General features: G+C 44.7%; 2 protein-coding genes across 3 annotated transcripts; one reads left to right on the forward strand and one right to left on the reverse strand.

Annotated features, from left to right (window-relative positions):
• Nucleotides 1-22,566: 22,566 nt before the first annotated feature.
• Nucleotides 22,567-95,818, reverse strand: SLC9A1 (solute carrier family 9 member A1). 2 transcript variants are annotated; one of them, XM_088672373.1, is made up of 12 exons: nucleotides 94,660-95,818; nucleotides 48,361-48,821; nucleotides 41,292-41,542; nucleotides 39,032-39,249; nucleotides 37,760-37,962; nucleotides 36,540-36,629; nucleotides 32,742-32,812; nucleotides 32,181-32,354; nucleotides 31,318-31,432; nucleotides 29,620-29,721; nucleotides 29,218-29,290; nucleotides 22,567-26,534 (listed from the first exon to the last, which is right to left on the reverse strand). In XM_088672373.1, exons 1-12 carry the CDS (start codon nucleotides 95,009-95,011, stop codon nucleotides 26,209-26,211), a joined length of 2,436 nt encoding a protein of 811 aa, XP_088528499.1. In that variant the 5' UTR covers nucleotides 95,012-95,818; the 3' UTR covers nucleotides 22,567-26,208. The 2 variants fall into 2 exon arrangements, with proteins under 2 accessions (XP_088528499.1, XP_088528498.1); XM_088672372.1 differs by having other exon boundaries at nucleotides 31,273-31,432.
• Nucleotides 95,819-108,954: 13,136 nt separating this feature from the next.
• WDTC1 (WD and tetratricopeptide repeats 1) lies at nucleotides 108,955-137,971 on the forward strand. The gene is made up of 16 exons (XM_035118104.3): nucleotides 108,955-109,181; nucleotides 115,736-115,884; nucleotides 117,635-117,718; nucleotides 119,370-119,416; nucleotides 120,537-120,648; nucleotides 124,110-124,297; nucleotides 124,823-125,005; nucleotides 126,321-126,415; nucleotides 126,751-126,866; nucleotides 127,715-127,790; nucleotides 129,432-129,528; nucleotides 130,061-130,234; nucleotides 130,986-131,221; nucleotides 132,867-133,035; nucleotides 133,229-133,421; nucleotides 134,026-137,971. Exons 2-16 carry the CDS (start codon nucleotides 115,756-115,758, stop codon nucleotides 134,221-134,223), a joined length of 2,097 nt encoding a protein of 698 aa, XP_034973995.1. The 5' UTR covers nucleotides 108,955-109,181; nucleotides 115,736-115,755; the 3' UTR covers nucleotides 134,224-137,971.
• Nucleotides 137,972-144,179: the final 6,208 nt, after the last annotated feature.

Genomic DNA, 144,179 nt, shown 5'->3' on the forward strand with positions numbered 1-144,179 from the left:
CGGCATCATACCCCTCTAAATAGTCAGAGCTTCACCCCAGAGAATCCTGGGAGCTCTTTGTTTGTTAAGGGTGCTGCGAGTTGTCAGGAGATCCTGATTCTACTCAGAGAAATACAGTTCTCAGAAGTCCGTGGGAAGCAGGACTGTTTGTTAAACCACTCTGAGAGTTGTAGCTCTATGGGAAGAATAGGGGTCTCCTAACAGCTCGCGGCTCCTTTAACAAACTAAAGCTGCCAGGATTCTTTGGGAGAAGCCATAATGTTTTAAATGTATAATGCAGACGAGGCCTTGGTGATGCATTTTCTCTGTTTTGACAATGTGCAAGTGGCAACCCTAAAGACAACAATCATTGTTTTTTATTGGACGGCTTTAATCATGTAGGCTTTAATTGGATGGTTTTATATAGTAATATGTTTTTGTTATAGTATGTTGTGTGCTGCCTTGTCTGTAAGAACAGTATATGCTGGAAGGCAGCTTAGACTTCTAAATAAAGAAACATTTGCCAGCCTTAAAAAAATAGGTCCTGAAAGAACTATCAAAATGTTTCACTGGGAGAGGGAGGCATAATAGAGAAGAGTTGGCTCTTTGGTGCCAGCTCTACCACGAGGCAGACCGAGGCAGCTGCTGTGGGCAACAGAAGCTGGGGTGGGGAACAGCAACAACAACAAGGTGTTAGTAGACAGAATTATGTGTGCTGTGCCGTCTGCCCTGTCCTCCCCTTATCCAGCCTCCTGCCATTAGTTATGGTGAAAGATGTTGTCCCATTGCCAGTGCTGGAGTAAAGTTCAGCTGGCGAGTCCAGTCGCTTTCTGTAGTTGGAATGAGAGGGGGAGCCATGCTTTGCCTCAGGCTGCAAAATGTATTGAACCAGCCCTGCCTGCTCCTCGTCACTCATTGTCTCACACAGGGCCGGCCCTACGGTAAGGCTGGGTGGCGCAGGGCGCCAGGGCACCGGGCTGCCAGGGGGGCGACACACGCAGCGCGCCGCCCGCCAGACAGCCGCGCTGGGAAATGGGGCGGGGGGGGGGGCAACGGAGGGATCTTCACACCACGGCGCCAGATATGCTTAAGACGGACCTGGTCTCACACTTAACAAAGGAACCTGGAGTAAAACTCCAAAGTCTGTCCAGGCTGAAGCAGGAGCGGACACACACACACACACACACACACACACACACACACACACACACACTGTACAGGCACAAAGAGAAAAGATGAGGCTCTCCTTTGGGTATTCTGATCTGAGGGAGCTCTCTTCTCGACATCAGTTTCAAAAGAGCCTCTGTCATGACTCCCGAGTGGGCAAGCCACGAATGAGTGACTATTGAAACAGGACAGTATCCAGTGTAGAGAGTCAGGATGGACAAAAAACAAAAAACAGTCAACAATGGCCGCCTTGGTTGGGTTTCAGGTTTGAGGCTCTGCCAGAACAAATGGACTTGTGAAGCCTTCCTTCGACACCTGTATTTATAACTAGCTACGGAGACAGCTTCCATTTCATGACTGTCTATTATTTATTTGTAAGCATGGGTGAGTTCTGGCGTTCCTCCAGTGCAAAGGATGAGTTTGTCAACAAAATAGCCAACAACTGGCTTTTTAGGTTGAGAGTGGACAGGAGGTCAAGAGATATGAGTTGTCTGGCACTTGGACGGCTTTTTTTTTTTTGGAACACCCACCCATCCTTAGCAAAGCCACGCAAAACTGGAAGTCAGAGCTCCTCCACCACCCAGCTGGCAAAAGCTTTGGTAAAATTAGAGGCATTTAGGCAAGAGGTCAGGTGGACCAGCTTGTTTAGAAAGGTTCTTGGCTGAGCTATTTAACCTTAGGAACAGAATGGAGTTGTGAAGCTTGCTCAACACCTGCTGTTTGTCCATCTCCGTACTTTCCACCAAAAAGGAAGGGAACACAGCCTTTTGTGAAGGCTGGAGATTACAGGCAAACACATTCCATTTCCACCCAAAAGGAAGAACTCTTTCTCTTTCTAACACCCATCTTTTCATGGCATGCCTGAATATGGTTGACACTATGGACTGAGGGGAATTTTGTTCAGGCAACATTTTAAGTAAACCAACCAAATTTGCACCTCCGCATACGAATACATAGGTCAGAATGTAATTATTATTTGCATTCCACATTTCTCTAAATTTTGCAATACAGTGTACTCTCTCTCTTACACACACACACACAAAAACTTTATATAAATTAGGATAAAATATATGTGTTTTTAAAAAGAAATAATGAAATAAGTTTGTATCCAATATTAGTCCTGCTCAGAGCAGACCCACTGAAATGAGTGGTCATAGCTAACATTAATTTCAATGGGTCCATACTGGTAAGTAGAACTTAGTTCACTTTTGCTCGATACATTCAAAAATGTTTCTAAAATAGGTATTTAGATATCGTATATTCTGGCGTATAAGACGACTGGGCGTATAAGACGACCCCCAACTTTTCCAGTTAAAATATAATGTTTGGGATATACTCGCCGTATAAGAAATACGACCCAACATATAAAACGGCGCCTGACTTTTGAGAAGATTTTCCTGGGTTAAAAAGTAGTCTTATACGCAGGAATATACAGTACATAAAAAGGGACCCCTGACCATTAGGTGCAGTCGTGACTGACTCTGGGGTTGCGGCACTCATCTCGCTCTATTGCCCGAGGGAGCCGGCGTACAGCTTCCAGGTCATGTGGTCAGCATGACTAAGCCACTTTTGGTGAACCAGAGCAGCACACGGAAACTTTGCAGCAAAATAAGTATCTGAATATTTAAATACAAATTTTATATGATTTTTTTAAATAAAAAAGTGAAAATAACAGATAAATGGGGAAATGGGCAACAATAGCATGCCAATCCATCCCTATCTGGACTGTCTCAGAAAGGTAGTGCAGGCAGTGGCCAAAACTCCACGCTTCAGCTATGCTAATGGCTTGGAAGGCACGCTTGCACTTGGAGCAGCTTAGCAGGTTGTCAGCATTCCAGGGGGCATGATCAAGAGCCTCCTTAATCTACACCAGCTGCCTGGAGCAGAGGCAATGCTATGGAAGAGGAAGTGACTGACATTAAGAATGAAAATGAGAAAATGGTATGTTGCTCAGACCTTAGTCGCTTGACAGTGCAATCCTATAGATGTCTGCTCTCAGAAATGAGCCCCGTTGAATTAAATGTGACTTACTCCCAGGTAGGGATGGGTTTATCTACCAGTTTCGGTTTCTCCTTTTTCTACTCTTAAATTCGGTTCTTCTCCACATCAGTCTGTGATACTTCATCTTATTTGTAAAGATCTCATGAAAATCAATCGGCTTTTTAGTGCTAATTTCCCCCAACTCTATACAGTGGTACCTTGGGTTAAGAACTTAATTCGTTCTGGAGGTCCGTTCTTAACCTGAAACTGTTCTTAACCTGAGGTTCCACTTTAGCTAATGGGGCCTCCCGCTGCCGCTGCTGCACGATTTCTGTTCTCATCCTGAAGCAATGTTCTTAATCTGAGGTACTATTTCTGAGTTAGCGGAGTCTGTAACCTGAAGCGTCTGTAACCCAAGGTACCACTGTAATGCATTTTGAGGTGCCTTTTGCACTAATACCCTATTGGCCTGAATATAAGCCTCACTTTCCCCCAAAATTCCGACCGTGAAAAGTTAAAGTACAGCTTATATTCGCAGGGCAAACGGTGCCAGGAGCACGCACCCCACAAAGTGGCACCCACCCCATGCATAGTCCCCCGTCCTCTCCCCCAAGGCCAGGAAGGGAGAGAGTGAGGAAGGTGAAAGGCCACCAGCAACGCATTGTGGCTCACCACCACCCAGTATGCAACTAGGAGCAGCGAGGGAGTGGCTTATATTCGGGTATTTTTTCTTTCCCCCCCTTTAATTTTTTAGGTGTGGCTTATATTCGGGTGTGGCTTATATTTGGGCCAATACGGTATAATGCTATGAGTTGGGTGGTGGTGGTGGGGTGGTGTTAAACTGTATGCCAGACCCCATTAATCCTTGGATCCAGTAAGTGTTGAACTCTAATCAAGCCTTCTAATCCTTGGATCCAGCAAATGTTAAAAGACAATTAAGCCCTCTAATTCATGGAATAGCCAAACCAGCTTCCTGATGATGGGAGTTTAAGGGGCTTGGTGTGAGACAGAAAAAGCCAGAGTTGAGAGCAGAGTTGTCAGTGATATGGACCAGAGGAAAAGCACCAAGCAGGGAGAAGACAGAGAGACAGAGCAATGATTAATTTCTTCTTGAATCCAAGGCTGCGGCCATAGAATAAGCAAGACCCTTTTGGCTCAGGTTGTGTATGTATCTCACAATATGCCTTTCAATACATACTTTACCCTAGCATATGTGTGCTGAAGAACTTTTGTTACAGAATTGAAAACTAAGAAGGCTAGCTGTGTTTTGGTTCCTGTATTGTTTCAGGAAGAGCAGATTAGGTAGGTTCACCTTTATGTACAAAACGGAACCATTTTCTCCACCTTCCCTAATCTCAAGTAAATGAATGTAGGATTACCCTCTAAAAGCTTCTTTTTATGCTTCCCAGCATAGAGCAGAAAAAAGAGTGCCCTGTCCATTAATAACTTTTTATTGGTTTTTATAAACAGGGATCAAAGGAATAATGAATGCAGGGCATAGGGGGGGCTGTGGGGGCCGTGGGGCCAGGCACTGAGGGGGTGTGAACCAGGTGCCTCCACGCAGGAATCCCCATCTTACCCTGTCTGCCGCTGGGGGTCTTTGGGCCTGTCCTCACCACCACATCCTCAGCCCCCTCGCTGAATGGACACCCAGCTAGTGCTCACTTGCTCCTCGCTCGGATGGTGAGTGGGCATGGAGGGAGGGAGGTGTGCAGGGGGTGATTCAGTCTGAACATCAGGAACAACTTTCTGATGGTAAGCGCCATTTGACAGTGGGACGGACTCCCTTGGGGGGTGATGGCCTCTCCTTCCTTGCAGGTTTTAAGCAGAGGTTGGATGGCCAACTGTCATGGATTCTTTAGTTGATATTCCTGCCTTGCAGTGGGTTGGACTAGATGACCCTTGGTACCCCTTCCAACTCTATGATTCTATAAGCCAGTCACATGCTGCAATAACACCACTTGTGGAGGCACACTGAGTGAAAGATGCTGGCAGTGCTGTACTCTTCCCCCAGTAAAGCTGCTAATTCCAGTCTTGCAACTGACTGACTTTGGACACGTCAGCTTACCGCTCTATGCCTCAGTTATCCTATTTGTAATATGAGGCTAATGTTGCAGGCAGCTCTGCCTAAGCATCTTCTCATTACAATGGAGATGGAAAATCATTACAAGCAATGACCCATAGCTGAAGTGAGATATAAATATGTAGCACAGGGCTCGTTTCGTTTAACAAGTGGTGCAGAGAAAAGCACGGTGGACTTGTGGGATAAATCCAGCCTCACATAACCAACATGCTTAGCTCTAGTTAATGCATGAAAGGGTTAAGACCATAGAGTTAGCTGTACTGCCATACTCAATTATGTCACGTCCCTTCACCTTGGGATGAAGGGTTATCAAAGCCTTTGTTCACTCTCTTCCACCATGTGAATCCAAACAGAAAGGACACCCAGACCACGTGGCTTTAGCGAATCATCTTTGTTTTTCTGTAAAACTAATTTAAAAACATTTCTCGATTTTGATAATAAGTTTTGTTGCCTGCGTTTTCTTGCTGCTGTATGGGAAAGCATGTGAATCTGACCTTTGAAGGGTTTGTAAGGAAACCATTTTAATTTACCAAATGTACGGTGTGTTTCTATGCTAAAGGGGAAGAAAGGGGAACTTTGAAAAGAAACTTAGAAGGGGATATTGTAAGGGCCCGACAGCCTACATTTCCTCACTTTGCTGCATGTTTTTTGTTTTATTTTTTAAATTTCTGCTGGAGCTCTCCCACCAGTAGAGTATCTGCCTCAAGTCTGAATCTAGACATCCAGGGAATTCTTGTTTTATTCTTTTAAACTAATTACAAGCAAACATTTTTAGAAAACCAACTCAACTAAGACCGTTTCCCCAAGGAAAACTATTGCACTATCACATAGTAAAAGTGGGACAAAAAAAAATCTGGAACATTTGTAATATGAAAAGTTATGGGATTTCAGCAGGAAACTATGGGACATGCACCTATTGCAAAGAGGCATTACGACCACAGAACCTTTGCAGGAACAATTGGTATTGGAAGTGCCATCACATATAGCTGCCAAGATACCATCATGAGTACAAATCAGGATGAATGCTCAGTTAAGAAAGGATGTCTGAAGGGACATTTATTCATTATTAAAAATCAATCCCCCCCCCAAGCCACAGGAAAGGCAGTCTTAAATACAGGCCAAAATATAAGCAGAAAATCAAGAACTTGCTCATGACAATTAATGTTATCTAAATGCCTTTACTACAATCCAAACATTGTATTAATATACACAATTCGCCGTACATCAAGGAAAATAATAAACGGTCAGAACAATCATGTTCATGTTAACTCAGGAATAAACCTATTTGTGTTCAATGGAGCTCACTGCCTAGTAAGCAGGCCTTCAGCTGTTACATACATCAAACAACTCCAAAGTAATGTTCTAAAAACCTCCCAACGCAGTAAATCAGCCTAACATTACTAAAAGTGCCAAACTTGATTTAAAATTCCAGCACTTAGCTTCATTAATATGCAGGATATGACAACTATAGACTGCCAATTTCATTCACTGCATTGTGAGTGATCTACAGTAATTGTGTGACTGTAATAAGAGTGTTTAGATAATATCAAGTGTTAACAGGCCAAAATCTTGTCTTTCTGCTAATTATTCCTGACATCACTAGTACTAGCCAATTGTTGCTGGCAACAATCATGCCCAGAATTTCAATGCCACGCTCACTCACACAGAGGGTGAGCTTGCTGTGGAAATGTGATTTGAAAGACACCCAGATTTACCCATACACATCACTCTCACTCAAATCATATCATCTGGAAAGCCACTAAAAAGAGGCAAATTTTTTGGGGGAGCGCAACCTGTTTGCCCTCACTGGGCGCCAAGCCGAGAGGGTGCCACAGGGGGCACTGCAATAATGACAAACAATGGAAGGCGAGAGGCAGCAGGGGCAAATTTTGGCATTGCACAGGCTGCCTCTGAAATTTTAAAGCTCAAGGTCTGTGATTGAACTCAAATAAACAAAAGACTTGTTCTGAAATATTTTAGCTGCATGGAAGCACAACAATCATAGATCAGTGCTCCAGGAGCTTCATGTATTTCTTAATTCCAAGCAATTCTTACAGCCCCCCTCTAAGGTAGGTCAGTATTATTGTCCCCTTTTTGTAGATGGGGTACTGAGGCTGAGAGAATGTGGTTTACCTAAAACTTCTCTTATGTCAGAGGTGATATTGGAAGCAGGGACTTCCCGGTTTCTAGTTCCATCCCACACCTACCGCCTTGCACCAACTTGGGAATTGCTTAAGCGCATGGAGTGCTCACATGAGCACAGTGCTTCTTGCTTGCTCATCAAGATGGCAATCGCTTCCAGATGAACAAAGCCAGCTCCAATAAGCCACAAGGCACAACACTGTCTGGAAGGAGCCTTCATGAATGGGAAATTACTTTTTCTGTGTACACAAATCTGTTGACTGGTAAAGCAGAAGGAAAGACAAACCTGCACAGAATGTGTGGGCTGGGAATACTTTGGTAAGTCTGCGCCTGTTTGATGCAAGAGTTTCCAATATACCCCACCCACATTTCAATATCCTCATGATGGATTCCACAGCCCAATAAAGCCCATACTTCTATGAATCTCCTGTCCCCCAGTATTTTATGTAGCTTGATCCTTTTTGTGTTCAGTAGGGCCAGGGGCCAAATGCACTTCTCCCGGGCTGTTTTGGGACTCTGTACAGGCCACAATCCCTCCCCGGGCGACAGCCCCTCTCCAGGATCTGTGACTTACTGGCCTTGCTCCGCATCCTGGAGTTGGGAGTTGGGGAGTTGCTTTGCTGAAATATACCCTTGAATATAATGCCCCTTTGCTTCCCTGGGTGGAGGGTGTGTAGCCTAGAATGTAGTCTAGTACACAAAGATAAGAGTCACATTCATTGATGTGGAGAACTAACCTTAAGAGTAGGAAAATGAAAACTGGAGGTCCCATCTGCACTATACATTTAAAGCAGTATCATACCTCTTTAAACAGTCATGGTTTTTCCTCAAAAACTCTTGGGTACTGTAGTCTGTTAAAGGTGAGAGTTGCTAGAAGGCCCCCTATTTCCCTCACTAACCTACAATTCCCAGTGTGGTTTAACAGTCAATCCCTCTTCCCAGGAAATGTTGGGAATTGCAGCTCTGTGAGGGGAATCAGGGTCTCCTGACCATAGCTGCCAAGTTATCCCTTTTTTTAAGGGATTTTCCATTATGCTGAATAGGCTTCCTCGCGAGAAAAGGGAAAACTTGGCAGCTATGCTCCTGACAAGTTGCAGCACCCTTAGCAAACCACAATTCCCATGATTCTTTGGGCAAGCCATGACTGTTCAAAGTGGTATGATACTGTTTTAAATATATAGTGCAGATGGGGCCTATGAGAACCTAAAACGAAAACATTCGCCCATCACTAGCTGTGTGTGAGAGACTTGACTTGCATCCTAAACTGGCCTCCTGTCCTTAGGTACGATGGAAGCTGTAATCCTCTAACCCTGTCACAAATGCCGAAGATTCATTTTTGATATTTGTATGAGGGACGAGGTGGAAATGGCACCTTCCTGTCCTTCACTTCAGGCAGCAAAATGTCTTGGACTGGTCCTGAAATGGTGGCTCCCAGGCCCACACTATGGGAGCCATTATTAAATTACTGAGAGTGCCCTGAAATAAAAATTAGATCGGCACTTTCTGGGAAATTAAAATGGTGGTTCCAAGACCCAGCTCCCCAACAAAACAAATGTTTAAGTAGGGGAAGGACCTGGGTGGGCAGGCATCAATGGTGGGTATTGGTAGCTGCCCAAGGCTGAGACGCCTGCTTCCCCCATCGCCTCAGCATATTGTTAATGCCTATAATTTAGGAGAGAGAGGTCATTCAGTCCTGCATGGGATTCCACACTCTGAAGGCCGTGCAGAATGATGGATGTACCTGAGATACTGGCTTTTACAAGGCATCTGTTTAAACCTCTGGAAGCACATCATTTGAGAATCTATTCTTGGCTCTAGGCTCATACTTCTTTGTCTTTGCTGCCTGCCTTGTGAATTATTTTCTCCAAATAATATAAAACAACCACACCTGTTTCATCTGACAAGCGTTAACAGCAGATGGCGGAGGATATGTGTTTTGGATCTGAGGAAGTCAAACTGAATTCACTGTTTGACTGCTGTGTCTGTAACCAGAGCCAGAGCCAGGATGCCGCTGGCTCTTTAATAATGTGGGATGAATGGAATGGATATTTTTCGGCCAGGGTGATTCGAAAGGCAAGCAAACGCACTACCCCTTGGCAGGCTGAGAGCAAACAACGAGGGCAAAGGCTAGCAGGGGCATTTATTTCCACAGCGTGTGCCTGCAAGAGGGCATTGCTTTCCAGTGGCCTCAGCAGGTTTTTGCAGGTGGGAACCTTGAGGGGTGCTTGTTCCAGAGCAAACTCACCTTGAGCTCGGACACCAGGGCTTGATGGAAATAAAAGAGCTGAATTGCAAAGGACAGGGGGAAATGGTACCTGCCTCTTTTGTGTGGTGAAACAACAAGGTACGTAGCACATTAGATCCCCACAGATAAGCCATTCAGCTGCTGTTGCTTCTCCTTAGGCTTGCCATACGCCTGGAAAATTCTGGACATGCCAGGAAATCAGACGCCTAAAATGGCGTCCTGGGATTTTTTTTATTTTATTTTTTGGAATTTTAAGAGATGTATGGAATTTCCCGTACGTATGGCAATCCATTTTTTTTCTTCAGTTTTCTTCCCCCCCCCTCCCTTACGTGGGAAACCCAAGGTGCGCTCATGCCCCCCACCTCCCCACATGCAGCAGTCCCAAATGAGGAGGGGAGTGTGGAGGACAGTGGAAAGTGTGTGAGAGCATCCCTGAGCACCCGCCAGCCACCTGGGGAGGAAAATAAAGACGACTCAGTTATCCTGCCCCTGCCTTCCTCCCCCCTTGATAGCTGCTGTGTTAGCAGCTGCTTCGAGGAGGACAATCTTTCTTCTTTCCAGGATGCAGAGCAGGAGGTGAGGAGCCCAGCTAAAAGGGAACAGGGCACCTGTGGCTACTTGGGAGCAGGTCCAAAGGAACTTACCTCCTCAGTCCCAGGGGGGCAAACCTCAACAAGGAATCTCCCTTTCCGCCCCTGCTAGAAGAAGAAGAAGAAGAAGAAGAAGAAGAAGAAGAAGAAGAAGAAGAAGAAGAAGAAGAAGAAGAAGAAGAAGAAGAAGAAGAAGAAGAAGAATCGGCTCTTGGAGATGCTGGGGTTTTGTTGTTGTTTGTTGGGGGGGGGGCTATGCCACTGCCCCCTTTGCCCTGGAGGGGAAAGAAGGAAAAATAACTAAATAAAGTTGAAGTTGAAAATGTGTCCTCTTTCTTTGTTTTTGTGGGTTTCAAAAAAAAAGCTCAAAAACTTTGGGGGTGCCAGAAATTTTACTTTTTGAAATATGACAAGCCTACTTTTCCTACCTCAGTGCCAAAGAGCAAAAAGGGTTTAAGGCCCCTTACATTTCTTACAAATCAAAGAGAGAAATGAAATGCACATTTTCATTCTCATATTTTCACCCACTGGTTCTAGCCTTGCCTTCTGGAGCCACAGAGAACAAGTCTGCTCCATCTTCTTTCTGCATGTCAGTCCTCTATCGCGTCTCATCTTAATCTCTTCTTCTCCAGGCTAGACATACCCAACTCTTTCAAATGCTCCATTTGGCAGCCTTCCCTAGGAAGAACTGAATGCCTTTGTAAATCAAACGCCGGTGTGTTTTACATCCTAGGTGCACTTTTGATGGGTGCTGTCCAAGTTTCCTTCTAGGATAAAGACTGAGGAGTCCTTAGGATAAGAACTGAGAAGGGGGAAAGGCTGGCTTATAGATGGCAAGTTGTCCTTGTCCCATTTTCCTCTGCAAGTTTTTTCCAGGCTACTCAAGTTCATTCACCCCCGCAGCACTCAGTAAGTTACTCCGCCTACTGCAGTTGGCACAGGAACAGCCCTGCCTCTGCCGGTGCTTGCTAATGAGGTTGCTGATCATCACGGCACAGAAGAGGTGCCTGCAATTCAAAGGCAGCTTGAATAGGAATGGAGATGGGGTTGCATCCATTGCAGGTGGCACAGGGCCAAAGGTGACATGGCACTAGCAGAGGAAAGAGTGGCTCCAATTTTCACAGCAAAGGGTGAGGGGACTCTCTCTGCCCTGCCCTACCTCCCTACAGCTTCTCTATCCAAACACTTTCCTTCTCAGCTAAGGTCCAAAACTGGGCATGGTGGTCTCTCAGCTCGCTAAAAGGCAATTGAAGAGCAGCTACAGGAAAGTATGATGATGGTGGTGATGATTTATTGAATTTATATACCACCCTATACCTGGAGGTCTCAGGGCAGTTCACAGAAAAGATCAACATAAAAACCACAATATATATATATAATCAAAATAAAAACAACCCAATAACACCCCCCCAAAGAGCCTCATTTTAAAAGGGTGTAGGATGTCAATCAGATCAACCAAAGGCCTGGTTAAAATGGAATGTCTTTGCCTGGCACCTAGATGCAGACACAGAGTGAATTCAGAACCCCTGATCAACACATGTGCCCCAAAAGAGAAAGGGTTGATGGTAACATGATAGCCATGGTCAGATTGCCCTCTGATTATATGCAGATTGCCCCTGAAAGGCCTGTGTGTCTTAAAACACATGCACTCAGAGCATGTGTTCTGCATGCAGGAGACCCCTGGAGAGCTGTTGCCAGGCAGTGTGGTTCAGGGGTGGAGAATCTTTTTGGTTTTCTGGCCGCAGGCTTATCCGGCCCCACCCCACAGGGTGAACCTACCTAATTTTCACTTTCTGAAACAATACGCATTCCAAAACAACACAGTCTTCTTCTTCTTCTTCTTCTTCTTCTTCTTCTTCTTCTTCTTCTTCTTCTTCTTCTTCTTCTTCTTCTTCTTCTTCTTCTTCTTCTTCTTCTTCTTCCTCAAAATTTGCACTTCTCTGAATTTTGCAATGCAGCTGTCCAGCCAAGGAACGTGTGCAAAAAATGCATATGCTAGGGTAAATAATGCATTAAAAATGTATTTTATTGAAAACAACATTAAAAATGAGTATACTGGGGAAATTGTTTTGCAAAATCATGTATATTAGTCAAAGTTGCAAAAAAAGGTGTGAATTAGTAGAAATTCTCACCAAAATGCTGGTGAAGATTTAGAAAGAATCTGTGAATTGATGTGGAATTGTGGAGAACTGAATTTAGGATTGGGGAAAATGAGAAACAGAGAAACTTAAAAAAAAACCAGTTTCACCCATCCTTAATGAATGTGTTTGTGTTGCTTGTTTTTGGAGAAGGTGGAGTCATATTTGAGGAGGCCAACTGAGTGAAGAAGCACATCCAGGGAGCCAGGTTGCCCCCACCCCACCCCAGGCCAGTTTTCCCCAGTTCAACACCACCACAGATTGCTGATCTCTATCGCCATGGGAACTGGGCCAAGGGACAGGATCCCATTAAAGCCATGCAGCTAGAGAACCAACTCTGCCACTCCACCTCCCTGGGGGCAAAAAATGCCCTACAAAGGGAGACTCTGCAGCAAGGCTCCTTGCTTTGGCTATTAAAGACAATTATTTTAATTAAGGAACACGGACATAATGTTAGTAACGTCCTCTCCTCGTTCAGTGTCTTAATACCACTCCCTGTGCACCTCCTGCCTGGCTGTTTCAGTAACCAGAGCTGTTTTGAGCCCTAATATTATTAGAGTCCTAGTAGGGACTCACATCAGTGCTGTGAATTTAGCAAAGATGCTGAGAGCTGCCTGGGGCAGCTTGTTAAGGGGCTGGAATTTGAGGTTGCAGTGTTCTTTCAGGACCATTTTCCCAGTCTGGGCGGAGGCCTTTATCTTTCTCCTCTTCATTTTGGCTCTCTCCCACCCAACCCCACCAACCACTTATCAAACTCCCTGGTTGCAGGGAGTCAATTTTTCAGCACAACCTACTCCACAGCTTGAAAAGTTCATTTTATAGCGAAATAGTTCTCTTTCAAGTCAACCCATACGGAACTGATTCCCATTCCTATTTGTTCCTTTACAAAATACAAAGAAGAAGCAGCTAGTTTGGTTTATGTCCAATTCACACTCCATCCAAATGATTGGGGGGGAGGAATCAACGTTCGAAAACTGAAGCATTTACTTATGGAAAACTCAATACAGAAACTGTGTGGCATGTTCGACTTCCAAAAAGCGTTACTTCCGGGTTTTCGGCGTTCAAAAACTGAAATGTTCAACTTCCAGGACATTCATTCATTATATATATATATATATATATATATATATATATATATATATATATATATATAATTATTTTTATTAAGGATTTTCTTGGGTTACAAAGGTAGTGCAGTGTCTCATGCATCATTTTTACACATCAATTTTACTTGTTGAGACATTATGAGGAAGGGGAAAAAGAGGTGGGTGGGATGGGGAGTTGGGTGTGGTGGATTGTCAATGTTTCTGTTTTTCTTTATATGTGTAGGGGTTCGGCGTCAGCGTCGTTTGTGCAGGTTCTCTGTTGTTTGTTCGTGCCGAGGTGGCACTGTATTTATTTACATTTATTACCTGCCTTAGGAGCTGTGTGAGGAAACATAGAATAGAATTACATTGGAACAATAAACAAAGAAACTTGTTAGATCCATTGCCTCTTGTGAAGTTCACTATACAGACCTTACACAAATTACCTGAGGGGCAAGAATCGTATATCCCAGTCACATACCTCTCAACTGTCCCACTTTAAGCAGGTCATCCTAGAATTATAGATGCCATCTTGGCTTCTGAGTGGATGCCGGGATGTACTGCTTTGGCTCCCGCAAGAGCGTAGCCCCAAAAGACACCCGTTTTGGAGGGCCGTGCTCTCTCACAAGTCATGTGACTCCTGCGGGAGCTCGTCCCTGAAAGATGCGCATCCCAATTTTCCTCTGCGGCATGTTTAGAAGGTATGCACTTATTTTCTCCCACTTCTGCAAAGCAGGCCCAAGGAATCATATATCAGTCAGTTAACCCAGATAATTGAGCTGATGATCTTCCAATGCAGCTTTCTGTGTCAATTCCTTAAGCTGCAGTCACTATAGACAATAAGGGCAGCCCATAACCACACCCTAAAGAAGCATCCAGAAAGGCAGGCAGCTGTGTTGATCCTTTATATATAAGGATCATCCAAAGGTAATAAAACAGTGAGCTGTCAAAGGGCAGTGTAAGAGTAAGTATTAGCACTGTGCTGAAAACTTCTTGTTCGTGTCCTCACCCACCCATTCTCCATCAAATGGTTGCACTCATAATTATTGTTGAGAGAGAAAGATGGTGAAATTTTCAAGGGCACAGTACAAGGTTTTCAAAATTGTGCCTGCAGGTCCTGCTATCCACCTGCTCGCTATCAGAAAATTCACTTATCCACACCCAAAGATTTATGCCCAAACCTTGCAAAATGCACCATGGATTCACTCATCCGAACAACCCATTTCCTTACTCCCTTGTTTGTTTGTGCTTTGTTTTGGCGGCAGCCATTTTTGGGGGAAACCATGGTGAGAGGGAATGAAATTGGACACATCCGGGAGCAGTAGAGTCCATACAAATGAACTTTCCACCTTGTCTAGCAGAGGGATTATATGTGCCAAGCCAAACCTGTTTTCCAACCCCACTGTTTTCTAACTCTAGTTAGCATCGCTCCAATAGCAGGCATCCTTGCTGGTGTGGGGAAAAAAGCACCAGAACTACTCGCCCCTATGTTAAGGCTCGCTACACAACTGGCTGGGTGCTCATCGGTTTTGTGTGGCCTCATTCAGGGCAACATGTGCCAAGCAAATGGGTCAGAGCTCTTCAGAAAAACCAAGGTGAAAGGGAGGCAGAGCACTCCCCGTGTGTCGTCCTATCCTCCACGGAAATATAGAGCTTCCAAACAGGAAGTGCAGGACTGTGTGCATTTCGGCAATAGCACTTCCCTGTTTCTTTGGAAGTCCCTCGGCCTTGATCTGAGCCAAGGTGAGCAAATGGCTCTTATCACGCTTCCTCATTGTGATGCAAAGGGAAGCCATCGCAAAGAGGTGGTGGCGAGCTTAATTACTAAATGCTTCTAAAGCAAGAAAATTGCAGCATCAATCAGAAAGCCTTGCGCAGGGCAGGGCACAGCGGCAGGACTGGCTGGCTGTGAAGCTAATTGCTGGACCCAGCTTACACTATATACAGTATATATACCGTACACACACACACACACACACACCACCACCACCACCACCACCACCAACAGACTTCTTGCTTTGCTAGCAAGATGTGGCCCAGCCAGTTGCCATTCATCAACCCATCTAGGAGGCCACCCATTGAATGTGACCCAGCTCTGCGCAGATTCCAGGGCTTCCCTCTCCCTTGGCCCCACCCAAAAAACAAGTGAGTCAGGGCATCTTCAAAAGGAAGGCGCGGCAACAAAGATAAGGGAAGCAGCAGACATTGGGACTACAAAAACAAAACAGGGGGAGAACCCCCCCCCCAAAGTTGCAAAGGGGGTATAAGTGAACTGGAGAACTCAGAGGCATAGCAAGCCCAGGTGGTACCCGGTGCGGAATTTTTTTGTCACCCCCCCCATGCCGCTTTGCTGGGGCTCTGGCAAAGCTGTGCCCTCTTGGGAGCCACGGCTCCCATCCGTCCCCCTCCCTAGCTTTCCGTAAAGTGGTAAAGCGGGAGCCGCATAGTGAGCCAGGGTGGGAGGGAGGCTGGGAGGGGAGCCCCCGGCTCACCGTAAGCAGCTCCTGCTTTGCTGCTTTACAGCAAATAGGGGAGGGAGCGAGGGAGCGAGGGGGAGCTGTGGCTCCCGCCCACCCCTCCCTGGCTAGCTGCAAAACAGCAAAGCAGGAGCTGCTTATGGCAAGCCGGGGAGCGAGGGAGGCTGGGGGTGGGCAGGATCTTCTGCTCCTGGCTGCAGCCGCAAACAGAGGATCCCCTACATGCAGCTGCGGCGACACAATGGCTGCTCGTGCCACCATGGCGGGGCGCCGCCTTGTCACCTATGGAGATGGGCCACCGGGAGCACACTGCCCCCACCGCCCCTCCCGTTGCAACACCACTGGAGGAACTGGACACATTGCAAGGAGAGGAATTAAGAACTGGAAGGGCACTTGGAATCTGACAATGAGCATGAACTGGAAAATTTAAATGCAGCTCCCTTCCATGATTGGTTGGAAGATATGTACAAACTCACTACACATGAACAAGTTGCATACAAATGTAGACTTGCCATGGACAAATTTAGCAATAGTTGGAATTCATTTTTATAAATACAGTACAGTCATACCTCAGTTTAAGTACGCTTTGGTTTGAGTACTTTCAGTTTAAGTACTCCGCGGACCCGTCTGGAACGGATTAATTCACTTTCCATTATTTCAATGGGAAAGTTCGCTTCAGGTTAAGTACAGACTTTCGGAACCAATTGTGTACTTAAACCGAGGTACCATTGTAATAAGCTAAGGTCTGGTTAACTATAATGACAATTTTTTGAAATGTATACAGGTTTTGGGTCCCCACCCCCATTCTGTTTTGTTTTTACATGCGGGGGGAGCGCACCGCCCCCAGCAACGCAATCCTGGGAGGGTGCCATCGCGGCTGCCCCCCCCCGCCTGTGCTGGGCGCCATGCCCCCAGGACCTGCACCAGCCCCGCCCCCACCTGCTCTCTGCCCCCCCCCCTGGTGTCGGAGCATGAAGCTCTGCCACTGCATGTGTGTTGCTTCTTTCTTCTTCTTCTTTGCATATTATCTTACTGTGCACTGGTAATTACTGTATGTACTTTTTATCCTTCAATAAAAATATAATAATAATAATAACAACAACAACAACAACAACAATAATAATAGAAGAACTGGAAGGGTACTTGCTGTCAAACGCCCAACTAAATTCCACAGTGATTTACTTTATTTTATTGTACTGCAATTATATCCACTGCTGAAGTCTGTGAAAATTATTTACTACCCAGTGTAGAAGTAATAAGGGTTGTGCGAAATGCCCTCTAATTTTGATATTAATCTGAAAATCAGCACATTCCACACAGCTGAACAAATGTCTAGAAATGATGCCTCGGCAATTGTCCACATTGTTTCAGTGATGCACAGCACTGCTTTGTCCCCCTGGCAACGGTTTCTTCCAAGCACCATTTTGATTTCTCTTCTTTGCCCTCAATGCCCTTGGACTCGCTTGCCTGCCCTGCTCTTCAGCCTGGTTGGCTAGCGATGATTGACAACGAAGGCCAACGAGGTTGGGGACACTGAGGGTAAAAAAAGACAAATGGCGCTGGGAACAGCATGGAAACGATTTAAGCGGGCTTATGAATGCCATAAATTGCTGAAAAAGAGAGGCAGTGTCCATTACAAAACAAGGCCAGTCGTTTAGGCTTTACCCTTAGGGTAACAAGCAGTGGTGACATGGGAATTTTGAAGTGGGCTGTGGAGTGTTGTAGAGAGTCAACATTGCTTCTGTGAGATGTGGCCTCTGTCACATCTGGGATGCAGCGAACTTGAAGCAAAGCTTGCCCTCTCTATGGGGGGATTGTGGGTCCGTGGCTCAGTGGTACAGCATCTGCTTTGAGTGTTAAAGGTCCCAGGTTCTATCCCTAATCCAGAAATTGTGGCAAGAAACTCCACCACCAGCAGTAACCAGGTGGCCCATCAGAAATTGCCCAGTGGCACACCAATGGATTGCACCCCATCTCCTCTATATCATAGAGGCAGGAGTGGCCTGGCCTCTGTCTGCTCCCAAGGTGAAATCGCAACTGCCCCCAACTTGGCAGCCCCAAAGCTCTTTATGGCTCACCTTTTTAGGTTGAATAGTGAACTGAATGTCATTTCCTTCTTGCCAGTGCCCCTCTCTCTGGTTGCTTAAGAATGAAAAAAGCTTGCTAGCACTGCATGCCAATGGAGCTCTATCCCTACACACAGCTCTCTCTGTATCACATTCTTCAGCACCCACCACCTGAGGCAGCTGCCTCATTCTGTTTAACGGTAGCGCCAGCCCTGCACCAGTCCCACAACTCCCCGATGAATGATGGCAGCTCCCAGACACAGACACTGTTTCCTGCTCCCACTAGGAAGGTTTATTGAGGGGTATGACCAGAGGGCACTGTGCTGAGAAATAATCAATGCCTCATCATTGTAGCCTAGGATACTGAATGCTAATGCTGGGCCTGGCAGGAAGGGATGTCAAATTTTAATAGCCCCTTACACCAAAAACTTCATGCATGTGGAAACTTAGCACATCTCAATTCCCCACAACCTTTCTCCTTGACATGCTAGCTTTCCACATGCAAGGCACTTCCAAGATAAGGTAAAGGGTAAAGGGACCCCTGACCATTAGGTCCAGTCGTGACCGACTCTGGGGTTGCGCGCTCATCTCGCATTATTGGCCGAGGGAGCCGGCGTATAGCTTCCAGGTCATGTGGCCAGCATGACAAAGCCGCTTCTGGCAAACCAGAGCAGCACATGGAAACACTGTTTACCTTCCCGCTGTAGCGGTTCCTATTTATCTACTTGCACTTTGATGTGCTTTCGAACTGCTAGGTTGGCAGGAGCTGGGACCAAGCAACGGGAGCTCACCCCGTCACAGGGATTCGAACCGCCGACCTTCTGATCAGCAAGCCCTAGGCTCAGTGGTTTAACCACAGCACCACCTGGGTCCCTTCCAAGATAAGAGAAGCATTCAAAACAATTGCCAGCAGGCGTTGCTAAGAGGTGCTGTCCCAGGGCAACTGTGGTGTGTGTTTTTCCTTAATATTTGAATAGGCTTTCACGTGCTGCTGTCTGTAGCTGTTCTTTAGCCCTTGTACAGCAATCTGGAAAGGCCTGAACAGCACTCTGCACTGGTGAGTCATCTGCTGACAGCAGCAAAGTCAGCCCTAAACACAGGTTTGAGGACAAGGCAGATTCAGAGTTTGTCACAACAGATCTCAGAATGGGGAACACATGGGAATAATGAACAGGACCTGTGAGCTCTCTGACACAGGATCCGAAAGAGCCCATAGACCACTTCTTTTCATTTCACTTTCCCTCCTTCCCCATTTCATTAAATGTCAATTTTCTTTTTGTTTCTAGCTACATTTTTTTCATCACGGCTTCTTTTCATGGAACTGAATTGTTATAGGGTTTTGATTTTTGTTGTATAATATTTTGTCGTTTCTATGGGATGCAAACTTCCTTCTGTCTGAGAGATGGAGGTTGCCACTTTCTCAGCTACAACTATGGATTGTCAGGACCTAATATTTTTGTTTTACTCTTAGAACACATAGAGGGGATCTTCCATTATTGTTTTTTTAAAAATTAATTAATTAATTAATTAATGTGATATTTTAGTGGGGTATATAAAATTCCGCATCAGACCTTCCCTGTGATCTTAGGTTGAAGTAATAATAAAAATAGCAGTAATAGTGACAACAGAAAAAGCAGCAGAGCTCTTTTTTTCTTCCACAATGCCTTTCCCAACATGGTGTCCTCCCTACAACTCCCATGATCCCTAGCTAACAGGACCAGTGGTCAGAGATGATGGGAATTGTAGTCCAAAACATCTGGAGGGCCGAAGTTTTGGACTTTAGAAAGAACTTCCTGACAGTAAGAGCTGTTCAGCAGTGGAATTTGCTGCCAAGGAGTGTGGTGGAGTCTCCTTCTTTGGAGGTCTTTAAGCGGAGGCTTGACAGCCATCTGTCAGGAATGCTTTGATGGTGTTTCCTGCTTGGCAGGGGGTTGGACTGGATGGCCCTTGTGGTCTCTTCCAACTCTACGATTCTATGATTCTATGACTATTGATCCCATCAGCCCCAGTCAGCACCGCCAATGGTTAAGGATGATGGAAGTTGTAGTCCAACCATATCTGGGCTGCACAACCATGTTAGTGAAGGCTGGGTGGGGGCATTGTGTTGAGTGTGTTTGTGGAAATGGTGGTCAGCACCCACACATGCTACATCTAGAGCTCCTGGGGGGGGATGTTGTTCAGGAGCCATCGTTTTTCTGTAGTAATTTGCTGTTGTCTCCGAAGGAAGAGCAAAGGCAGAAGCCAACACGATTCAGCATTTCACCACTTTAGATTAGGGTTACCAGACGTTCCTGGTTTCTGGGGACAGTCCCCGGATTTGCAAATCTGTCCCTGGACAAATTCCGTCCCCAGAATGTCCCCAGATTTGCAAATCTGTCCCCAGGAAACGTGGCAGCGGCAGCCTCAAGAGCCCAGAGCCAGCCTGGTAGCGCAGTTGGCTCTGGCTGGCTTCAGGAGCTGCTCGCTGCCGTGATGCCTGCCATTTTTCCTCATTGGAAGTCCCCAAATGATGTGTCTTGTGCGCAACACATATATGGGGACTTCCGGAGAGGAAAAACTGCCAAAGGCGAACCAGGGATGTCTGGCAGTACAGATCTCCTGCCTCCTTCCCCCTTTGTTTTGACTGATCGGGGGAGGCTCAGGGCTCAGGAGTTGCGGGCGGGCAGCTGATGCCCAGTTTTAAAGAAACTCTGCACATTTATGTTTCATAGGGTGCGAAAGAAGGGCTTTGCACCTTTCTACAATATGCATGTGTGCTTGGGCCCAGTGTCTTTTGCCTCACCACCCCCACTACTGACTCCCTGTTACTGCTCAGCTAAAAAAAAAGGGGGGTCACCGGATTCATTGAAAAAAATCTGGTAACCATACCGTACTTTAGATCGAACATCAATGCATTGTTCAGATATCCATACACTGCATAAATTCCTGTTTTAAAAAGAACCCAGAATTTCCCAACAATTTTGAGAATTGCCTTATGCTTTTCCAGTCTCAGCCACTGCTACCCTTCCTCCTTCTGCTTCCTGAGCTACCCCGTCAAAACACACACTTCCAAACAGAAGATTAATATTGCAGAACCATTTTATGGAATAACCCGGCAAAGTTAGCAGCAGTCCGGGGCACTACAGCATGGTTCCTTTAATCCCCGGAGTCATGCTCCACAAGGATACCAGAGTTGATGCACTGGGAGTTGGGTGTGCCAACACAGCTTGTCCCCTCCCCTGGCATAGCTCCTTTGCCAGGGCCAACCAAAGCATTCCTGGTCCCGAAACTTGGCCTGGAACCAGTCTGAAATGGATCCAGATAATTAATTTCATCCAGAAGTGCCTCAACCTGTTCAGTTTATTTTCCCGGAGAAAGCTTGAATGTTGAGCAAGAAATGGATCAATTCTTATATTCTGAGTGTATGGAAATTGCAGTCATCTCATATACCAGAAACAAAGAGCTATAGATGGATTGTCTAGACAAAATCATGGAGCACAAGGCTACCAATGACTACTAGGCAAGGCGAGTACATGCAACTTGCAGGGTCAAATGCCTCAGAATTACCAGTTACCAGGGAATAGCAGTGAGAAAGGTGCTGTTGCTTGTGAGCTTCCCTTAGGCATCTGGTTGGCCACTGTGGAAAACAGGATGCTGGGCCTTTTGTCTGATTAAGCAACACTCTTCTTAAATATCACTTGCTGGGGTAACATTTGGAGGAAGGTTGCCACCTAGTGGTCCAGTGAATTGTGGCACCCCCCCTAAGCGTGTTGGAGCTACATGGTTAACAAATCTACAGCTCCCAGGATTTTTCAGGGGAAGCCATCGCTGATTGAGGTGGCATGATAGTGCAGGTGGGACTTCTCTTTCACTTGCATCACCATCATCTCTTCCTCCCCCTTCTCCCATTCCTTCCTTCCTTTCCTTTGACAGCGATGTGCCTGTTTGAAGCAACCAAGCCCTACCACTCTTGCTAATTCGCCTCTCCCTTCACTATCCCTCAACCTGTATCCAGGCTCTCATCAGCCCAAGTGGGTCTCCCTGTTCCTGCCAAGCCCTGCTCCCAGGGGGCCATTCTCACTTTGGCGCAAGATGCGAAGGTCGGTGCCCGGTGGCCAATCAACACAAGTTACCCTCTCCTCCATGGATCGACCTTTTCAGAGTAAAGAGAGAGTTTCTGCCTCCATATCATACATTTAAATCACTATTATGCTACTTTAACCAGCCATGGCTTTCCCCCAAAGAATCATGGGAGATGTCGGTTGTTAAGCATGCTGAGAGTTGCGAGGAGACCTCTGTTCCTCTCACAGAGTGACAATTCCCAGAGAGGTTTAACAATCAATCCTTCTTTCTAGGGGGCTATGAGAATTATAGTTTTGTGTGGGGAACAAGGGTCAACAACTCCTAGCACGCCAACAAACTGCAGTTCTCAGGATTATTTGGGGGTTAAAAATTAATGACTGTTAAAAGTGGCCTGAGTGCTTTAAATGTATGGTGATGATGTGCTCCAAGTCTCCGAAAATCATCAAAAATAGCTAACCTTTCCCAGCATCCTGTGTGTGTGTGTGTGTGATGTTTAAAAAACAAAACAGAGAACACGTAAGATAGTGGTAGGGAGGAATCAGCACAGGCCACTAAAAATTAAAACATTCATTTATTAGAATATTTATGTAAAAAGACTCTCTTTACACTTCTTTTTTTTTTATACAATAGTTTTTTCATTGCTTTATCAGCTCCCGCTGGAGAGAGAACATTTGTACATGAAAGCACATACAGGCTACTGCGGTCTACTGATCTCTGCTCAGCCTGAAGCAGAGCGCTATGGCAAGGCCCAGGTTAGGTCGAGAGTACACAGAGCCGTGTGGTGGGAGTGGGGGCAAGACAGATCAGCCCCCTTCTGCCGCTCTTCCCCCCCCCCTTATCTGTGCCGCTTGCAGCTCTTCCCCTCTTGTGTGTTTGTTGTGGGGGGAGCATGCTGGAGGAAGAAGAGGGTGTTGCTATTTGGGTGGGGAAAAAGATGGACAGGTTTGCACAGAGAGCTATTAACAGGCCTAGTCTAGCCGTCCCGGCTGGAGCCCAGAGTGACCAGACAGAGCGAGTGGCAAATCACAACACCATTTTTATTTTATTTTTGCGCAGGCAGACACTGTATGGCTAAAAAGGCACAGCACAGGGGGCAGAAAACTAAGGTGCCCCCTTCAGGATGGGGTGGGATGGGGGTGAGGAACTAAGAACTACTGGAGGGGGGGGACAGCAGGCACCAGCATGGCTCTGTAGAGGGCACACTTCTTGAAAGAAGCTTTGATAACAGATTTGCAATATCCAGAACTGGTGTCTAAAGTGCAGAAACTCAATTCTACTCTCTACCTTAGTCTTATCACCACCACCAACACACCCATCCTCAGAAAAGGGGGTGGGGAACAAAACACAATCAGCTCAGACTGGGCAGATATAGATCACTTCAGTGCAGGGCAGAAACCTAACACACAGGATTGCCCCCCCCCCAAAAAAGCTGGTGCCCTCCAGACATCCCACAAGCCCTGTGGGAGACGAAGACACAAATATCTGGAGGGTGCCAGGTTGGGAAAGCCTGCCCTCTCATCCTCCAGATATTAAGACTACAATTCCCATCATCCCAGGCTGTTGGGCATGTTGGCAGATGTTGATGGGAGTTGTAGTCAAGCAACATAGGGTCCCAAACCCCGGGTATAGAGGGGAAAGCAACCTCATTGAGCAAGACAGTTCTATATCCACTTTCTGAATTCCTTTCTTTTTCTTTGGGGGTAAGCAATGGGGAAATCCCTGCAATGCCTTCACAGGAAAGCCATCTTTGGCTTAAGGGCCAACTCTACAAAGGGAGCAGACCACTCTTTGATGGAGCTCCTCATTTGAGAATGCAGGGCAGGAGTGCAGCTGAAAGACTCCCATATACCCACCTATCTATAAATAAATACCCAGCATATTGGAAACCACCATGTCAGAGCAAAAGTTATAACCCGCATTCAGAGTCCACCCCCCTTCACATGTGAGAACATTCAACCATGCCCCTTCCGACACCTGCTGCTTTGAAGAGGCACCGTCTCAACCATGTGATTTGCTTGCTCTGTAGGCAACACTTTGTCTTCGCGAACCCCCACCTGGGGGATGGAGGGGATTTCCTGGTACTTCAAGACATGAAAGCCTTGCTATTATTTGCAAGGTTGGATTTATTCCCAGTTGTAGAATAGTTGTGGTGCTCCACTGTAATACATAATTTGGCGATCAAGGATGGAGATATGAGTTTTATAGGCTAGGATAATGAGGGGCTAGATTTTTGGAAACCAGAAGTAAGGTAACTGAAAGAGGCGCTGGGAGCAGCTCTGGGGTAGTCAATGTGGGTGCCCTCCAAAATGGCAGACTCCAACTCCCATCAGCCCCAGCCAGCATGGTCCATGGTCAGGAGTGATAAAAGTTGTAGTCCAAAACATATGGAGGGCACCAAGTTGGGAACAACTGGCCTAGCACCATCTATCGGAGGAGGATGCCCACTGCAGAGTGAAGGCCGGAGGGAGAGCACATTCTAGCAGGCAGGTGAGGGAAAACAGAGCTGAGAGGAGCTTGTCAGAGGGCGATGGGTCACAAACCAGTTAAAGGATGTCCCTGTTGATAGTTCTCACAGGAAGGAGAAGCAGCTGGCTCCTCTGCAGCTGATATTGCTGAAAGGTAACACCCAAATCCAGCTACCTATTAGAGTTCATGCTCTCAAGTTTATAGGCAGAAAAAAGGCTATTAAAGCTTTTCACAGAAGCAGTCTTTGCCAGCCTGGTATCGTCCAGACATTTTGGACTACAACTCCCATCAGCTCCAGCCTGCATTGGTTGTGGCTGATGGGAAACTGCATACCCGAAGCATCTGCAAGGCACCAGGTTGGCAAAGGACAAGTGGAACAGCCCTCTGCGCAGGCACCCTAAGTGCGCTTTGTAGAATAATTTGTCGCCTTTTAAAGAAACAGATACCCTGTGCCACTGTTGTTGTTTTTCAAAGTTAAAATAAACCAGCAATTATATATGTACAGCCATGTAGTCGTCTTTGGTCAACAAAATGCTCTTTGTGTGTGTGTTTTTAAAAGGTAATTTGGATTCTAAGATGAGAAAGTGGGTAACTCCAGGAAAAGAGGGGAAGGTATGCTGGAGAATTTTAGACAGGTGACAACATGTGATCAGTCCTTGGTGTCGGAAGACACTTACCGCTCAGGTTCTAGGAGCAAGCAGCTTAGTTACACTTAACAGATTTGTGAAACAAAAAGAAACCAGGTGACTCTGAAATTTGGAACTTCCAAAAGGCTAGAATAATTTTCGTATGGCTTCATGGGATTTTAAAAGAAACCCACAAACTCTATATGATTGGAATGCTTTGTTAACCCAACCAACCACCTGGTGCAGAAAACTGGTGTCAGAAAAATGCCACACTCCTTCCAAGCCAGAAGTGCTCTAAAATAAAATAAAATAAATCACGCCTGGTTTAAAGCACGCCTGGCTCGGCGTTTTCTTTCAAGAGCCCTCTTTAGCGGAGAAGCTACTGCCAACGCCATCTCTAGAAGACGACAAGCAAAATATACAGAAAAAATGAAGAGAAGTGCAGCTGGTGATTTAAAGCCATACTTGAATCCCCCAGAGTTCCAGCTTCACCTCTGGCCCACAGGAATGCCGGGTACGGCTTGGTGTGACACAACAGGCCATCCTGCCCCAGACTGTGCTATACCTGATACAAGATGCACTTCCTCGCCTTCTCCAGTGTGTTTGGAAAGGAAAATCAGAGCAGCAACAAAGGAAAAAGGAGAAAAGAGGGGTCTCTAAAGTGAAAATGAACAAGAGGCTTCAGGTGCCCAAACGAAAGCAGTCTCTTGGCGCTAAGGGAAAAAGTAGCAGTGGGGCAAAGCATGCCACCCTACCCATCCCAGAGGAAGGGATGCTCTTCTTAATGCGGAATAGGGGATGAGCAGGGCTCTGGCATTTTTCAGGACAAGGGATTTTGGTCACCCACTATGCCTTCCGCTTTCCTTAGCAAAACAGCCAAGCTGGCATAAGATGTGCGTTCCATTCAGATTATTATTTCTCACCTCCTAGTAAAGCTTCCAAAATGAAGAGCAGAGAGAGAGAGAGAGAGAGAGAGAGAGAGAGAGAGAGAGAGAGAGAGAGAGAGAGAAGAGGAGAAAGCAACCGAGAAAAGCCCAAGGTATGTGTGTGTTTGCAGGAAGCTCCCCCTACTGGTCAGGTCTAGAAGTGCATGGGGAGGAGCTCACTGGCCTTTGGGGATGAAGGGTTCCCCCTCGTCAGGATCGGGCCTAGGCCCAGGGTCACTCAAGCATCGCATTATCCGCTGGTTACTGGGGCTGTCGCCAGTTCCAGGGGTGAACACGTCATCTGTGCCTGGAGAGGAAGGTTCTTTGGCCCGCATTACCAGCCCCTCATCCTCGTCTTCCTCTGGGGATGGTGGGAGGCGGCTCATTCCCTTCAGTGCCTCGTTCACCAAGTCAACAGATTCAGGAGACTGCGGGGACGCAGGGTCGATGGTGATGATAGGAAGGTTCTCGGAGTCCGGCTTGGGGTCATAAGCTAGAGGGTCTGGAGAGGGAAAGGAAATATCATGTTGGAGGTCAACAGCAGGGATCATTCTTTTGTAACTTAAGGGTTAATTCTGTTGCCAGTAAGCCAGCTAACCAAGAGGGGCTGGAGCTGTTGCTTAGCATCCAATCAGAGTGGCATGGTCTTTGCTGAGGTAGCACATACTGTGATTGGCTATGTATGTACCAGGAAAATTTGGAGGAGCACCGAAAAAAAATCCCTATTCAATACTTTTTAATACAAGGTTTTACTCACTTGAAATGTGTAGTATGAATATGTTCATGTCCCTTCAATCAACAGCATTAGAGAACAATAATTCATAAGTATATTATAAACATGTACATACAACACTCAAATCCAAGATGAATTTCTGCATCTAGGAGTGCCTTCGTTGGTTGTGAATTGCTGCTTGGTTTCTTCCGGCGACCTGTTTTAGCTTAGATATACTAGAAGCAAATATCCCAAATCTGCTGTCCTTTTGGCTGGCACCTCCCTTGACCAGCACATTTTCATATCTCCCTTCAAATGACTGTGACATGTATATTCAAAGTATGCACACTTTGGGGGCTGCAACCCTGTGTGTGGTTTCTTGGGATGAAAGCACCTCTAAAGAGTGCATCTTACTGTTGGATTAAGACATAAAGGATTGCTCTGTATATTTCACAAATATGCCAAATATTACATGCTAAGTTATAAATGCCACATCTCAGCCTGTTAAAGTCGGAAAATAATTTAGTTTTGATAAGAAAGTATTGTATGTATTTAAATCCCCCCTCCCAAAAAAGTTTTCAGGTATTTCTCCACCATCAAAAATACCTGGGGGGAAAATGCCCCCGCAAGACTACAAAATATCCCTATATTTTACATCTCTATTCCTAAACGAAGCCAGTTAAGAGCCAAGGCTGGAGCAGCAAGCAAGTCAATCAAGAGCTCCAACCGCCACTTTGTGGATGGGTAAAGCTGGAACATAAGAAGAGTCTTGCTGGATGTGCCCCAAGGCCCATCTAGTCCAGCATTTGGTACTTACGGTAGCAAACCAGATGTCTGTGGGAAGCCAACAAGTAGGGCATGAGCACAGTAGCCCCCTGGAGCATTTACATTCATTTTTTGTGCAAACCTGGCAGTTCTCTGAAATGCAGACTCTTGAGTCTCTCAGGACACTGCCAGGGAGTTGCAGAACATGACTAATACAGGAGGACAAACAACTTCACAGTGTCCACGAAGTGATGGGTGACGGGGCGGAGAGGTAAGAATGGGGGTCTAACCAAGTAGAGGAAACTGCTGGGTTTCATTCTTGGTTTCAGGGGGGGAAGGAGAGACAGGCTTGCATAGATCACAGCAGGGATGGATGGGTTTGGTTCTGTTACCTGCTGAGGAGGAGAAGCACCAGTCCTATTTATAGGCAGGGGTCTGATAAAGAAAGAAGAAAGGCACAAGAGAGGAGATCAATCCTTCGCAGAGACCCATTAGGTACCTCTTGCGGAGACCTGGTGGGCAGGTTCTCCTTTGATCTCAGGGTCTAGCAGAGGGAGGCTGGGGATCAGGAGAAAACATTCACCCAGATCCATCTGGGGTTAGGGACCCTGAAGATTTTTTTGCTTCACCCTCAAAGAGTCTGCTGGCTCTCTCTGTTCTCCATCGCTCAGCACATCCCTTTCCCTGCTCCTCCTGCCTACTTGCAGCATGTGCCACATTGCATCTTTTGGAAGATCTTCAGCCACCTTGGAGCCCTATGGCACAGTCAGAATATTGCTCTATTTCACTCAATATTGCCTGCTCTGAAAGGCAGCAGCTCTTCGGGAGGAGTCATAGAATCATAGAATCATAGAGTTGGAAGAGACCACAAGGGCCATTCAGTCCAACCCCCTGCCATGCAGGAAACACCATCAAAGCATTCTTGACATATGGCTGTCAAGCCTCTACTTAAAGACCTCCAAAGAAGGAGACTCCACCACACTCCTTGGTAGTCTTTCCTAGCTCCACCTGGACATGCCAGGGATTGAACTTAGGAATTTCTGGATCTCAAAGCAGTAGTGACACCACTTGTGAGAGGCTATTGCTGCAGCTCCACCCTAAATGGGCAAGCAGCTTCTGGGACAGTGTCTACTCTGCAAGCCCCTCACAAGGAAAGTCTCCAGCGCTCAGTGCAGAATTCCGCATTCCACGATCCTCAGCTTTCTCTCCCTCTCTCTGCAAAATACAAATTGCTTTGTTCCCAAAGGTAGCAGCCCCCCTTTGCTTCAAAATGCATTTAGTCTGTGACCTCCCATTGGTGTCAGGCTCCAACTTCCGCCAGCCTAAGCCAGCATGGCCAATGGTCTGGGATAATGGGATGTGGACTCTGACAACCTGTGAAGTTCCACAGGTTCTCCAACCCTGCATTAAACACACACACACACACACACACCAGAGTTCCTTTGGTACATTCTACAGATGGGCCAGGACTATTGGAGTTGCACCATAAGAACAGTCATACTGGATCAGGCCACAGGCCCATCTAACCCAGCATCTTGTTCTCACTACAAGCAGGGCCATTAAAGTGAAACTTGTGGGGCATGAAGTTAGTGGGGTAATTAAATGCTAACACAGCAGCAGTGCCTTGAAACTTCCTTCCCAAATGGTCCACCATGCCCCGGTTGCATATTTCTAATTTCCAGAAGTTGCCACAGCCTCCTCCCCTCACCTGAGCCAATGCGCGCCCTTGACATGGTTGGCGAATCGATTTTGTGTGTCGGCACTGTCAGGTAGTTGTTTATCTGGAATCAGAAACACAGCAGCCGTTAATTAAAGGGCTCTTTACCTCGGAGACTCCAATGACGTCTCCCCTCTTATCTTCCTCTCTTCAAGATGAACGTAAGAAGAACCTGCTGGATCAGACCAGTGGCCAATCTAGTCCAGCATTCTGTTCTCGCAGTGGCCAAACAGATGCCCTTGAGAAACCCTTGAGAACAGGATTCAAGCAATCTCCCCCTCCTTTGGTTTCCAGCAACTGGTACAGTATTTGGAAGCCACTTAAGAGAAACTCGCACTTTGAACCTCGACCCCAAACTCTCCACCATTACAGCCTTCCTTCCATCCATGGTACCTTCTGTTCCAGCTGCCGAGCCTTCTGCCTCCTCAGCAACATCTGGTTCCAGGCTTCTTCGTAAGGGTCGGCCACCAAGGTGTGTCGATTATATGACCGCAACTAGAACAGAACTCAAAAGAGGTTATATACACACAGAGAGAGAGAGCCCCCCCCTTGCCGGCTGCCATTTGTGTGAAGACAGTGTGGTTTCTACAGCAGATGTGTGGGGTGGGAAATACAACTAGTACCTGTAAAATGACAACAGTGATTCAAACAGAGGCTATCAACTTTAACCAGAGGTGCCCAAATTCCAGCAAGTTTTGAGCTAAGCCACTCTTCCTCTGCGGTTATGGGAAACGAGCTCTTTGACCATGACTTGCTCAGTAAAAATGTGTCTGTCTCCCAATTGATTGCAATGGAAAGTCCACCTAGATTTCTGTTGCTGTAACATTAGTGTTTTCCATCCAAACCATATAAAATTTGCAGATATTCAGCCAACAAGCCTGAAGAATTTCAGGCAGGGGGTCAGACAAAGGGGTTGCAGCATTATAGGCAACTGGGAAAAAGTGGACAAATATAACCTAACGATTATCTTAACTAAAGAGAGTTTCCCCGCTGTGCCAGTTTCACAGCTTCCTCTCTTCCCCCAATTTGTGACTTTTTCACAAACTGTAGAGAGAGCTCCAGCCCATCTCTTCAATGCAAGACAATGCCACAACACAAAGCAATTAAAAACGAATAAAACGGCTGAACAATTTTTCGTTTTGCTTTCATTCATTCAAATTACTAATGGTTTTTACTATACAGAGAAAATAATCTTTTGTTGCTAACGCATAGGGGTTCACCAACTTTGATTTTGACAATTCCCCACTGTTTGAATCACTATTGTTTTGTTTGAATAGGATCACCCCCTTTGGCTTCAGGTGTCGATGATCTGGGATCCTCTTTGCCCACAAAATCTGAGGGTGCTGACACCTCGCTTGCAAGAGTGAACATTTATCTTCACTTGCAGTCCCAACATGCTGAAGGCTTTGCAATGCCCCTCTTAGCAGACAGGTGGCGGCAGCTGTTCCTTCAGACTTCTCCCTTTCTCAAATGCCTTGTCGACCATCATAAGGTTGGGCATAGATGGGCACAGGAAGATGCAACAGGTATCTCCCCAACAGGGCCCCACCTCACTGCTCATTTCTGCTAGGCCCTTGGAGCTGCACAGATCAGGAGCCCCATATGGCACCTGTTTCTGCTGTGCAAGCCTTACCGCTCCCCCCAATTGAGTGTATCATTGCTCCAGGCACACATGCTGATCTGCCTGATGACTACAGATTCCATCCTCAGCTTGCAGTCCCATCACTGCCCATCATTTAGCAGGCTGGTCAATTTGCTGCCCCTTCCTTTGAGCCAGACAAAGGCCTTTCTACCCTCAGAGTGATGTTCATTTATTGCCTGAGGCCTCGTTTATTATGTCAAATTGTTGAACCAAGCTGCACATTTATCACATTCATCAATGTACCTGGCCAGGCAACAAAGCAATTCTTTGTTTGCTTCACCGGTTTGCTTGGATTGCCAGCTGGCTGTAAATGCAGGTCCGGCCCGTATATATTTCTGATGGACTGCAAGAATTGGAGGGATGATGAGTGGGAAGACAGTGCACTGGAAATAGCTCTGACCTACCACAGTTTTCCAGACCAAAGATGCTAACGGGGTCCTCTTTCTTACCCTCTGTCTGGTTTTTTGCAAGTTGGTGCGCAAGATCTTACGGATTTCCTCCTCTTTGTCCTTTGACAGAGCTGGCAGGATGCGTTCCACAGGCAAAGTTTTCGGATTGATATTTCTGAAAGATTAAGAGAAGGTTAAGATGCTTCAAAGGTTTGACCTACAAGAGAAAATCAAAATGCTCTATTACTAACTGCATTTATTCATCCCTATAAAGGTTATAGAATTAGAGCACATGCTCTGCATGCAGGGGGTCCATGCAGAAGATAGGACTGGGAGAGAACCCGGCCTGAAACCATGAAGGGCTGCTGCCAGTCAGTGTAGACGACATTGAGCAGGATGGACCAATGGTATGACTCAGTATAAGGCAGCTTCCTATGAGAAGGTGGGGGGAAGTTTCGTTGTGCAAGCAGAAATCCTTATGCTAACCGAATGAGTGTATAGGCCAGTAATACCAGGTTTTTTTACAGCGGGTTTTTAAAAGGATTATAGCAAAGTAATGCAGTCATACCTCGGAAGTTGAACGCCTTGCAAGTTGAATGCTTTGGCTTCCGAACGCCACAAACCCGGAAGTGAGTGTTCCGGTTTGTGAACATTCTTTGGAACCTGAACATCCAACGTGGGTTCTGCTGCTTCCGATTGGCTGCAGGAGCTTCTGTAGCCAATCGGAAGCCATGCCTTGGTTTCCGAACCTGTTGGAAGTGGAACAGACTTCCGGAATGGATTCCGTTCGACTTCCGAGGTATGACTGTATATGTTAAATGGTTTGAACACTTAAAAGCACTCTGTTTCCTCCAGTCTGAGTAAGCCTTTCCCCCTTTACTGAATAAAACAGCCCCACCTCCCTTGCTCTCCATGATACTTACTGCATGGAGACAGTGGAGACGGCAGAGGGGATCTTGCCCATTCCCCCGCTCTCCACCAGCTCAATGGCTTGCTTCATCTCCATCTTGTGATAGAAGGCAATCAGCTGGGGCTCCTTCGACCTTTCCCCAGCAATTAGGCACTTCTTCACATATTTCTTGTTGAAGCGATTCAGCCTTTGCAAGGGGATGAGAAAGACAACAGCAATGTAAAGCTACAATAAGCACTGCTCACCCTAGTGATTTTGGATGGTAGCTCCTATCATTTCCTGGCAACTGGCCGTGTTGATTAGGGGCGATGGGTGTTCGAGTCAAACAACATGGGGTGTGTGGTGTGGCAGCACAGGTTAGCCAGCCTGGAGTTTAGTTCGTTAAAAAAAAGCACCATGTAACTTGCCCAGAGTTTTAAAAAAAGCACCATGTAACTTGCCCGTGAGATTAACCCTCTCCCCCCCAATGTTAATGAGGCATCTTAGAAAACTGAAACAAAAATCCAGTTACAATAGTAGACAATAATAATTGTAAGCAACTTGTTATTTTCTCCCTTGGCTCATTAGCACTTACTTGTCCTTCCAGTGGTGATGGCCATAGTGGCCACAAATGTCCTCAATCCCCGTCAAAAGATGATCCAAGAACTATTTGAAGGAGAGAGGAAAACAAAAAGTATGGATTTTGCCTCATCTACAGGGCACATCTGATCTCTGCAACAGAAGCACAACCTGGTGAAGAAGTGATCTCTCCTTGCTAACCCCCTCTACACTCCATCCCTTTAATTTGCAGTATTTTGCACGAAGAAGAAGAAGAAGAAGAAGAAGAAGAAGAAGAAGAAGAAGAAGAAGAAGAAGAAGAAGAAGAGAGGAGGAGGAGGAGGAGGAGGAGTTTGGATTTGATATCCCGCTTTATTCTACCCAAAGGGCTAATAAAGCGGCTAACATTCTCCTTTCCCTTCCTCTCCCACAACAAACACTCTGTGAGGTGAGTGGGGCTGAGTGACCTCAAAGAAGTGTGACTAGCCCAAGGTCACCCAGCAGCTGCATGTGGAGGAGCGGAGACGTGAACCTGGTTTACCAGATTAGGAGTCTACCGCTCTTAACCACTACACCACACTGGCTCTCTAGGCTCACACTAGTACAAATGTGATTGTGGGGGCAGCACACACACAGCTCAGGCGCCTCATGGGTCTTGTTCTAGCATGACACGGGCAGCGATGAGGGATGCAGCTCATTAAACATTTTGGAGGAGAGGATATCATCGTCTGCTTTCACCGCATTCCAGTGCAGTTCTAGCACAGGATTTCTCTTTCACCGGCTGGTGAAGTTAAAGAAAACACTGGAAAGATGCATGTGGTTTCCTTTCCTGTGCTGCAGCACACATTATGACTGGTTAAAAAAGGTGGGGTGGGTGCAACCTTCCTATCTGTATAATAAAGGCCGGATACTGCACTATAACCATTGGAAAGGTAATTTCAGAAAGGCTAAAATACAGCTTACTGACTGTGCAGGAATGTTCTTTGGCAATTGAACTGTGTGTGTGTGTGTGTGTGTGTGTGTGTGTGTGTGTGAGAGAGAGAGAGAGAGAGAGAGAGAGAGAGAGAGAGAGAGAGAGAACCAATTCTACACAGTGTGCCATTAGAGCAGGCATAGGCAAACTCGGCCCTCCAGATGTTTTGGGACTACAACTCCCACCATCCCTGACCACTGGTCTCGTTAGCTAGGGATAATGGGAGTTGTAGTCCCAAAACACCTGGAGGGCCAAGTTTGCCTATGCTTGCATTAGAGTCTCATTCCTCAGTCCTTTTAGGCTAGGACTCATTAATCCCAACCTAAAACAAATCAAAACTAGGTTCCATATTTATCATACATGATCCTTTCTTTCTTTTCTCAGGGCGTTTCTAGTATTTACGCTTCGGACACATGGGTTTAACTGTCGGCCCTTCCCCCAAAGGATCTGGGAGTTGTATTTATTTATCTCATATTGTTTCATATAATGTATGTGCTGCTTGATTGGAAACTGCTTTGAGCTTTTTAAATTTTTTACCAAGTGTACAAAACAGTAACACTGTCAGTAAAAACAGTAAAAAAACAACAATTTAAAGAATTAACCAAATAAAACCAGCAATAAACTAAAACACATTAAAGCACACATTGACATTCCACGTATCTGAGTAGACTCGTCTAAACAAAAATGCTCTTAGCAAGGTCCCAAAAGAGAACAGCGAAGGTGCTTGCCTGATGTCAATAGGGGTTACATGCGCAGGGTGGTAGTTTTAGGCCTGTCAACAATCTTGAACGCAAGTTACAGTTAGTTTCCAGAATTACGGGTATAGGAGAGAAGGAAGTTATGACTGTAAACGTAATAAAGATCTAGTATTTTTAAAATTGTTATGCAGACATATTCTCATCTCCACCCCCACCCCCACCCCCGGCTGCCACCACATTCTTTTTCTACAACTTTTTAAAAAGCTACTAGTCTGGAAAAGTGACAGTTTATCTGCAAACGCCCTCCCACTTTCTGTTGGTATATCTAACGGGTTTTGAGTATGACAACTTTATCAGACGGGCTGATCCAACCATTAGACACCAAGTGAGGCAGTCTCCTTGGGAAGCTGATTTTCAAAGGGCAGCAAAGGTTTGTTATTATTGTACTTTTATGACCAGGGAGAGGAGAGGTGCTTGTTGGATTTTCATATTCAGGTGCTGAATAATTTGACAGGCCTTGGTGCTTGGCGTGAGGCACCATTTGCTATTTCATCTCAGGTAGCAAAAAATCTGACCCTGAATTGCTTAACTCTGGTATGTGCAGATCCTTCTCCCCAGAGTCAATAATAAGTTCTGGAACTTATTATTCCAGAAACAAGAGGCAAACCATCTTTGACAAAAGAAAAAACTGCCATACTCAAAACCCACCAGGCACAACTAGACCACTGGAATGCTTTTGCAAATAAACTATAGCATTTCCTTGGGATCTTGCATATTTTGCTCTTTTGGGGTGTGAGTGGTTTAGAATTGGTACTGCCACCTTCCCCCCCCCCTGCCACTGGTGTGATCCATCTTGACCTACGTGGTCCTGACCCACTAGCAGGAAATAATTGAATTTGAGGACACTTGGGTTACATGCAGTGCCATGATCAGCTGCTAGGTGGCACCAGCAAGCTATACCAACCAGTACTTTGTTGAATTAAGCAATGAGAAATCTTTGAGACAACAAGGAATACTGGATGATTTCAGGTGACATATTTCAGGCTCCAATAAATCTTTATGTGTGTTTTTTAAAAAAAGGTAATGTTATTTTGTACTTTGTAAAGTGTAACTTGGATATGAACTAGAAGATATGAACTAGAAGAGTAGTAAGTATGGCTAGACCAGGGGTTCCCAACAAAATTTTCTCGAGGACCCCTCATCGAGCCGCTATTGTGACAAGGACCCCCATTAATTCCTAATCCTAAAATTAAAAAGTGAGAGCCAAATTAAGAGTCTTTTTATATTTTATATTTATACGTTTTTTACAGTTACAACAGAGTACTCCATCAGTATACAGTTAGTTTTAATTTTCAGTTCTTAATGAGATGAACCACTTTTTAACCAACGGTCCATTTTTAACTACGCGAACTGTAGCTTCCGCGAAAAACAACACTTTGTTTACAAACACTACTGTTTTGCAAAGAGGCAGCGCGCGCCAGGGAGGAGGGAGGGGAATGGAGAAGACAGGGTACCTGCGCAGTAGCGCACAAATGAAGCCGACGTGTGCAAAGCATCTTGGGGAGGTGAGCGTTAGTAGAATGCGCGCGCTGCCTCTTTGCAAAACAGTAGTGTTTGTAAATCGCCACCTAACAACATACAGCAGAACTACTGCCTCTATCTAATTCTAGTTTTGCGCTAGACTCTGCTCATGCAGGAAGCAGCCAAAACAAAAAATCTGTTATCATACGAAATATATTTAATATATTTTTTATTCTAATAGCATCTTGCGGACCCCTCTGGCATAGCTCGCGGACCCCTGGGGGTCCCCGGACCACCTGTTGGGAACCACTGGGCTAGACAATCAGCCTATTCATGTTATTTCATCCCAGTTTTTGCAAACAAAAAACCCACACATATCATCACATTTAAACTGTATACATTTTGTACACATTCTTCCTCTAAAAGAAGCACTTTTGGGGGGGGGTTCATTTCCTCCCATAAAATGTGTGTTGTGTGTGTTAACAGCATGACAAAATGTAGATAAGTGTATAATGTGGAGTGTATAATGTAGAGAAGTGTATAATAAGAGAGAGAGAGAGAGAGAGAGAGAGAGAGAGAGAGAGAGAGAGAGAGAGAGAGAGAGAGAGAGATCACTCAGCACAAAGTAAAACAGAACTATTACCTGAGTGTGAATTTCCTCATTGATGGACCTCTTAGTCTCTTGCTTTTTTTTCACAGCCAAGAGATCTACCAGAGGGCGGATGGTCATTCCCTGTGGAGACATAAGCGTGGTTGAATTCAGCACGCCTTAAATATGGACTCTAGACTGTGCTTGGTTGGATTAATTTAGCCTTTACCCCACTTTACTCCTCATACCCCACTAGTTCCTGCCCCCTGTTCTTACTGCTCTCAGGAGTGTTGGGGGGTCTACCACTCAAGAAATTTCCCTTTTCCAAAGGTGAATTAGGGAATCAACAGGAAAGGGAAAGTTCCAAAGGAAACCCAGCCAGATGGGCAGGGTATAAATAATACATTATTATTATTATTATTATTATTATTATTATTATTATTATCAGGAACCCGGCCGGATCCAAAAGCCTTTGTGGACACACCATCTTGTGCAACAGCAGAAATAATCATGTGTGCAACTGAATGGTTAATTCTGTTAGTGTTGATATAAACTAATGGGGGGGAGGGGAGCTGTTGCTTAGCAACCAGGCTGAGTGACACAATTTATTATCTTTATTTATTTATTTATTGAATTTATATACTGCCCTATACCTGCAGGTCTCAGGGCGGTTCACAGAATAAAATCAGAATATAAAACTACAAATTAATAATCAGAATATAAAAACACTGAAATAGCACTCCAATGGGCTGAGGAGCTCTGAGGGAGTCTTTCTCTCTGTGTATTTGGTCAAATGTCCCCCTGCTATATACAAGGCGTTGAAGTAGGAAAGACAAAAACTCTCTGTTCCTTTCTCCTCAAATTAAATCCTCTTTTTGTTCAGTTTCATCCATAAAGTGTTACCAGGATTTCTTTTCTGTCTGAACTCACGTATGTATTACTTAAGTGATTTTGCTACCAAATAGGTCCCCCACCCTGTAGAAGATAGGTAGCAATATTAGCCCAAATCTGATCACCACCACCCCATCCCGGTAAAAAAAACCCGGGGGGGGGGGGAACATGATAGGGTTGTGTTTTTTATTGCAGGGAGAAGTTGTTGTTGTTGTTGTTGTTGTTGTTGTTGTTTTTAAAGGGGTGTGTGCTTAAAAATGGTATATCACTCTCCTTAAGTACAGCCTGGTCTACCACCTCCTTTTGTTGCATGACTTCATCCTGTATCATTGCTGCCATGATGCCCCCAGGCTTGGGAAACAGTGGGGCTTCTACAGGCCTACCTGCACGAAGACTGTGAAGAAGATGACCGTAATGATGGCAGTGAGGAACATGTCTCTCATTGGGAAATGATCGTATTTGAGGAGGTAACCCAGGGAGAAGGCAATGGCACCTCGTAGGCCACCGTAGGCAATGATGAACTGATCCTTTGGGGTCAACTTCACAATGCGGAATTTGTTAATGAACCATGTCAGCCCCAGGACACCTGAGGAAATGATTAAAAGGAATGGTAACACTAAGTGAAAAGTAACGTTCAGGGTCCGTATATTGTCGCCAAAGATGGGAAGGCAAAGAATTCTGCCACTTACGGTAGCTAAAAATTATGCCAAATTTGTAAAATTTGGGTAGTATTTGACACTAGTCCTACTCGGTGCCATAGCTGCCAAGTTATCCCTTATTTTAAGGGATTTTCCCTTATGCTGAATAGGCTTCCTCGCGAGAAAAGGGAAAACTTGGCAGCTATGCTCGGTGCATGCTACCAAACACACACAGATGGCTCCAAGGAGGTCTGAAATGCAGTCTTTAAAAGCAGAGAGAAAGAGAGAGGCTCAGCCAATGCATTTGGACATCACTATGAACCCCTTTTTTTGCAAAATAAAAAAATTCCTTCAATAGCACCTTAAAGACCAACTAAGTTTTTATTTTGGTATGAGCTTTCGTGTGCATGCACACTTCTTCAGATACTCTTGAAACAGAAGAGTCAGACCCTTTTTTTGCGACAGGGATGAACCTAGCCTCCTCCTGGGCTCATGCAACTCCCCCCCCCCTTTCACCTTCTGCAAGGAAGAGTTTGAAAAAATTTGCTTGGTTTATTATTATTATTAGCCACCATCTGTGATGTCTTCCGAACCTGGCAAACTGTTGTTAATCTTAACTAAGGTTTTCTTTAAGCATGCCAACTTTTAAAAAGCACAAGTTCAGGGTTCAAGTGCTAATGCTAAGCTGCAGCCGACTGGCATCAAAAGGTGGAGAATGTGAGGATTTGGGGAAGACGGCTCATTCCCATCCCGATAAATGATGGTTTCTCATGATGTCCAAAACACAGCCCTAATGTGTGCAAACGTGGAATAAATGAAGCTCTCGGCACAAGGAAAGCATTCATATGCCTTGGACTTGTTTGGGGGGGTCCTTTTCCTCTTAAGTCTGCAGCACTGGCCCTTTTTAGGCCTTAACACACCTGAGATTTGAGGCCCGCCTTCGGCAGCACAAGCTGTGGGCATAGGCCACCCCTACATCTCCTACCACACTTGCAACTTTTCCTCCCACAGCCTCACCTAAAACCCTAGCGATCAAGCAGAAAAGCAGGGTGCAGATGACGAAGGTCCAGTTCCAGTGATGCCTCCCGGCCACAGTGGACACACCGAGGAAAATGAAGATGAGGGTTTCGCTGACGCTGCTCCACATCTTCAGGAAGTACTTGATGGTGGTGTGGGACTTATGGGAGATGTTGGCCTCCACGTAAGGGCGCATAACCACTCCGGCAGCAATGAGCCTGCAAGGGAGGAAGAAGTATGCTATGGAAAGCCACAGAGCAGGCAGGATTCGTTCATTTCTTCTCAAGAATCAGGGAGACCTTGTTGCCTTTGCAGACTTTATACAGTCCACAACAGCCAATTTCGACTGGGCCTAAGAGATTAAGGAATGGGCGAGAACTCTGTAGTAGATCACATGATTTGTCTGGATGGAAGTCCCAGGTTCCATCTGTGACATGCCCAGCTTAGGGGGAGGAGAGACCTTTACATAAGTGTCAGAAAAGACACTTGGGGGACTAGATCCCAGCATAAAAGCAGCTCCTTCCAGCTTATAGTGGAAGTAGTGCAGCTCAGTGGGTACAGCATCTGCTTTGCATGCAAAGGTTCAATCCCTGGCATCTCCCATTCGAAAACCCTGAAAGCTGCTGCCAGTCAGTGTGAGCTGGGTGGAGCAACAGTCAGACTTCATTCCCTGCTCAAAGAAACAGGAATGCCTGTGGGCAGGCTCATGCACACCAGTACATTACTTGAGCTCCAGCAGCATTTCAAGCAGCATCACGCCAGTTGTGAAAAGTTATCGCTTCCTCCAAAGAATGAAGGGAAGTGTAGTTTGTTATAAGGGTGTTAAGAGGGAGGGCCGAAGGTTGGGGAAGGCTGCAATAAAGCAACAATACAAGACTTGTATTCAAGTCTTGACAACTGAAAATGGGGATTGGGGGGGGGCTCTACCTTCCTCTGCAGTGCTCCCATGGCCTTCTGCCCAGATTGGATTCACATAATCATAGAGTTGGAAGAGACACAAGGGTCCTCCTCTACTCCAACTTCCGGCAATGCAGGAATCTTTTGCCCAACATGGGGCTCGAACCCATGATCCTGAAATTAAGAGCCTCGTGCTCTACCAACTGAGCTATCTCTATTGCTTCTCCTTTGCCTGCTGGTTTCAAACTATGCAAGTGGGGGCCACTGTTCCTTTTCTGGCTGATGCAATCCAGCCCGACGATGACTCACTTGTTGAGCTTGGTGGGGAGCTGTTGCTATGTCAGCCTCTAAGAAAACAGGGTTACAAAACAGGAAGAGACCATGTATTTTGCTGGACCAATTGGGAGAGGTTTCATACAGTGCAGGCTTCATACATGGAGACAATGTCTGTGTAGAAAAAAACTTGTACACTGGTGTGTGCGTATGCAAAAGGTAGATCAGGTGGAGAGCTGGGTAATTTGAAGCAGATCTGCAAGGGTTTCTCACCCCCAACAATAAAACAATAGCAAGTAAACTTGCTCCAAGTTGAATAAAATATTTGGGGGGGGGCACCCACTGCTGAAATGTTGCCAGAAGAACTTGTACACTGGGGGGCTCGCTGGGGCATAATGGTAGACCCAGCCTGAACACTTCCCCCTCCTATCCCCACCCAGATGCCAACAGGTGGCGGGGGGTTTGCGGGGCACTGGGTCCAGGACAAGGGTGCCGGAGGTGAGGTGAGGGTCCCTTGGGAGATATGAGAGATTGGGCACCTTATCTGTGCTCTCACACAGCAGAAAGGGGGCTGAGGTTGCTCAGCATGGCCCATTTGGGGAGCCCAAAGGGGTCTATCCCCCTTAGAGCTGGTGCCTATGGTTGCAGGTCTTTGTCCAGCTCTGCTAACTAACTTGAGAATTTTGTTTTAGAATTCCCAATCCACAGTGACTTATATGTAGGTCTTCACATACATATGCATGCTATCCTAGTGGCTGCATTCACATGTAACATTAAGCACGTGGTTTGTTTTTGAGCTAGTGGCTGCTGTTTCATTCTGGATTTTATAACTTGGTTGAATTTTTCTTTCTGTCCACCACATTGTTATAAGGCACCAAAGGCCTGCATATAAGGATTGTATCCATTGTTAGCCTGAAATTAACAAACATGATCAAGTTAGGTCACAAGGGATACACCCCCTTTGAAAGTCCTGAGCCTCCGTACACCAAAGGTCCCGGGTTCAAACCCAACCACCCCCACCCCAAAGGTCTGCCTTCCTACATTCCAACCCAAATGTGGCATCCAAGCCCCCACCCACCACCATACTTACGCCATGATGCCCGAGAGGTGGAAAAGTTCTGCGGACAGGTATGCCATGTAGCTGTAAAGGAAGACGAAGAGGGGCTCGATGACACGGATATGAGAAGTGAAGCGGGAGGTAAAGGCTCCGATGATGCCATAGACAACCCCGACAAAGACGCCCCCCAGAGACACCACAAAGAAGCTGAGGAACCCCAGGATGATATTGCTAAAGGTGACTTTGTCGAACGTAGCAAACTCTTCAAAAAGGTGGTAGAGAACCTGGAACGACAAAAGTGGGAGGGAGGGAGGGATAAGCAATGTAAGCTCACGGGAGGACTGATCAGAGGTTGGCCACGGGTGTGCCAACATGAGAGAGACGAGATATTAGTATCCCACAAGGCAAGTGGGGAGGTTTCGAGAAATGGATCAAAAGGGAGCATTAAAAATAGACAAGAGCTCATCCTGCTGGATACAAACCTCGTTCCTAATTGCTGCCGTAAGGTATCAAGGCTAATGCAGACAACTAAGCAGCCCTCCTCTGCGTGAACAAAAGAACCCTGAGATCAGTAGTTGGAAAAGAGCTGCCATCTTGCTCTTTCACCAGTGAGTTGCTTAATATGCAGTTAGTAGGAATCTGTGTCCTTTTTCTCTCTCTCTGACTTATATACCAGGAATGGGGAACCTTTGGCTCCCCAGGTGATGCAGAACTCCCACAGGACCCAGCAAGCACACTCAACAGCCAGGTGTAATTAGAGTTACAAGTTGATAACATCTGGAGGGCCAAAAATTCCTCACCACTGCCCTACACCTTCAGTGTCACCCCTAGGGCTTTTTTGTTATTTAATTTTGCATACAAGGAGCCTGGTTTCCCAAACCATTGTTCAGGAACTGAGTGATGAATATTGGGCTCACATGTCTCCCATGTGTTGGTTTCAGGGCTCTGATCCTTATCCTTTGTTATGTCCACATCTGTTTACTATTCAGGATCTTCAGCTAGACTCAGATCATGGGTAAACTGACAATAAACCACAGTTCCTTGTTTCAGACGTAACAGGGAACTGTGGCTTAATGGGAATAGGATTCAAGTGTCAAAGCCCGTCTACAACAGAAATTGAAAAGATAGGAAGTGTGCAGGCTCGTTCTTGGCTTAATGACCAACCCTTTGAAGGGAATGATTATACTTAATTTCTAAGAGGGGCTGTTTTGACTTATAAATGATTCATTCAAAAAACTTGAATATTTCTTTCTAACTTAAGGGTCAGAAATAGCAATAATACTGATGGATGCTGATGATAACAGTAAATATATCTAAACACACACTAGTCTGCGCCAATTTAGTGTTATCTCTCTCTAAAAACAATTGGCCAGGAGCAAGAGTGCTATCCTAACTTTTTGACATTTTAATTTTTAGCTCCTGTTTTAATATTTAGCTATTTATTCCTTGCTGAAGCACATTCAGTGCAGTCTCCATTGTCAAATGCTTTTTCGAAGTGGGAAGTGAAATCCAAAGCCTGTTCCATCAGTGTCAAAATACCAAAACTCCATTGTACAATTATCTTGGAATTTCAACCCTGACCAGCACAGAGCCCTTTTCAAAAACTGCCTATTAACTCTGTCCTTCTTCAGCCTCCCTTACTGTTACAGAGCTCTAGAAGAGTTACAAAAGACTATGATTAGAAAAACAACACCACTTTCCTTTGTTGAGACGTCCAAGATGAGCATGAGCTACAACATAGGTCTCAAAGACCTCACTTGCACATTGTGGCAAACTAGAAACTATGGTTTACTGTGCACAAGCAAACTGCTCCCATCTTGTTCTGCTCCGTTCCCCCCAACATACACTAGGAGGAAACAAAACCATGAGTCCTACTTTAGCATCACATCTGAACTAGGGGTCGTGGTTGGATTTGTTCCCCAAAAGACACAATCTGTAGAACAAGCTTTGTTTTTGGCTCACTGATCAGGGGTTGTTGAGAGCAAAACAATCCAGGTTCCCTGGCTTGGATGCAGGGCTAAGCTAGGAACTGTGGTTTGTTTCTCCCCAGTGTCAGCAGGGAGGAGCAAAAAAGCCAAGTTCATTGAGTTCACAATAGTAAACACACAGTAAACTATGGTTTACTGTGATGTGTGAATTGGGTTGTGTAAAATGGATGGGATATCTGTGGCACTTCAGACATTTGTGGACTCCAACCCCCAGCATCCCTAACCACTGGCAATGGCAGCTGGGGCTGATGGGAATTGGAGTCAGTCCTACAACATCTGGAAGGCCACAGGTTCCGCATTCCTGTTGTATAAACTTGGCTAGAACTCTCCTGCTGCTTTAATGTTGCTCCTCTTGCTCTCAATTTCCATTACATATGGTGTTTTTTATAGCTTCTCCCTTCCCAAGATTCTACTGCTTATTCAGGGATGACATTAAAAAAAAACAGTCTGGAGGGGAGGCTTATTAAAGCCAATTTAGAGTCAGCTCCCCTGGGCAAATGAGCTTTGCCCTACCAGGATGGAAGGAAAAATCCCACCCTTCTTAGGTCAGATTCAGAACCAAGTTCACCAGTGAACTCAACCAAAGGAGATGGGGTGGAGGGGCGTGTGGGTCCCTGGAGAGCTGATGCCAGTCAATGTATAAGGCAGCTTCTTATGTTCCTAGGAGCAGCGAACAAATAGGGCAAGGCCTCGTAGCATGGCAGTCCCTGCCTTGGCCCATTAAGGCAATGGCCTGAAGGTCGCCCAGCGTCCAATGTCTTGGAGAGATCTCTCCACTTTGGAACATTGCATCCTCTTTCTCGCCATGCCCTGTGTTCTGGAAAGGCATATGCAAAGGGGAAAACAAGATCACAAACTGTAGTGTTATGGACAATGGAGAAAAACTTTCCTCTATCCACTTTCTCCATGCTATGCACAAATTTATAAACTTCTATCATTTCACTTCTTACTTGCCTTTTCTCTAAACTAAAAAGTCCCAAACCTTTCCCCTTTATCATTTCGGTTGCCCTTTCCTGAACCTTTCCCAACTCTACAACATCCTTTTTTAAGGTGAGATGACCAGAACGGTGCACTGTATCCCATGAAGTGAGGCATTCAAAGTGCTAGTGTTGACCTTTAAAGCCCTTTATGGCTTAGGATCGAGATTCCTGAAGGACCATCTGTCTCTATGGGTAGTAAGACCTTCAGCAGAGGACCGTCTTAGGGATGCCTCACCATCTGAGGCAAGGCGAGAGGCTATCAGGGCAGCGCTCCGGAGAAGGGACACAGCTCACATGCACAAGGTTGGCTCTGTTTCCAAACCACAGTCTGCCAGCATTCAGTCTGCCTCAGGCCAAGTGAGGATTCAATGATCTAAGCCTTATGAATTACTGTGTGTACTACTAGTAGCAAACCCCAGAGGACAATAATAGTGAACAGGATTGAGAACGCTGCAAGCAGAGATCTGTTTACACTATTGGGCATATATTGACATCAGGCAGGCAGGCACCTTCACTATGCCCTTTTTGGCGTCGGCTAAAACATTTTTGTTTAGGCAAGCCTATTTCAGAGATGTAGAATGCTGGTGTGTGTTTTAAACGGGGTTTTAGCTTATTCTTGATTTTTTGAACACTTTGGAAAAGTTGCTTTTAACTTTTTTAAAAAACAACAACTGATAATCTTATGATTTGATTCTTTTCAGGGTGGATTTGATTTAAATCAAATCAATTTAAATCAAGATTTAAATCATGATTTAAATCACTAGTCAGTAAGACTTGATTGAAATTTTTAAAAATTACAGAAAGACTCATTCTTGCTGGTATAATCTTAATATTTACAACCAGATGAAGGTTTCATTTTTGGATTAATAATTTTTCAGAGTAGTTTTTGCAGTTATATCAAAAATTACTGATTTGGTTATACTATTAGAAATACAAAGACAGGTAATTATGCAATTATTGTTTATATTTGGACAACTTTTATGCTGTACTTTATTAGAAGGAGAAAAATAATCATTTCCTTAATAACAATTTAAACAATTTATTCAACTAAAACAATAACATTGTTGCATATGTATCCATGTATGTTTAACCATTGATGTAGTTAAACGGTTTTTTTAAAAAAACCAAACAAACCTTAGACTGAGTTTTAGCACACATGAAAAACTTTAAACAAATCCTTATTTCCTGAAGAATAGCCTTTGGACTATAATGTAACTTAAATAGAAAACTATATTTAGAAAGATTTTTCCTCCAAAAGCATTTCATTTTAAAAAGATGATTTAAATTAAAAAATCCATTTTTTATTTGTTTTTTTAAATCATTGATTTTTATCCACCCTGATTCTTTTTGCAAACTGTTTTGAGGTTTAATTGCAATCAAGCGGTCCACAAATCTTGTGAAACAGATAAATATAGTAAGTAGCAGGGAACACACGAGCAATGAAGCAGTGGATTGAACTCTCGTATTCCCTGGGGTGCAATGAGAGCAGGGGAGGAGAAGCAGCATCTCCTTCCCCCAATCCCCCCCCACCTTGAACATTAGCCCCACCCTAGAATTGATCTGAGGTTGAATTTGGATTGAGTGTTTCTGGTTTGCATGTGTGTGACGTGCACAGCCTTAGAAACTAACAAATTGCATTATCCATTTAGAAATCTCATAATTCTGTTGTTTCTTAGAATTCCTGAGCAACACCGGGTACTTTCTGCTAGTCTACTACCGGTATATATTTTGGAAAGTGGTTTGTCTGATCACTGTTCACCTCTAAAGCAATGCTATTTTTCTAGGAAAAAGAGGTCCTGGAGCCCACCATGAATTTCTCCCTTGTTCTCTTAGAATGGCAATGGTGCCCCACCTGAGAGATGCCAAAGTTGAGCTCCGGCTGAAAAAAAAGCCTTGCTCTTAAGGTATCATAACCAAACTTTTCATGACAGTTCCAGAGATCAAGGAGGCCATTTTGAATCAAGATGGTGAGCTGAACAAAACTGCACTGGTTTCAATCACTCATTTAAAAACTGTACCGATTTTCTGATTTCTTTGAATTCCTATGTAAAACTGTGAGTTACACTATGCTTAAACACTGCACATTCAACTTGATTTATAACAAAGCATAGCAACACAAGAATGTTCCTGCCTCCACCGTCCCACTGCCTTCTACAGCACTCTTCTGGAAGGCTGCTCTCAAGGTCTCTACTAAATAGCACAGGGTGGGGTGGGGGAGCTGGGGGTGACCCCGGGTGAGTGTGGAGCCCCCTGCCCCTTCTATGTGCAGAAATGCCTTCCTCTCGGGCGAGGAGGACTTGGCGTCCCACCCATTAGAAAGGGGAGCGGAAGCACCCCCTGGGCAGCTTCGCAGCATTTTGGAACTGGAAAGGCTGCTGCCAAAACAGAACAGCCACAGGTTCAAACTGTCTAAGGGCAAAGGAGTTCACTAGCTGCAATAAATCACAGCCACGCCAGAGAAACCCCTTCTGGAAAAGGCAATGAGCACCACCCTCTTGCATCACTACGAAGTAACAATACACATTTTGGGCAGCAGAGGCCTCAACGCAGATGAGTCACCTATCCATGCCCTTTTGCCACATTGCTAGTCATAAATCAGCTTTCCGGCGCCCTCCTTCCCCCTGCACTTTCAAGTGCTTTCTGATGGGTGAGGTGAAAATCCTCATCTGCCTTAGCAACGGAAGGCATGGCAAGGCGATGCCCATTGAGAATTTAAGCACGCACAAATCCCACCAGGTGTGCGAGCCTGAATGTTTGTAGCTGGAGAGAGACAAATAGACTTCAGTCCCGGCTTGGCTCTCCTCCGTCTCTGCCGGATCACACGTTTGGTAGCCGACAAGGCGAGATGTGGGGAGCTGCATGTCTCCCAAAGGCTCTCCCCCACCCCCACCAAGACCAGGGAGCATCAAATGTGCCACAGGAACCTAGGACATTGCCTTACAGCAAGTCAGGCCATTGGGCCTTCAAGCTTAGTACCATCTACACTGACTGGCAATGGCACCCAAGGGCTTCCGCCAGAGAGCCTCTTCTGCCCTCCCTGGAGATGCCAGGGATTGAGTCTGGGAACTTTTGCATGCAAGATAACTGCCCTAGCACTGGAACACAGGCAAATGCCTTATACAGAGTCAGACTGTTGCTCCAGCTAGTTTATTAATGTCTACACTGACTGGCAGCAGCCCTCCAGGGTTTCAGAGTTTGTGGGGGAATCTTGCCTGGAGAATATAGGGATTGAACCTGGGACCTTCTGCCTGCAAGGCATATGCTCCCCCACTGAGCTACAGCCCTTCCCCTCCTCTACAGGCAGAAGGGTATCTTGCATCCAGACCAACACAAGAGCTACAGCAAATGCACAACTGCTTCTCCATTCTCAGCCATTTGCTGACAGCAATTCCTCACTGGCAAAGTGGAAATCATGCACTGGCTGATCATCCAGTTTACATCCAGGTCATTTTTAAGAGACTTTGCCTTACAGTATATGGGCAGAGGTAGAGCCCAGGAGTCAGAGGTAGCCCTCCAAGCCACACTATCAGGCCCTCAGGACTGTCCCCCAGGCTACAACCCCTCCCCAGATACCCTGCTTCTCCAGACCAGGTCCCTCACCACCTCTGCTTGTGTATTTTTCAGCAAAGTGGACTGTGTGCTTCCTCTGATAATGCCTTTTATGTACATTTGTTCCTCCAGCTACAACACACCCTTCCTGCAAAATTCCACGGCATATACATGATCAGTTTGGGGAGACGAAGGCTGCAAAGGGTGGTATGCAAAGTACTGTACTCGTTCCTTTTGCACAAGTATTTATGCTTGTGAATGGAACATCCTACACACACATCCCCAAATTTGTCCCGGAGGGTTGGGAGAACCCCTAGAACAGATTTAGGGGGTGCACAAGGGGAGAAAAGAAGGGAAAGTTCCACTGCAGAAGTAGAAGTCCTTGAGCCGATGGAACAAGTCATGTAGCACTACTCTGGATGCAACCCTACGTTCCCATTCTTGTGCCAACCCATTTGTGTGGCGCTTGACGGCTAGTGACCTGGGGATCAGATCTGCTTCCTATCCTTCTACCTCAAACAGAGCCCCAAATCCAAAACCTGAAGCAGCTGGCACATGTTTCAACTTACGGTCCATTTCACTTACCACAGTGACCGCATCATTCAACAAAGACTCGCCGAACACCAAAATGTGCAGCAGCTCATTGATGTGGATCTCCTCAAACACAGCCAGCACGGCAACAGGGTCCACTGCTGAGATGATGCTGCCGAAAAGCAGACAGGCCAGGAGTCCGGTGTCCTGCAAACCAGTGCCGTTGATCTGGCACACGGCGTACATCAGCGAGCCCACAAAGAAGGCGTTCCACAACGTCCCCAGCACGGCGAAGATCAAGATTGTGCCCAGGTTCTCTGTGAACTGGCGTAAGGGGAGGAAGTAGCCGGCATCCAAGATGATGGGCGGGAGCAGGAAGAGGAAAAAGACATCCGACTCTAGGATTGGAGGGATCTCTCCCACAGCTTTGATGAGCCCCCCGACCAGCAGTCCTACAACGATCAGTAAGCAGCTCTCTGGAACTATACTGGAAATGGTTGGAATCACATGGAACCCTGGAAGGGGTGAGAGAAGCAAGACGGTAAAGGCCAGTTTCTCTTCAGCGGCATCGTGTTGCCCCCACAGTCTTCCACCCACAGTTACACAAAAAGCCTTTGTCCATCTGGTCCCCTCTATATATTTTGGACTACGGCTCCCTTCAACCACAGCGAGTACAGCCATCCTGATGGGAGTTGTAGTCCAAAGCACCTGGAGGGCATTAGGTTGGCAAAGGCCGAACGAAGAGAATGGCACAGAGCCGTGGGAGGGCAAAAGGACCCCAAATGAAAGACAAAATTTCAAGTCAACCTGAATTTGCTGTGGGAGAAGTTGAATTCTATTACCCATACATATTTCACAAACCGGATATATTTGCATAAATCCTTCTTTCAGCCTTAGGCTGTAATCCTATATGTGCCCAGGAGTAAGCCGCATTAAAATGAGTGGGAATTACTACTGAGTAGACAGGTATAGGATTTCACTGCGGGAATAAATTAATATGCAATTTCTCTTTCTCTCTCTCTCTCTCTCTCACACACACACACACACACACACACACTCACTCACTCACACACACACACACCCTTACACATAAAACAGCTGCCCGGAGTCCAAAAACCAAGACAGGAGTTTATTTGAGCAAAAGAGTCACTTAACTCAGTCACAGAATGATCCCCTGCCCTTTAATACTAACACTCCATGCCACAATTAATTTGCTGGCCTTTATTTTAGCGTTTCAGTTGAGTTTTTAGCTGTTTCTTTTAAACGGTGGTGTTGTTTTCATTATTCTATATTTTAACAATGCAATGCAACCCATTTTTATGTTTTGTAAACCACGTCAGAAGTATGCAAACTTAAATTTAGCACACTCAAAAATAATTACAATACAGATAACAAATTGAAACATTAATATTCATGTATTTATTTCCTCACAGATGGATAGGAACCAAGCAGGTGAACACCAGAAAACATACACAGCATTTCTTCAAGTAATTAAGTTATAGAACAAGCGACACTGTATTCTGTACCTTGACAGCAACTGGCTATAATACCTAATGCTCTCCAAAAGCCTGAGCAAAGAGGGATGTCTTTAATCAGTGCTGAAAAACCAGTAATGGTGGTGCTCAATGCACCTTAAAGCGGAAATAATGACCAACCATAGCTGCCAAGTTTTCCCTTTTCTCGCGAGGAAGCCTATTCAGCATAAGGGAAAATCCCTTTAAAAAAGGGATAACTTGGCAGCTATGTGACCAACTGCCACTATGGAGAGGGCCCTATCCTGCACCAGTACCCCATCTACTATTGCCTCCACTGTGGAGGGGGTGAAAGCAAGAATGAAATGCCTTGAATCCTGAACAGGAAGTGTTCCGCGCTGCAACAATATGTTGCAAATCCCGACTGTAGCTAGAGACCTTCAAATCGTGCTGCCTTCTTCCCAGAGCTGTTATGGGTTTTGTTAATTCCTCTAAATGCAGCCCTGCTGTTTAGGGGTGGGGGGTGGGAAGACAACTGGTAAGCACGGCGTGTTCTGTCCTCCGACTCCCTGGCAAAGGGACCTATTTTCATGAGAGGCAGCCATTCTTGATCAACACCTCCGTTGCTTTGTTCTTCCATGCTGAATTGCTGGGCAAGCCTGACCATCTGCCTCAGGGAGCAACCTGTTGAGCTGCAAAATACATCAAATACCCCCCCCCCATGAGCATAAAGGCCCAACAGCAGGTTTGTGGCCTGGAGGCATGAGATGTGTGCACAGGGAAGAGGGAAGTTCCTGTTCCGGATCCTGGAAGCCCTAAGCCTCCCCAGGCTCCATTGCAGAAGATCACGAGAGAAGGCTGGGCCTTTTCAAGTAGAAGGACATCTTGCAGCGAATGTGCTGGTAACTACCGTATTAGGCTACATCTGGTGCTGCTGCTATAAAAGGGTTCAGTCTGAGCAACTTCAGAGCTTTGTATTCCCCCAAGCACAGACTTGGAACCAGTCTGTGCCCTGCCTGAACCTCCTTGCCTTGTGTCCAGCCTGAACATGGTTGAGCCTTGCAGCACCACAAAGCAGGACAGCAGAACTGGCACTTGTTGGGGGGGGGTGCTCTGGCCCTGGATTTCCTGCATTAAGGAGAGGGTTGATCTGGATCAGGAGTGGGGGGCCTATGGCCCTCTGGATGCTGCTGAACTCCAACTCCCATCAGGCCAAGCAAGCATGCTCAATGGCCAAGAAGGATGGAGGTGTAGTACTGCCACATCTGGAGGGCCAAAGGTTCCCCATTCCTGGTCTACGTGACCTTCAAAATCCTTCCAACTCTGCAATTATCTGAGTTTGCTCTCTGGCTGTCTGGCTTTAGCACTTAAGATAATGCAGACATGTTGGCACCGAGAACACAGACCCACCTTCTCCATTCCACTATCTGCCTTTCTTTTTAAATGAAAGTTGGGCTGATAAGGGATAGGTATTGTGTGGAGCGCTGCCTTAAAACCTGGGGTGGATTAGAAGAAGAAGAAGAAGAGTTTGGATTTGATATCCCGCTTTATCACTACCTGAAGGAGTCTCAAAGCGGCTAACATTCTCCTTTCTCTTCCTCTCCCACAACAGACACTCTGTGAGGTGAGTGGGGCTGAGAGACTTCAAATAAGTGTGACTAGCCCAAAGTCACCCAGCAGCTGCATGTGGAGGAGTGGGGAAGCGAACCTGGTTCACCAGATTACGAGTCTACCACTCTTAACCAATACACCACACTGGCTTATTTGTGGGGTGGACATTATCTTCCTCCTCAGGCTCCATATTAAATTTCCGGTGTGTGGGTGTGTGTGGAATTCCCTTAACTCATGTATGACTAGAAAACCCAGAATGCAGATTGCTCGATTGGCATAACTTAAAACAGTTTCCAAAATTTGGATTGTCTGGGTGCGGAACAGCAATTGTTTTTAGCAAGGGAGAACAGCTTGCTGAGCCCAGCTGGTGAAAGGCAATCCTTTTGCACACTGCAGAGAAACACCAGGCAGCCTTCCTGGAATGGCAAGTGCCTAGCCCCAGCTCAGAACACACTGCTCAGAACCAACAGCTCTGCACCTGCCTCCTTCGTGATCACACCCTGGTTTTCCCCACGCCCCACCCCTGTCTCATATGCAACAGGCCAGAATTTAGCAGTCATCCAAGGACAGAATGATGAGTCAGCAGTTTGCCGTCAGTGCCAGAGGCAAAATGCACCAACAGTGGCATGAAGAGAGAATGGACCACCACTATTTCCCTCTTCCGCTCCTTGGCGCAAGTAGAGAGGCTTTCAAGGTACTGCCTGCAGAGTATCAGTTAAAATCCACAAACCGAATGCCAAGCACACACCGTGCCCCCTGGTGCTGCCTGGCATTCAAAGCAGTCTGAACGCAGGCATCATTAGTGATGGCAGAGACAACAAAGCTGTACAGAGATTTTTGATGGCTGCTCTGTTCTAAAGAAAGGTATCCCTCTAGTTGCCATTATCCCCTAGCTCCCATCAGTCCTCCCTTTTAGAAAGCAGCCTGTTTAATGGTGTGCATACAAACACTGGAGGGGTGCGCGTGCAAATCTTTTGATAAAATGATTTTTTAAATAAGAAAAATCACCTATCACTAGTAAAATGTTAAAGTTGATTGAGAGATTTCTAAAACAGAGAAGCAAAACATAATAGCATCTCCTAGACTTGCGCTACTGAGTTTATTTGAAGAGCCAGGTAAAAAGCCGAAGAACTGAGAATCGATCTCCTGTCTTCTTCTAGTGGCTCAAACTACGACTGGGAAATCTTGGAAGGACTTCAAATTCTCGCATCTTGATTATTGGTACTACAGTAGCGGGTCTGGAGAGTAGCTCTGTTTGAGAAGCTTATGTGCAAGATGATCAGGAGGTCAAAGAAAATGCAAGCTATTTGTTGGGCTTAGGTACTCATTTATCGAATTCACTTGGTTACAGACAGGATCAATAATAGAACTATCCCAACCCAATATAAGTCAGGTTGGTTATTTTAGATATTAATTGCTCTCTCTTAAGTGTTCAGCAGGGTACCTCTTTCTTGCCTCTTTGGATTTTGCAATCTCTAATAACGGACTTTCTAGCTTTCCTTGGTGGGTTTTCTCATTGTAATGACATGATACATGCTTTGGATAAGTTTGTGTTTTATGGCTCTCTGCTGCAGATGGGACATGTGGGGAATGACCACTTGGGAGTTTTGACTGTTGCGATGTAGTTTGTGTTGCTGAGCATATGAAAACTTAATAAATATTATAATAAAAAACCCACAAGCAAAATGTTAAGTACTGAGGCTCCAAGATATTAATAGGTAGGTAAGCCACCCCATCTCCGCCCCAGCACACCCCAGCCCTTTCCTCAGTTCCACCCCTGTCCAAAGTATCAATGCTTTGACCATGATGCCCATTAGCTTTCTCTGTCCTTGCCGAATTAATCCAACAAAGCCAAATTAAAGTTGGAAGCCAATATCCATTGAACTCGTCGCCCACCTGCAGACTCGTGAGCTGCTTGAGTCACTGAAGGCTGCAGCAGAGTCCCCCCCTTTACAAAAACAGCAGAGTTAAGTACAAATTAAAGACTCATATATAGAAATTATAACTGTCTCTCACTTTGTCCCCTTGGGCTGTCAGGATTCCATTAGGTTGGAGCACTCCTGAGTTAATGAGAATGAAGGATTCAGAATCTTTTTTTTTTTTGCAATGCTCTAAAAATAACACCCTCATCGAGTGTGCTTTCATTAAATCTTTGATCTTTGTTGAAATTCAGAACACCCAGTCACTCTGCACCTCCCATCTTTTCATAACTAAAGAGCCTGGATTTCTTTTGTTTTTGGTTCTACCGGTAGCAGATTGCTGCTGTGAGTGTTCCCGAACAATACGAAAGCCAGATAACAACGACACATGTGACTAAAACCAAGCATGTTAAATCTGTTGCTCGCTTGGTCGCCTGCGGAGAGCAGAAATCAACCCCAGGTGAGCAGGCAGGAAAATTACCCCAGTTTTAAACAGACATCAAGACACGTAACTAGAATCAAGCACATGAATTGCTGGTTGCCTGCAGAGAGCAAAAATCAACTCCAGGTGAGCAAGCAGGAAAGTTATTCCAATCTAAGAAACAAAGCAACAAACCCCACGCCGCCCCTCCTGAAGCGCCATGAGAAAAGGCGTAAATCTTTTGGCATTGCCATTTCAGCAGTGGTAGTAGAGGAGCAAATGGAAAATCCTTCCCAGGAGAATCTTGCTCCCAGACCAATCCAAGGAGAGATCTGATAAGAATCAAAGGAGGAGTGAGTACTTGAACTTGGGGCACGGGGCGGGTTCAAAATGTGAACCCCTGCTTGAGAAGCAACTGCAAGCTTCATAGAATGCCCCTGTCAAAATGAGGCTGTTCAAAAGTACCTTCCAGCATTTAGTATTATAATAATGAGTTCCTGGTGCTGTCAAGGGACTTCATTTGCATCTCTTCCCCAACTGGGAAAGCAGAGATTAAATACTGAAGCCAGCACTCCCCAGGACTCCTTCACATCATTTGCTCATCTCTGTAACCAAGGAAACCCTCTCCTACAGGCTGAATCTCCCATGCTCTTTCAACACTTTCTCTTAGTGCTGCACACTGGCTAAGGAGGTGATAACACCAAGCATCTTCCAGATCCATCAGAGAGGGTCTCATCCAGCTGGAAACACCCTTCTTTGTTTCCTGGGCAATGTGTGACATCTTAGCTCCAAAAAGGCACCCTGAAGACAGAAAAATCTCTTCTACCTCCAAATCCAAAATAGTTTACGCCATGGGTAGGCAAACTAGGGCCCGGGGGCCAGATCCAGCCCCATCGCCTTCTAAATCTGGCCCGCGGACGGTCCGGGAATCAGTGTTTTTAAATGAGTAGAATGTGTGCTTTTATTTAAAATGCATCTCTGGGTTATTTGTGGGGCATAGGAATTCATTCATTTTTCTCTCTCCAAAATATAGTCCAACCCCCCCCCCCACAAGGTCTGAGGGACAGTGGACCAGCCCCCTGCTGAAAAGGTTTGCTGACCCCTGGCTTACACCAACCTTCCCCAACCTAATACCTGCCTCCAGACATTGTTGGGACTACATATCCCATCGCCCATATCCGACCACGGGCCATGCTTGCTGGGGCCGGTGGGAACTGTAGTCTAAGAACCCTCAAGGTCACATTGCTCTGCAGCAGCTCCATAAACCACCTCTGGAACTGATATTGGGAATATATAAGGTTGCTAATAGAGATTAAAAACAGAACTACCGGATATGAGCAACACACCTGTAACATTCCTTTACTTGCAGGCGTGGGGAACCTTTTTCACCCAAGGGCTGCATTCCCTTCTGGGCAACTTTCCAAGCTGCCTGTGGTGGGCAGGGCCAGAAGCAAAAACAGACAGAGAACTGAGAGTAAATCTTTACCTTTGTAAAGGCGAGTTACTGCAGACACTGAGCCCCCAGGACAAAGGCTGCTCATCTCTACCCTACTGTATAAGGAACAGCTACAAAAATAGGTCATTTGCTTGATTCAGGTTTTACGGGAAACAAAAATGACCTAGCACAAGAATGTCTGAAAACTTATCACAATGAAACTTGATAAGATTTATGAAAAAAATTGTTGCACCCTGACTCAGGTCTGTTGTTTAAGCCTCAACCCACTTTTCTCAACTTCTTTTCCCTTGCACCATATTCCGTTCTTCGGGTTTCTCTTCCTGCTGAGGGTTTGATTGCTGCTGCTCCTGAAAAGTCTTACAACTCAATTCCCTCTCCCTGCTCCAATGTTCCCAGATTAATTTGCCGTTCCTGAGCTTCATTACCGGTACTTTGCTCCCTTCTGTCCCCTCTTTCTTTCCTGGCTATTAAAATGCTGCAACAACATTGGGCATCAACTTCACTTTAGCCTCCCTAGGAATACATCTCGTGGCAGACTCTATAAAAGGATAGGCCAATAAAGTACATCAAGGGAGATCAAAGAGGCAGGGAGCAGCTTCATGTGGAACAAAAGATTTGTACCAGTAAGGTGGGCTGATTTTGTGCAATGATGTTTGGCTTCTACCGGTAAAGCCTTTCATAACCTAGGAGCAACATACCACAGAGAAAGCCTCTCCATGTAAGCCTCTCCATGTAAGCTCCTCTTTTGTTCTCTAGTAGGACCTTGCGGTTCGAGAACCCGCCCCCCGCGAGAAATAAAGACACAGTGACACATGGTATTATAGTTAAAGGGTAGAATAAGGCCACAACTTTATTGGTTAGAGCAAGTAAGAGGTATTGGCTTAGGCATTGGACTCGCTAGCAAGCGTGACTCCACCCCGCTCAGCGGGGGGGGGGGATATCAGGTTAACACCCCAAGGAGGGAGCCTGTTGATGCAAATACAACTGAAAGCTCCCCCTGGTGTCACCGGGGGTCGTGCCATGGCCCTAGCCACCAACAGGGCGTAGGACGGGATCCACAACCGCCGGATCTCTTAAGGGGATACCCCTATAAGAGGAGGGTTGGATGATGGCCACAACCAGTCCTCGAACACACCAGACAACTCCATATTCCAATGCCTACCGCCAAATACCGAAGAAGTTGTGACGAATTGCTATGAGGTAGGCGAAAAAACCAAGAGGCCGGTGCCAATTAGCCAATTGGATAAAGAACTCCTACCAGGCCCCTTGGGCAACCAAAGGCGACCAACCGAAGTCCATAGCAAGGTCAAAGCGAACACCCTAAGGGAAGACCTAAACTTTAGGGAGGGTGGGCGGGAGATCCGATGAGGAGTAGCAGTGAAAAGGGGCGATCTGGAGGCTGCCACGCTCATTTGAAGCAGGTAACCCCGCCCACAAGCTGGCCCTATTGGCCAGCCAGGGCTCTGAGCGCGGCAGCAGGATAGGTAGAGCAGGGGGCCGACCACGCAACCCTGCTCGATGCGTAGAGCAGGTCCCGCCCACAAATTCCCCCCTCCCTGAAGAGGAGGGATCTTAATGGACAAGAGTCGAATTCATGCCACAATAAATCAGCTAGTCTTTAAGGTGCAATTTAACACAGGAAATGATCACCACAACCTCTTAAGGAAGTGAGAGGGTCATGGTGCTCTCCCCCCCCCAAAAAAAACCTGCCACATTCTCTCCCCTATTTCTCTCTTTGCTAGAATTTGTAGCTTTCTGAAACTGAGAGTGCAGCCTCGGATGGTTGCCCCAAGTCCCTCTCTGGGAGATCCTGAGCCTTGTAGGACTGGCTGCTCACCTCCACTTATGCCCCACTTGTACATCTGCAATTAAAGCAAATGCATGCAGATCTCGCTTTTCAAACACAATGTGTTCCCTAGAAATCATTCATTAGGCAAGCATTTGCTTAACAAGTCAATGATTTCCACTGATTGCTGTGGGGGAAATTTCTAATGCATTCCCGACCACAGAATTTTGACACCCTCCACTGAAAGTCAAAAGCCCCTAGGAAAACCCTCTGAAATCTTACTAAAATACACTACAGCTCCTCAGCCAACCAGCAAAAGGCAAACAAGGAAGTAAAAAAATGCTCTCCATTCAGATATGTGAATCTGTCGTGTGCATAGTGAGTGTTCGGAAAGTGGGCCTGATTCAGATGTAACAAACCTTGGCCTTTTTTGATTCAGTACAAGCCTTGTGCTTTCACACTCACTTCTCTCCCCTTCATTTCCATGACTTCAAGGGAGATACTGTGGTTAAGCCACAGTTTCCTGGAACTTCTGAACCAGGAAACTGTGGATTTAAAGAGCACAAAGGGACTTACATCTGAGAAAACATGCATAGCACTGTACTCACATATAACAGAACTGTAGCAAGTCAGGAATGTGTAATAATATATAATATATTTAAACATATGCCCAATTAAATGGCTTTCATTTTTTTAGGGTTTAGGATTTGGCTCAATGGCTGCATTTTTCAAGACTGTAAAGTGAAGGATCCCCTAACTTTCGAGAGGAAAAATCCCAGCTGTAATTCCATCTGGAAAAGCAGAGTTACAGGATGACTCATTCTCGATGCATGAGACCCATAAATAACCTTCAGCGCTAACAGACACGAATTCAGACACCAACCCAACCCGTACTTTATAACAACTGTCAGAACATAGCCAAATGCTATGCCAGGCACGGAGCCTGCGGCTGGGTGCTCTTGCTCTTAACGACCTACCATGCAGAGCTCCATTGGAATTATTAATCGCCACAACATTCGAGGGAACGATGTGACTTTGCAATGCAAATAAAAAGGAAATTAAGTAGTAGAATTCTGCCAGATTCAGCCACAATTTAAAAGTTGCTAGGTGTAAGGGCATATGACTGTGTGTGTGTGTGTGTGTGTGTGTGTGTGTGTGTGTGTGTGTTGTGTGGTAGAACCCAGGCAGTTTCCAGCAAATGGTAATCAAAATCCTACTGTTCTGACAGAATGAGCTCTGTTCTTCGAGGACACCACTGTTATAAGAAGTTTCAGGTCTTATATATATATCTAATAAATGTTCATAAATGTACCAAGCAAACACATACATAAATATGTAAACCACATGTCTGAAGCAGCACAGGAAGACAGTCCTGAAACCATTTTAACTCCCAAACTGACCAAATGTTTCTCTGCAAGGGGAGAGGGGAGAAGGAACCTTCTCATTGTCTCAGGAATTAAGTACTGTAATTACAATCTCAAAGAAATGGACATACTACTAGGAAAGGCAATCAGATAAGGAATTATCAGATAACCTGGCACACAGGAAAAAAACAACATTCAAATTTGTTGTAGACCACCTTTTCCATTATGTATCTGGGGGGTGGTCTTGGGCTACACCCCTTCTGTGATGTATGTATGATGTATGGAGGGGTGGTCTTGAGCTCCAGGGCAGGGAACTTCAAAATGTCTATATAAGGGCAGGCACACCTTTGTTCTGGGTCCTCCTCCTTTCTCCTGCCTGTAAGGGGGCACCCTGTTGCAACAGTTCAATAAAGATCAGGCTTACTACATGCTTTGCTTCTCAATATTCTCTGGTTGGCCTCTGTTATTTTCTCCTACCGATGGAGAACCTACAAAGGACTCCTTCAAAGTCCCACTGAGCTCCAAATGAAGATGTCCAAGTTCCAGAGCTCTTTGCATGCTAAAAAGCTCTTTAGAACTGAGTAATAATAAAACACAGAAGTGGCAATTAACACACACCCCTTCCCAGTTTGTGCATAATGTAATAGCCATGGATTTCAATTATGCTGAAATGGGAAGGAACTCCTCTCTGCAAGTGTATTGGAACCCACACATTTCTTGTGGGAAATCTTAAGTCAAGTTGCCAATTAGCCTCAGCAAGAAGCCCTTCAAACTCTGTTCAGGTCCCCTCCCCCAGCCCTAGACATACATAGCAGTCTCAACACCCACCTTCCTGTGCATTGCTTGGCTCTCCCTGGAGAGGCAGTTTAAAACCAGGAAGGACCCAATAAGTAATTCTGGGTAGCAATGGACTAATTGGTCAATTGCTGTTTCTTATCTTAACTAGTCTTAAGCCCCATTTCCCATCTGTTTGCATTTTTTTTTAAAAAAAAACTCCACATGAGAATTAATAAGCACTTATTTTATTTATGAATTGCTGCCTACGAAACATCTTGAAGCGATTTAATAATAAAAACACCAACATTCAAAACATATGCAAACCATTGTCATATATACTGTAAAAGCAATTTCAAATCCAACACAGATACAGGGGGGTGGGGTGGGGTGAGAAGTTTCCACTTAAAAAGCTTGTTGAAAAAAGGAATGTCTTCAGTAAGTGCCGGAAAAATAATAAGAGGGAGTGCTTATTGAAAGGAGTTCCAATGGATCTGTGCCATCCAATTGAAGACCTGATTCCTGCAACGCATGGACCAAACCTCCTTTAAGAGCGCATTTCTCTTAATATACACATATTTGCAAGCCATTTTCCCTAATAAGATGGATTTTTGTAGGTTATTTTCACTAAAGGAATCTCTGCATCTGCACCTGTTATTACTAAAAAGGGAACACACAAACAAATTTGATCCTGTTCATTTCAATACTGTTCTAGCTTCAAACTGATTCTTAAATTACAAAAAAATATGTAATTTTAAAGGTTTGAGATTGGCATTAAGTCAGTTCCTACATCTCTTTTTTTCCTTTTCCACAATTAATTTAGTCATCATGCCAATCAAATCACTTTCAAATTTCCCACCATAAGTACTGTTTCTAACCCCCAATTATAACATTATACATATATTGTTGTTGTTTAGTCGTGTCCGACTCTTCGTGACCCCATGGACCATAGCACGCCAAGCACTCCTGTCTTGCACTGCCTCCCGCAGTTTGGTCAAACTCATGTTCGTAGCTTCGAGAACACTGTCCAACCATCTCGTCCTCTGTCGTCCCCTTCTCCTAGTGCCCTCAATCTTTCCCAACATCAGGGTCTTTTCCAAGGATTCTGCTCTTCTCAGGAGGTGGCCAAAGTATTGGAGCCTCAGCTTCACGATCTGTCCTTCCAGGGAGCACTCAGGGCTGATTTCCTTCAGAATGGATAGGTTTGATCTTCTTGCAGTCCATGGGACTCTCAAGCGTCTCAAGAGTCTTAAGAGTCTATACATATATACATATACATATACACACTATCTCTCTCTCTCTCTCTCTCTCTCTCTCTCACACACACACACACACACACACACACACACAGAGAGAGAGAGAGAGAGAGAGAGAGAGAGAGAGAGAGAGAGAGAGAACATTTATTGTCCTCCCTCTCATCTGACGTCCTATACTTCAGCCTTTATCTTACCTAATACTGCACATATTTACTGTATCCTGCATTTTATCCTTCCAATATAAAATAAACCAACTCCTCAATAAATTTATATTACATGGTTGTCTGCTGTCTGACACTGATTCTATTTGTCAATTTCACCACATGTCCTAGATCCCAAGGTATTAGGCATCTGTCCATATAGGAGCACGATGCATTTTGTTTCATTCTGTATTGTCTCTATTGTGATTTATATGAGTTCTTTGTTCCCTTTTTCAAAGAAAAAAGAGTTTTGAAAGAAAAGTAATAGCATTGTTAGGAAGAATTCTCAAGCCGCTTGGAGTTTTTCTTCCTCTGGGCTGTATGTCCAGGACTACACACCACTAGTCAAGGAGCTGGGAGCCAAAGAACGAATGCTACTCTTTCACTTTATGGTGACAGCAAAAAGCTTCCTGCGTGTGCCACAGCTGTTTTAACAATGGCCACTGCCGCCAACTACTACGCCACATGGCCACAGAACACATCCCCCAACATGTTAGTTTCCACACCAACATTACCCCTATGGGATGGGGTGGAACGCGGGTGCATGTGCAAGGTCAAAACAGGGCTGAGAGCAGTATTCTCATGGCCTGGTACTGAACATAGCTGCCAAGTTTTCCCTTTTCTCGCGAGGAAGCCTATTCAGCATAAGGGAAAATCCCTTTTAAAAAGGGATAACTTGGCAGCTATGGGTACTGAACCGGACCCAGTGTGCCCTGAGGGAGCACTCGGTATACAACCCAGGAGCCTTTGCAATGCCCCAGAGCATTCTGGAGGAACCTTCTTGAATTTTTTAACGAGTGCCACATTGCCCACGTACAGCCTGGCTAACATGAGGTAGAAGCTGCAGGTGAGGTTTGGTGGGCTGGAGTGCTAAACTAAGACTTGGGAGACCATGACACTGAATTGGTGGCCTTGGCCCAGTCGCCGTCTCTCAGTCTAACCTAACTCACAAGGTGGTCAAGTGGATAACATGCACAGTGGCTGTGGGCGTGTGACATGTACACCACTTTGAGCTCCTCTGATGAAAGGTGGGTTATAGCTGTAGTTAATAAATAAATGTATATGGCTCCTACTGTGGGGTCAAGGATCAGCATGTTTAGACCTGGAACCTGGTGGTCACCTTGGAGAAGGAGAAGCACCCCCTGGAAGACCACCACACTGTCAGTAATGCTGTCAGTAATGCTGTCAGTAATGCTGACATTGGATCGAGATATCCCTACTCCATGACCAGAGGTCGGAATCTCAGTTGCCTAGGTCCCTGGCCAACTCTCTGACATCCTACTCTCGTCACACAAAGGACCGCAGGGAAAGAGGAGATGGCAAACCAAGCAGAAGTCTCAGGGTCACTGGTGAAGAGGTCAAAGAGATGCACATGAGGTAACTCAGAAGTGCAGGGAAAAAACATATGAGCATGCCTGGATCAAGGCCTGAGTGAGATCCAGGAAGTAGCAGGACTTCCAGCTTCCATCCTTAGAACTTCATATTCTAAACCTTCCTGGTGTAAAAGGCATGCTGGCATCTCCCTGTCTGGTGGGAAAGCTTGCTCTGAGAAGCACTTTGCAACCCATCTTCTTCTCCAGTTACCTCATTTTGGCCAGCTCCTTTCCTGAGCTATGAGCCCAGAAGCTGTACCCGTGTGTTAATGAGCCAGGACCAGAGACCTGCTCAGGTCAGTGGCTCCTAAACTTGTTCAATGGAGGGACATCCAGTGGCTTTAATATCTAAACTAAGTACTGTTCCCAGAAAAGACATTGCCTTGGTGTTCCATTTTTAGTGCTATTCCCTGCAAAGTATCCAGCGCTGGCTGCCAAATGAAACACGATGCTCCACTTGGTTTGGGCGGCTGATGAGATGCCTGTTTACATTTCGGAGGCCAAGAATGATGGATCCCATCAACGCCATTCTGGAATTTGCAGGGACAGGAAGAAGGGATTTATGAGAACCAGGGCCAGGATTAACTTTCCTTTTCTCTTGTAGATGAGGCAGATGTAAGAAAAAATATTTCAAGTATGCTTTTCCTATTTTATTGTTATTTTGAATCCAATAAAACCAAGGCAGGAAGCATTGGAATAGCCTGGAGCATCAGAAAGCCTAGCATATTCACTGCTCCAGTAGTTCTAAATTGTCCATTCAAATCTAAACTTGGGGATGAAGAGGAGGAGGCGGAATTCCATTCCTTCGTGTCAGGACATATGTAAGCCAAAACTTGCTTACGGAAGGGTGATGCTACTGCAACCCATCTGACTTGACAAAACCAAAGAGGCAGCTCCTGTGAGTGAGTAGATTATGGCCCAGTGGAATATGTGAGCTGCGCTTTAAGAGCAGGCCAGAGTGGTTTGTTGCACCTCATTGGCCCACCAGAAGATTGGCACCTTATACAGTAGTCTGGCTCACAGCTCTGAGAGCCAGTGTGGTGTAGTGGTTAAGAGTGGTAGACTCGTAATCTGCTGCTGGGTGACCTTGGGCTAGTCACACTTCTCTGAAGTCTCTCAGCCCCACTCACCTCACAGAGTGTTTGTTGTGGGAGAGGAAGGGAAAGGAGAATGTTAGCTGCTTTGAGACTCCTTCGGGTAGTGATAAAGCAGGATATCAAATCCAAACTCCTTCTCCTCCTCTTGCCATGGTGAGTGATCAAGAGGATTTCAGCACCAAGACAGCAAAAGAAATAGGATTCAAACAGTGTTAGAGTAGCCCCTGAAAGCATCCTGGAAGAACAATGTTTTAACTACATCAGTCTTGGCCAACCTAGTTCTCATTAGAGTGCTTAGGACTACAACTCCCATCAACCCCAATCAGCATGTCCCAAACATCTGGAAGGCACCAGGTTGGCAAAGGCTGGAGTAGATGAAGGAAATCCAGATGCAACAGCCCGCCATAGTACAAATGGCTCAGGATTCCACAAAGGGTGCATGGCTCTGTGCCTGCCCAGCCCTCCCATCTTCAAGAAAGGGGCACAGGGCGGTGCCTCCCTTATTACAGCAGGGCTGGGGGACCTATTACCCCCTCCAGATGGTGCTGCACTATGTTCCCCATCATCCCTGACTATCAGCCATGTTGGATGGGGTAAGGGAAGATGGGAGTCCCATCAACGTGGCCTAAACTTGCTTTAGGCGTAACTCTCCTTTTGAAAGAGGCTGGCATCTATCAAAAATTAAAACCACCCTCTTTTGATTTATTACTTTTGCAGGATACAGATCGAATGATGTTCTCAAGCTACTTTTTCCGCTGCACGCATGAACTTCCTATGAACTGCCTATTCTTCTAGTATACGAGGCTCCAGAGAGGAGCAGCCTGCCATAACGTCGCTCCTATATTCCCCTCATGGACACTTTAATTATACACTTCTCCAGGCCTTGGGCAACCATCCTTCTGATGGGATGTTACTGAGTTCTTTGTTTTTAAAATACCTATAAAAGGGGACTAGACAAAGGAGAAACAGTTGGGGGGGCCCTTCTGTGTCATTTGGTGAGAAGAAACTGATGCAGAGAACCAAAAGAAGAAGTGGAAAACTTTTAGAAATCAGCAGCATATTTGCAGGCTCCAGAGTGACTTTCCGAAAATGCAAGCACAGCTAAGTCAGCCCCGCATGCCTGTGGCTCCTTCTTCGCTACGCTGCATGACGAAGAAATAGGTTCATGTCCTCGCCCCAAATACTGAGCGCAGAGTGAGGATGAGTTGCTAATATGTAGGAAATTGGATTTTATATATAAAGGGAAGAAAAGAGAACACACTCCAGTGGGGCCTGCCCTTCTGAAGGACACTGCAGCTAGATTGCTCCAACCAGAGCGTGTGTCTCTCTGTGTCCATACGCACACCTCTTCAGACAGCAGGAAAAAGTCCCCTTCTTAAGGCAGGCTTAACTTCTCAAGAACCAAAATGGTAAGGTCATGTACTTAAGGCCAAGATGATATTCCAAGTCTAGTCTTTGCCGCCCCAGCAAAAGCATCCCGTCACATAGGGCACGGCATTTAACTCCCACTAAACATGCACCTTCCACACTTTTTATGCATCAATTGCCATCCTTTTGAGGGCAGATCCTCATCATATTTTTTTAAAGTGCATTCAATGCACAATGTAAAGGACATGACTTTCCCCAAAGAATCCAAGAGTTGTAATTTCCCCCTCAAAGACCTACAATTCCCAGCACCAGTGCTTCCCCCCTGGGGGTATTCAAGGGTACGCAGTACCGGCACCTCTTTTATTTATTTTTGTTTAAAAGTGTGACACTTACCGTAACAACTTTATGGTGAGTACTTTGGGGGGGGGCTCTGCCCAGAACCCTTAACAAACTACAGTCCCCAGTATTCTTTGGGGGAAGTGTGCATTGAATACACTTTAAATGTATGGTATAGCTCTAAGTAGAGTTTTTGTATCCTGCTTTTCAGCCAAAATGGCTCCAAGAGCTATTTACATACCACCCAGTGAGATTCATGGCAAAGTAAGGATTTGAAATTGTGTCTCCCTAGTCCTACTTTGAAACTCTTAACAACTATCCCACACAGGCATATGGAACTAGGAAATAACTTATGCCTCCCTGGTCCATGGAGACTGTACTTGTAACCATCTTCCTCTCTCATTCATTTTGGAGCCAAGGGTGACAACAGAAGGAACTAGTAGGGTTGCCAGACTCAATAGAGGACAGGACTTCTGTGCCTTTCTGTGCCTGCTCTCTTTTGAGTCTGGAAACCTTAAAGAGAAACCAGCAGAACCCTTTGTTTAATTTTCAAGCAAAGGGTCTGCTGGTTTCTCTTTAGGGTTTCCAGACTCAAAAGAGAGCAGGGCAATTAAAGGCACAGAAGTCCTGTCCTCTATTGAGTCTGGCAACCCTAGGAACTAGCATTCTCCCCAGGTGTCATACTGATTACGGCCTGCTTCCAACAAGTGGAAGTAAATCACAATAAATCCTCTTTGTTCTCAGTAATCCACCCTACAACCCTGTAAGGTGGCTCAGTTTTATTATCCCCATACCGGAGATGCAGGGGATGAAGCAGAGAGAGATAGAGTGGCTTGCTTAGCACTATGTAATGAGTTCAATAGCTGAGGTCAGATTTGAATTGGGAGGCACTCTGGCTCATTCTTAGCTACTTGTAAGTATTGTGCTACCCTGGCTCTTTCAGGGAAGCTCCCCTTTGGGGGCACAGGGGCTTCTAAGGCACCCAGTTCTGTGCTGGATTAACAAATGTGAGGTGCAGTATTAAAAAGACCCATGCAGTTGTCCTACAGTGGCATTGCTTCTCCATGATCCCTTTACAGGTAAATAGCAGGCATACACAGGAAATACACAGTCTGCTTTGAAGGGATTGAAAACACAGAAGGCGAGACTCCTACAGACTCATCTGTGTATAGACACCCTGCTAGTTTCAAATCTAAAAATAATAGTGGGTTGTGTATCCAATTAGGTTTCACTCAGAGTTCATCTATTGAAATTAATGGATGAAACTTATTCATGTTTAGCAATTTAAATGTGTCTGGTTTGAATAGAACTAGCATTGGATACAACCCAGTGGTAACAGTGATGTCAAACCTGCATCTCTAGAAGGGACGGCACAGGGCACTTTCTCCTGTACCTAATATTTAAGAGGGAAGGTTTTATGGGAAGGTCAGAGAAATAGGACAGACATCATTTTTGCACATTCCAGAAGGGCAGTAACAACTGGGCATCATATGATTTAATTTGATAATATCTCTATATACCACTTACAATTACATTGACATGAAGGAAGTTTGTTACTGTTGCAAGTTACTGAGTACTATATAAGCCAGTCGGCTAAGCTGCTGTTGAGTCTTGACTGAGAGCTAGAATAAAGAGCTGGTTGTTTTAAGAGCTGTGTCTTCATCCTTCTTACCCACTATTCTACAAAAGTAAAATACATATCAAAACAATTTAAAATGGAGACGCCAAAAGCACAGATAATAGGGCAGAAGGGTTTAAGTTAATGAAGTTGAAAGAGAACGAAAAATGAGATTTTCCGCCTCTGAGTGCTCAAAGCTTCTGAAATCCCATTGGAGCCCAAACACAGAGACACACCCTTAATAATTCATATCTAAAATGGAAGACGAATTGTCCTTCTTAGAGACTTAGAATTAAATTAATGGCAAACAAATGGCAAACAACCAATTTCATCATCACCTGCCAGTCACAAATTCTTCATTTCAGGGTAAGCCTGCTCCAAATCCACCCTGCTTTGCAAATACCAACAACATGACTCTTCTCTAAGACTTACCATAGGTCACATCCACAGCACTCATTTAAAACACATGTCTTCCCTCAAAGAATCCTGGATGGTCATCTGTCATGGATGTTTTAACTGTGATTCCTGCATTGCAGGGGGTTTGACTAGATGACCCTTGGGATCTCTTCCAACTCTAAGATTCTAAGAGCTAAAAGCAGTGGAGGGGGAGGGAGTCATTCTGATGCTTCAGTAGGCAGATGAAGAAGTGGGGAGATCAAACTCTCTCACACACCAAGCACCCTGGTCCAAGCCTCTAAAAAACAAATCCATTTTTTAAAAAATGAATATACAATAAGCACTGTCCTGTTTGTATGAAGGACACTCCTGACAGTGATTTGCAAATTTCTGTTAACATATCCAGATTGTCATTTTTTGCATGTGTTTCTCCATTCCCAACCATGCATGCAAGAGGGGGTGTTTCTAAGAAACCCAAAAAGAAAGACACTGTGTTCCTTAACAAGCAGAACAGAAGAGAGCTGCTTTTCAGCGGCATTTGTAGGTGCTTTCCTTCCCTTTAGGAAGATAAAAAGACAGAGGTGCACTTCGTTTGATGGTGGAGAGAGAACACAGTCATCAATGCTTGCAACCTGTGGGAGCCTTATCCTCCATGAATTTGTCTTAACCTCTTTCAGAGCCATTCAAGTTAATGGGCAGCAGCCCCACTTAAAAAACTGCAGAAAGCAAAACTGAGCATTCGGTTTGCGCAGTGTGAAGTTGGGGCAAAGCCAGGAGTGAGAAAACAGGTCAGCTCCTGCTTTTACACCTCTGTTTACACAGTCTAAACCTGCGCTCTTTGGCTATTTCCCTAAACACCTACAGTTTTAAGAAAAGCAAATATACACTCCCCACAGAGGTCCATGCCCTATGTCAACAGCAGGTTCCCTTTTGAATTTCAAGCCACACCTGTAGATAAGAGAGCAAGAAAGCAAAGGTCTGCCCATTACTGTTTTTCGGGTACCTAGTGCAACTTGCAAGTATAACCAACTTTGTGACCACCACTTCCCTGCCTACGGAGCAAAGCAAATATTTTACAAAAAGAAAAAAGAAAAAGCAGCCTGGCAACCAGTGCCATTATTTGATTATCACTAGTTAAAGTAATGCTTAGCATTTACACAGTGCCTTCTTTGCAGCATTCATTGCTCTTTACATGCTGGCCACATTCACAGTTAATTGTAAACCAGACCTTCTGGCTTTTTGTGATTTATTCGGAATGTGGGTTCAAGAATTACTAGCTTTACCTCTGCAGCAGGTTTGGCAACTGCAGTCAACAGGAGGTCATAGTTCAGTGGCAGAGCATCTGCTTTGCATGCAGAATGCCCCAGGTTCATTTACCAGCATCTCCAGGTGGGGCTAGGAATGTCCCTTGACTGACAGGTGAGTACACAATGCTGAGATTGATGGACCAATTATAAGGCTCGTGGACTCATTATAAGGCAGTTCCCTATGCTCCTAATCTAACTGTATTGCTTTGGTGTTGTTGTTGTTTAGTCGTTTAGTCGTGTCCGACTCTTCGTGACCCCATGGACCATAGCACGCCAGGCACTCCTATCTTGCACTGCCTCCCGCAATTTGGTCAAACTCATGTTCGTAGCTTCGAGAACACTGTCCAACCATCTTGTCCTCTGTCGTCCCCTTCTCCTAGTGCCCTCAATCTTTCCCAACATCAGGGTCTTTTCCAAGGATTCTTCTCTTCTCATGAGGTGGCCAAAGTATTGGAGCCTGAGCTTCACGATCTGTCCTTCCAGGGAGCACTCAGGGCTGATTTCCTTAAGAATGGATAGGTTTGATCTTCTTGCAGTCCATGGGACTCTCAAGAGTCTCCTCCAGCACCATAATTCAAAAGCATCAATTCTTCGGCGATCAGCCTTCTTTATGGTCCAGCTCTCACTTCCATACATCACTACTGGGAAAACCATAGCTTTAACTATACGGACCTTTGTGATGTCTCTGCTTTTTAAGATGCTGTCTAGGTTTGTCATTGCTTTTCTCCCAAGAAGCAGGCGTCTTTTAATTTCGTGACTGCTGTCACCATCTGCAGTGATCAAGGAGCCCAAGAAAGTAAAATCTCTCACTGCCTCCATTTCTTCCCCTTCTATTTGCCAGGAGGTGATGGGACCAGTGGCCATGATCTTGGTTTTTTTGATGTTGAGCTTCAGACCATATTTTGCGCTCTCCTCTTTCACCCTCATTAAAAGGTTCTTTAATTCCTCCTCGCTTTCTGCCATCAAGGTTGTGTCATCTGCATATCTGAGGTTGTTGATATTTCTTCCGGCAATCTTAATTCCGGCTTGGGATTCATCTAGTCCAGCCTTTCGCATGATGAATTCTGCATATAAGTTAAATAAGCAGGGAGACAATATACAACCTTGTCGTACTCCTTTCCCAATTTTGAACCAATCAGTTGTTCCATATCCAGTTCTAACTGTAGCTTCTTGTCCCACATAGAGATTTCTCAGGAGACAGATGAGGTGATCAGGCACTCCCATTTCTTTAAGAACTTGCCATAGTTTGCTTTGGTGTTAGTAGGTATGAATTAGGACCAACAGTGAGAGTGTCCCATGCAAACCAATGCTTTGAAGCAGTTACGATGGACCTGCTTGTACTTTTGTGCACAAATGAAACTCCACACTGTTTCTACGTTATCTTATCTGCTCCTTAAAATTCTGCTCGCAGCCTGTAATGAGCTGGAGCTACCACAATGAAGATGAGAAATGGCTGTGGAATTGACAATAACCGCGGGAGAGTAGATTTGAGTCTTTAAACAACTGTGTTTCCCCTGCAAGCGAAAGACAAGAAGTAATCTCGATAGGAGGACAAATAACACAGGACAGAAGAGAGGAGATGCAAAGAGCATCTTCCCTTTGTACAGGACCAAATTCTGCTCAAGATGTGTGCAATTAACATGATAACATGGACTTCCCAGTGATTAATAGCTAGCAAAGAAATAGCTTTTTGAGGAGTTACGGGGAGGAGAATGAAGCACCCTTGTAGCTTAAGGAGGGTAAAAATAGAGGTTAGCAAATCCCCAATCTAATTAGGGGGGAGGGGAAGGAGATGATGGAAATCTAATGATTTAAGAGTGCTCCTAGGGACCTCACAGAAGGGGCAAACTGAGGTTGAACCACTTCAGACTGCAGTGGGTGTAGGTTTCCCCCTTCAAAAAGTGTTTGTTTGTGAATTACCTTTCACGTGCACCTGAAGGCCATTTGCAAACATACCATAAAACAGCTAAAAATAGTTTTTGAAATAATACAAAAAAACCCAGCTGAAGCTAATATTTTAAACAAGATTAAATGAACACCTAAGGGAGAGAGATTTTCATCCTGCTGGAAAAGCTTGCTGAAAGTTGTTTCCAGAAAGTACAGGTGGCAGGTGCTTGGCGTATCTTGAGACGAGAGCTGTTCCACAAAACAGAGGGAGCCACACCGAAACTCCTGCTCTGAGTCACTCTAAGGTGGCCTACTGGGTATATAAGGGATAGCGCCATGTCTCAAGTAACCTATATGTGGCCTTGTGTGTTAGTTCTAAAACACCATCATTACATAGCTTTATGCAGCAGGCAAAAACATTTTTTTCCAAGCTTTTGGCTCTTAATTATCTCTTGCCTCTTTGCAAGGTTAAAAACAGGTTTGTCTTCAATATCCACCCCCACCCCCATTGTTTTTCTTTTATGCCAGTTTTAATGTATGCATTTGATTGTTTATGTATTATAGGTCACTTTTGAGTTACCTCAATAAAAAAGCAAGGAATAAATTTAATAATTAAGAAAATTATGACACAAAATTGTAGTCCCCCCCAAATCCCTATATATTAGTATGTGGCAATGACATCATCACTCTGCAGTGGAATCTAGAAACCCAACACACCCCAGAACTAATCCAGGGCTTCTATTTTTTCAAATGGTCAGTGGAGAGCCTAGGAAATGAACTCCAGATTAATTTCTAGGGGTGAATTCTATTTCCACCGGTAAATTCCTCATTTGAAACAGGCAAATGCCATTCTGCTTTGAGGAGGAGGGGGAGAAGAAAAGAGGCCTTCTTCAGGACAGGGTTTTCACCCATGGAGGAGGCTATCATGAGCCTCGGTGGGTGCACAAAAACAGCCACTCTCCACCTTACCAGAACCAATAAAGAGACTGATTCGCTTTGAAGGTAGTTGTCAAAGGATGAGCTTAAAGCACTAGTCTAAGAGAAGTAGGTATTTGGAGCCTGCTAGATACAAGTACCCTCCCCAAAAGGAAAGCATAGATCAAATTAAGCAGGGTTTCCATATGTATTTTAAAAGGGCATATTCCCCACAGGTTACAAAATCAAAATTGCAGAGAGGATGTTCTGCAGCCACATAGGCCATCTACTGGTTTGAAAACAGCTCAGCCGGTCGTCATCTGGGCTCATCACAGAGACATGCGGTTTCCATTTAGTCAGCAGCAAGAGACGCAACTCAGTGGGGACGGTGGCAGAGAAAAGAAGCTGGCGACGGAGTACTGCAGATGCAAAGGTGTGCTGCTGAGGAAGACGTCCAAGCTGTGCAGCTGAAGATAAAACTGAAGAAGTGTGCATGCACACGAAAGCTCATACCAAAATAAAAAGCTTAGTTGGTCTTTAAAAGCTTAGTTGGTCTTTAAGGTGTTGGTACGTCAGACCAACACAGCTACCTACCTGTAACTGAAGATAAAACTGCCTGCATTAAAACTGGAATCTCTCTCTCATAAAAGCCAAAGAGGCCCACTTCTTCTAGAGCACTGTATTCTAAAGGCATGTATTGTCACCAATCTATTTTCCTCCCACACAGTTTCTGGAATTTATAAAATGCTCCTCTCTCTTTCTTCATTGGGGAAAATAAACCAAAAGCGTAAAGCGGGAAAATTCACTCTGGTTAAAGAAAGCCTACTACAGAATGCCTGGGGAAGCATTTGGACCCCCAGATGTTGCTGCACTCCTGCTCCCACCAGCCCTAGGCGGGATGGCGAGAGGTCAGGGATGTTGGGATTTGGAGTCCAACAACATTTGGAGAGCCACAGCTGAATAGACTGGTACCCTCAAGACCCGCCCCCATTTCTGGACTACAGCTTAATTAGACTGCAAGTTCCGATGGTGCTGTTAATTCTTAATAGCCTTCTGCTGGCCAGCAAATTTCATTTGACTGTAACTTAAAATGGCTGATCTGTCATCGTAACAATAAAGGCTGATTGATACGAAACACAATTGTTTTCAAGAGTCCTGTGCTTCCAAATTCAGATATGAAAGATATTCAGATATGGAGAAAAACAGCCAACAGTTATAAGTTCCATGTACCTTAGAGAAAATGAAGCCGCAACATGAAAACATTCCCCAACTACAGGTGAAACTCGAAAAATTAGAATATCGTCGAAGAGTGCATTTATTTCAGTAATGCAACTTAAAAGGTGAAACCAATATCAGATAGATGCATGACAGAGAAGGAGCCAATCATACATCCATTGGAAGGAATTCACTAGTAACTGAGCCACTACTGAACAGTCTCTGTATCTTGTGACAACCAACCAAATAGATGTAAATAGTGGGCCTATAAGCAGTTTTCACCACACTGCAGACAATTGAGGAGGATGAGCGACAGTATAAGTGGAGGAACAGGACTGTACAGGTGAAACTCGGAAAATTAGAATATTGTCAAAAAGTGCATTTATTTCAGTAATGCAACTTAAAAGGTGAAACCAATATCAGATAGATGCATGACATGCAAAGCAAGATATGCCAAGCCTTTATTTGTTGTAACTGTAATTATTTGTCATTAGGCGGGTCAATTATAAATGGAATGTAATTAATGAAATGTAATAGCGATGTTTATTTTTGTATTATTGTAACTATTTGTTTTATTACTGTGGAATTTCCAAAAGAAAGCATTTGTAAAAATTAGAAGAAAAAATTAAAAATAATAAGTTGCATTACTGAAATAAATGCACTTTTCAGCGATATTCTAATTTTCCGAGTTTCACCTGTATCTCCTCCTTTTGCTCTCATGGGAACCTTAATTTTATACAAGCCACTCTGGAGCAGACTGATAAAGGCGGATGGAGGGGGAAGATAAGGATAGCCAACACACACACACACACAGAGAGAGAGAGAGAGAGAGAGAGAGAGAGAGAGAGAGAGAGAGAGAGAGAGAGAGAGAGAGAGATGAACCTATGGCATTGGCCACATGACTTGACGAGAGAACTATGTATTCCAAGGAGACAACCAGCACTTATGTCGCCTAGGCTCCTCACACTGGAGAAGAACTAGGCCTTTCTGAAAGAGAAGCAGGGCAGCCAAAGAATCTCCAGAGCCCAGAGGAAAGATGCTCATTTCCAACAATAGTTTCCTATTGCTAGCATAATCAGCAGTGCCAGAAAGAAGGCGTGTGATGGAGCACTGGTGCAAGGGAGGGCAAACTCCCAGTATACCCACCCTAGCTGTATACCCCACCAATGCCAAGGCAATATGGCCACACCATGCCCCTGGATCAGGGCTCCATTTCTACCAGCCAAGGAAGCAAATGCTCACTTGGATAGGCACTCACCTTTCCTGACCACGTTTATTTATTTCTATTATTTATTTACCACTTTTATGCACCATTTTAATTTTTTTGTTGGGGGGGGGGGTGGAATACCTTAAGCACTGTACAGTACTGTACAACATAAATGCAACAAATAATACCACTTAGACAAAAATGTGACTATAAAAGCCAGGAAAGAAGTAGTATAAAAGCATATGATTTTATTTTATTTTATTTTAAAAATAGGAATTTGGGGGATTTATACAGATGAAAACAGGGTCTGACCGCATAGGCTAGGGAAAGCCTGGGCAGAAAAAAGATAATAATAAATAATAAAAGTTTATGTATTTACAAGCCATGTTCCTGTCAGCCTGGCCAAATATTGTACTAGAAACGTTCTCATGTGCAGGATAAGTTGCTCTGAATCAATCAATCATGCTTCAGGGAGGCGGGCAAGCATCGAGACTAGAGGACTGCTGCTTCCAAAGGAAGGCTTCAGCCTGCCCCATCAAGCTTCAAGCCAGAGGTTATTCCACCCGCAGAACTGTTCGTGACTTAAGTATCTCAGCCTACTGGGTGACAAGGGAAGAAGTGGCGAAGTCATTCCCTGAGCTGCTCCTTGCGGGTTGCCAGAGGGTAGCATATAAATTACTGGCACAGTGATGGGAGTTTCTCCCTCCTCCTTCACCTTTTCTGTAGAAAATATTTATGGAAGAAAGAACTTGTATGGAAATACAGCACCTTCTTGCCAACCTTTTTGGGCCAGTGGGTGCATTTGGGATTCTGATGTGGGGCACCAGTCACAAAATGGCTGCTGTGCGCAGTGTGTGGCGCAGCACACCATGGCAGCCACATCAAAAAGACCAGAATAGAGGGCAAGATCACAAAAAGGTACGGGACACACACGCCCCCAATCAACTGGGGAAAAGGAACCTGCATCGGCCACCATCATGCTTACACACAGAAAGAAACTGTTAGCACCTTTCCTCCTGCTGCTCAGAACACAGGGAAGGTAGGCGTCTAGTGTTGTGAGAGAAAGGAGAAACTGTGGAGAGATGCTGTCAGCTGAAGCAGAGAATTCTGGGCTAGAGTTGCCCTGGGACTGCAAACCTGAAGGGCCTTTGCCATCAGCTATGGGATCAAGGGCCATTGGGAGGAAGCTCCATCTGCACCCCAGGGAGAATACATGGTAGGGGTGGAGAATAATCTGGCCCCATCCGCTGGCAGATGCAGGCAACTTGCTTTGCTCTTCTCTGCTAGAAGAGGACGTCTAAGAACTCTTCTGGTATGCCCCGCAGGTGACCTTAAGGTCCATGAATAATCATAGTTAAAGGTCCCGGGCCCTAAGGAAGTCAGACTATCCTCCACCAGGGCAAGGGCCTTTTCAGTGATGGCTCCAACCTGGTGGAATGCTCTGTCCCATGAGACTAGGGCCCAACAGGGTTTAACCTCCTTCCGCTGGGCCTGTAAGACACAGCTATTCCACCAGGCCTTTAATTTGAACTCAGCCTGGATCTTTTATTTCCCTTCTCTTCCCCCCTCCCCACTTTTTATGAAAATTACCCACTCTGGGACCCCACAGCTAATTCTCCCCTGGCCTCCTTGCTGGCCCAAGTAGGACTAATTTAGCCATCTAGCCCTGTTGACTATCTAATGTTTATTGGATGGATTTTCCCCAAACTCATTTTTGAATTTTATTGTTATTCATGCTTTTATACTGTATTTTATGCTGCTTTTATGTTGTATTACACTTGTGTTTTAAATTTGTTGTTAGCCGCCCTGAGCCTGGGTTTCTGAACCGGGAAGCGCGGGTTATAAATAAAAATTTGTTGTTGTTGTTGTTGTTGTTGTTACAAGGAGCAGCCAAGTTTGCTTTTTCCCTCCTCCCTCCCATTCACTTTTCCTTCTGTGACATGTCATTTAGGCTGCAAGTGAAGGAGGCAGGGACTGCCTTGTTGTAAGCCATCCTGGGAGCCTTTTGCAGCCGGCTCATGAGTTAAAAGATGAAGATGATGATGATGATAATAATAATAATAATAATAATAATAATAATAATAATAATAATAATAATATTATACCCTGCCCATCTGGCTGGGTTTCCCCAGCCACTCTGGGCGGCTTCCAGCAGAAATATTAAAATACAATAATTTATTAAATATTAAAAGCTTCCCTAAACAGGGCTGCCTTCAGATGTCCTCTAAAAGTCTGGTAGTTGTTTTTCTCTTTGACATCTGGTGGGAGGGCGTTTCACAGGGCGGGTGCCACTACCAAGAAGGCCCTCTGCCTAGTTCCCTGTAACTTGGCTTCTCGCAGCGAGGGAACCACCAGAAGGCCCTCGGCACTGGACCTCAGTGTCTGGGCAGAACGATGGAGGTGGAGACGCTCCTTCAGGTATACTGGACCGAGGCCATTTAAAGAATGTGACAAAAGAATCTGCCCTGTACCTAGTTGCTGCCAGAGGTCCCTGTGCTCTTCCTGGACATTCTGCATGCAAAGCATGTTCATGTCTGTGCACATGCACACACGTATTCACAGCTTACGTGGCTCACATGCATGACATTTACTTTGATAGCCACATCGGAGAAGAAACCGTAGCAGCAAATGCTCTCCTCACATCGGCCAACCTGTTACCATCCGCCACGCACCACCAGCTATAATGGCATGGAACAGCTCTTCCCGTTGGGGATTACTAAAACTTTATAAACCATTAAACATGAATAGCCATTAAAGCCACGAGGAAAGAAAAACATTGCATTTTGAAACAGGACCATAAGTAACCTGGAAACCAATATTACATTATTACTTCTCATGACTTCCAACACAGTTGGAAACTTGATTTTTATTTTAATTCGTTTTTGTAAACCGCCCTGAACTATGGTTTATCATTTTAACATGTAAAGGCTGATTAACTCAAGATTTCATGTAGCTCTAAAATTACAGCTAGCAACATATGGGTCATAGGCTCCAATCCAATATTTTCTTATTGGCAACCCATAACAGCCAAAGGAGTAAGACAGGGGCAGGGAGCCTCTGGCCCTCGAGATGTTGTTGAACTGCAACTCCCAGCAGCCCCAGCAAGCGTGGCCAATGGCCAAGGATGATGGGAATTGAAGTCCAACATCTGGAGAACCAAAGGTTAGCCAACCCTGACTTAGGGGTTTCAGTTAAGGATAAATGGCCATTTTTGTTCCCACCACTGACCATGCTGGCTGACGCTTGCTGCTTTCAGTTACTGTGTAGTCCATGGTTGCATATTGTTTTATTGTTAATTTGAGCCACCTTGGGAGTCGAACCAAATATTAAATGTTACTAAATAAATAAAAGCAGGGCTCGAAGCCAGAGCCTGAGAAGCATGTTTGTGTGTTACAAGAGAATCAAATGCAAAACCTCTATCTAAATACCAGGAAGTAAAATGGAGAAATTCACTCTAGAAGGGAAACTGGTGCTACTGAAGCTGGTTCCCTATTCACATCGAAACTATTACCGGTAAGAAGTTTCTAGTCCTTATGGCTTGGTGCAATGATATGGTTTGGTACCAAGAGTCTGTGGGCCAACCCAGTAGTCATTCAGTTGCTTAGACAAAAAGGCTCATAAAATGCTTGTTGGAGAACTTCATTTGGTGCCTCTCTTTGGCTAAACATCTCTGCAAAGATGCTGGTACACGTGTGTTTTATTATGAAGCAAAGATTTGACAAGGTAGCACAAGATAAACAGCTTATAGCAGAGCAGTCGGGTGGGGGAAAGGCTTCACTATCTATTACTGTACATCCAAGCCACTGAGTAGATAGATAAAGCCTTCCTGTTTCACTGAAGGGCAAATCAATCATCTTGACATTATTTAAATATTGCTGATAAATTGAATGATGACTCTGATATAAAAGAGCACTTAGCTTAGCCCTCAAGAAAGGATGTAGAATTATTCAGTGTGGCATCTTTTGTTATAATCATTTTTATGTTTTCATCATTTTGCTTCTCGTTTATTGCATTTTTAATCTATTTTTAAAACTTTTTTAAGACTACCCAGATAACCATATATTGAAAGGTGGTATAAAATCATAGAAAGAACTGATGTACTAAACCTGCAACCTCTCTTTTATGCATAGTAAGGGACCCAGGTGGCGCTGTGGGTTAAACCACTGAGCCTAGGGCTTGCTGATCAGAAGGTCGGCGGTTCGGATCCCTGTGACGGGGTGAGCTCCCGTTGCTTGGTCCCAGCTCCTGCCAACCTAGCAGTTCGAAAGCACGTCTAAATGCAAGTAGATAAATAGGAACCGCTACATAGCGGGAAGGTAAACGGCGTTACATGTGCTGCTCTGGTTTGCCAGGAGCGGCTTTGTCATGCTGGCCACATGACCTGGAAGCTATACGCCGGCTCCCTTGGCCAATAATGCGAGATGAGCGCGCAACCCCAGAGTCGGTCACGACTGGACCTAATAGTCAGGGGTCCCTTTACCTTTACCTTACCTAAGGTTTAGATAGCGAGTTCAGGTTTCACAAAAAGCCCTTCTGCCAGGCAATTTTCACACAATTCAGATGCTCACTGCTTGGACACATGTGTACGCAGTGTTAGAAACTGAGATATTAAACCTAGGAGCTAAAGGCACCTTAAACCTAGGTTATGGGCCCAACAACAGAATGCCTAGGTGCACTTTTTAATAACCAGAATACCAAGCTGAAAATGAATGAACTGCAACTAAAATATTATGTTCATTTTTCACATGGTCTAGTCCTTCCCCTGCCCACCCCCCTAATATTCTTAAGAGGGTCTCTTCTCCAGTCTTCAGAGATTAGTTGGAAGTAGGGAGGCAGAAAAGGTCCTCCTTTCCTTCCATTCTGCAGTTTTAATCTGAAATCTTAGTCACAGAACTGCACCCAGACCCCAGAAGTTGCTCATATTAATTAAATTCCCTGTCACAAAATGCACCTAGAACAATGGGAGTTTCAAACACTGTGTGTTCGTCACAATTCCAAGCAATGCAAAGGCAGACTATGGTAATGAGTGGAAAATGTAGTTCTCCAAAAACTTGGACTTTAAAAAAGTTTCTAGTCCTTATGGCTTATGCAATTGTATGGTTTAAAGTGTATAGACCAAATGCCAGCAAAATCTCACCAGTCGTACAGGTGGCAGAAAAACATTTCCAGTGGTTATTAGGGCTTGCTCCTAATTTTTGCAGGATACTTATGCAAAATAGATTATTTTGCAAATTTACAACATAAAATTTAACTTGTTGCATAGAATTTGATTTTTTAAAGCCACCAACTATAGGGAACCATTCCCATTATCTTATTCATCGTTATTATTTGTTCAATAGCAAACATATGAGATTATCTTGCTGCATTTTTGCATTTGGTTTTTGGATTTAGAGCCAATGTTATAAGGGCCTTCTGTCTACAATAAACAAGAGAGGGAAGAAATATATTTCCCAGCTACAGTATTTGCAATGCAGAGGTCTGGCACCTTGCTAAGTATGTATCTTCTCACTGCTTGGTTCTGATGGGAATTGTCAGTTTTGATTTGGGCAAATTAAGCCTTGGGGATCAAAAGAATAAAAAGTGTTTACAAGGCTGGCTCCTGCAATTCATTCCTATTTACATTTCTTTTTTAAAGAAGTTTCTTCCCTTGGCGCATTCAAGCCATTCATGAAGAAGTCAGATGAGGAAAACATACACAAAACTTTTTCCACTGCAGTAAACTTTAACCAGCTGGTTGCCAATAAATCAGGTTCCAGAAAGTGAAAGATTTGAGGTATACATTCTCTTTGGTTTTATCTCTTTAGCCTTGCCCTGGGATCATTTTCTTTTCATAACTGTAGGATAGCTATGAATGCCCCCCATCCCCCCTCACATACCCTCAAAAAAGGGGGGGAGCTTCCCTTGCTTTAAAATTGTATATGTCAATTTGTAGATGCAAAATATAGAAACAATTGCTGTCATTTAAATGAAAATATAATCCATCTCATCATAGTAGGAAAGACTATGATCAGGTGAATGATACCTAGGAACAGATACCCTGCACTAACTGTTGATGGGTAGTTTCAAGGCCCTTCCTGCTCTTGCTTTCAAATCTTTATATACAGAGGTTTAGGTCAACAGGTCAACAGAGGTTATCTAGGTAATTCTCTAAACTTTCTCATCTAATATTCCTAAAAATTAATCAGGATCCAGGGCAAACGAATCCATCTTGATCTCTCCAGTTTAAATTCTTCAAATACCTGTTGTTGTTTTACTGAACAACATAATGTTCTCTGTTCTTTCCAATTCTTCATTCATTAGTGTCATGGTCTTGACACAGCCCATAAATTTAAGGTTTCCCATTGAGCCATTCAATTTGCTTTCTTTTAATAACTGTTGATGCCTCTAAAATATATGACAATGCTGGATTCTCATATTATATTGCAATGGGGACACTCCTGAATCAAGTGAAGACATGAGGGTTTGTTACATATATAACTTGGTTACTGCCAATGAACACCTGAGGTTTCTGAAGCTATCAAGGATGCTTGTGCAATAGCTGGAAGAAGTTTTTTTGTTATTTTTGTTAAACTCAGAGCCATTTGAGGTGGGCGGGTTGAGGCAGAGACTCAAAGTAGGCACAGTTTGATTTGTGGGGGATTATATTACTTTTAAAATTACTATTGTGGATGTAGCATTCCTGACCTCCCAACCACGGTTAGAGTGGCAGCTTCGCCGGAGGGTTGCTTACACACTCCATTCCCTTTTCATAGCCAGACACGGTTATGGCTTTACATCTCTACAACTGATCACTTTAACCATGGTTAACTCTAGCCAGGGTCTGCATTGCCCACAGGGATACCTGCCTGTCTCTCATACTGATTTAGGGGGAATCTGGCTGATCGAGTATGTCTTTTTCATAGTTCAGTAAGGAGGGTGCATTCGTATTATTAAGCATCTATTCCACAGCAGTATTTTGTGCATCTGTAAAAGCTCAATAATAATTCAACGTTTGCCTGCCCCCCAAAAAAGAGCAAGGTTTGCAAACCACCTTTTGACCCTCACTTTAACTGTTAAGATTCTGAGGCAAAGCTAACCATGGTTAGTGTAAACAGGGACAAAACAGCTTAATTAGTTGCTCTTGGTTTTCTGACTTGAATTTGGCTTCAAAAAAATTAATGCCTTTGAACAAGTGACATCACTGACATAAACCTCCAGTGTGGCAAAACTCTCTCTCACTCTGGCACTGTCTAACCTCAAGAAGAACATCTGAGCAAGCCGTTATACTAATTATTAAAGCATACCCAACTTAGAATCAGTCCATGGTATTCATGAAGCACAGCATATTGAGAGCCTTCAAAATCTCATAAGGGTGTAATCATGTGCATTTAGGCTGCTTAAGTCTCATACGCAAAGTATTATTATTAAGCCACTCCATGAGATATTACCACACTTGAGATGGTAATTATGATCTAAAGATGGGTTCCAGCTCCTTCACTCAATATTTTATTAGGGTGAACTTCCAGAGAGAAACATGCCTACATTTTAAGACACTGAACTGCTATCAATACATGTGATTTCACACCAAGAAAGGAAGTTGTATTTATAAATATAAATTTCATTCAGTGCTCCAGCCTCAAGCATAATTAACTTACGGAACTTGCTACCACAAGATGGTCCTTTACTCAGATGGCTTTAAGATTTATGTTTGACAGCCAATCATGGCTATATATCCAGCAGGCAACTCTATAGCACTTGCCCTGGCTTGAAATACCACAGAACAGTTATCGCCTTCACACCAAGCTTGTGGGTTCCCCCAAGGGCATGTGACTGGCTTGTTGGAAAGCAGGTGCTGGAGCAGATTGAGCTTTTTGTCTGGTGGTACCCCAGAGAAAGCTGGACCACAGATTAACCAAGGATCCAGGAAGGCCTTGTTGCCCAAACAAGGCACAAGCCCCTTTATTCTCCATCCTGCAGAGAAGGAGCCAATGGCCAATCTGGGTAGCCGGAGTCAGCCCAGGGGCTGAAGGTACTTCACTGAGAAGGCTGCCACCTATATGGTCGCCATACAGGCTTGAGTAGTTCACCACATGGGAGAGGTGCACATGGATCCAGCAGTTCGCCAACCCAATCAGCATCGTCCAGAAAGAAGTGCGGTGATTTGGTGGAAAAGAGCGCCATGATCAGTCATTCCAGCAGTCCTGCTATTCATACACACAATGCCAACACCCAGAGCAGTGTGGGAATCACTGCATGCCCCAAAGACTTTGATGCTATCACTTATTTTGCATGCATATGCAAAGGAAAGAGTGCCTCTGGTTACTTTGATAGTACTGGGGCATCACCCAAGTAACATGTTCCATCAGCGCAAGGATTTATGCTTGCGCAAGGCAACTCCACATCTGCTCTGAACTCCAGAACAGTTTTAGGGAGGGCACAGGGGAAAGGGGGAAGAGTCCTCCTGTTGGACAAGCCTGAAGCCTTGCACTATCAGAACAAATGACTTAGTATGACACTGGATACAACCTATTATTTTGTCAGTGATAAACGTCCTTAACCGAAAGTTTTGCCTTCATCTCACATTCATATGGAATGCAGAAATGCTTGATCTGGGCATTCAGAGCCAAACTACATGTTATGGACAGGTAAATGTTGCTTTTTAAACAAATTTTAAAAAAAAGAATCTTATGGAAAGTTCAGTGTTTTGTTTTTAAAGCAGAAAGCAGTTACTTGTGGGTGTAAAATCAGAAGCAGGGGGAGGGGAGTTGAAGGGGGGCACTTAACACCTGGTCATTTTTCCTCTCAAAATCACCTCCAAAAAGCTATTCCTTTCTTCAGCTCCTGAGAGTAGGGATATCATGGAGTCACCTTAAGGTCGGGGCAATTTTGAAAGGCACAATTAAAATTCCCTTCCCCAATCACCTTTCCAATGCAGTCTCGAGTTGTTGCTTTTGGTTTTTTATTTCTTTAAGTCAGGGGGAACTTGCACAGAACTCCACTTAATACATAGTTTTGCCTAAGCAACTAACATATTTTGGGTCCAACTTATTTATCTACTTATATTAAATTTGTGTATCGTCCTTCATTCGAAGATCTCAGGGCAGTTCACAAAATTAAAAACAAACAAACAAACCTAATTTCAGAGATTTTAGAGAGTACCGGTATATAAGAAAATTTTAGTTTAAAAATTGCTGGGAAAGGAGTGTATCAGTTGTATGCTGCGGTTAACTCTTAAGAAATTTATCTCTCAGTGCTTTGGACTTACTACTCGGGGGGGGGGGGTATCACTTGCAACAAGGTGACCCAATGGACTTAGTCCCAATCCTCTATGCCTTTGCTATACAGTAAACCCATGAATTAAGCAGAGGTTATGTTCCAAGGATCACACCTAAAGCTAAAAAGATGTACGGTCAAAACTTATTGGGTTCAATGACAGCTGGAGCTTGCCCAAGTCATTTTCACAAGAACTCTGCCCCCTTTTTTATTTGAGCAAAGCTGAATGTGCACAAGTTAAATGCAAGTTGCAGGCTTACTCTCCTTTGTATAAAACTGAAGGATCTGAAGTTGTGCATATGAGTGATTTTTATTTTCATCATCATAAAATAACAGTAAACAACATTAATTTGCAATACAGGACTGGATGCAAAGAATTACGATGGGAAGGGAAATAACCACTAGTGCTATTCTGCAAATGCTTAGGAGTTCAACACAGGGCTGTAAAAGGCAGGGGTGTTCTAGTCCAGCAGTTCTCCAGCTTTTAACTGTGCAAGAGGTTGTACAGGCAGGTTCTCATCTTTGAATTTACAGTACTTTCATTTTCTTGCACAATGCTCTGCTGTGAGGTGCAAAACAGCCATTCCATGTGCAGCACAGCACCCACTGGATCCAATCCACGGAGGACATTATCTGGTTACCTTCTGCATATTAGTTCCCACAAACAAAAGTGTTACTAGCGCACATGCATTTACACTATCCTGCCTCCCAACACACACCCTACACTAGCCATTTTTTATATACCAGCCGGGGTCTGAAAGTGGGAGGGAGGAAGCAATGAAAAGCTGAACTACTCTTCCGAATTATAGGAACTTCCCCTCCCTGGGTCACTTGAAAGGAAATTCTAGCTCACCAGAGGCGAGGGGTAATTTACATGCCTAGTGGAAATATCTGTTATACTGAGCTACAGTTGTTAAGAAAATTCAGGAGAAGCAGCAGCAAAGAACACTAAGAGGGCTGGAAACAAAAAATTAACGGTGTTCATTGGTTAAGAAACATAAGATGACCAGGAATATTTGGGGAGCTAAAAGATGAAGGTTTACTTCCAGGGTGTACGTTACGCCGGGGTTCAATTGTGTTGAGCTTATATCTCAAGAGAGCAAACGTTGCAGTAGAAAAGCCAGGATGTCATTGCAGGAAGCCGCCCAACAGAGCAGATGACATTTCTGCAACGCAACCACCCCACGTTACAAAAATAGCACATTGTGTAAACGGACCCATGTGAAGCTTGTCGTGGATCAGGTACATCTAATAAGCTCCTTGATAGCACATGGCTCAACCCATAACACAGCGGTCAGGCAGTCTGTCCGAGTGCACAGAATCTGCAAGCAGATCACTTTTTCAATCATCATAATTAATACAAAAAGGTTTAAAGCTAAGATCGTTTGGCAGCCAACCTTGCTTGCCTAAATTATAGAGCTACGTTCTCCCCCGCCCTGTTCCCAAAGCACTGGTTGGAGTTAGGTGGCAATTAAGAGCCAGGTCAATGAAGCCGGTGGCTGCACACCAACCCAATCAGCCAGTCCTGACCTAGACGGATTACAAAACCCAAGGGTTGCAAACAGAAAACCGGGGGGGGGGGGCGCACCCTCTGCAATGACTCAGTCATTACAGCAGTCCCAGCTAAGAAGAGCTGCATCAGCTGCTGATATTACATCACACACAGCTTAGCGTGGGGGGGGGAGGGAGGGAGGGAGGGAGGGAGGGAGGGAGGGAGGGAGGGAGAAAGTCTGGAGTGGAAGAAAGTGTACCCAGAGGCTGCATTATGTTAAAGACACCTCACAGTTTACAGTAGTAATATGTTAAGGGCATCGCCAGCCTTCGCCGGCCAGGGGCCTTCCAGAAGTTTTGTACTACAACTCCCATCAGCCCCAGTCAGCATGGGCATACCCCCAAGGTGCAGTCATGGCAGAGCAAGCCATGAAACTCAGGTAAATACCAAAAGCAGCCATTTAATAGATTGCACATTAACACAACACACACATGCACGGTGAAAAAGAAAACGCACTCGGACAAAGGCCTTTGAGACAAGCCAGGTCTTAAGTACCTAAAATTATAAAGTATCCTTACTTATTAGTAGACAGGGCCTTTCATTCCTTTTAAAAAGTCTATTGACTAGGAATTTGGGTTTGAAGGTCCTGGCAGCCCTAACCTGGCCAAGCCAAAGTCTAGCTTCGCTTCCAAGCACTGGGGATGGGAGTGTGAGGCCAATGACTCCACCTCCAGTATATATTTAAAGCATACCACTTTCCCCTTCATGGATCAATGCGTTGTCATGGCAAAGGGGCTTGAATAACTCAGAGAAGCTATGAGCTATGCCATGCAGGGCCACCCAAGATGGACAGGTCATAGTGGAGAGTTTTGACTAAACGTGATCCACCTGGAGAAGAAACTGGCAAGCCACTCCAGTATCCCTGCCAAGAAAACTCCATGGACAAAGACAACAGGCATATAAAAGTTATGACGCTGGAAGATGAGCCCCTCAGGTCGGAAGGCATCCAATTGAGAAGAGAAGACTCCCTGGAAAAGACCCTGATGTTGGGAAAGATTGAGGGGAGAAGAAGAAGAAGAAGAAGGAGAAGGAGAAGGAGAAGGAGAAGGAGAAGGAGAAGGAGAAGGAGAAGGAGAAGGAGAAGGAGAAGGAGAAGGAGAAGAAGAAGAAGAAGAAGAAGAAGAAGAAGAAGAAGAAGAAGAAGAAGAAGAAGAAGAAGAAGAGTTTGGATTTGATATCCCGCTTTATCACTACCCGAAGGAGTCTCAAAGCGGCTAACATTCTCCTTTCCTTTCCTCCCCCACAACAAACACTCTGTGAGGTAGGTGGGGCTGAGAGACTTCAGAGAAGTGTGACTAGCCCAAGGTCACCCAGCAGCTGCATGTGGAGGAGGGGAGACATGAACCCGGTTCCCCAGATTACGAGTCTACCGCTCTTAACCACTACACCACACTGGCTCTCCAGAAGGGGACAACAGAGGATGAGATGGTTCGACAGTGTTCTCGAAGCTACGAACATGAGTCTGACCAAACTGCGGGAGGCAGTGGAAGACAGGAGTGCCTGGCGTGCTCTGGTCCATGGGGTCACAAAGAGTCGGACACGACTAAACAACAACATACCACTTTAAACAGCCATGACTTCCCCTGCAAAGAATTATGGGAATTGTAGTCTGTTAAGGGTGCTGAGAGTTGTTAGGAGACAGCTGTTCGTTTCACAGATCTAGAATTTCCAGAGTTCCCTGTGAAGTAGGATTGACTGCTGAACTGCTCTGAGAACTGTAGGTCTGTGAGGGGGAAAGCACCATTAACAAACTACACTCTCCATACATTTACATTCATTGCTCTGCCCCCTTTGACTTATTACTGCACTCCCACCCCTGCATTAAAAGTCACGCTTCTCCAGTTTGCCATCGCCAATTAATTATTTCCACACTGGATTTTCCCCCTCAGGAATCCTTCTGCACTGCTAAAGATCTCTGGGGCACGATCCAGGGTTTACATAGGGAGCCGGCAAAGCACAACTAAAAGGAAACAAAATATTTTGACAAGGTGATGGTGGGGGTATCCCACTCAGCCAGAAGAATATAAAGACGCTTGACAGAAGGTCCAACACCAGTCATGAACATTCATCACCCAAGATCCTTTGCGCCTGATACTTGGACTATTGACAAAATGTCAAGGAACAGATGGCTTGTGCCTTGCAACTGTCATCACAAATCCAGAACCCGGTGATAATTAAATCTGTCTCCAGAAGAAGGATGCTTGGCCTAGCTCACTAAAGGTCAACCACAATTTTAGCTAGAACCCACAACCAGGGGTGAAGAACTTGCAGTGTGCCAGATGTCCCAGGCTGAGCTAAGGGTGATGGGATTTGTAGTCCAAAACATATGGGAGAGCACCAGGCAGTGGCTGCTGGTGCCTATTGAGGCTGGTGGGATGGAAGGCAGGGAGACTAACAGCAGGTGGGGTCAAAGCCAATGGCAGACAGAGTCAGAACCAATTATAATTTTGTTCTACAAGGGCAACACTGAGGCTAAGGAGGAGGAAGCTAATAGTCAGGGCTGGTTTTAAGTAAGATGGCAGGAAGGTGGGACTGTGCCCCAAGGAGCTTGGTGGAGCTGTGCCCCTTTGACCCTGTTGCACTATCATCCACAGACACCAAATTGGCATGTATTTCTATTGGGGTTTTCCATTCAATTTTTTAATCTTCTCCCTATTCAGATAATGCAGAATTTGCACAAACATTGCCAGAGAGCAGACTGAAAAGAAGAGGGGAGGAGTTTTTGTCTGGATCAGGATATAGCCAGGTTCCAGGATCACTAGGTAACTGATTTCAGAACATATAATGAATAGTTCTCTACATTAATGACAACACAGGTGTAATTTCAGTGTTAAAGAAAGGACAGTCAGCCAAATAAATTAATGAGGGGCCAAGTGATGGCTGGAAACAGGGACGGTGTGTTACTTTCCCCCAGTAAAGAGGTACAAACTTTTCCATGATTTAACAATACATCCATTTTTCACCTGGGGATAATACATAAATAGAGTGTTAAATAGGAACGAAGGGTAACCAAAAAAAGTCATCGTGCAGAACAGACTGTACCCCTTTATTTTAACATTTTGGGAAGGAGGCTGCAGTAAAAGCTGCACCCTGGAAGACCATTTAGGTCACTACAGAGCAAAGCAATTGGAATGAATGCATTTTGGAACAACACATCTAGTTTGGACACAGAGTGCTGTCATACTTCAGGGGCAGCCTACAACTCCCAACAGCCCCAAGCATTTTGTTTAGGCTGGCTGAGACTGATGGGGGTTGTAGTTTAATAACATCCAGGGGACTTTATAAAGCATGCCCACATACTGTCAGGTTTTCATTGTAAGCATCATTACACACCCTCAGGATTTGGGATAGCAGCATGCTTTTAAAAAGAAGAAAGCTTAGTGAGCATCATTCTTGCCTTACCAATGCCCCATCATGTAAGCAAACAAGTTTGTTTGGGACATTAACACACGAGCCCCCCCACAAGAGCACAGGTGGGGCAGACAATCAGATAAAAGTGCAAGGCAAGCAGCACAAGACTGAACCACAGAGGCAGACAAGTATCCTGTTATTTCCATCTCATCTGCAATTGTCTGTCTCAGTACTACAATGAGATGTAAGAGTGGTGCCAATTAAACACCCAGATCATCAGACAAAGAGGTGGATGTGCTGGAAAATGTAGCTCAAGCCCCCTTTCTTCTCCCACATCATTAAAAGTGGAGGTGCATCAGTCCAGCAACCAGTTAAAGCAAGCCACACTTATCTGGGAGACATACCAATTTCAGAACTAAATTGTTAGGCTCAACATTGCAATCGAGAGTTATGGGCTAAGGCTGCAAAACACTCCTGGGTAATTATCCTCCCCATGTTGGTCTGACCTTACATTAGATGTCTGGAAACTGGCTGGAACAGAAGCGGCTGTTAGAGAGGTGTCTGCATTAGGGGAGGAGAAGAACTTGGTCCAGTCCATATTTTTAAATGAACCAACCACCCAAAGTCTAATACACTGATGGGAAAATTCAAACTTTGCACTTTTTCAACCAAACTTAGGAAAGCCGCAGATTCCCCATCCTTGCTCTAAGGCAGCTCAGGGACTCCCCAAGGAAAGAGGCCTGGTGTCAGGTACTGATGTGCCCTCCTAAAGTATCTTAAGCTGCATCAGTATGAACAAAGGCAATGTAAATTAGATATTTCTGACCATAATCTGCTCCTGCCATGTAGAGCCACTATGGTACAGTGGAAAGCATGTCAGGCTAACTGGAGAGAACCAAGTTCAGACCCCTGGTCAGTCATGGAGCTCTCACTAAATGATGTTAAGTTTGGTTGAGGGAGACTGGCCTACCTCTCAGGATTGCTGTTGGGATGAAAGACCCATGTACATAGCCTTGATCTCCTTAGAGGAACAGCCTCATAAATGAAATGAATAAGTATGGCCTTTTAAGCACTTTTTTAAAAAATTAAGGCAGCTGTTTTATTCTTTTTCAGCACATACAGTATAAAACAGCCTTGCCCAACCTGGTGCCCTCTAGAAAATGTTAAGGAGTACAATTCTCATCAGCCCTGACTGCTGACCTAGCTGCCTGGGGCCGATGCGAGTTGAGAGAGTCCAACAGCACTTGGAGGGCACCAGCTTGGGGAAGGCTGATATGAAACATAGAGTAACAGAAGGGAACAGAGACTTGCCTGAAGGTTCACTGTCTGAAATAGGCATGTAATGAAAAGGGGGTAAGGAAGGCAATGGATGAGATACCGTGAATCAAAACAACTCCGTGAATTAGAGAAGGTTGCATGAAGTCAGAGGTGATGCTTCCAAAGTCATGGAAAAGCCTCCGGATGAAAAGAAGAAAAAAACCACGTTCCAGGGACAATATACTATTGCAAAAGAAAGATGATGTCCTGTGGAGGCTGGGAGGAACTGGTCCACTCTTCCAGCCCCGCCCTACCTAGTGCTCTGCACATGTTCTGCACTACAACTGTTGGGTGGTCCTGGTCTCCTTTGGCAGGAAGGGCAGGATACCAATGTAATAAATAAATAAATTCCCATCGTCCCTGACCACTGGCCTGCTGAAGGCATACTTGGCTGTCTCCCTTAGTAAGGATCCTCATTTGTCATATTGATCTGTAATCCCTCTGTAGAAACATGTACAGAGGATGGGTTTCTGCAAAGCTCGCTGTTTAGTAGAGGAGGGCGCTTTTAGCTTTAAACAGCTTGAGAATAAAGATGAAAACTGTCAATTATTAGTAGTATTAACATTATCATTAATTAAATGTGTATGCTGCCCTTCATCCAAATGTCACAGGGCAGTTCACAACATAACAATACAAAATGAGAACACAAAATACAAAACAAAAACAAACCAATAGCTGCCCTCCCACAAACACATTTAAAAGGACATAGAATCTTAATCAGCTCCCAAGGTCTGGTGAAAACAAAAAGGTTTTGCCTGATGCCTAAAGGTATGCAATGAAGGTGCCAGATGAGCTTCCCTGGGAACAGCTTTCCACAAACTGGGAGCCACCACAGAAAAGGCCCATTCTCATGTTGCCACCCTATGGACCTCTCGCAGAGGAGGTGCACAAAGAAGGGCCTCAGGTAACAATTGCAAGGTCCACATCAGTTCATAAAAAGAAGAGGTAGTCCTTGAGATATTGTGATCCTGAGCCATTTAAAGGTGCCTGTGGCCCTCCAGATGCTTCTGAACTACAACTCCCATCACCCCCAACCAACCATTGGCAACCCTGGCTAAAGCTGTTGGGAGTTGGAGTCCAAGAACATCTGGAGGGCCACGGGTTATACTGCCCTCTCTTGTGCCTTGAGATTTGTGCATTCATTACGATACTACAGGAATCTAAGCTGCATAACAACATATCATATCTCAGTGAGAAGGAAGTGTTTAATACTTCTAGGAAATGAGGCTGGGGTTTCCACCCAATGATGTAACTTCTGCTGACACATTTTTCACATTTGTGGCATTCCAATTTAATATGAATTTCCATGGAATACTTGCATTTAAGCACCAGGAAGAAACATCCCTCTTCTCCCAGACCTTTGACTAATTAAACAATCTATGGCCTTTTAAACTGTTTAGGGGGAAATTGTTTTGCTTGTTACTATGTTATGCATTTTTGTGTTTCTATATTCTAACCCGTCCTGTGATCCTCAGATGAAGAGTGGTATAGAAATTTAATAATAATAATAATTTTATGACTGAAGAGTAAAGACAGATTCTTAAATGGAACCGATTTCCATTAAAATAGTGTATGAAAGTGTTGCAAATAGTTCAAAAGTAACAAACTGTTCTTAAACAGCAAAGATGGGAAACCTGGTGGTTTCCAGATGTTGCTAGACAAAAACTCCCATCATCCTGGAGCACGGACCATGCTGTCTGGGCCTGATGGGAGTTGGAGTCCAGCAACATCTGGAGGTCAGCATGTTCCTCATCTAGCATATGTATCTTCATGCAGATTCAGACTTCCTGCCAGCTTTCTCCTTGCACTGTCTTTGCTTCCTGTAAGCATAAAGTCCAATCATTTTTTTAGAACTTGAGTATTACACCATCCACAAAACACAGGAAGTGGCCAGCCACATCCACATGGGCTTGCACATGGGTACTTGTTTGACCAGCATTCCCATCTCATCGTTCCGTCCTCCACAAGCTTCTGCATATACATACACACCCCATCTCCTCTCCTTTTCCTTGTGCATTACCTGCCAAATCAGTGAGACGCCTGACAATATGCATTAGTGAAACAACTGCAGGGGGAATGTTCCATAAGTCATGTGCAGGAAACAACATACCCAAAGGAAGCCACCTACTTGTTGGGGAGCACAAGTAGGGAGATGTCCTGGCCCGTCCAGAGGAGTAGGAGGAGGGAAGAAGAGGCCATGGATCAGAGCCCTCCTGCTCAAGCCCCCAACTTTGAGCCAGGTGCCTCCGTTCAGACTCTTCCTCCGAAAGCCACACAGGGCTCCTCTTGGCTCAAGATGAGAAGACAGGGCCATCCAATGCCGGAGAGGACACTTCTCCACCAGATGAGTGGGGAGAGAGCTGCACATCACAGATTGAGCTCTCAAGGGAGGAGGAAAGAGGAAGGGACAGGAGCAGACCCAGGTCCTTCCAAGAGATAGGAGTTTCCCACATCAGGCCAGGAGTTCTCAGTGGGGCAGGCATTGTGCACAAGTTAGCTGGACTTACCCTGCTTCTGTTTAAAACTGATGGGTAGGCAGGGCCAATTGTAGACAGCTTCCCTATGCAGTCTCCATTTGCAGGTCCTGATCCTGGAACTCAGATTCCTGGCCTTGTACCTGAGCTGCATTTAAGGCACCTTGCAGCCCTTGGTTTGATCCTTGCCACATCTCTGGGGCCAGGTGTCTGGACTAAGTCCTCCTCTTCCCTTATTGCAGAGTTTGCACTGTCTTGTCTGCTGGCGTAAAGCTTGGCTTCTTTACATAAAGGAAAGGGCACTTGTTATGATCAGCACTGCTTTGCGGGCTTCCCATATGTATCTAGCTGGTCAGGGTGAGAACAGGATGCTGGACCAGATGAGACTCTGGCCTGATCCAGCAGGGCTCTTCTCATGTGCGAGGTCAGGGGAAGCAACACAATCATCACTACTCGAATTTTCACCTGCAGGTACTTTCTGCACTGCATACCTCTCAGCCAAAAGCATCTGTCTCCTTTTCAGCACTCACCGTACATTTTATCATCAAACAGCCTAACCTAAATCAAGGCATTTGGATGCATGAGATCCCAGGCTATGTTAAGAGAGCCAATCCTGCCACTGGTACCCAATTTCCCAAGAGGCAAACATGCAACTCCATGACCCTAGTTCTTCATGCAAGTTTTTACATTAACAAGGAGGCAGATAATAGCTCACAAAGGAACAAATAATAAAAGCAAGCACACCTCTCTCCATCCCTTTTCCTATCACTTCCTCAGTGAAACAGAGGTAATCTCTGCTACAGTCTGGGATGGAGCATAGAAGTCATCCCAGCTTGGAGGTGAGCTGGTTTGACCTCTATTCAGAAGGCAGCTTTAGAGCCTGTGATACAGTACTGTATAGGCCTCTTTCACATGCAGAGATAAGCCATAGTTAATGGCTTATTATTGGGATCAAGCAGCATGATCGCTCCTAGTTCACTCCTCCCAAGGTGTGAGCATGAGCAACAAGCCATGAAGTGTTAGCTTCTCATTAGGTCTGAACCTGGGAACAAACCACAATAATTTGTCCTTGGCTTGCTGATCAGTTCAGTCAGAAGACACAAACCGTGATCCTGGTTTGCATATAATGAGACGAGGCTTTGAGGCTTGCTGCTTATGCCAGGGAACGAGCTAAGCAGGAGCGATCAGGCAGCGTGCACTAGCAAACCTCTCAACCCTGAAAAGCTATTAACTGCAGCAAAGTGTTGCATGTAAATTGGGGCCACACATGCGGGATAGGGACGCTTGGGCCAGGGGGCAAAATGCAAAGATCCAGACCTCTCCATTTGGCCCTTGTGGTCACTGGCATGAGGCCCCCATAAAGTTGACCAGAAAAGAATGTAACCCTCAGGCAGAAAAAATATTCCCTACTGCTTCCCTAAATGGGGGCAGGGCTGTGCAATTGTGGAAAAATCCTTTGCTGCATCCATTTAGGATACTACTTGCTAACTTAGTCCCTGACTCTAGGAATGTCAGCCTTGGCTTCAGAAGAAAAAAGAAGGAAGACGTAACAGAAAGCTGTCTGTGTATGATCTCTTTCACCTGGAGTTTCCAAGAGCACTGTCGAGCATCAAGCAGAGGGGGTGGACCAGATGGCCTACAAACCCACATCCAATATTTGAGCAACTTCCCCTTTGTCAACAGATTGTCTTCAGGGACTTGGATCTACCATGAACACAATCATTGTTACTGTCATCAATGGAATACAGTGGTACCTCTACTTACAAATAACTCTACTTACGAATGTTTCTACTTACGAATGAAGCTCCGTCCGCCATCTTGGATGCGGTTTAGATAGGATTTTTTCTACTTACAAATTTTTAGATAGGGTTGCTTCGACTTACAATTTTTTCCTCCCAATGCATTCCTATGGGATTCTACTTACAATTTTTTTCGACTTACGAATGTGCATTCAGAACGCATTAAATTCGTAAGTAGAGGTACCACTGTATAGGAAGAAAAGAAAGCTACCTTATGCAAAATAAGATCACTGGAGATGCAAGGGATATCTTAGAGCATCCACTTTGCATGCAGATGGTTCCAACACTGAGCTACAGACCTTCCACAGTAAAGTTAACAATTCAAACCCTTTGGAATGGCTTTTACCTGAAAACCGAGGACCAAGGAACCTGTTCATTTTTAATCAGCATTTGAAATTTGCCAGGTACCAGGTCAATTTTGCACTAGAGACTAAGTGAATACGCCCAGGCACCTGACATCTCCACCATCTGGAGGTGGATGACTGGGGGATCCTTGGATCTTGCCTGTTTTCACACATTAACAACACATCCTGTAGAATTCCGTGATATTTTATCTGCACAGTCAGAATGAATTTCAGGAACCAAAAAGTCAAATAGAAAAATATGACATTTGAGCTGTCTGGCCCCAAAATGGCAACAAGACATTCTGTTTTGGCGATTGTAACCTCGGTTTAAAGAGCCATTTGGCGCCCAGCTTATATACCGTATCTGAGTTTCTAACACTGCTTATATTGCATGTGACTACAATGGGCCAGATAATACACAACACATACCACAAGGGAGTTCTATCCAGAAGGAGAACATGGGAACTTCCCTTCTTTAGTATGCAGACGTGACCCTGAAGAGTATTAGACACTTTTCTCCTAAGCAAGCATCACATGTGATCATGTGTCATGTACATAAAGAGCATCACAAGAGGAGTACACCACTCCACAAACACCTAAGCATTCTGCATAGCCTCTGGTTAAGTCACATAAGTGTCTCAGGATGGCCTCAACAGTATGAAGGAAGTAGCAATTTCAGGGAAATGCAGCCCTGCAATGCTTCAGATCAGTGGTACCCATTAGGGCAAGCCTTGGGGGAAGAAGTCATGGGTCCCACTCACAATAATGAGCAGGAGGGTCCCCAAGCCCAGTGAGACTGACCTACCACCTTCTGCAGTAAATGAAGCAATACACATTACCACCTAGGAAGAAAAGTCCACACACCCACCCAGTAAGATCTTAAATTCAGAATCTAAAATTACCTGTTCAGGGGCAGATCTACTATGAAACAAACAAAGCTTTTCAGGGCTCCCGATTCCCACAGGGATCCCAGAAACGGCTTTAGGCCACATTGCTTTAAAAGCATGACTCGAATTGATTAATTTGTTGTTGTATATATTTCAACAATCCCAAAGTTTGAGAGTTAGCAGCACAGACTTTGTAAACAACCGCACTGAAGAAAGTAAACAGTGGTTGCCCAGACCCTGATGCTGGTTGCGAAGGGGGCCTCATAACAGTTGAAGCTTCAAGGCCCCCAAAATGTAGGTCCACCACTGCACCTGGCAGTACTGGTTCTGCAAAAAATACAAAATGCAGACCCATCATCATATACAAACACACACCAGCCAACCAGACACATTACATACCCAGTTTCATGAGGCAGGCGAGCAGGATCCATAGCGCAATCTCGAAGGGGATCCTTACATGCGTGTAGTCGATGCCCAGGACAGGAAACGCCTTCTGATGCGTGTGTTTCCCGGGAGCCGAAGTGTTCTTGGGGTGCTTGGACTCAGGATGGGTGTCTTGGGACACCGGTGGAGCAGTGGTGATGCTCTCGACCGCAGCTTTCAGCTCCGGGGAGTAAACTTGCTGAGTGACCCCAGGGCTCGCGCTGCCGGAGCTCTGGAGCACCGGCAGCAGCCCCAGGAGGGCCGCTGCGCAGAACAGGAAGGGCAAAGCCCGGCAAGAGCAAGGAGCCCCCAGGAACCTCGCCCCCATTGGGCCTCCTGATCTCTCCCACTCCAAGCGAAAAAGATAAAATGAAACACACCCAGGAGGATCTGCTGGCCTTAGCAGGCTGCCGCCGCTTCTTCTTTGAAGGAAGGGGGGAAATGTCAGAGGACACAGCTTCTAGGGATATGCTTCATTGGAGGAGGAGGAAGCGGGAGCCCAAGAAATAAAACAAGGCCACCGAAGGATCCCGTGTCCAGATGGAAAACCTAAACGGAGACTGGTGCGGTAAAGCTCTCATAATAAGGTCAGGGGGCGCTTTCTTTCACCTGCGTTCTTCTCCTGTTAGGGATGGACGAGGGTGGGGTGGGAGAAAGAGCCTGCGGCTTTTCGGGGGGGGGAGTCCCAAAAATCTTGCGCCTGGGGTGCCCTCTAGAAAAGAGAGGCAAGGTCTGAGAGGGCGGCTCCGGGAAGCGAGGAAGGAGCAGGCGGCAGCCGACAGCAAGAGCCCCCCCCCCCGAGAGGGAAAACGGGACGAGATGCCCAGGCGAGAGACAGGAGGAGGAAGAGGGCGGCGGCGGCGGCAGCTGCAAGCAGGGACCCAGACAAGGAGGCAGCCGGGAGCGCGAGAGAGCGCAGCCGGAGCCGGAGGGCGAGGAGGAGCCTCTGGCGTGGGGAAGCCGGAGGGCGGGCAGGCAGACAGGCCGGGCGGTTGCGGCGGGGCAGAGTATCCGCCGGTGGGAGCTGGGAAGGAGGAGGAAGCGATGCGTGTTCCGGCTCCTCGTGTACTGCAGCGCGGCAGCTCCGCCCGGCCTGGCTCCTCCTTCCCCGGCGCGCGCTGAGCTCCCGCTGTGCTGCTCTCCCGCCGTCTCTTCCAGCTCAGCCAGAGCCGAGACAAGGACACGGGGAAGGAGGAGGAAGAGGAGGAGGAGGCGGGGCCTCGGCACCCACGGCAGCCTCCTCCGGACAGGAGCAGCACTACACGGCGGGGAGCCCACCCACCTCCTTGGTCAGGGCCAGCCAGGGGCGGAAGGAGAGGCGGGCGAGAGTAGGGCGCCTCAGCTCTGGAGAGGCTTCGCGCGGCCTCGGGCGAGCTCCTTCTCCTCTCCTGCCTCCGTTCCCGCCTTCCCTAGAAGAAGAAGAAGAGCTGGCCAGTCTATAGGAAGCTCCTCGAGGGCAGAGACCCGTCTCCCGGTCTCCTCATGCGCAAGGGCGACGTACGAATAATAATGCGTGGTGGCATTACGCTCCCGGCGTCTCTCCAGGAAAAGAGCCGACAAAAAGTGGCTTAGGGCATTTTTCCTAAGAGTGGCTACCTATCGCTACAGTTGCATCAAGAGCATAGCAAATAAAACCCGTTAGATGGCAAAAATGGTTCAGGGATAAGGATACAGAGAGTATCCAAAAGAGGACCTTGCTACGATATCGTTAAAATAGCACAGGTGCACCGTGCACACTGCATTTTAAAAGCAGCAGCAGCAAACGGACAGATGAAAAACTGCAAGGCAGCCAGAATAAAACCCAACATAAAAAGCCAGATAGTATATACTGGTTTTTCAAAGCCAGCCTAAAAATGGCAGGGGAGAGGTTTGATATAGATATCTACAAGGAAAGAGTTCCACATTAGCCATGCTACACCAAGAAGGTCCTGTTCCGAGTACCCATTGGTTCTGATCTTAACTCATGAAAGGTCAGATAAAACGTTTTCTGATGCTGATCTTAGGACTGATAGGTTTGTGAGGGCATGCCTCAGATTACCTGGCTCTAGGCTATTTAGAGCTTTAAGATCCCATCTGCACTATGCTTTTAAAGTCACATACGACAAGGACCAATGCCTTGTCGTGGCGAAGGGGCTTGAATAACTCAGAGAAGCTATGAGCTATGCCATGCAGGGCCACCCAAGATGGACAGGTCATAGTGGAGAGTTTTGACCAAACGTGATCCACCTGGAGAAGGAACTGGCAAGCCACTCCAGTATCCCTGCCAAGAAAACTCCATGGACAAAGACAACAGGCATATAAAAGTTATGACACTGGAAGATGAGCCCCTCAGGTCGGAAGGCGTCCAACATGCTACTGAGGAAGAGCGGAGGACAAGTACAAGTAGATTCAGAACTGATGAAGTGGCTGGGCCAAAGCCGAAAGGTCGCTCAGTTGCGGATATGCCTGGAAGCGAAAGGAAAGTCCAATGCTGTAAAGAAAAATATTGCATAGGAACCTGGAATGTAAGAACCATGGATAATGGTAAGCTGGATGTGGTAAAAAAATGAGATGGCAATAATAAATATTGACATCCTGGGCATCAGTGAACTAAAATAGAAGGGAATGGGCGAATTCAGTTCAGATGACTATCATATCTACTACTGTGGGCAAGAATCCCGTAGAAGAAATGGAGTGGCCCTCATAGTCAACAAAAGAGTGGCAAAAGCTGTAATGGGATGCAATCTCAAAAATGACAGAATGATCTCGATACGAATCCAAGGCAGACCTTTTAACATCACAGTAATCCAAGTTTATGCACCAACTACCGGTGCTGAAGAAAGTGTAATTGACCAATTCTATGAAGACTTACAACACCTTCTAGAAATGATACCAAAGAAGGATGTTCTTCTCATTACAGGGGATTGGAATGCTAAAGTAGGGAATCAAGAGATAAAAGGAACAAGTGGCAAGTTTGGCCTTGGAGTTCAAAATGAAGCAGGGCAAGGCTAATAGAGTTCTGTCAAGAGAACAAGCTGGTCATCACTAACACTCTTTTCCAACAACACAAGAGACGACTCTACACATGGATATCACCAAATGGGCAGCATCGGAATCAGATTGATTATATTCTCTGCAGCCAAAGATGGAGAAGCTCTATACAGTCAGCAAAAACAAGACCTGGAGCTGACTGTAACTCAGATCATCAGCTTCTTATAGCAAAATTCCAGCTTAAACTGAAGAAAGTAGGAAAAACCACTGGGCCAGTAAGATACAATCTAAATCAAATCCCTTATGAATACACAGTGGAAGTGAGGAACAGGTTTAAGGATTTAGATTTGGTAGACAGAGTGCCTGAAGAACTATGGATGGAGGCTCGCAACATTATAGAGGAGGCAGCAACGAAAACCATCCCAAGGAAAAGGAAATGCAAGAAAGCAAAATGGCTGTCCAACGAGGCCTTACAAATAGCGGGGGAGAGGAGGCAAGCAAAATGCAAGGGAGATAGGGAAAGATACAGGAAACTGAAAGCAGATTTCCAAAAAATAACAAGGAGAGACAAGAGGGCCTTCTTAAACGAGCAATGCAAAGAAATAGAGAAAAACAATAGAATGGGGAAAACCAGAGATCTGTTCAAGAAAATTGGAGATATGAAAGGAACATTTTGTACAAAGATTACCATAATAAAGGACAAAAGTGGTAAGGACCTAACAGAAGCAGAAGACATCAAGAAGAGGTGGCAAGAATACACAGAGGAATTATACTAGAAAGATATGGAGGTCTCGTACACCCCAGGTAGTGTGGTTGCTGACCTTGAGCCAGACATCTTGGAGAGTGAAGTCAAATGGGCCTTAGAAAGCACTGCTAATAACAAGGCCAGTTAAAGTGATGATATTCCAGCTGAACTACGGTATTTAAAATTTTAAAAGATGATGCTGTTAAGGTGCTACACCCAATATGCCAGCAAGTTTGGAAAACTCAGCAATGACCAGAGGATTGGAGAAGATCAGTCTACACCCCAATTCCAAAGAAGGGCAGTGCCAAAGAATGCTCCAACTACCGCACAATTGCGCTCATTTCACACGCTAGCAAGGTTATGCTTAAAATTCTACAAGGCAGGCTTAGGCAGTATGTGGACCGAGAACTCCCAGAAGTGCAAGCTGGATTTCGAAGGGGCAGAGGAACCAGAGACCAAATAGCAAACATGCGCTGGATTATGGAGAAAGCTAGAGAGTTCCAGAAAAACATCTACTTCTGCTTCATTGACTATGCAAAAGCCTTTGACTGTGTCGACCACAGCAAACTATGGCAAGTTCTTAAAGAAATGGGAGTGCCTGATCACCTCATCTGTCTCCTGAGAAATCTCTATGTGGGACAAGAAGCTACAGTTAGAACTGGATATGGAACAACTGATTGGTTCAAAATTGGGAAAGGAGTACGACAAGGTTGTATATTGTCTCCCTGCTTATTTAACTTATATGCAGAATTCATCATGCGAAAGGCTGGACTAGATGAATCCCAAACCGGAATTAAGATTGCCGGAAGAAATATCAACAACCTCAGGTATGCAGATGACACAACCTTGATGGCAGAAAGTGAGGAGGAATTAAAGAACCTTTTAAATGAGGGTGAAAGAGGAGAGCGCAAAATATGGTCTGAAGCTCAACATCAAAAAAACCAAGATCATGGCCACTGGTCCCATCACCTTCTGGCAAATAGAAGGGGAAGAAATGGAGGCAGTGAGAGATTTTACTTTCTTGGGCTCCTTGATCACTGCAGATGGTGACAGCAGTCACGAAATTAAAAGACGCCTGCTTCTTGGGAGAAAAGCAATGACAAACCTAGACAGCATCTTAAAAAGCAGAGACATCACCTTGCCTACAAAGGTCCGTATAGTTAAAGCTATGGTTTTCCCAGTAGTGATGTATGGAAGTGAGAGCTGGACCATAAAGAAGGCTGATCGCCAAAGAATTGATGCTTTTGAATTATGGTGCTGGAGGAGACTCTTGAGAGTCCCATGGACTGCAAGAAGATCAAACCTATCCATTCTGAAGGAAATCAGCCCTGAGTGCTCACTGGAAGGACAGATTGTGAAGCTGAGGCTCCAATACTTTGGCCACCTCATGAGAAGACTCCCTGGAAAAGACCCTGATGTTGGGAAAGATTGAGGGCACTAGGAGAAGGGGACGACAGAGGACGAGATGGTTGGACAGTGTTCTCGAAGCTACGAACATGAGTTTGACCAAACTGCGGGAGGCAGTGGAAGACAGGAGTGCCTGACATGTCCATGGGGTCACGAAGAGTCGGACACGACTAAACAACTAAACAACAACAACCACATTAAACAATTAACAGAGTGGTTTAGCAGTTAATCTCTGCAGCCCCCATGAAGCATGACTGTTCAAAGTGGTAGGATATTGCTTTAAATGTTGCTTACAATGGGACCTTAGGTTGAGCCACGAAACAAATTGGCAATCAATGAAATTGATGTGGGATTGGTTCAATATGTGCTAACCATCTTGTTCCTCCCAGCATCTTGGCAGCTACATTTCATTTGTACAGTGGTACCTTGGTTTAAGAACAGCTTAGTTTATGAACAACTTGGATTAAGAACGTTGCAAACCCAGAAGTAGGTGTTTTGGTTTGTGAACTTTGCCTTGGAATAAGAACATGTTTCGCTTCCTGTTGAGTGTGTTCCATTTGTAAATTGAGTCCCCCGCTGCTATGGGAAAGCGTGCCTTTGTTTAAGAATGCTTTGGTTTAAGAACAGACTTCCAGAACGGATTAAGTTTGTAAACCAAGGTACCACTGTACTACCGGTACTCCCAGGACCATTGTTAGAGAGTGGACAAGGAACTCCAAGATCTGGGTCTGTTGTCCTGGGTCCCAGATCTTCTGTCCTTACCCCATTTTTTAATATCTTAAAAATAAAACCTTTGCTTTATTTTGTCTACATTCACAAAATCTCTATACCACCTTTCCTCCTAAATAATCTCAGGCCAATATCATTGGAGAAAATCACACTAAAATGCCAATTAATTTTCATGAGGACCTTTTAAAAAATGGTAAAAACAATGTGGAGAACTGAACTTAAGATTGGGAAAATTAAAAACTGAGAGAAACCAAAACTGACAGATTTCCCCATTCCTGTTTGAGAATTAGCTGTCCTTTAAAGCACATTCTTTCCCTCATATAATTCTGGTGCTGTGATTTGTTAAGGGTTATGTGCACTGTGCTTCTGTGAGGGGTAAACTACAATGCCCAGAATTCTTTGAGGGAAATAATATGTTCAACATGTGCTTTAGCGGTGTAGCGTGAACACAGCCTTTAATTGTCAAAACTGTTAATGCAGTTTAAGCGCTTTCTTTTAATGCCAGTGTGGTGTAGTGGTTAAGAGCGGTAGACTCATAATCTGGGGAACCAGGTTTGCGTCTCCGCTCCTCCACATGCTGGGAGTCACACTTCTCTGAAGTCTCTCAGTCCCACCCACCTCACAGTTTGTTGTGGGGGAGGAAGGGAAAGGAGAATGTTAGCCGCTTTGAGACTCCTTCGGGTAGTGATAAAGCGGGATATCAAATCGAAACTCCTCCTCTTCTTCTTCTTCGTCTTCGTCTTCTCCTCAATCCTGGTAATGTAAGTCCACTAGAACTTAGTTCTGCCTTCTCAGACAGCAGAGGGCAAATTGTTGTTCCCTTCCTTTCAGTTAATACAATGGCAGAACCACCACCCCTTTCCTTATGTCTTTGATTCCCCACCTAACAACCTCATAGGAGTGCAGGAGGAGATGTGAAATGTAAATATTTGGGAGGCAATTTGTACATTGTAGGTACATCGCCAACCCTCTATGGACAAACACTGTCATCTGTAGCTTCAACTTAAAGGTAAAGGGACCCCTAACCATTAGATCCAGTTGTGACCGACTCTGAGGTTGCGGCACTCATCTCGCGTTATTGGCCGAGGGAGCCAGCGTACAGCTTCCAGGTCATGTGGCCAGCATGACAAAGCCGCTTCTGGTGAACCAGAGCAGCACACGGAAACACTGTTTACTTTCCCGCTGTAAGGTAAAAGGTAAAGGGACCCCTGACCATTAGGTCCAGTCGTGTCCGACTCTGGGGTTGCGCGCTCATCTCGCATTATTGGCCGAGGGAGCCGGCGTATAGCTTCCGGTCATGTGGCCAGCATGACAAAGCCACTTCTGGCAAACCAGAGCAGCACATGGAAACGCCGTTTACCTTCCCGCTGTAGCGGTACCTATTTATCTACTTGCACTTTGATGTGCTTTTGAACTGCTAAGTTGGCAGGAGCTGGGACCGAGCAATGGGAGCTCACCCCGTTGCGGGGATTCGAACCGCTGACCTTCTGATCGGCAAGCCCTAGGCTTAGTGGTTTAACCCACAGCGCCATTACACCAGTGCAAAACAGTATATGAAACCACATTAAGTTAGTTTAGCTATGTGGATGCCAGTTTCCCTACCAGCACACTGACTTACTAAAGAAGATTACTGTAGGTTTGTAGACTCAATTCAGCCCAAGTAGCATCTTGGATTCAAATACTGTATCTTGATTTAAGTGGACTTTGATGGCATAACAGCTAGTTTGGTTCAAACTGAGGTCAGCAACTAGTAGCCCTGGATCAGATTTGCCCATCCCAAATATGGAATTTGGCCCATCACTGAAGCTAGAGAGGAATGTGGATGAGCAGCATCTGCAAGCAATGAAACCTGGAAGCAGGCCATTTTGAGAGGTAATGAGGCCTTGCCCCCCACTTCTTTATCAAAGTTCCTCCATGGCAATGCTTTGCTGATGATCAACTAAACCAGCCTGACTGGTAGTGATGAATGCACACTTCTGTCTCTTGCTTGAGAGAACATGCAGCAAGTCATGGCACCATGTATTTTCCATGCAGAAGGAAGGTCCCAAGTTCAAGCCCCACTGTCTCCAGTAAAATATATCTAATAACAAGTGGTGAGAAAGACCTCTGCCTAAGATCCTGGAGAGCTGCTACCAGTCAAAGTAAACAGCACTGAGCTAGATGGACAAACAGCCGAACCACTAGGCATAAGGCGGCATTCAGCTCTGGTAAGGTCACAAGGATGGGCATTCACCCATGCTTAGCATTCCCACTCCATACTCTGTTCCAAGGAAATTGAACAGGGCCTAAAAAGATTCTCAGCTTGCACACCCCATGTCTTCTTAGTTAAGGGGCCCACTGAGGGCTTCCAAAACCCTACACCCAACCAGGAGAGACTGGCATATCAGGGTAAATTCTGTTGTTAAGCTGGGCTCATATAGCGCTGAATAATTTGTTGCTTATGCCTGCCTTTACTCTAAGCGTGTGTAGGATTACAACCATCTTGAATCATTCACCAAGCCAAACAAATTGTACAGTAGCATGCAACCTTTGGAGTTTTCAACAGCTTTGTCCCTATTTAAACGGGCATTAATAATAATAACACTTTATAGCACTGGGCAAAGTACTTTGCAATAACTCTCTGCTTCAGGCTCTCGATAAATCTACAGTGCATTCATTTGCACACATACAGATGTATACACACACACATCTCAGCATGTGGTTGGTTGCCTGCGGTCAGTCAGAACTTTCCCCAGGGTGTTAGGCTAAGTCTCTATTAAATGCTGGCATTGTCATGGAACTTACCACAATAAATTACTGCTTTGATCTACTTTGCATGAAAAAGGAATTCTGTGTGGCATTTAGGGCATAGCATTTCCAGGTGAAAAAAGATTTTTAAACTGGGAATCCAATACAGTGGTGCTGTCAGGAGGAAGGACTTTAAGGGGGTTGGGCTGTAGCTCAGCGGCAGAGAACATGCTTTGCATGCAGAAGGTCCCAGGTTCCATCCCTAGCATCTCCAGATAGGGCTGGGAAATGAATTCCTCTCCAAAAAAACCTGGAGAGCTGCTTCCAGTGACAACAGTGCTGAGCTAGATGGACTAAGGGTTTGACTTTCTATGCAGGCAGATTATTATGTTCCTAAATCCAGGGCCACATTCAGCAGAATGAGCAGGAGGGGCTCCCAACATGGCAAGGCACTTGGAAGTAAGGGAAGTACTACACATTACAATCTAAAGCAGGGGCAGGCAACCTAAGGCCCATGGGCCGGATGTGGCCCAATCGCCTTCTCAATCCAGCCCGCGGATTTTACATGAGTAGAATGTGTCCTTTTATTTAAAATGCATCTCTGGGTTATTTGTGGGGCACAGGAATTTGTTCCCCCCACCAAAAAAAAAATAGTCCGGCCCACCACATGGTCTGAGGGATGTTGGACCAGCCCCCAGCTGAAAAGGTTGCTGACCCCTGATCTAAAGGGTGTGGGGGGGTGTCATAAAACCATTAAATCCAGAATAAAAAAATCTAGCTCGGCGCTTGAGGCTGGTTGTGCTTATGCCTTAGAGGACTGGCATTGACCAGGTATGTAATGGACATGTCTAACCTCATGTCTAGCTTTTTATTTTTATACAAACTACTTAAATTAATATCAGATTTGTGGGGGAGGTGATGGATTTTCACTGAGAATATAGCATATTAGGTTTTATAAACGCTATTTTCCATTGCTGTAGTCCGGATAAAAATTGCACATCCCCAGCCACCAGGAGCCCCCCACCCCGTCCCACTGGGGCCTGTGGGATGGGGTTATTGAGACCACAGGTGTGTGTGTGTGTTAAACTGCCCCGTACACTGCTAGAGTGGCTCCCCTGCCCCCCAAAGAAGGACACAACTTTGCATAACATCTGCATACTCTGATTTATATGGACAGATGCAAAATTATAAATTATTTCAATAGAAATGCATCTCATCGTAATGGAGAAAACAGGTCATCTGTGTGGCTGCTGAGTTTTGTTGTCCAGGAGCTGATGATGGGCAACCCCCAAGGCACTTGCTCGCCCTCCTTATCATAAAACTGTATTGGAAGTGACCACCAGGGTAATCTAGTCAAACCCTTTTAATACAGGAGTCTTTTGCCCAATGTGGGGCTCAGACCCATTGACCCTGAGATCAAGTCTCATGCTCTACTGAATGAGCTATCCCAGAGCCCTGCTTGTGTGTGTGTGTGTGTGTGTGTGTGTGTATCTGATGAACTAGACAGCCCTTTGCAGAGGTCTCCTGTAAAGTAGGTCACAGGGACACCCTGCACACTACAGTCCTCTCCCCTCTTACCTCTGGTTTTAATTTTTCAAAAGGCACTGTAGTGGTTTGCAGTGATGAATATGATGTCACATCTAGTATGCCCTGCAGAGGACCTTAAGGTCCATAAATAGTAACACCTTAGAGGTCCCGGGCCCAAAGGAAATCAGATTAGCCTCAACTAGAACCCAGGGCCTTCTCAACACTGGCTCCGACCTGTGGACCGCTCTGTCTCCTGAGACCAGGGCCTGCGGGACCTGATTTCTTTCTGCAGGGCCTGTAAGACAGAGTTGTTCTGCCTGGCATTTGGCCTGGAGCCAACCTGATCCCCTTCCCCGTTTTCCCTTTTCCTTCCGGATGAGGCTGCATTTTTAATTTTAATGTATTTAGTCTTGGACTTAAGTTGTATTTTAATCAGTTGTTTTATAGCTAGTGTTGGCCGCTCTGAGCCCGGCCTTGGCTGGGGAGGGCGGGGTGTAAAAAAAATAAAATATTATTATTAGTTTGACCCTAAACAGATCTTATTTATTTCATTTAACAAAATTTACACACTGCTTGATTGTAAGAAAACCTTCAGGCGGGTTACAAAAATATAAAATAAAACATTAACATTCTTGATTTAAAAAAACAAACAAATTAAAAGCAGTCAAAACAAAATAAAAAATTCCTTCCAGCAGCACCTTAGAGACCAACTAAGATTGTCATAGGTACAAGCTTTCGTGTGCATGCACACTTCTTCAGATACCACACGAAAGCTCATACCTATGACGAACTTAGTTGGTCTCTAAGGTGCTGCTGGAAGGAATTTTTAAATTTTGTTTCGACTACTTCAGACCAACACGGCTACCTACCTGTAACTGCAATTAAAAGCAGGTGTTTTAAAACATTCAAAAGATGGATAAAATTGTTGCTAACACACACACACACTCTCTCTCTCTCCTGTATGTCTGGATAGGCTTGCCTAAACAAATATGTCTTATGCAGGCACTGCAAATACAGTAATGTAAATAATGTGGTGAAGGTGCCTTACTGAATGTCAATATGCAGGGAGTTCCAAACTCTAACTGCTGCCACACTAAAAGATTGATTTGTTTCAATTGCAAGGCAAGTATTATGGTATGTGGCATTTGTAACAGTTGAGGGTGCATATACAAATAGTAACACCTTGAATTTGACCCAGTAGCAATTGAGCAACGTGTGCAAATCTCTGAGCAGAGGTGTTACAGCCTTAAGGGGTCTCCTGTGAGTAATCATGCACTAACTGAGGCCTGCAAATCAAGTGCAATGAAAGGCAAACATAGAGCGCATTGTGATGTCACAGCGGCTAGCCAAGAGATGCCCATGGTACTTGCAGAATGGGTTTTTGTTTTTGACAATATTGTGAAAAAAATTCAGTCCTGGTTTGCAAGGTAAGAACTAACAGAACTAGGAGGGTACGAAGGAACCATTTACAAATGCTGCCACCCTGTGGATAAAAAACAATTTGTGTTGTTCAATTTAGAAGTGTCACAGAATTGGATGTACAGGAAGAAAATGGGTTTTCACCAGTAATGTTAAGATTGCAATCCTAGAAGCACTTCCATGTGCATAGATGGCACTGAATTTGATTGGGCTACCTTCTGAAAAAGCATCCATACAGTAAGGTTACAAGCCTCTTGAACCCACTTGCACAGAAGTATATTCCACTAAATCTAGTGGGGTTGGATTTTAAATAAATTCATTCAGATCCAGGCTAGAAGAGTGTTTTGTGGCAGTGGGGTTTCACTGGAAAACATATGTTAATGCAGGATAAGTGGTGATAAAATACTATTATTAAACCAAACAGATTCTAGTTTTATGGACTTGAGTCCACCTCATTCTAGACCTGACTAGTGTCCATCTGGTCAGACTAAGGGCATATCCACACCATACATTTAAAGCATGTGGCTTTCCCCCCAAAGAATTATGTGAGCTGTAGTTTAACGGTGCTAGCAACTGGAGCTCTATAAGGATGGAATTGGTTCCCAGGATTCTTTGTAGAAGTCATATCCTTTAAATGTGCTTTGAATCAGGACCATAGCTAGGGGGTGATGAGGTGGGCCCCCACCATGGGCGCAGGTAAGGGGTGTGTGTGCAAAATCGGCTAAAAAATATGTCCATAAATATGTCTATAAATAAAAATATTATTGTCTCATAAGAAAAGGTTTTAAATAGAGGGTGAATTGAAGGGGGGGTTTGGAGGAGAGGCAGAAAGAAGAGCTAATTTGTCAGTGGCTAGGGGGCACAATCTGGACAGTTCTGCCAGGTGTGGAATATCACCTAGCTACGGCTCTGCTTTGAATGTACACTATGGTGTGGATCTGCCCTATATTTCTGACGTTCAAAACATCAGAGGGGTAATTGTGATGGCCTGTTGCAGCTTAAATAGGGATTCTCGAGGAAACTTAAATGCTAACAAATAAATGGCATAAGCAATCATGGACTAGAGAGTCCACTTATTTAGATGCATGTGATGCAGTGGATTGCCCACATAAACTTATGCTGCAATACATTTCTTAATCTTTAAGATGCTTTGATTCTATTTCTGACTCATTTGGTGTGCTGCAGTCTTACACATCAATCTTATGCATGTTTACTCAGAAGTAAGCTCTATTGAAGTCAAGGGGCTTTGCTGCTAGGACAATAAGGTAAGTCAAACCTTTGCTAAGTGCAAGCAAGATACAGTACTTCGAAAAGCACTGGGGAGGAGCCAAGTGGCTGCACTTCTTTCTGGGAGACCATAGTTTTATAAGGTCCTGGTAAGCCATAGTTTGGTTTACCATGTCATGAGAATGAGGCCTAAATCTACAGCAGAAAGCAGTAAGGGTTCAAAGGCTAAAAAAGTCTTGTGAGGCTAAAAATAAACATCTCAAGCTCTTTTGTTTGCTCTCTTCTAGTTCTTGAGCTGGAGGGAGAGGCAAATCTTCCATCTTCTCTGCTAGGTCAATTTAAAAGCCAGATACTGTCAGTGTCCAAGATTAATGTTACTGATTTTTATGAGGCAAATGTAGATAGATATATTGTCAAAAGAACTAGTTCTGGATATTATTTTGGCAGCTTGAATAGTAATTCAAGCCCCAAATGTTATATTGGATAATTAGTAACACTCATTCTACAATATAGCTACAGTGGAGAAATTTATGCATTATTTGAGATTTTAACAGGGATTAGAATCTCCAGATACGTTTTATGATTTGGCATTCCTTCATTACATATACAGTGGAAGGATCATTTTCAAGACAAGCCTTGCCACAAGCCTGGTAAATCTGGAACTATACTTGCCAATTAAATAACACTAATAATATTCTTTCATGCAAAAACAACTTTTATTCTCACTTTTTTCTTGCATGACATGGACTTTATGTAACTGTACTCATTCTATGTGACTATTTTATCATTTTGCTTTTAACCTTTTAAATTTTCATTTGTTGCTACTATTGCTCTCTGTCTCTTATAAAAGGAGATTTTTAAAAATAAAAATAAAAAAAGACAATTCCTACGCCTTTTTTTAAAGCATTTCCTGCGGACACCTACAATTTCCTAGTGAACACCACGGCTCTAAACTTTCACACTGCCGTCCGACGCATGTCTACTCAAAAGTAAACACAACAGAGTTCAACAGAACATATAGCACTACAAGAAAAAGAAAAAGAGAAAAGAAACATTAGTCGCGAAGCTCCCCCAGGCGGCTTTCACAGAGAAGGCAGGTTTCTGCCCTGAAGAATTCCTCCTCCTCCCGCTTGCCGCTGGCCTACCGTAGGAAGGAGAGCCCATTTCCCTCTTTCGCAAACTTCAACTCCCAGCATCCCCTCTGCCCCCTAGTACGCCGGCCCCTCCCCCTCCCCTTTACGTTACTCCAAGTGCGCAGATTGGCCTGAGCCTCCAACCAGTCAGCGGCCTCCCCTTTGGCCATTCCGGCCGTCACTCCCAGCACGGCCAATTGGACGTTTAACGTCAAGGGAGGACGTGCTATTCCCGAAGCGCTCTTACGCCGTTCGCGCCGTGGAGGGGCCGGCGCAGGGATAGGGGCTGGTGGCGCAGTTAGCGTCGCGCAGGCGCTCTGCGGTCCGAGTCGGAGGAGAAAGGGGAGGGGGGCGGTGGGAGAAGGAGGTGGCGTTAGCTGGAGCCCCAGACAGCTGGAGGGGATAAACAGAGGAGGGGGCCGCGGAGGGCTCGGGTCCCAGCCAGGCCGGGGCTGCGAAGCCTGGCGAGCGGCTCAGGCTGCCACCCAGCTACTCACCTCCCGGAGGGGCCCCTGCCCTGGCTCGGGGTTCGGGCCGTCCCCCTGCATGGAAGTTCAGGGGCTTCGTCCACTGGCTGCTGCGGCTGCTGAGCCTGCCTTGAGGAGGCCTGACAGGTAACTCCCGTGAACCCCCTCCTTCCTTCCCCTGAGAGATATGGGCTCCCCCCTCCCCACTTCTTTTACTCGAAAGGTAGATGCTCCCCCTCCAAGTGACACATGATCTGCCCCCTTGCACTTCCTTGATTCCGTAATAACCTATTGCCCCATAGTCTGTTTAAACAAAAACAAAAAACCCCGCTTTCCCTCCCCCCTTCCCACGTGAATTTACAGGGGGCACAAAATGGACCGCAGCATTTTGGATTTCGAATAAGCATGTAGCTCCTCTAGCTGCTTTTGCAACCTCTCACTGTGTTCCAGGGAAGTTGGTGCACAGCTCACTCCAGGTTTCTTTCCCTCACCTCCTTGAGGTTTCTCTCTTACTCTCTCTTCCTAGCAAATTCCAGGGTTAGTCTTTCACACAGCAACGAACTCCCTCCTCCCCTTCATAAAGAGGTGGTGTGCTTTGTGGCCCCAGCGGATTCACTGTGGCGGAAGCTTTTAAGGAAGGTAGGAAGTTGCCTTCATGGAGAGTCCATCTAGCTCAGTATTATCTACGCTGACTGGCAGTGGCTCTCCAGGGTTTCGAATGGGTCTTTCCTGGCCCTCTGTGGAGATGCTGCATATTGTGAGCTGAGGACCTTCAAGGAACACCGGAAGCTGCATAACACCGAATCAGTCCCATCTGGCTCAGAAGTGTCCACCCCTTACCTGCAGCAGCTCGCCAGGATTTCAGTTAGGGCTTTCTTCCAGACCTACCTGGAGATGCTGAGGGTTCTGCAGGCAAAGGATGTGCTCTGCCAGGGAGTTTTCACCCAAATTTTAATAGAGTAAGGCCCACTTTGTTAGCAGAATTAAAAGTCTAACACTAGGAGTTATCGCAAGACTTTAATAGGTAATGTGTTGAGGCAAACATCTCAGATCAGTTCGCATAGAACAACTGTCCCTATTGTGATTGTGAGCAGGAAGGAGGTTTGGAAAAAGAACAATCTGTGTGCTCTGTGCGGACACAGACACACAAACGCCAGCCCTCCTCTCATTGCTAGTACTGTACTCTACTGTATTGCCTGTCTTTGTATCTTATGTTTACTGCCTTGCTACTGTTTCTTTCCTGTCTTGCCTCTTCTGTCAGGAAATTGTCCTTCCCAAATTTGATAAGTACTGTAATCTCTTAAATTCTACAGTAGTTTTAATATTATTCATAGTCGTAACCCCAACAGTTGTGAACCCTTGGTTGTTCCCATCCCACTTTTTTATGCATGGGGAAGTGAGGTAGAAGTGAATGTTGTGCTCAGGGCCTCCTTGCATTTTCTTAGCTGTGGAGGAGATGTGTGCTAACGTCTGACTTCCCAAATACCTTTCCTTGATGCTCATTTCCCTGCTGCCTGGCCAATGATATCTTGCACCCTGCATCCCCTTCCTAAAGTATGCTCCTTGAGTGCATAATTTTAAACTGGGTTGGTTTTGGTTGCCAATTGGTATCCAAAGTAGGTTTATTTCGCTCATGTAATTCTCGGCTCTTGAAAATCACTGTGCCCTGCTTTCTGCTGTGAGTGTGGGCATTTGTACAAAGCAGAGTGCAGTATTTCTTTTTATCGACATGCTTCCATGTAGACTGCATGGGGGGATTAAACCTGTGCTTTCTTTTTATTGTAATGGTAAACATTAAAAAATAGGAATGAAATCATGTCACACATGTGTCTCTGACAGCATCAGAAAAGAGGTGGAACAAGCTCAAACATTAACCTGTAAAACCAATCTAGATTCAATGTTTTTTGTGTTGAATGAGTATATCTAGCAAGTGTGAGGCTTAATGGCCAACCTGTGCTAAAGGAAGTTGGGAAACATCATTTGGCTTAATACTGACTGACAGCCTATATGGGAATGTGTTCAACTACTGGTGGATGAATCACATGACTGAATATGAAGATGGAAAGGTGCTTATAGGTATCATCTTGCTGTGAATTCAGATCTTTCTTCAGCATGCCTGTGATAAGTTGCATTAGAAGATCCATGGAGCTCACTACAGCACAAGTATAGTTGCCAATCATGGTTGGCTTGATGGTATGATTGACAGATTTATTTTACTACTGTATTTGGAGTATGTTTATTCCATCTTTTGGGGTCAAAAACTCTTCAAAAGTAGTTCATGTTTAGAAGCATAACAATGATTTAAAACATAAAAGGTAGCCATCTAACATGTTGCATAAATAAAATAGTGCCAGTTAAATTGTGAATTGGCAGCCTTGTTTAGTTAAAAATAGATATAAATTATCAAGGCCTAAAGAATAATTTAAAAATAGCCAGAGAAGGAGCCAATCATACATCCATTGGAAGGAATTCCCTAGTAACAGGGCCACTACTGAACAGTCTCTGTATCTTGTGACAACCAACCAAATAGATTTAAATAGTGGGCCTATAAGCAGTTTTCACCACACTGCAGACAATTGAGGAGGATGAGTGACAGTATAAGTGGAGGAACAGGACTGTACAGGTGAAACTCGGAAAATTAGAATATTGTCAAAAAGTGCATTTATTTCAGTAATGCAACTTAAAAGGTGAAACCAATATCAGATAGATGCATGACATGCAAAGCAAGATATGTCAAGCCTTTATTTGTTGTAATTGTAATTATTTGTCGTTAGGCAGGTCAATTATAAATGGAATGTAATTAATGAAATGTAATAGCGATGTTTAAGGGACCCAGGTGGCGCTGTGGGTTAAACCACAGAGTCTAGGGCTTGCTGATCAGAAGGTCGGCGGTTCGAATCCCTGCAACGGGGTGAGCTCCCGTTGCTCGGTCCCAGCTCCTGCCCACCTAGCAGTTCGAAAGCACGTCAAAAATGCAAGTAGATAAATAGGGACCGCTCCGGCGGGAAGGTAAACGGCGTTTCCGTGCGCTGCTCTGGTTCACCAGAAGCAGCTTTGTCATGCTGGCCACATGACCCGGAAGCTGTCTGCGGACAAACGCTGGCTCCCTCGGCCTATAGAGCGAGATGAGCGCCGCAACCCCAGAGTCGGACACGACTGGACCTGATGGTCAGGGGCCCCTTTACCTTTAATAGTGATGTTTATTTTTGTATTATTATAACTATTTGTTTTATTACTGTGGAATTTCCAAAAGAAAGCATTTGTAAAAATTAAAAGAAAAATAAAAAATAATAAGTTGCATTACTGAAAGAAATGCACTTTTCGATGATATTCAAATTTTCCGAGTTTCACCTGTAGACACAGTGATTGCATTCTGTCCTACTTGCAGCCTGATTCCATGCAGACTATTCAGAAGTAACTTCTGCTCTGCCAGGTAAGTGTGTGTAGGATTGTAGCCTTTTAAAGGGACAGGCAGCATTTTAATGTGGCAGTGTAGCAATCCTAGTCAGGCATCCAGTTTCCCATGCCACATGCTCAGTCTGTTTCGGGAAACACATCTGCATGGATTGAGAAGAAAGCCTCCAAAAGTGGGTGGGTGAGTTGACCCTTTACTTGGACCCTCCTCATGTAATTGGAGCAGTGTGTCTTGACCAACTATCTTTCTTTTCCCTTTCAAAAGTGAGAGCTCATTTGGGCTATTAGGCGTCTTTTGAGTGGTTAGCACAGTTTCTTGCTGCAGAGGCTGACAGCCAGACATAATTATATCAATATGGGACAGAATGGCTATCAAGTTCTGTCCAGGGTGGATAAAAATCAATGATTTTTTTAAAAAAATCAAAAAAATCGGATTTTTTTGATTTAAATCGGATTTTTTTGATTTAAATCGATTTTTTTGATTTAAATTGGATTTTTTTTAATAAAATGCTTTTTGAGGAAAACATATTACCATCCAAAGGTTATTCCATCATGAAATAAAGATTAGTTTTTTAATTTTGTAGTATAAGGTTGTATATGTTTAATTTTGGGGGTAAATAAATTCCATTAATCCATTCACAATGTCATGCTCTTCCAGAGGTTTTTGTAAGATTATTGGGCAGTTTCTCTGCCTACAAGATATTATCACAGGTGCTTGGTTTACTTTTGCAGTTCTCAAAACTGAATTTGACTCAACAGAGATCACATGCCTCTTCTTCACAGCAAAAATGTTATAACATGAACAGAGTTGAGAAAAAGACCTTAATCCTATTGTTCTACAAACCTATGAATACAGAAACAACCCCTTCAGTGCTAAGTTTCAAGAAGTTCAGTGAATAGAATAGAAACAATATTTTTCTGATTGTTTGGAGTGGACAGTATTTAAGTTTTTCATGTGTAGGCTTGGCTGACAGTCTAAGTTTCTTAAAATATATATATTTTGTTTTTGTTTAGCCAAATTAGTTAACAAACATGGATGTTTGTTTAAGCAAATAACATTTGCTGAAATGTTATTGTTTCAGTTGAATAAATCTATTTAAATTGTTATTATTAAGGTAATGATTATTTTTCTCCTTCCTAAGTACAACAGTAAAGTTGTCCAAATATGAATGATTAACCTATTAAACTGGGGATAAAAAAACTAATATGAAAAGTTGTTATTCTAGAAATCTTCATCTACTTGCATATTAAAGTTATACCAGCAAGAATTAGTCTTTATGATTTAAATCAACTATGATTTAAATCAAGCCTTACTGACTAGTGATTTAAATCGTGATTTAAATTGTGATTTAAATCAGTTTGATTTAAATCAAATCCACCCTGGTTCTGTCCCATGTCACCAAGCCTGCCATGCGTTTCTCTGAGGGTGGACTCCACTGAGCACAGATTGCAGTGCTTGCTGAATCCCATCCTGAAGAGGCATCCAAGTCTTCAGCTGTTCCTCTGTGGAAAGATGGTGTCCTAACTTCTTCATTCCTTGCTACCATTAAACAAGCCCCTTGGGGTTTCTGTGCATGATCAGTTATCTTAAGTGAGCACTGCAGCTTGTTTGTTTGCATGTGTGATGCATGGCTCAGCCCAAAGCTCAAGCGCACTTTTAAAAAAATGAGGAAAAACCTATCTTGATATATAGGCTGCTTTTCCTTGCTTCAGTGGTCTGTTGCATTGCTCACATTCCTTCCTACAGTTTTGCCTCCCGCTAACAGATTATAGGTAGTGGAGTGAGGATCACAATTCACAGCAAGTATGTAGCTAGCTGGTCAAGATAAGCGATGACTAATACACATATATAATGCTAGTGGGGTGGGGGAACAAAATTTATTGAATTAGAAATTTTATATTTATTAAATTTATATCCGGCTCTTTCCAAAGGAACCCAGCACAGCAAACACATCAGTGATAAAGCAATATGATTAAAAATGAACATTTAAACATGTAAAAAGATCTAAAATCAATCAAATATTTATAAACAGTTAAACATCTAGAAACAGTTTAAAACAATCCTTATCCTCTTGGCTAATAATTTCAAGGTTGCCAGGAACGGATTCTTTCAGCTATCAAATGCCTGGGTAAACAGGAATGCTTTTAAATTTCCTCCTGAAACTAAACAGTGAGCGAGGCAGACCTCACCAGACCTCCCATAAATAGGTTTATGCCACGCACGTAGCACACAGTAGTTGCACCACCAACAGGGCCTCCCCTGCCAATCATAGGGCCTGAGATGGTTAATCCAAAAATCTCCACGCCTTCCACACAAAATACTAATTATCAGTTATATACAGATAAATCCAGCAGGATTTAAAAACCATTTTACGCACCTGACTTATGTCTAGATAGGTTTTCTGTACTTAAAAAAAGAATGGTCGGTATATAGAACAGCATAATTAAGGTGCCTGTCTATTATTAATAGTCGGGGTGTTCCAAAGCGTAGGTGCTGTCATGCTGAAAGATCGACTCCTCATGGATGTGGAGCAAATGTTATATAGCACTTGTGAAATTTACACAGATAGAAGTGACACATATGGGGCAAGGCAATCCCTCAAGTCAACTGGCCTCAAGCTGCTATGGGCCTTATATACTAATAGTAAAACCTTGAACTGGGTGCAGTAGCAAAATGGTAGCCAGTGCAGATGGTAGCCAGTTGCCTGGACTACCTCAGCTGTCGCAGCTTTCGTAAACCTCAAGCTTCATAGGTGGCATGCCAGTGGGTGCAGGTTGCTGGGGAGCAAGAGCAGAAAGGGGATGTTGCCTTCCTGCCCTGCTTCACTAGCTTCCTGAAGCACCTGGTTGGTCACTGTGGGGGAACAGGTTGCTTGAACTAGATGGCCTTTGGTTGGATCCAGCAGGGCTCTTCTTATCTCCAAATGTGAGTGATGGATTCAGGCGGCTGATGGGAGAGAGGGGAGATCGTAGTGGTAGGGCTAAAGGGAGAGGTGGTGGGAACTAATGACCTTGCTTGAAAGGGGGAAGGTGGTGTAGGAGCTGAGCCACAAGGTGTTGTCATAGCCGTGTGTTTAGATGGCTTTAAAATAGGGTTAGGAAAGGCAGCGATATGGAGGTCATGTTATCATTGACTACTAGCCCTAACAGCCAAATGGAATTTCCAGGTTTAGGGTTGTCTTCCAAATGCCATTTGCTGAGGGTGGTGAGTGAAAGCAGGAGAGGACCGTAGCCCCCACATCTTGATTTTCTGTACAAATAATAAAAAATTATTTTTTTGACCACAGGTAATTTCAATGCCTTCTGTATGGACACGAACTCTACTGGAATGCTCGGATGCACAGCAACACCTCCACTAGCTTGCTTTCGTCAGCCCTATTGTGAGAAGATGGCAAAAGCAAACATTACTAGAGACCTCATCCACAGGCAGCTCAAGGTACCTCTTGTGCTAAAGGGAGGGAGGAAGATAATGAACTTGAAAGGCAGTTGGGGTAGTTTGGTGTGGTATCAGAAAACATACTTTTAATGTTTTAAGCTCAGATCAGATGTCATGGCCAAACCATGGTTTGGCTGTCAGTGGTGCTGGCTCTAGGTTCTTTTGAGGGAGGTGGAAGATGGGCAAAATTCCCTCTGAAGGCTTTCCTTGCTGAGTGGCTGTAGCACCTCTGCCCTGGCACTGCCCAGTCACTTGCCGTCACCCTCTGGAGACAGTTGGCACAACTGCCCAGAGAGAGAGTGTGTTTGTGCTCTGTCTTACCACTCTCGTTGCTCCTAGCCCACTTGGAGAAGGCTAGCAATTTATGTATTTTACTTCATAGCCCAACTGTCATCTGTACAGATAACTAGGTGGAATACAAAACATAAATAAAACAAGCAGATGCACAACAATAAAATACAAATTGAAACAGACAAATGCAACTAAAAACAACCATTCACTTAAAATGTCTCGGGGAAAATAACCTGACAGAATAATGACAGCTGTACTTGTGAGAAGAGGGCATTCTGCAATTATGGTATGACCCTAAGGTCCGCGAATAATAACAGCCTAAGGGTCCTGGGCCCTAAATAAGCCAGATTATCCTCCACCAGGGCCAGGGCCTTTTCAGTGATGGCTCCGACCTGGTGGAATGCTCTGTCCCATGAGACTAGGGCCCTGCAGGACTTGATCTCCTTCCCGCAGGGCCTGTAAGACAGAGCTATTCCGCCTGGCCTTCAATTTACCCTGATCCCCCATTCCTTTTTCCCTTCCCTTTTTTTATGAAGAAACCTTTCTGGGTCGCCACATTTAAATACGGTACTTCTCTGGTCTCCTTGTTGGCCTTAGCAGGACTAACTTGGCTAGTTAGCCCTGGCGATGCTATATTTGTTGTACTTCATGTTTTTTTAAAGCTGTTTTTAAGTCGTTTTTAATCAAAGTTTTATATTTGTTGTTAGCTGCCCTGAGCCCGGTTTCTGGACCAGGAAGGGTGGGGTATAAATAAAAAATTATTATTATTATTATTATTATTATTAGAGCACCACCACAGAAGGCTCATTTATCTAATTTATTTTGCATTATTGTATGTTGCTTTTTGTCAAATATGCACAAGGTGGGTTACATCAAAACAAATATTTATTCATTTATTAAAATTTATATACTGATTGGTTGCAAGACAAACAAACCCTCAAACCTCTTATATCTGTAGGACTTCCAAAAGCAGTCAAAGTGCAATTAAAATTGATAACAAGCAATATTAAATGCAAACAGACTAGAAGCTACCGGGTGGGGGAGACACTTGAAATTAAACTAAACATGGCCTCTGAAAGCTTGCAGGGAACAAATAAGTCTTCACTATGTGCCAGAATCCCATCAGTGTCATGGCCACCCATCCATCTCACCTTGCTAAATATGGAGCTTTCCCCAGTTTGTGAAACAAGGAGAAGAACCTCCTCAGAAGATCTCAAAGCAACAGCAAAGAGAAGAAGCAAGGGGCTTCCCATCATTCCACAGCTCGGCTGCCACATTTGAAAAACTCCTCTCCTTCACAGCTACCCTCCATACCCTGGATTGTGGGGGCACTTGGGAAAGGGCCTCTGTGGATTATCGTAATGCTTTGCCTTGCGTTGGAACGGTATAGAGTTAGATTTAAGAGCTCACATATTGATTCCTGATGTAGTAAGGCATGATATCCATTTGCTCTTTATAGGAGAAGGGTGCCCTCAGCTTTGAACGGCACTATCATGTCACTGACCCCTTCATCCAGCGCCTGGGCTTGGAGGCAGAGCTGCAGGTAAGATGCAACTGCTGGAGGAGCTGAAGTACAGCTCCTCCTCTTACAATGACAGCCGCTGAACGCCAACGAAAATCCAGTTTCCCTCAAGGATCGGTGTGCCTCTTCTGAAACGTTTTGCAATTATTTAATATATTGTGTTGGCGAAGAACCACATGGATTTGTGATGCCCTTCAAGTGCCACCATTTTTAATCTTTTCCAGGGATGGGGAATCTGTTGTCCTCCAGGTGTTGTTGGACTCCAGCTGCTGCCATCCCTGACCATTGCTCATGCTGGCTGGGATGATGGGAGCTGGAGCCCAAGAGTGCTTGGAGAGGTTGCCCATCCTTGGTCTACTTGGATTTCCCCCTTCCAAGAGCTAGGTCTTTGCCTAAAAGAATTGAGCACCTACTTATGTGTTTGTGATATGCAAATCTCAGCTAGATCTAAAGCATCAGTACCTTTGAGTGTCAGCCAAGCAGTCTAATCCTATGTGAGGTTACCAAGTTGTAAGGCTCAGTTCATTAGAAAGTGACATTATGAACCTACTTCCCTCAAATGTCCATGATTCGTGGCTATTTTTTTAAGGTAAAAAGACCTCATGGCCACCTTGTCTCTTATTCTCCTTATTTTACTGAACTAAGGCTTTTTAAACAGGAGCATGGGCCTTTACAGACAGCAAGTTCCTTGGCAGGAGGTGGCAATTCAGTAGCTGCCCCACACTGGTTGGCGCTAGATAACTTGTCCGAACTTGATGTATCTGCATCACAACCCAATTTCAGTCATGTTGAATCCCTAAAATATCAGAGGTGGACATGATTTTTAAAGGGCATTGAGACAAGTCAGAGGGTGTTGTTGAGCCTCCCCCTGCCCAGTACACTTCCCTGTCTGAAACCTCCTACCTAGCTGCCTTTCTTCTGGTGGGGCTCCGTTGGGAAGAAGGCCTTTCATAGGACAAGGAGAGTTTGGCACCCTTTCCTTTCTATTGGAAACCATAGAATTATAGAACTGTAGAGTTGGAAGGGACTCCAAGGGTCATCTAGTCCAACCGCCTGCAATGCAGGAATCTCAGCTAAAGCATCCATGACAGATGGCCAAATGTTCTTTACATTGCCCCTTCATTTTATAAGGATTCAGCTGTGGCTGTGCTGACACATGGGCTGTCTGTTGTCACCTCTAGCATTGAGTGTCAGTTGCTCTAGACTAGAGCAGTCTTCTCCAACCTCCAGTTATTGTTGGACTCCAACTCGCCACCAGCCCCAGCTAGCATGGCCAACGATAAGGGGTTAGGGAAATGGGACTTGAGGATTCCTTTCTCTCTCCTCTCTTGGGAGTTATAGTCCAACAAGAACTGGAGGGTGCCAGAGGTTAGAGAAAGATATTCTGGAGTTAGTGGGGGCTGCTTTGCATTTCCTGCAACTTACTCTTGTTAGTTGTGGTGTGGGAAGATTGTTTTCATGAAGTATGTGCAAGCAAGCACATTATGAGTAGTAAAGGGAGTGACATGGGACAACTCTCACTATACATCCAAAAGAGGGTCTGAGAACTTAAAACTACAAGGGGAAATGGACATGTCCAAATAGTGTGATATTTTATTTTATCCCTGTCTTGGAATCCTGTAAAATCTCAAATTTTTATAACTCTCTGCATCACCTTGTATAACTCTTTCAGGGTCATACTGGCTGTGTCAACTGCCTTGAATGGAATGAAAAGGGAAAGTAAGTATGTCTTAAAATTTAAAGGATAACTGTAGCATGTATCCAGTGGAGGGAACTCTGTAAAATGTGATGAGCAACTGAGTTTACAATGGGGCTGCTTTCCATTTTGCTCTTTTGCTTAGCCAAATGGAGCCTTTGTCTTCCCACTTCCAGCAGCAATTTTTCATTTGTTTTTAATGTGCAGATTAAGCACATTCATGCTGTGGCTAGCAGCTGTCAAATTGAGAAGCCATTGCCTTTATGCCCTGCTTGTGAGCTTCTGAAGACATCTGGTTGGCTGCTATTTGAAATTAAATGCTGGACTGGATGAGACGTTGGCTTAATCCAGCAAGGCAAATTTTACTTTTTTATTTCATGCAATACAATGTCGTGACATTCAGAAAGGATTAAATTGGGAGTGGAGAATCTGTAGATCTCCAGAACTGCTTTCAGAATTTTTTTTACACTCAAGCGGTGTATAAAATTTATGATTTTAAAAAAGAAGATGAAATAAGCAACATCCTGTACATTCCCAACTCCTATCAAGCCCAGCCAGCATGGCCAAAGATTGAGGAGGATGGGAATGGCAATCCAACAACACCTGTTCTTCATGCCTGGATTAAATGCTGGGAGATGGGAGTTATGTCTACCATAACATACTGTAAGCCATATAAAGGCAGGCTGCACAGTACAACTTGGAGACTTTCTGGAATAGAACTTATGGACATGAGAGGCCGGAAGTACTTTCTTACCTGTAAGCCAAGTCCTTGTATTGTGGGGAAAGTACAGTAGGGAAGAATGGACAACTCCATTAAATGTCTATGGAAAGCTTATCTGGCCAAGGGAACAGTTTAAATCAAAAGGCATTAGTTGGAGGTGTGGGGCACTTTCCACAAATTGTCAGCTGGTGATTTGCCATTATCTTGTCCTGTTTCTGTCAATTATCACGCTGATAGTGGAGTCAGTTGCTTCTCCTTCTAATTCCTTGCTGTGCTCCACAAACCTAAATAGATTCTAGAGTGTCCTAGGCTGCACTTGCACCTGAGGTCTTCCTGCAAATGAATGTGGAACAATATGGGAGATCAGAGTTGTTTTCATGGGCAGCAAAGCTCGTAACACTTTGTCTCCTTTGACTTCTCAGTTTGCTGGCCTCTGGCTCTGATGACCAGCACACGATAGTGTGGGACCCGCTGCACCATAAGAAGCTCCTCTCCATGCATACAGGGCATACAGCAAACATATTCTCAGTCAAGGTGAGTGGGTTTTGGACAAAGTGGTGAAAGGGTGAGCAGAGGGGAAATGGCCTCTTTAAGCAGTATGCATTTACGAATGGGTCATGCAACAACATGTCACAGTGAGGAGTGTTGCTGTTCAGGATTCCAACCATTCCATTCTATTGTCCCCTGCACTCAACATTTTTGCAATGTTTCTTGCCTACACTTATTCCACAGTAGGCCAATTTTAGGGTCGCCCCCCTCCCTTTAAGGATTTTATTGTTGTTGTTTTTAGTTTTTGCTCTTCTGCAAACCTTATGGTTCCTCTAAGCCAGGCATCCCCAAACTTTGGCCCTCCAGATGTTTTAGACTACAATTCCCATCTTCCCCAACCACTGGTCCTGTTAGCTAGGGATCATGGGAGTTGTAGGCCAAAACATCTGGAGGGCCGCAGTTTGGGGATGCCTGCTCTAAGCCTTCTGTGGGGAGACTTCAACCATCCAGATGTTACTAAACTGCAGTTCCCATCAGCCCCAGCAAGCAAGGCTCAAAACCTCTTGTACTTCTCTGGCTACACAAGCAATGGCACTCCCAATCTGAATATTTGAAACAGAGGAGAACTTTTAAATCTTCAGCATTGGGAAGCAGACTGGACACTGCTGTGGCAAATCCATTGTGCAGTGTCTCAGGCTCAGGGACAGCCCAAGGCATTTTGAGGCAAATAATTCAAATGATGCCTGACTGGTGTTGCTTTTCCACAACTGTTGCCCATTTCAATAGCACTTGTCCCAGAGAACCTCCCAGTTGGTTGTGCCCTGTGGGTCAAATAATCCATATTCCTCATGGTAGGGCTCTCTCTGCTTCAACTATTTTTACATGGCCCAGACTTGGACTGTTTTTGGATGGTCAGTGTTGTTACTTCCTCATTCCCCAGTCAACATACCAGTGGTGTGAAATAGCTGTCATCAGCACAAACTTCTGGCATGCCTATAATGTCCTGCATGGGTTTTCTCTCGTAGCTCATTGCATACACACTAGCTGCTGTGTTTATGGTGACAGACTCATGTGACTGGTTCATCCAGTCCACATTCAGCTGAGGCTAAAGAGGGAAAAGGGGGCTGCACAGATTGAAAAGCGAAGCTTGCAGTTGTGTGACTCTGTTGCTGACATCAGAATGAATGTACAAACACCAGCTCCACGCAGATAATGATAGTTGCAAGCACAAGCCCCAAGTTGTGATGTGTTCCTGTATATGCTGAATGATGTGTGGTAGCTACAAATCTCTGGGTGAATTGGGCAATGTATTGTGCATACTTATCACACTTCTCTGGGATGCTCCAGTTCAGCATAAAGCATGTGCTGTGCAAACATAGCTGTCTGAATAGGTGGATTTCCTTTGTCACCATTTTTATCTCTCAGTCTTCCATTTCTGTTCTTTTATATTTTAGCATAAGGCTACTTATAAAATTATTATAAAACTAGCTGGCCCTGCCACGTGTTGCTGTGGCTCAGTCTGTTAAATGGAGGCTCAGAGTCCTCCTTCAGACTCCCCTCACCTTCAGAATCCCCCTGTTTCATGCATGTTCTGTTTACACAGGCATATCCCTGTGATTCCCCCCACCATGTCCCGACCCATTACGTATCACCACCCCTCCTCCCCTGGCTCATCCCTGTGACTGGTCCCACCGTGTCCTGACCTATCCTGTCTCCTCCTCCCCCCAACCCCCACCCAGGCGACTCAGTACCTCCATTTGGACTAGTCTGTAAAGGCTTCGGCCTAGTATGTAAACAGGAGCCAAGGTGCTGTTGAGAGGGAAGGTTTTATAGGTGCAGTACTAGTGTAGCCGTGGCTAGAGGGCGCTGGTTTGCAACCTGGTTCTTTTCCCAGCATGCACTTTCATCTGATTTGTGAGTTCTGGAACACGTGGTTTTTGGGGTTTTATCTGGCCCAGGTGCGACATCTGTCTACGCAAACGGTATGGGCTTGCTCTCATATTGGCATGCGGCATTGTGTCAAAATTTGAACGCAATCGGTCAAGCGGTTTTGTTGAAAAGTGGATACTAATGGACATTCCCAGTTTACATATATATATATATATATATATATATATATATATATATATATATATATATATATATATTGTAGATTATCACTCAGTAGGGCAGACAAAATAACCCACAGTTTGACCAAAAGTAACAATCATTTATTTATTTCATAAAATTTATATACTGCTTGATGGTTTTTTTGAAAAAAACCCACCACCACAAGACCCCTCAAAACAATTTGCAAAAAGTAGAAAATATATGTGATTGTTCCAGTCCACATCAAGACACTCTTTATTGTATGCAACTAGTGTGTCCTGCATGGTGATGTAGTTACTCATACACATTTCTCAAATATATATAGTGGGTGCCAGATTAGCATTGTAGCAGCTCAACATATACAGATATGTGGTTCTTCCTGGCTAGATCAGGGTGTATCTCTAAGGCTGGACTGGGGAAGCTGTGGTCTTCTGGATGTTAAGAACATAAGAAAAGCTTGCTGGATCAGGCCAATGGCTCATCTGGTCCAGCATCTGATTCTCACAGCTTTCACCCAGATGCCTGCGGGACCTGAGCACAAGAGCAACCCCCCCAAAAAAAATTTTTTTCCAGCAGCTGCTATTCAGAAGCATTGCTGCCTCCCGACTATGGAGACAGAGTATAGCCTCCATCACTTCTAGCAACCATTGAAAGATTTATCCACCTTTGAGTTTGAGTTTGAGGCCTGGGGCCAAATGGCCCTCCTGCTTTCCCTGCCTCCCCAATTGGCCCTGAATTGTGAGGGGTTGAGATTTGAGATTATACCAGTCCTATCACCATGGAGTACCTGCCTTCCTGGCCATTTGCACATTGAACTTGACATGAGCATATGCACCAACACACACACACACACACACAGAGAGAGAGAGAGAGAGAGAGAGAGAGCCTAATGTGCTTAATTCTCCTTGCACCCCCCGTCAACACACGAGTGTACATGTATGTACTTTATGTGCCCTGGAAACATTTGCATGCAGGGCTTGGGTTTCCTCCTCTTGTATTTGTCCTAAAAGCACACTTAGGAAATACTAGAAATTTCACTGGAGGTGGGCACTTACCAGTTATGGGATGTATCCAGTGTTCTTTGTCTACTAGGGTAAATGCTTTTGTGTTAGCAGCAGAAATTCATTGCTCAACAGATTGTTGTACAATAAACTGTACAAGGTTACCAGCAACCTGCTTGTGCATTACCTTGTGCAACAACATTCCCCTGGTGCAAAACACTTTGCCAGCGGAACAAGCAGACCACTAAGTGATTTTAATTTAGTGCTACATTGGATACAACCCAAAGCCAATCAAATGGGGCTGCTCAGTGGCACTATCCTAAGCAGACAATAGGATGCCTGTTTGTTGTGAGGGGAAAGTGTTGTGGTTGTGTTGGAAGACCCATGCTTTGAAAATCTTGCTTTATTTCTCCACAGTTCTTGCCACATGCAGAGGATCGGATACTTATAACTGGGGCTGCCGATTCCAAGGTGCATGTCCACGACTTGACTGTTAAAGAAACCATCCATATGTTTGGGGATCACAAAAACAGAGTCAAGCGTATTGCCACAGCTCCCATGTGGCCCAACACCTTCTGGAGTGCAGCTGAGGATGGGCTGATTAGGTACAAGTGCTTTCTTATCTGAAGAGCAACGGCTCTTCCTGCCAAAGGCAGTGAATTTTGTGAGGATGCTAAGAACTCTTTGTTGGATATTACTGCAGTTCCCAGGCTTGTGTTGTGTGCTGTGAGAGCCAGAACTGTTTGAAGCCAAATTCAGTATAAGGTGCAATGCTGCCTTATACTGTGCTGATCATTGGCCCATTAAGCCCAGTACTGTCTGCTCTGTCTGGCAGCAACTCTACATAGTCTTTGGCAGAGACTTCACATTGGCCTGCTACTCTAAACCTTTAACTGGAAATGCCAGAAATTGCACCTGTGACCTTTTTGCATGCAAAATGTGTTTCTGCCAATTAGCCTTCATCAAAGAGAACCCACACAAGCAAAAGCTAGGTAGGAAGAGGTAGAACAACAAAGCATTGGCGCCATAATTCCCTACTTTCCATGGTGGCTCAGTGTGTGATGCCTATCAGTGGCTTCTTCTGTTCTGTATGTACCTGTTAACACTCTTTCATTTGTTCATTTTTTTAGACAGTATGACCTGCGAGAGAACAGCAAACACTCAGAGGTCCTGATTGACCTGACGGAATACTGTGGGCAGCTTGTGGAGGCAAAGTGTCTCACTGTCAACCCCCAGGACAACAACTACCTGGCAGTGGGAGCCAGCGGGCCGTTTGTACGGATCTATGATATACGCATGATCCACAATCACAGGTAATGGTTGCTAATTCTTGGAGCTTGGTGGGGTTTAAGTCTTCAGGCAGAAGGGACAATAATGTAAAACCCAGAAGAAAGCCTTGTGCCAATTCACATGAACTGTAGAGGGGGCTGCAAACTATTAGTACGCTACAGGTTCCTTAGCGTTAGCTGTGCTAGTTTTGTAGCAGCAGACCATCAGTCATATTGCTGTGGACTACAGGCCAGCATTTATTTTAAGCTTAGGCATAGAGTGTACTCAGCCATGAGATGGAGTGCTTGACTGCCTCACCATAAAGGTGGACATAATGCACTTTGAACATGACGGTGCATCCAGGGTCACATGAGTCATTTCTGTTGCCCAAACCTTGGAAATTGTTCAGCTGTGAGTGGATATATGTGGCTGTTGTAGAGAAGTAGACTCTCAAAAAGTATTCAGGTTAGTTTATTGCAACAAAAGAGAGGGACCCGTATCAGCTTTTAAAAGGTGGCATGATGTAGCACACAGTTTCATTTCAGAGAGCTTGATTCCTGTACAGTGTGATGTGGACAGTAAAGGTGATGAATATGTTAATGTATGTGCATGCATAGAAAACTGTGTGTTGGGGAGGGTGGGGACCAGCTTTATAAAGTGAGATAAAGGGGTACATCTTGATCCTTACTTTTGCTGTAATTGAAAATTCTACGCTTGAATGTTAAAGCTATCAGTAGTATGACATCATACCAAAGACTTGCAGGAGAGCACTGGCTTGTATGTGCTGGAAGCTATTAGAAATCGTTCCTGATTGAAAGTAAACCTATGGCATTTTATTTTGTGTTAACTACATTTGCTTGCCTTTTTTCTTCTTCTTCCCTCCACTCTCTCTCTAATTGTCTCCACAGTTGAAATCTAAATTGTGCACTCTTTGGGACAGTGATTTTTCTTTGTTTTGCTGATGTTAACTTGGTAAAGTGCCATGTTTATAGCAGCAGGAGTCTGTAAATAAAACTTTTTTTTAAATGGTCAAACTTTAACATTGTCTGTTGCACTACACATGAAGGATTATTCCTTGTGGTAAGACGCAATCTGTATACCTAATTTACACCAAGTGATAATGCCTCCCGAATTCAGCAGCCTCCTGTTCCATCAGTCCTCTTCTCCCATCTCTTTAAGCACATAGAACTCAAAGACTGTCCCAGTATCCTCCCCAACTCTGTTCCCTGATAGTTTCTTTGTGTTTTGCCTTTTTAATTTAACAGCTTTGGTACTTTTCTTCGAAAGTAAAGCAGTGGTTTTAACATTGCCCTCAAAACCAGCATCATCAAAATTAAACTCTTCCTCTCTTTTGGCTAGAAAAACAATGAAACAGAATCCCACAGCTGGAGTCCATACATTTTGTGACCGGCAGAAACCCCTTCCAGATGGTGCAGCACAGTACTATGTAGCAGGTAAGACAGTTTTGTGTGTTGTGCCTAATCTGGGGTCTGCTTGTGTTCCAAAAGAGGATGGTTTTTCTGCCTCATTAAGGAGGTGCAGGTGCTTTTAAGTTACTTGGACTGGGAGTGGGTGGCTCAAACATGGATTTCCTTGACTGTTGATAGCTTAGTATGAGTTGAGAACTCCTTCATATCACAGCTGACGGGTGCTACAAAGGCCAGCACAAATATGAGATGTTTTTTTACTGTAAAGGACCTTTTGAAAGTTTGTAATAGTGGGCTGAGGTCACTTCCATTCTGTGAAGTTGTAGAGGTGAGCTATGCTTGAGTTTTTTCTCGTTCTTCAGGGCATCTTCCAGTGAAATTGCCAGACTACAATAACCGGCTGAGAGTTTTGGTAGCTACATATGTCACGTTCAGTCCTGATGGTACAGAACTCTTGGTCAACATGGGAGGGGAACAGGTAAGAAGGATCACAGATGAATTACCCATTAGAAATTGATGGGTAGGAGTTTTGGTACTGGGTTGTTGGGGTTTTTTGTTACCATTTTGTTACCATTAAATCTGGAATTAATTGTCTCTGAAAATCATAGGTGCCCTGGAAACGCTGGCAAGCACTATCTGATTTTGGAAGCAAAGGAACACTTTTGGTACTAGGAAAGTGTCTCTGTCCATAGGTGCTTCCTTTTGGTAGTTTCACTGCAGGCTGTAGACTTAAGCTGGCTTTTCAGTGTGTATTATTATATTGAAAAAAATCATACTCATGGTTTTCAAAATAGGAATTTTGATGTTAATTAATAAACTCCTTCATGCTGTGTGTGTGGACACTTCAAGGCATGGGACACATTTTGGTAATTCTGATAATTCTGGGACCATTCCTAGGTTTCTGCATGTAGTCCTAGGAACATATTAAGAAATCCTTTTCCAAATGCAGGAAGTTTTTCCGTGGTTGCTTTTGTTCTCACCTGACAAATCGGTTTCCTAAGTCAATGACGTGGCTTGATTTAAAATTTTCATAAACTGGAATAGTTGTTTTATGACGAAGAAGCTGTTCTGTATATAACTCTGAAATCCATGGTTCTTTCTTAAGGCATCATTAGGCATTCAGTTCCCAGTGACCATCTTTTGAGGGTGGGGAGGGGCCTTTTGGGTACTGAAGTCATGCTTTACATTACCCAGTAGAGGACATAGTTGCTCTCTACTGGACATGTGCATGTTCATGTTAACCAGCAAAAAACAAATACTTTTATTTCTTCATCATCACTTGGCTTGTATAGCCTGCAAACTTACTGTCCTCCACTTGATTTCTAGGTTTACTTATTTGATCTGACTTACAAGCAGCGGCCATACACTTTTCTCCTGCCAAAGAAATGCCACTCTTCAGGAGGTGAGCGAACTACACTTATCTTGAATTGAAGAAAGGGCCTGCATTTGTATTCAACTCCTAAGGCATTTCTTTGTTGCCATTCCAGCTTTTCGCTAGTTTCTAGCCCTCTTGGAGGTTGATATAGATTTCAAAACTGGTGTTGTCCTTGGAATGGTGGTTGTGTGGAGGACTTGCAACCCAGTTCCAGCAAATTTTACAGCTTTTTATTCTCAATTAGTGTAATTTAAGTGTCTTTGAACAATTGCAGTCTTTAATCACTTAATGGGCTTTGCGGTATCCCATAGATAATGCAGTGCTCCTCTCTTTGCTATTCCGCCCAACTGTTTCTTGGTGAATAAGTATTAGATACCCATTTTGACTTTGGTCACATTCATGCCATTGGTATGTGGGTTTTGCTAATAACATGCTAGTAAAATATGCAAAACTCACTGGGGCTTTATTGCTGTCACATTGGACATGGTGCTCTTTACCAAACAAGTTGCCAGGGTAGGTAACTTATGACATGCTGTGGCTTTGTTTAAGAAATAAACACAATGGAATGTCAGAGCATGTTGCAAAGCAGAAAATGGGACGTTTTATATTGAAGTTGTAACTCCCCAGTGCAGCACCTCTTTGCAGAGAAATAAAACTGGGTGTTTGTAATGAATAGACACTTATTTGATTAAAGGGAATAGGGCTGAGGGAAGTGTATGAGGCAGGACTTAGTGGCTTTGAACAGTCAACAAAGCTAATGAAACAGCAAAACGAGGCTTCCTCTTTCCCTGTACCTCTCCCATTGGAAGTGACATTGCTGACTTACCACTCATAGTGCAGTTCTCTGTGTGTTCAGGGTGTCTCTCCCATTTGGAATGTAGATCCCTATTGTTGGTGCGCTCTCTGACTTTCGATTCCCAGAGTTGCTTGGGAAAAGCCATGATAGTTAAATATGAACAAAACCTACTAGTTTGCCATTTAGTGTTTTGCTTTGTTTTTGTTAAGTTTAAGTAAATGTGCCTCTGGAGGGAGCTGTCTGCCCATATCTGGATTCCTGGTTGATGTTGACTTTTGAGACGCCTGGCACAGGCTAGTGACAAAGAGTTTTCAGAGATCCAGGAGGAGCTGCTTCTGTCCAGAAGTCCAGGCAGGGGCGAGGACCATAGCACTTCTCAAGTTGGCAACCCCACAATGGGAAGGGGTGCCTCCTTGATGTGTGTCATTAGGCCCCCTTTGTCTTGAGTTGACCCCAAATGGTATACCTCAGCAAGCAGGTCAAAATGGCTTCTCAATGCCTTGCCAAACCTTTCATATGTAATCAATAAAAGTTGTGGCCTTATTTGACTCAAGGTACATGCCTTGTGTAATCGGTATAGGCGGTCCTTGGAGGTGGGGGTGCTGGGCTTACACAATGAGCTGTGAGCCAGGGAAGAGCAGATTGAAATCTTGCTCCTGTGACCAACTTGATGAATGGCTACAAGTTCTATGCAAGTTACAAGAGTTTATTTCTGGGATGCAGGGGGTGGTGGTGGTTTCAACATATGCTCTTTGTTTTACCCTTGGCCTCCTTGAGGATCGATGAGTCCATGAAACTTAATGGCCAAGTATGTGCAAGATGCCTGTACATTATCTGCAACTTACACCTTGCTTGTCTTTCCAACATTCAAGAGGTGCAGAATGGGAAAACATCAACCAATGGCGTGTCAAATGGCATCCATCTCCACAGCAATGGCTTCAGGCTGTCTGAGGGGCGAGCACACATAAGGTAAGGTGACATGCTTGTCTTAAATGGTTTTGTATTTTTGATCTAAACCGTGTCCAAAAAGTTCAGGGAATTTACATAATTGAAGAGACTGAGAGCGAGAGTCAACTTGACTGGAAACTGTGCCAAGTCTTCACCAGCCTAGTGTCCTCCAGATGTTTTAGACTACAACCTCATCCAACACAGCTGTACTGGTTGGGGCTGCTGGGAGTTGTTGCTGTTGTTGCCATTAATGCTATTATCTTCCACATATATCTCAAGGTGATGTACATAATAAAACCAACAAAAACCACTTAACAACTACATGAGAAACAACAGAATTATTATTATTTTTTTAAAAATACAGAATGGACTCCCGTAGCAAAAACTTGTTTATCCAGCTGGGAGAACTGATTGAAATAAAAGTGTATTTAGTTTTATAAAAGCAGAGTATAAATTTAATAAATCAAAGGGAGGTTGGGGGTAAGGAGGGGTTCCATGGCCTGGATCTATTTTGACATATTCCAGCTCTGCTCTCCTCCCCTCCCTTCTGAAGTCCACAGGTGGAGCTGCCTCCCTATTTGGAGAAAATCAAGCTGCAAGCCAACGAGGCTTTTGCTTGTCAGCAATGGACTCAAGCCATCCAGCTTTATAGCAAAGCTGTCCAGAAAGCCTCCAGCAATGCCATGCTGTACGGAAACAGAGCTGCTGCCTACATGAAGCGCAAGTGGTAAGCAAATGGGGCCACTTTCCTTAATGAAATGAGCCTCTCTCGCCATCTTAGGATAGCACTGTGGGCGTTCCTCTGCCTTTTCCTTGATCTCAAGAGTATGTGGATATTACTTCCTCCATAGGCGGCTGTCAGTCTGACTGCTAAAACCACTGGCCTGCAGACTCTCTCATGGGCTGTCTCTTTTTTAGGCTAGCCTTCCTCAACCTGATGATGCCCAGACGTTGTTGGACTCAAGCTCCCTTCAGTTACCAGCCAGCATGACCCAGGGAGCTGTAGTCCAACATCATTTTGAGGGCACAAGGTGAGGGGAGAATGCTCTCGTCAGAGGAGCCACATGAGCCCCCTCTCAGATAGTTTATGCCTTCCTCTGCTTCTTCTCTCCTAACAGAAAGAATCTATCTTGTCTTTCCCTCCTGGGAAAATTCTGCAAGTAATAGTGCCCAAATATCAGGACCAAGTATAGTCTGGCTTTTGCCACTGTGGAAGGAAAGCAGAGGTGCTTCTGTTTTGAGGGAAATGTGGGCTCATTCATATCTCCATGGTAGAGTGAATGGTTTGGATGTAAAAAGTTCCAGGTCCAATCCCAGGCATTCCAGGTAGGACTAGGAAAGACCAGGTCTGAAATCCTGAAGAGACGCTATCAGACATTTCAGAGAAAACTGAACTGGGGGGAGGGGTAAATGAGTTCTGGAAGCACGAGGGGAAATACTTTCCCACTGAATAATTTGGATTTTTGTCACCTTTACAGGGATGGGGATCACTACGATGCATTGAGAGACTGCTTAAAGGCCATCTCTCTAAATCCATGCCACTTGAAGGCTCACTTCCGCCTGGCTCGCTGTCTCTTTGAGCTGAAGTATGTGGCAGAAGCACTGGAGTGTCTTGATGATTTCAAAGGAAAATTCCCTGAGCAAGCACATAGCAGTGCTTGTGATGCACTGGACCGGGACATCAATGCAGCCCTTTTCTCAAAAAGTGATAATGGTGAGAACCGTTGTGCCAGCGTATTGCCATCCTGCCCTGAGCATTCGTGAAGGCTTAGATTCCTTTTCTTAATTCATCAAACCTCTAAGATGTACATGATTCAAGACTATTCAGCTGCAACTTGCATTAGCACTGCACTGTTCTTTTTATGCCTTCGTTTTTCTGAACAGGGCAGATATCAGTTGTATGGTGGTGGGTGTAATTTAGATGAGGAAAAGAGCATACAGGGAAGTGGGTAGATCCAGTTCCATGATCCTGTTCCAATTTGAGCTCCCTCTGGTTCCCTTGAAAAGAAATAAAATATATCCAACATGTCTTCTAGCTTGGCCCTAATTAGAGGATGTGGTTGGTCTGGATTTGGAAGTTCTGGGCTCAAATCTCTGTTCAGTCTTGAGCCCAGTGAATGACTGTGGTGAAGCTGCTGTATTACAACATTGTTCCCAATCTGAAAAGTGTGTGTGTGTAATAAGGACACTGACAAACTAGAGTGATTACAGAGGAGGGCGACCAGGATGCTGAGCAGTCTGGAAACAGAGCTCTATGAGGAATGGTTGAAAGAGCTGAGTAAATTTTAGATTAAGGGGAGACACAGTGCTCCTTCTGATATTTGAAGAGAGCTATCCTGCAGAAGATGGAGTAGACTTATTCCCTTGCTGCAGAGGGCAGGACTAGAAATCGGGAGCAAGTATTGCTAACATTAAAATAAACCAACGTTAGCATAAACTTCCTAAGGTTAAGGGAGATAGTGGTACCTCCGGTTATGAACGGGATCCGTTCCGGAGGCCCAGCCGTATCCCAAAGATTTCGTAACTGGAGGACCGCTTCTGCGCGTGCTGCAAAGCGCTTCTGCGCATGTGCGAAGTGGCAAACCCACTTCCGGGTTTGCCACGTTTGCAACCTGAAGATTACATTACCCGAAGGTAACGTAACCCAAGGGTCCACTGTACTTTGATAGGGAATGGACTGTCTCAAGATGTGGTGATTGCTGGAGGCATTTAAGCATAAGCTTGATGGTGCTCTGCCAGGGATGCGGCACTTGCAAGATCCCTGTACTGAGCAGGAAGCTGGATTAACTTGGGTGGGGAACAGTTTTCAGCCTGGAGGCTGCATTCCCTTATGGGCAGCCTCCCAAGGGCCACATGCCAGTGGTGCGCAGGGCCAGAGGCAAAAGTGGGTGGAGCAACAAATGTATAGTTTACCTTTGTACAGTAGGCTACATTCTGTCCATGCTCTCAGACCTCTCTATCTTGCACCCAGTTAAGCAAAAATCATGATTGGAGTTCAAGGACACATTTCAGCCAGGCAAAAACACTCAAGGAGGGTCTAAAGTAGGGCTGGTGTTATCTGGAGAGGGGGCATTTCTGTGGTGGTTGTATGGCCCCGGGAGAGTCCTGAGGGCCAGACGGAGAAGCTAGGAGAACCGCATTCAGCCCTGGGCCTGAGGTTCCCCACCTCAGGATCCAATATTTTCTGAGGTCCCTTCCAGCTTTAAAATTCTTAGGTTGTTTAGTTGTTTAGTCATGTCCGACTCTTCCTAGGTAGAGGATGTTATTTATCGCTGTGAAGTAGGGTAGACTGAGAATCAGGCTTTCTTGTGCTCTCCCAAGCGCTAGAAACAAGTAGCACGGTGTTTGACTTTCTTTAGCGGAAGACAAGAAAGGGAGCGGCCCTATCTGGCTACGAGCAACGGGCCGAAAAGATTCCATTTCGGACGATGAGATGGTGCTGAGGGAGCGCAGCTATGACTACAAGTTCAGATACTGTGGCCACTGCAACACCACCACAGACATCAAAGAGGCCAACTTTTTTGGCAGGTATGTCAACCTCTCTCAAGGTCAGGAGTGGGGTTTCTGCGGTTTATGTGTTGCCCTTCCACCTATACTGCCTGCTGAATTAGGGATCAAGGAAAATTTTGTTTGGTCCACATTTTACAATGATCAAATCTAACTCTTGCTTCAATTCTTCTACTTACTCTCTCCAATACTCCCTGCCCCCCCCCCTTTCCAGCAATGCACAGTACATTGTCAGTGGCTCAGACGATGGCTCCTTCTTCATCTGGGAAAAAGAAACAACAAACCTGGTACGGGTGTTGCAAGGCGACGAGTCCATTGTCAACTGCCTCCAGCCCCACCCGAGTTACTGCTTCCTGGCCACCAGTGGCATCGATCCAGTTGTACGGCTGTGGAATCCCAGACCAGAGGTATGATCAGACAAGGGATTAGACAAATGCATGGATCTGCCTTCTACAGTCAACCTCTAGCCCTGGTTGCTGAATGCTACTTGCATGTGCTGACCTTTAAAGCCCTAAAAGGCCTCGTTCCAATATACCTGAAGGAGCATCTCCACCCCCATCGTTCAGTCTGGGCACTGAGATCCAGCGCTGAGGGCCTTCTGGCGGTTCCCTCACTGCGAGAAGTGAGGTTACAGGGAACCAGGCAGAGGGCCTTCTTGGTAGTGGCACCTGCCCTGTGGAATGCCCTCCCATCAGATGTCAAAGAAATAAACAACTATTGGACTTTTAGAAGACACCTGAAGGCAGCCCTGTTTAGGGAAGTTTTTAATGTTTGATTTTTATCGTGTTTTTAATCTGTTGGGAGCTGCCCAGGGTGGCTGGGGAGACCCGGCCAGATCCAGATAAGTAATAAATAATAAAAATATTTTTAAAATAATAATAATAATTTATTATGTCAGAGCAATGTGCCTGCCATGGGTTAAGCTTGGAAAACCAAAAGCACCCCCACGCACTTTGGTTTGCCCAGCACGAGCAGCTAACGTTGCCTGTTGCCCTTCTTCTTGTTTTGCAGAGCGAGGCACTGAACGGGCGAGTGGTGGAAGACATGGAAGGTGCTTCCCAAGCCAACCAGAGGCGGATGAACGCTGACCCATTGGAGGTGATGCTGTTTAACATGGGCTACCGGATCACAGGACTGACTAGTGGTGGGACTGGAGGCTCAGATGATGAAGACAGCTCCGAGGGGCAAGTCCACTGCCGGACCAGCTAAAGCTGAACTGCCTCTCCTTCCCATGATTTTGGGGTTTTTTGTTTTTGTTTCTTTGTTTGTTTGAAGGGAAATCTAGTTTGCTCAGTTTGAACTCTGATGAACGACTGCACTGTTTCACACTATGCACAGAGTAGGACACGTCAGCAGGGGCAAGAGTGGCTTTGTTAAACTGCTGCTACTATTTCTTCCCCCCTTTTGCCCCGTTCCACTATTGAGGAACATGGTAACGCAGCTTGTTGAGTTTTGCCTCCCAGCAGAATCTAGTCTGTACAGGGGTTCCTTTTCCACGTTGTCTGTGAGCAGTGTAAAACTGGTAGCCATTCCTTCCTCCAGTGGTCCTGCATGGCCTGGATGGCGGGAGGCATTGCCTACATGAATGCATTTTACAGAGAGGATGTTTAAAAACTCAATAAAATGTAAAACTAGGGCAGGGATTATGGAATTAAGTTTAATGCGGTGATCTGTGTCTCTGAAGCTTGGCTTGCCTGCTCTGCTGCTAGCTATTGGCCCATAGTTGTGGCCTCTTTGGTGTCTCTTTCAGCCCACAGGATATCTGATGAGCATTTGCCCAGCCTCTGCATCTAAAGCCATGGTCGCAACCAAGTGGCTAGAGAGAACATGGGCAGCTTAATTCACATGACTGGAGGTGCAAAATAAATGACACCAGGCAGAGAAACTGACTTCCTGGTATTCAATACTTTATTTCTTCCATGTGCAGAGAGAGAAATGGCTGTAATAGAGAGAGGCCCTGACACGGGGCTCCGTGACTTATGTGACCTGAGCTAGTAAAAAGACCTGATGTTGCTGCTCTTTGAGAAACTCCTGATTCCCCACCCCCCACCCCCGGCAACTTCTCCCAAAATGTTTTCTTTCTTGTGTGTCTATGGTTAGGCATGTGGTGTATGTGGGACATGCCTCATCACTGCTTGAGACTGAACACTGAAAGTGAACTGATTCGCTGGCCCTCCACAAGGTTGTCCTTCCCCATTTTCTTGACGTTTGTGTGACCTCCCACCTCTGCCATGCATAGAAGAATCTCCATGGGGTTTGTGAACTTCTTGGTGGATCTGCCTATCCTTTCTCAACCCTTGTTTCTTTTGGGCAGGAGTCTTTAAAGTGGCACAGGATGTTGACTCCTCTTTTTTGTTAAATGACTCCATTTTACCTGTTTGTTTGCTTCCAGCCATCAAATGGATACCACACAGTTGATGTAACGTAGCTTTTTAAAAAAAATTGATTGTGACATAAGCCCAAGAGTCCCTGGGCAATACACTTAACATTTGTTCTCTCATTTCATTGCTAGCATTGTTCCTTGAGGTAAGAATGGAGGGCGGAGAGAGAAAGGTATGCATGACCAGGACCAATGCTACTTTAAGGATGGCTTTTAGGAACACAGAATTCCTGTGTTTTGTGAAGGATCACATGTTTGGGAAAGCGATCTCTGGACATGGCACACACCTTTATGTCTTTTGTGTCACGTCTCTGGAGCAAATGGTGGCAGAAATAATGATGGCATAAAATCTGTCAATACAACTTCAAGGTGTGATGGTGTTGATAACGTGCCATTGTCTTGAACCACCTCAGACCTTCTCTTCCAGGTAACTCTTCTCTGGGGTTTACACTTGGCATTGGAAGCAAGGCAGGCAGCCATTTGTGGGTGGGTGTTGAGGAGAAATATGACTGTAACATTGCTGTCTCCATTAAACATCTTTGCTCTGCCTCCCCTTGAAAATGTGTGCCCTGAAATAAGACCTTCAATAGCATCCCATGGTCTTTCTGAGTAGAATGACATACTGTAATCTTGCATCATGTAGTGCAGCATTCTCCAACTTGGTTCTCTCCAGATCAGTTGGGGCACCAGATGTTGTAGCACTACAACTCCCAACCCACCCACCCCCAAACAACTGGTCATGCTAGCTAGGAATGATGGGAGTTGTAGTCCAACAACATCAGGGGACCCAAGGTTGAGAAAAGCTGCTGAAGGTGATGTTGAACTCAAATACATAGCTGCCCCAGCCAGAATGGCCAGTGGTCAGAGATGGCGGTTGTTTTAATCCAGCAACGTCTGGTGGGGCACCAGGTTTGAGAAATCCTGTTCCTTTCATGGTCCCCAATATGGGAACCAGAAAAAACTGTTGTCTTTTGGCTCAACCCTTGATAAAGCCAAGATGTATGTGTATTATACAGAAGCAAAGTCCTTGGTTTCACATAATTTCTTGCCACTAAGCAAATGGCTATTGTACACCCTTGCAGTCCACATACCTCTTAGGAAACTTGGGCCAGACAACAGCAACTGTAGATTGCTCCCCTCCCCATGTACTCAAACTGTATTCTGTTGTCTTGGTTGGACAGCCACTTCCAATCCATCACTTTTTTATATTCACTGCACGCCACACTCTCTTTAAAAATCAAGAGCATTGCTGTGTTTTCAAGGATATTAAAAACAGAATATCTTCTCTGAGTTGTAGGCAAGAGTTTTCCCTTGTCGTTTTCTTATTTTGGGAACGTTCCAGTTGTTTAAAAGTACCCCCACCCCACCCCCCCCAAAAAACCTGAGTTGATTGCCTAGTATTTAGGTCTCTGAGGGAACATATTTTTTCTCCTATGCCACCCAGTTGTTTTTGCTGGCTCACCCTGCCGCCTTTTTCATTTCATTGGCAATGCACTTTTTCCAGTCTGTAGGAAATAAGGTACAAGTTTGGGTCTGCCTCCACTCTGCTCTAGAAGAACATATATACATGTATATGTATATGTATATGTGTATAGAGAGAGAGACAGGCAGACAAGAGAGACAGAGCAGGGTGACCACTGCTTCAAAAACATTGCAGTCTAGGGATAGCCAACATAGTGTCTGTCCTCCAGATCCTGTAGACCAGTGGTCCTCAACCTTGGGAGAGGTGCACAAGCCTTTGGTGGAATAACCCCAATACAGTCTGTAACTTCTCACTCATGTTCAGTGTCTTCGTCCTTGCAACAGTCAAAAGGCATGCTATTTCAACTTCCTTTTCAAACCTTCACATCCAAAACTTGTGCAAAGAAAAAAGCCATGCTGAGATTAGAAACTCTGCAGGAAATAGGTTCGGAATTCCTCTCTGCAGAGCTTCCACTGTGGCAGCTTATTTTATTTTATTTTATTTTGCTGCTGAGCACTGTGTTTTCCTTTCCTGCCATGGCATGACAGCTGAAGTATCCCTTTCCTCTGCCATGGATAGATTTTTAGTTAATTGCTGCTTAACTTAAAATAAATTCATGTGTTAATAGTGAGCTAATGGTTGCCCCATATTCTAGAGTATTTGATTCTGGGCTTGTAGACTATACTTGTGAATGAGGGGCATCTGTGTGGATGGAGATAAGAAAACCGTGATGGAGGAAGAGGTGCTTTTAAATTCATCTTGTCCCCCTGCCTTAGCTTGTGTGCAGGGAGAGGATGTACTCATATTGTTTTCCTTTCCTTTTCCTCTTTCTAATAGAGAGATGCCCAGAAAAATACTATTTTTGTAATCAAGCACAGGGATCTCTTCTGGTGTATAAATATGATGAATGCATAGAAAAAGCTTCATTTTGGCTGCTGAGAAAACAGTTGCCCATATAACTTTTCAGGAATCTGAAATGAGATTTCCCCCAAAGTATATGTCCTTGCAGAACACCAGCCTTAGTCTTTTTGGGAGGTGGGGAGGTAATGGGGTGTTTCTGTTTCTCTGATCCCTGGAAGACAAGGGGTTAAGCTATTAAAAGCATTTTTGTTCTAGTTTTCTTTTGGTGTCCTCCTTCTGTTCTTGAGACAGTTCTGACTGTGTGCCACTAGTTTGCTGCGGCATTTGCAAAGAGTTTCATGGTTGGTGGGTATGCTAAGGAACACCTGATCTTCCTCACTCAGAGGCAAGATTTTTACGCTCCCCAGTTGCATAACTTGCGAAGCAGCAGTTTTGCATAAAAATGCAGAATTCAGTGTTGGCTACATTTCTTATGCAGGGAGAGAGACTTTACCAACTTCCTAAATAAATAAATAAATGATTAGGTGATCCTCCAAGAATCTCTGCATTTTTCCAGTGGGTCCATGAAGGGAAAAGTTTAGGAATTGCTGGTTTAGGAGAAACTCAAATGGTAGATGTTTGGCCCGGTACATGGTGGTCTGCTTTATGCCTCCTGTCAAAAGGGGTGGTAGCTGCCATATCTATACTTTGGGGAGACTATAGCAAATTCTTTGCAGGCACAAGGGCTTGAGTCCAATCTACTTAAAGCAGGGATGGGGAGTTTCAGGCGTTTGGGGGCCACATGAGGGCTTTATGAGATTCTCCAGAGGCCAAAGCCCCTAACTAACTTTACTCTCTGCCCTCCTTGGGTGCATTTGCCTGGCTGGAATGTGCCCTTGAACTCTGACCATTCCTCTTACTTGCCTAGAGTGGGAAGGGTGTAGAAGTATAAAAGTCAGAGTCTTACCTGCTGCCCTGCCCACTTTTTCCTCTGACTTCTCCCATGCAGTCTCTGGAAGGTTGTCCACAAGGAAATGTAGCCCTGTCCCTGATCCTAAAGGAAGAGGTACCAGGTAATTGAAAGCACACCAGTCAGAAATCTTGGGATGCTGCTACCAGTTAGAGTAAATGCTATACTAGACAGACAAATAATCTGACCTGTTATAAGGTCACACCCTATATTCCCATAAATCTGTGTGTGCGCATGGATGCACGGATATTTTCTCAGGGAATGTTTGTCGCAGTCCTAGTGGAAAAACTCATGCCTTCTGTTTTCACTGTCCTAGAAAAATTACAAATCCTTATCTAGGCCCATCACAATTACATTTCTATAGTGTGAGTAACTGGGCAATCAATAGTATTGGCATGATCAGTCAGGGGATGATGCATCATCCTGTGTTTGACAGCGTATCCCTGCAGTGCTCCTGGTTTTCTTGTAGAAAGAGAAAGCTCAGAATAGCCCAAAGACTTTACAAAATAAAGACATCTGCTAAGAGGACAGTTTATACCTAAATACAGGTAGGTAGCTGTGTTGGTCTGACGTAGTCAACACAAAATTAAAAAAATTCCTTCCAGTAGCACCTTAAAGACCAACTAAGTTTGTCATAGGTATGAGCTTTTGTGTGCATGCACACTTCTTCACTTGTACCTAGGCCAGTTGGCTACACGAGTGCACCCAAGGATGAAGACAAAGCTGGCTGATATGCTGGCTTGCTTTCAGTAGAAAGATCCCTCTCTTAGGGATATCCGTAAGAAATCGTGCATACCGATCCTGAAACGGTTGCTTCACTAGGTACAAACTGTTCTCAAGAGAGCAATTTATTTTGGGAAGATCCTATTTATTTGGCGCACAGGTTTGTAGACCTCCCTTCCCTTGAGGCTGCACTTACTAATCAAAACAAGTAAGCTATTAAGATTTATGAAACATTTGCTACCTTTTGAAGCTCTGCTACATCAGTGGGGTAAAAATGAATGGAGCCTGGTGCAATCACATTACATATCTGTCTTCACTCCTGCATAATTGCATGGTTTTCATTATTAAATGTGAAACTGGTGAAATGGTCATGAATGCATAATGTCTAAATGCCTTCCTGTACAGCTTGCCTCTTTGAAAGTTTATATGGCAATTCAGTAGGGGCTTGTCTCAGTTAACTGTAAAGCAGGGACAGTCTTGGCTTGCTACAGGGGCCCTTTCAATTTGAACATGCCTAAATTCACATATGGGACGCGGGTGGCGCTGTAGTCTAAACCACTGAGCCTAGGGCTTGCCGATCGGAAGGTTGGCGGTTCGAATCCCCGTGAGGTTTCCGTGCACTATTCTGGTTTGCCAGAAGCGGCTTAGCCATGCTGGCCACATGACCGGGAAGCTGTATCCCTCGGTCAGTAAAGCGAGATGAGCACCACAACTCCAGAGTCGTCCGCGACTGGACCTAACCGTCAGGGGTCCCTTTACCTTTAAATTCACATATACAGTCGGGGATGACCCTAAGAATATATTTGGGGTGCTATTATGGGTAGCAAATTCACAGTTTTGATGTATTGCCATCTGGGAGTTTTCTGCCACAGGCTTGGGCCACCCCTACAGAGATGTTTGTGGCCGAAATAGGAGATGAACCCATCTCCCTCCAGATTCTACCCAGGCTTTATGGCCATAGGTACACATGGATGGCTTACAGTTGCAATCGAAATTATTCAGCCACCATTGCAAATCAGGTTTATTGTCAAAATTTACAGATTTTCAGCTGTTTGCAATGAGCAAGTCAAACCAATGCTATTCACATAGCTCAACGCAACGAATGCTTCAAGTGGGTCCACCAAATTCAGCTGAAATTGCAACTTATACTGGCTTCTCCAGGAGGAAATGGTGGGGGGCAGTCCTCTGGGGTCTCCTAGGTTCTGCACCCACCTGGTGAACACCCCCCCCCCAAATAATCTTTGATTTCCACTTCAGCCGTTGGGTAAGGTTGATTTGATTTCTCTTTTCCTCCCACCTCTTTTTTTAAAATCATTTTTATTCATTTTCCAATAAAAACAGCCAATCAACATATAGTCATAATCCAATTAAAAACAACAAACTAAAATAAAATAAAAAATCAAATTGTAATCCCAATTATTAATTATTATTATTTTCCGAGCTTCCCATAGTCTGGACCTCTTGAAGAATCTTCCATATCTCATTCCTGCCCCCTTCTTGTTGTTCTCCTATTTTCCACATTCCGATTTTAACATTCAAAGTTCTCCGTCCCTGGCTACACAATTCTCAGTCATGTCCAAAGTCATATATCCTTACGTCCATCCATTTGTAAATATGTATTTTTCCAACTATCTGTTTGCCAGTGCAGCTTTTCCTGACTCCATTCCAATCTTCCAATCCAGGCTATTGACGCAGCAGCTCCCATGTTGTTAAGTTGTTATGTTGCTCCCATCCAGGCTGTTGTCTAAATCCGTCTTTTGACCTCTTGTTCCTGGTGAAGATCTTCATTCACCCCTTCTTCCTTGGCAGGAGGATGTGCCATTTTGTGGTTTGCCTCAAGTACCAAAATGTTTTAGGCCATCCCTGCTAAGGGCGCTGCATTTTAATGTGGCTTGAGCAGAGAACTCTACACAGGATCAGAACTATCTGCCTGCCAGTTTTAATGATACAGTACCAGAATTCACAATGGGGTGTGCTTGCCTTGGCTGACCTCATGGTGGAGCTGTTTGTTACTACTTAACGCAGCTATACCGTAGCGTAGCCTATAGCGTAGCATAGGGAAATCACTTACAGACTTAAACTTCTCAATGGAAACAGAAAACTCTAGGGTTGGGTATGGGTGTTTTTTTTGGACGGGGAGAGGGCAGGGATCTTTAGCAGAAGCTCATTTTAATATCCCTACCTAGAAAGCAAGTGGGAATTGCAACCCACTCCACTAGAGAGAGTGAATTAGCCAACATTCCCTTTTTGCATCATATTGTTCAGAGTGACAACACACTGTTAGGCACAAAGAAAAATTCTACAGTGCAGCGACTTCAGTGTTGTAAGATGTCTGTGCATCATGTTGGAAGGGATTGCGAGGGCCATCACCCTCTCCAATGCAGGAATCTCTTGCCCAACATAGGATGAAGGCTAAACGCAACTCAACCAATGCTCTTATTAACAGTAAACTGTCTAAATAGAAACAAGGATAGCCACCCTTTAATGCTTAATACCATTGTTTGCTGCTACTATGCAGGGAATGGTTTGGACAAACATGACCCTGGTAAAGGCACCTATATGTGAGCAGAGAAGTGAGGTGCATGGCTAATGAACTATGCAGAACTGGCGAAACTGAAGGGAAGAATCTGGAACCAGCGAGTCCAAGCATTCCTAAAGGACTGGAATAAATTTATATTATATTTGAAAGACAACTGTAAGCAATTAACATCATTAGCAGGGCTATCTGAAGATTTGTAAGGTGAAATTGCTACCTATTCAGGTTGAGTAATATAATATTTTAGGCAATGATATAACAAGGATAGGAAAGGGAGCGAATTGAAAGATTTAAAGCTTAATTTTGTAAACCATCAGACAGGAGGGAGGGAAGTCATTAGGCTCAGTTGACCCAAAGAGATAAAATAAGAGGGTACGATGTTACGTAATGTGATTATATGTAAAACCAATAAAAATCTTTTATAATAATAAAAGAAGAAGTGGGGTGCGTGCATGACTAAGGGGAATTTCAAGAGGGCATTTGTACACAGAGCCATAGCTAGGTGATCTTGCGCCCAGTCCAGATTACGCCCCCCTAGCCACAGACAAATAAGCTCTTATTTCTGCCTTTCCTCCAGCCCCCCCCCAATTCCTCACACACTTCACCTTGTAATGAATTCTTTCACAGAAAATCCAGTATTTATTATTTCTTAATAAAAGGTTTCAGCAAAGAAAGTTACATTTTTATGTGAGTTGACAGTTTTTTTAAAAATGTAATTCAGTTGTATAACAATACACACACACAAAAAGGTAAAGGACCCCTGACAGTTAGGCTAAGTCCAGTCGCGAATGACTCTGGGGTTGCGGCGCTCATCTCGCTTTACAAGCCGAGGGAGCCAACGTTTGTCTGCAGACAGTTTTTCTGGGTCATGTGGCCAGCATGACTAAGCCGCTTCTGTGGAAACCAGAGCAGCGCACGGAAACATCGTTTACCTTCCTGCTGGAGTGGTACCTATTTATCTACTTGCACTTTGACATGCTTTCAAACTGCATCTTCCAACCCACCTTTGTGCAATGGTATGCATGTGCCCCACTCCTTACTAAAGTGGAGAATTCATGTGCACACTGGTCCCCAGCCACTGGTCCCTGAAGAATGGGGTTCTGTCCCCAGGTTCATCACAACTACCATGAGGAGTTCAGTGAGTTCCAGAATGTTCCCTCAAAAAGTTTATTTCCATAGTTTCCCTTTCCCCCCCATCATAGGAAAAAGACCACACGGTTGGTAAAACTTTTTTAAAAAAGGTTTACTTACAAACTCTCCAAATGTCAAGATTCATGTGCTTCAGAAAAGGTTGCAAAGGCAGTAAAACTCAGCTTAGATGCAAAGTGTTTAATGTTCCTTAGTTATTGGTATAGGAACTCAAATGTGGCTTGTGAGAGCCATGCGGTTGAGATGGAGCAACCAGCTCAAACCAATTCACACAATGAAGACTAGGGGAGAACAAAGGGAATTACCTTGTTCCGACCAAGGTGAGGGGAAGTGGGCATGGACATAGCTAAACCTGGCAGGATAGCTTACTCTATGGTCTTATCTTTATTCATTCATTAGAATGCATGTTGGTTATACGAAGCTGGTTATCCCACACCAACCACATATGGAAGTTGCAGATTCCCTGCCCTGTGTCTCGTTAAATAACCCAAGTAAGATTTGCACCTATTTCTCTGGGGTTACACTGTTATCCTTATTGTCCTTAGGATCCTTCCATCTCTGCTCCTTGGATTTAACCAAAGAGGTGCCACTCTAACCTGCCTATGAAAACTAACTTTTCTGTTCTGTATCATGTTACCAATCATATTTTGTAATAAATGGCATATTCTTTCATTCTAAGCTTGGCTTGCTGATTTCATTGCTAATTTACTCTGTTCTTGAGCCAAGAGTCACAGCAATCTGTGTTGGTTGAGAACATATGTACAATTGCAGTTAACCAGATTCTTACTGGTCCCATCTGCACTATAAATTCAATGCAGTATTATACAACTTTAAACAGTCATGACTTCCTCCAAATAATACTGGGAATTGCACTTAGTTAAGGGTGCTAACTGTTGTTAGGAGATCCCTGTTCCCCTCACAGAGCTACAATTTCTAGAATTTCCTGGGAACAGGGATTGCCAAGCTCCTCTGAGAATTGTAGTTCTGTGAGGGAACAGGGGTCTTCCAACAACTCTTAGTGCCCTTAACAAACTACAGTTCCCAGAATTATTTGGGGATTGTTTAAAGTTGTATAATACTGTATCGATTTAAATTGTAGTCACCT

The sequence above is a fragment of the Zootoca vivipara genome, chromosome 6, assembly GCF_965207765.1.
Source record: "Zootoca vivipara chromosome 6, rZooViv2.hap1.1, whole genome shotgun sequence".
NCBI classification, from domain to species: domain Eukaryota; kingdom Metazoa; phylum Chordata; class Lepidosauria; order Squamata; family Lacertidae; genus Zootoca; species Zootoca vivipara.

Excerpts from the sequence above, each read along its gene's own strand:
- SLC9A1 (XM_088672372.1), bottom strand. The coding sequence starts at position 95,011 with ATGGGGGCGAGGTTCCTGGGGGCTCCTTGCTCTTGCCGGGCTTTGCCC. Across the intron at positions 32,355-32,741 it reads CATCACCACTGGAAGGACAA|GCTGAATCGCTTCAACAAGA; the intron begins GTAAGTGCTAAT and ends CCCCTTGCAAAG. Across the intron at positions 26,535-29,217 it reads AAGGGCGCGCATTGGCTCAG|ACCCTCTAGCTTATGACCCC; the intron begins GTGAGGGGAGGA and ends TTCCCTCTCCAG.
- WDTC1 (XM_035118104.3), top strand. The coding sequence starts at position 115,756 with ATGGACACGAACTCTACTGGAATGCTCGGATGCACAGCAACACCTCCA. Across the intron at positions 126,867-127,714 it reads TCAACATGGGAGGGGAACAG|GTTTACTTATTTGATCTGAC; the intron begins GTAAGAAGGATC and ends CTTGATTTCTAG. Across the intron at positions 127,791-129,431 it reads GAAATGCCACTCTTCAGGAG|AGGTGCAGAATGGGAAAACA; the intron begins GTGAGCGAACTA and ends CCAACATTCAAG.